The sequence below is a fragment of the Drosophila kikkawai genome, chromosome 4 (genome assembly GCF_030179895.1).
Source record: "Drosophila kikkawai strain 14028-0561.14 chromosome 4, DkikHiC1v2, whole genome shotgun sequence".
NCBI classification, from domain to species: Eukaryota; Metazoa; Arthropoda; class Insecta; order Diptera; family Drosophilidae; genus Drosophila; species Drosophila kikkawai.
In genome coordinates this window covers 303,242-406,074 of record NC_091732.1, presented here as the reverse complement: position 1 = coordinate 406,074, position 102,833 = coordinate 303,242, and the positions used below count along the sequence as shown (strand labels likewise).

Sequence of the window (102,833 nt, the reverse complement as noted above, 5' to 3'; positions counted from 1 at the left end):
ACATTTTACCTATACTTATTATGTTGAGAGTTTGACAGTTACAGGTTTACATTCCCAGTTTTACATTTTCCCTACACCTACCGATCGGTTTAAATGGCAGCTATATGATATCGTTGTCCGATTTTCATAAAATTTATACCAAAATTCTGAACTAATAAAATAAGCTTATATCTCAGAGTAGATAAAAATAGTTTGAAAAAGAACGAAATTATCACTTTTTTTTTTATTAATTTCCTGATCGTTCCTATGGCAGCTATATGATATAGTCGTCCGATTTTCATAAAATTTTTACCAAAATTTAGAAATAATATAAAATGGTCATATGTAAAAAATAGTGCACATATGTTGAAAAACAGCTAAGTTATAATTTTTTTCCAAAAATTTGTCGATCATTTGTATATCCGATCCGGCCCGTTCCGACATATATAGCAGTTAGGGTATATAAAAGACTATATGCAAAGTTTTATTCAGATAGCTTTAAAACTAAGGGACTAGTTTGCGTAGAAACGGACAGACAGACGGACATGGCTAGATCGACTCGGCTGTTGATGCTGATCAAGAATATATATACTTTATAGGGTCGGAAAGGTCTCCTTAAATGCGTTGCAAACTTCTGACTGAAATTATAATACCCTGCAAGGGTATAAAAACGGTAATTGATGAAAAAGGTAAAGGTAAAGAAAACTAATATTTTCTAAAAAAAATAATTGGGGTGTGTATGTATATATTGGTTATGATCAAATACCAAAATATTATATCTAACTTGAATAAAAAACTTTTTATTTTAGATTTCAAATATCTAATATAATATAAATTATAAATGTAGTTGTATGTATTTAGTTTCCTTTCTTGCTTGATTGGGTGAAGTTTTATACCAATAATCTTCGCACCAAATTACTTTTATTTAAAAAATGGAAAAAAAGTTGAATAAACCTTTAAACTGAGCGGGCTTTTTAAAAGATATAAAAATTAATCTAATCTTAGCTGGCTACTTAAAAACTTAAATTAATACTAAATTGTCGAATCTCTTGAGGAGGTTGGGTCATTACTTTTTATATAGAAATTATATTCAAGCAAAAAAAAAACAGATTTTTCTTTAAAAATAGTTTTTTTTTTGCTTAAAAACAGCTTTGTTTTTATTTTATTAGCTCGGAAGAAAATCATGAATTGTTTTTTCTTGTTTGAAGTTGTCAGACTCCTTGCGCTATACTTCAAAGAACTCCGCGTTTAATAACACAAAGTTAACTGTCAAAAAACGAATTTATGCAGATTGTGCGGATTTGTCGATATTGAAACAAACTGTCTTTCATTACGAATTAATGGCTCTTCGACACACACAAAAATAAAAGGAAATATATAAAAGTTGTATATTATACATAGCATATAATAATTAGGTTTTGATAAAATTAAACAAAAAGTTTAACCGTATAAAAACACTATATTTTAGATTTAAACATCTAATATAATAAACATTATAAATTTAAATGCTGAAAAGTACACCAAACAAAGTTCCATTACATTTTTTGCCTATATTTATTATTTTTACAGATTAAATGTTATTGTTTTGCACTCGCAGCTTTACATTTTTCTCTACATCTACCGATCGTTCCCCCATGGCAGCAATCGGATATAGTCGTTCGATTTTCTTAAAGTTACACCGGAAATTCTGAAATAATAAAAAATTACCTTATCTCAAAGAAGATGAAAATATGATAAAACAGAGAGAAGTTATAATTTGTTTTCTTAAAGTGTTTCGGTCATTTATATACCTTATAGGGCCAGAACTGCGTTGCAAACTTCTGACTAAAATTATAATACCCACACGGGTATTAACATTAATTTTTTGAAGCACGTACTTTTGGTCTGCAACAGCTGAATGTAACAGTCGATAGACTTAACAGTGGTCTGCTAATAAACATTACTGGTACTGAATCTTACAAAGCTATATTATACATATATATTTTTTAGACGCTCGAGTGATTTTCCATCTTCACTACATTCGTACACACATATATGAATTTAAGTGCGGTTTGCAACGGTAGCTCAAAAAGTATGCATGTACATATGTATGCATCGCTCTTGGCACGCGCCGCATTTTGTTTAAAAAATATATATGTACATATATACATATGTACACAATATAAACATGTAATTACATACAAATACAATCGTGGACAAAAGTATTTTGATCTTGCTTGAACTTTAGCACAGCTCTTTGCCATTTGTAAGTTCAACTCATAATAAACCTACTATGTACAAGCCGTAATATTTTTTTGTATAATTTGCTTTATTTGCTGCCGGTATTTAATTAAAACAATGGTAATAATGTAAATCACAGCTATTTTGGCGCAAAGCCTCACCAAATTTTATAAAGTTTCCCGGCAAACCTTTTACTACCAAATTAGCAGGCATAAACTGACAGATTTTACAGATAACTTAGTCACTGCAGGCCGACCACGCCATACTAGAAACAATCAAACATTTTTATAAAAAAATTATAACTTCGCTGTTTTTCAAATTTTTTTCAAAATTGTAATTGAAAAGTCCGTTTACTAAAGGTTTATTATTATTTATTTCATACTACTCAACCAGCTGACATGTTTTTTTTTTCAAGCAAACAACGTAAAAAATGCCTTATATATTTTCAATTGCTTCTTTCGAAGCCAGGAGGAGCATCTAAGATGGTGCCACATTTTGCCAAATCTGATGGTGACTGAATGATCTTGTGGTGGTGTTGAATTAACATCAATAGACCACTGAGTAAACTATTTTTTTCCTTTAGTAAGTAAGATCTGATTATAACAAATCAACAAAAAAAAATACTATTTATTTTTTATTCCGTCCGGACAAAGGTGTCGGTTTTCCAAATCGCGAATTCTTACGAATGCTAATTTTTACGATTTCCATTACATAATAATTTTTATATTTTTAAAACATCAGTGCTTCATCGATGTTTTGGGTCTAAAACGTCAAAAATATCGATGTTTCTATAACTCGATGTTTTTGCACCACTACTGCAGGGTATAATAAGTAATAGAGAACGTAAAACATACATGCATACAAACATGAAACGTAAGAAAAAATTTCAAAATTTAACGAGAACTTATGAAAACAATTGCTGAAGTCAAAGGACATTGAAAGGAAAATTACATTAATAACGCTTCGGAATTTAGTAAAATCGGTTTCATTATTTTCGTTAATTTATTCTTTACTTTTTTAAGTTTTGGTAATTTATTTTGATTTTCCAGCAAATTATAGCCTCCCACATAAGTGAACTTTTATTAACATTTTATAAGACTTAAAATAGAGAATTGTTTTTTTTTTTTTTGTATTACTTTATAACAGTATTGATATTAATAAACAAAATTTCAAATTTTTTGGATAAATAAATTATAGTTTGCTTTAGAAAACTTCAATTTTTTATTTATGTTAAAATACTTATGTTCACAATTAAATATGTACATCCAACGATGCGTAGATACACCCTGCGTTGGATCTATGTACATACTTTGAGTGATGATACGAGCGGTTTCTTATTTTTTCTTTTCTTAACTTTTGTTTGTATTTGTTGATAGTTGCATCTCCGAAGATATTATCCAAAATTATATATTTATGGTATTTCTGTTATTTTTATAAACTGTATTTTTATTTCATATCGTTTCGGGTTTGTTAGGGACAATGCGCCCAATTTTTTCTTTTCTTTAATATATAAATTTTTTAGGAACACCATACCGTAGACCGGAAGTACAATTTTCAAATCTCTTCTTCCGCTTATATAGAGCTTTTCCTCTCTAAAACGTCATTTATTATTTCCCAATGTGTACAGTAAGATATTTCGTATATTTTTACTGGCTATTAATTTATGTATTCACTATTATCTATTTGTACTATAAAACTTATAATAAATGCTTTGAGATAACTACTAGTTGAGCTAAATATATGTTTGTATGCATAAACATACGAACATTATATATACGTATGTATAAAGAATTCTGACTCTATATGCTTTTATGCTAGTACTTATGTACAAACACAATCATTCGTATTCATGTGTTTTGTTTTTTATATGAAATTCGGTATTTCAATCCGTGGCTCGTGGCTTTTCACGGTCTGCAAGCCAACCGAGACAGCTTTTCCGCCGTTTCTTTTTTTTTATTAGTGTTATTGTTGTTGCACGACTGCTAACTTTAGGTACCTCTTGTTGTTGTTATACATGACGTACTTATATTACTAACAATATTTTTTGTTTTTGATACCCTTTTCCTTGATAGAGTACTATACATTTGGGCCGCTTTTAGGCTCTGTCGAGAATCCTGTTAAAGCTGTTATATACTTCTTGAGCATAATTGTAATGTAAGACTTGATGAATTTATAAATAAGTAAATGAAAACAAATTCTCAGGCGGAAATTTTGAGATTGTATTTAATAAAGATATCTTTTTGTAGCGAGTTGTACTAAAATTATTTCCATTTACTTCAGAGAAAAAATTTCGAATACTTCATGCGAAATGAATTTTTTAAAGTTAATGAATCGATAAAACATTAATTTGGTAAAAACAAGGAATATATTTTTTTATATATTTATATTTAGGTTTTTTTGTTTATTCATCCATATTGTGAATTAGAAAATTCAAAAGTCGTCAAAATAACCTCAAGTTTCCAAAATTAAAAATCAAAAACAACAGACAATTTTATATATACGCAATCCTTTAAAATTGTTGAATATATTTTTCATTCAGTCGTCAAGGGAATGCCCAGAATATTTTAATGCTGCGATTATGTGGCTGCCAAAAGCTGGTTAAAGCAATTTAAAGAACATTTTTAGAATAACCCGTGCTAACTAACTAGTCAACTTCAGTTGTCATATAAAAATATCAGTTGATTGTTGGCGGAAAGTTCGAATAGAACGATAGGTTCCAAGCCGATTATTTATACGATAGCATATTGTCAGCATAAATTCATTTTTGCTATTGTAAAAGGTCGCTTGGAGACGGGTGAAAAAAAAATACTAGAAAGTTGATTGGCGTTGCCAGATGGCGCAAGGGCGAGAGGGTTGTGAAAAAGAATAATGATTTAAATAATGCAAACACCCTATTCTGTATCGCGCTCCTTAGTGTAACCATTTTGGCACAATAATATCGATAATACAGGCATGACACTAGCGCATTAATTAGAGACTTCATTAAAGATTTGACAGCGCTATAGCGTTTTACACAAGTGCGAGCAAGACGACTATATGGCGCTCTAATGCATTAGCTACTTCATTGCCGCGATAATCGATAGATCTACATAAAATATACCAGATACTCGATAACAAAATACGGGTTTAATGAAGAAAATTGTAATTAAAAAATGTATTAGCCAGCTCATTGACAGTATGGTCTCACAATGAGAAGTTTATTTTTATATCATTTCGCTGGTTTTTGAACTCAAAATATATTAGAAAATTAGCAAAAATAATATGTTTTGCGGTGGCAAGGTTCTTGCGCTGTAAAATTAATTAAATTTTTTTTTTGGTAATAATTAAAAAAAATTTTAAGCATTATAGGTTAAAAACATAAATTTAAAGGATTCTGCATTTATTTATGCAAGAATACTTCGAAGAGGAATTCTGAAATTCATAGTAATAAAAAAATGGCGGCCGTTTTTTTTGTTTACCTTTTACGATCGGTGTGACCCTATCCAGCAAGCATTTTATGAAAATTCTGATCGAATTCGAGTCATTTTCGACTCCTCTTGCTGATTAAAATGAGCATATATGCGCTCTTTTTCTGATCATAAATGACGCTGCCTTCGGGAGAAAATGGACCCCTAGCCGCGACTCTTCTGGAAGAGTCGTTTCGGACTCCTCTTTCTGCTAAGAGGGGACTCTTTTTCGAGTCAGATTTGAATCGAAATTTGAACGTTTGCAATTCATATTTGTAGCAATAAGCGAATCATTTTTGAGTCCCATTTATAGTAATTAGGGACTCATTTTCGAGTCATATAAGAATCGAAAATAAATTAAATATTCCATAATATTTTGTTGCTTTATTTTTAATTGGTATATATATTTAAATATGAAATAACAATAACTCAAATTTAACAAATACTATTATTAATAATTAAAGTATTCCACGCGCTTTCATCTTGTTGCACGATCTTTGGCACACATTAACTATTCTCACTAAGCTTCACCAACTTACTAAAACTGAGTTTAAAACTGCAGAACAGAAGAGCAAACGATACAAATTTCGTGAAAAGTACCGTTAGGCTCTCCAAGTCCTCTGACCGAATGTTAATGCAAAGCAATAAATAATCTCATTGCAATCATCTGGATGATCAATTTTCGATTGTTTTACAATTTTGCTTTGCTATTTTATAAATCGTATTTAAAGGTCACTTACGACTCTTTTTGGAGTCATTTTCGAGTCATTTATTAGTCGCGCGTAAGACAAATCTTTTTTTAATCATTTCAATGACTCGAAAATGACTCCCCAAGATGATTGCGATCTTCCGAGTGCTTGCTGGGTAGTCGTATTACCAAAATAATCCAAGCAAAATGACACATATAGTGGACTCTTTCAAGGTTCTAATGAAGTAGCTAATTAATGAAAACTGCATTAGAGTATCATATGGCCATAAGCAACTATTGTATATGAATAGCAATGGATATAATCTAGGTAATAAGACCAAGAAGAGACGGTCTCTTAATTTTGGCGAAATGGAGAACGTTTTGCGACCGCCTGAATAAAGACAAATTAAATTATAAGCCATCTGACGTGATAACTGACTGGTTTTACATAAAAAATAGTGACTACATTTTTCTGCTCCCACAGTCAATGTACAAGTTTTTAACGATTATTTTTTTATTGAATTTTTGAAATCAATGGCGCTGCCAGATGTGTTTATTCAGTTATTGGGCAACTCTACGACGCTTTCATTACCCAAAAAAGCTTTTTTTTAAGCTTTCGGTGTTATTTTACTATTTCTGCTTAAAAGTATGCAATGTCATCTTTAGCAGAAATCATACAAAAAAACATTACATCCTTCATCCTACCAAGTAAAAAATAAACAAAAATTTAAAACATGTGAAATATGATATTTTTGAAAGTGTTGATATAATCAAATATATTCAAGGACGACGACTGCAGTTAATTTATCTCATTTTCCTTCCGGTAAACAAACGGCAAGCATAATTTTTTACTTATAAACGAATAATGTTAAAAGATGCACGTAATTGTTTATATCTGCTATGCAATTTTACATTTATTTAATAATTATATTTATTGCCTTTGCTTTATCCGCCGAAGTTAATGGTCAATTATCTTGGCGTCGTCTTGTCTGGTTTCGAAAGTCGTTTACGTAGATTTGTACATACATACATGTGTGTATGCAGAAGGGGCGCCTCTTGTCTGCCGGTCGTCGACGTAGTGACGATGAGCTCCGAGAGTGTGCGCATGGCAACTACTATACCTACATCGGTAAACCGTTTTTGTTTATCTATTTGTTTTGTATTCTTTGAAACTAAAATGAGCTCCTCATCTATAGTAAATAAAAGTCGTAGTAAAAGCGAAGCAAAGCGAATGCTTGAAACTCGTGAAACTTCCAAAATAGAACAACAAGAAACATGTAAAATAAGTAAAAGAAGTGAAACAAATAATGAAAATGTTGTTATTAGTTGACTTGGCGCGGAGCAAATACAAAACGAAGCATTCAACTATTCATTGTATTTTTTAAACATAAAAGGATTATTTAAAATAGTAAAATGAATTGAATTTTAATTTTCTTTTGTGTAGATGTTGGTTTACGAAAATTCCCGAAACTACAAAAATTCTCGCTTCTGTTAAATTTAAGATTAGTTAAGTCGAAAAATGTAAGGAAGAAAAATTATGAAATTATATAAAAGAATGGCAAATTAAAAAAAAAAAAAAAAATACAAAATACTATTATACTCTTTTAAGGCGACACTTCAGCGATCCTTTTCAAGGAGTCTCCAGCGACTCTTCCGAAAGTCTCTTGCGCGACTCTTCCACAAGACTCCTCTGGGACTCATTTATATGAGCCGCCCGTGACTCTAATAGAAGGGTCGCATTCGCTGATCAGAAAGCGATGTCGCGGGCGATCAAATTAATCTTCTGGAAGTGTCGCAGGCGACTCTTCCGCGATTGAAATGGTCACTGGGTGCGATCGTAAAAAGCGATATACATACCCTGCAGTACCACATTTCATCAACATCAAAGAAATGAAATGTTGATGAATGGTACTGCTGGGTATGAACATATATACATACATACATATGTACCAATCAAGGGGGTATACAACCCGCTATAGAGGGGTTAAAAATTCAGTAAAAAATGGACCACTTTGCAAAAAAATGTTGCGGTAAAACTGTGAATAGTATATGTGTGTATCAGTGATACCAAAATGTTTTCGAAAAAAAAGGACAGATTGAGAAAAAAAACAGGAAAAAAAGGATGAAAATATTTAAAAAAGGATAAAAAGTTTGTTTTTACTATTATTATTTTTTATTATTAAGATAATAGTTTTAAGGCATCTTCTATTATTTTCCCGTCATCATCATTGCTGTCCTCATATGTAGCCATGGAGCCAATTAATTGGAGGTACTTCTCAGGCAAGTTATAATTATGACAGCATAACTTATGGCGACGCAATCCGAATCTGAAGAAAGAATACATGTACATGAATTTATAAGTGGTAAATTTTTGAAAATATATATATATTTACCTGATTGCCAAAATGGCATTTAATGTATCCACCTCTAATCGGTTCCTAATTTTGGTTTTCACCAAATTTACTTGGCTATAAACTCTCTCTACTTCAGCATTTGACCATGGCAATGAAAGCAGGCTAAGAGCAAAATTCACCAGGTCCTCATCGGTGTTGTTGCCTGCTGCCTGCAGAATCCCGATACCTCTTCACTTCTGACCAAAATGTTGAAGTATTTTCAATATTTTCCCAATTTATTAGGTGAATATTGGAATATTGAGAAATTATTTTGCTTTTAATCTCAGAATTTATAGAAAATATGTTTAAAATAGGCAGAATTGAGTCCTTTTTGGATTTCAAAACACGATCTACCGAAAATGCGTCTATTTTTTTCTGTATTATGTCTGTATTATGTCGGCTAATCAAATCTTTAAAATCTGGATGCAGTAGACAGCGAAGCTTTTGATTGTACACTTCTTTTGGCATTTTTAATTAGTAATACAACTTTTAAACTTGCGTTTTCAGTACCGAAACAGAGAATGCAAGTAAACCGTAAATAGAGTTGTTTTTCGATGATTTTTTTTACCAAACTATCGATATAAGTATGGCAGCTGCCACCTGTTTCATATTTTGCAGCTAATAATACATTAAAATTGGAGAGCGAAAGCAACTATTTTAGAAAAAAAGAAAAAAAAGAGTTAATATTAGATTTACAAAAAAGGACAGATTTCCGGATGAAAAATCTAAAAAAAGGACAGATTTCAGGTATGGATGATTTTCAATTTTTTCCGGATGAAGCGTTAAAAACAGGACAGATCTGTCCGGAAAAAGGACAAATTGGCATCACTGGTGTGTATGTATGTATGTATGTTTAGGAAAATGTTATAAAAGTTGTGATTACTTGATTACTTCGTTTTTTATTTGTATGCTCCTGTTTCCACTATCATTTAATTCTACCATTTTCGTTTTTGAAATCGAAAATAGCTGCTACCGTTTTCACATTCATATGATTTTATCAGTTTCTTGTTTGTTATTTATTTATTATTTTTATACCCCTGCAGGGTATTATAATTTCAGTCAGAAGTTTGAAACGCAGTGAAGGAGACATTTCCGACCCTATAAAGTTTATATATTCTTGATCAGCATCAACAGCCGAGTCGATCTAGCCATGTCCGTCTGTCCATCCGTCCGTTTCTACGCAAACTAGTCCCTCAGTTTTTAAGCTATCTGAATGACACTTTGCATATACTCTCAATGTTATATATGTCGGAACGGGCCGGATCAGACGACTCTATCATATAGCTGTCATACAAATGTTCGATAAATATTCAGAAAAAAAAAATTATAACTTGGCTGTTTTTCAACATTTTTGAGGTTTGGCCATTTTATATTATTTCTGAATTTTGGTATACATTTTATGAAAATCAGACTGCTATACCATATAGCTGCCATAGAAGCGATCGGTAAATGTAGAGAAAATGTAAAGCTGGGAATGTAAAACTGTAACTCTCAAGTATAGGTAAAATGTAATAAAATTCAGTCTTGTGTGTGTTTTAATTTAAATTTATAATATTTAAGTTTATTATATAAATATCAAAGCCAAATTATTATATGCTATGTATAAATATAATAAAAAACTTTTATATGTATATTTTCTTTTATTTATTTCTATAAATTTAACCAGAATGGCTCGATTCTTAATGATCCAATTGCAAGCTGCAAGGGTATACACACTTCGGCGTGCCGAAGTTAGCTTCCTTTCTTTATTCCACAACCCAGATTTTGACTAAAAAAATAAAAAGATAATTCAATAAAAAATTAATAAAGGACGACGTCAGTACCTGTAAAATTAGTTGAAGAAGTTACTGAAGTGCCAAATTCACGATTGGTTCAGTTGTTTTTAAGTTATCGTGCTCACTGACTTTCAAAATTGCATTTCTCAGGAGAGCGCTTTAAAGTGTTTGATCAATTGATACAACAACATTTCATTATTGATAAAGTTGCTGATAAATTTAAATAAACTTCGGCTTGCCAAGGGTAATTGTCTTTCAAAAGGTATCGCAAAAATTTTATCTGTTCAATTATATACGTATTTGCGATTCATTAAAACTAAAATTAAATTTGAAAGAAAACTTAAGTCTTGATTTCCGTTTTTAACACAGGAAAGCAATGTTCGTCCCAAACTAAACGAATGGATTAAAATGTTACAAGACTTTCGATAATTCATCTCTGGTTTTTGTAGACGATAACTAACCAATTCAATAACAACAAAGATGCGGCTGGGTTTTGAGACACAATCGCAGCCGCCTGGAAAGGTATCAATAAGGAACAGCAACAACAAATGCTATTACAATTGTCAATGTCTGTGCTGTCGCCAAGGATGTTGCGTTGTTGTTCCCAATTGTTGTTGTTGCTACATAACCTGCTGCAGTGCCTCCAACTCTTGGAACACATCACAAGTCGCAACTAGAAAAAAAGATTCCGTTCCCTTAAACGATAGATTGGGCGTATCAAAGCTGATTCTACTCCTGGCGCGTTGGACAACGGCATTCGTGACTCTGCTAACAAGTTGTATATTGCTCGATATCAGTGCTTCTAATGGAAGCAATCGTGAAAGTAGTCAAGGAGTATCAGTAACTGCTACTTCTGTTCCTACAACGGTTATTGAAGCTTCTTCCGCAATTAGTGGCAATTCGAATACCGTCGCTCTAAAGAACTTTTATGATATTACCAATGATCAGCAATTAAGATCCAATTATTTATGCAAAATGTTCTCTCACGGTCGAAAAAGTAAGCGACAGCGTAGAAGGCGTCGCCGACGCCGTCGCAGGCGTCGTCGCCATAGACATATGGCTAAAAACAGGCACCGAAAACAAATACATTATAATAAAAATAATAATAAGCAGCACCTAATAAAAAGTAAGAGTGATGAGAGCAACTTTCAAAAAAGGCCAAGCCTTTGCCAATCCTTCGAGGCATTAAAAGTAAGTTATGGTGGAACTACGCCAAGGAATGTGCGGGTCTCGACATTAAAGGACTTGCTATCAATGCGTAACTGCTCAAAGATAAATAAACGCAACCGTGCTAATCTCATCTGGCTTTTGATCGGTCTTGTCTGGTTTGAAGTCAAGCTTATTAATTGCAATGGCATTAGCAGCACCAATTTCTACGCTTCCAATTTAGAGTCTCACAAAGGATGCACCTTATGTCATGAGACAGGAGGTGGCACCAAAAGCAGCATTTATAATGATAAAGGTAACTGCATATAATTACTATACCAAATTTATGTTAACATTTTCTCATAAAAACAGAAGGAATAAATAAGTATTTCGGTTTTTTAAATTTATTTAAATTAATTTTCATTTATTATTATATATTCTGTTATTCTTATTTCTTATAATAGTTGGCAAAACGGTGGGGCACAAGGGCATTACAAATTAGTGCCAATGGAAAATAAATGTCAGGCAGAAGAAGGCATCTCCGAGTACCCCATAAAGTGTATCTATTCACGATGAGCGTCAACAGTCAAGTCGAAATTCTCTCTAGTCCCTCCAGGTTCTCCTCGTTCCTCCTAGATCATGCACGGTCGATAATAATATCGATTGCACAGTTTCTAATCGATATTTACATTCGATAGTTTCTTAGTGTTATGTTTAGCCCCTTGCATATTATTTACACTATTTACAAATTTAACGTTTTCTTAGGTTTCTTTCTATTACTGGAATGGATAAGGGTAGACTCAGGTTTCGATGTTGATATAGAATATACATATGTATATTTCCTATATAACAACCCTTCTAACTAAAAATATAACAGCGAACATCAGCATGCTCTGCATCACTTTAGAGACTGTATTTTAATTTCAACATTATTGTTTAACAACTTTTTACTTAAACCACTGTTATAGCTCTGTTACGGGAGTCGGAGATGTCTCCTTCCGAGTTCGGTTGGTACTGAGCTTGTAACCTTGTACCCTATGTGAACCGGAAAAACACCCATAACACTTAATACACTTTTATCACAATTTACACCACAGATAATAATCCACATACAGACTACAATAACATCTACAACAACAAATACCAACATAATACCAACCATAATTACTTCAACAAAAAAACAAATAATCAACAACAAAACAAATATTACAACAAAATTCCAACGAGCGATCATATTCGTTTGGAATCAATCAAAAGGCAAATTTTGACAAAACTTGGTCTAACTCATAAGCCAAATGTCTCTCATCCCTTACCAAAGCAATTTATATGGGAAACCATTTATCGGGCAGATGGTGGAAGGATGATGATCAACAGTGATCATCAGCGAGAAAAACAGCATTCTCTTACCAGACGCAATACTCTAACAGAATTTCATAACTTCATTGATGCTTCAAGTGATCATGATCAATACCGATCACCTTTCGATTTTACTTGGAATATAACTAAAAGCAATGTCTATGAGAGGTTCCTAAAAAACCAATTTGGAAGAAACTACCATATGGAAAAAGACGATACAACAAAAAATAGATTATTTAAGAATTGGAAAGACTTACGTCAGTTGGCAGCAAGTTATCCTCAGTTTGGGTCTAAAGTCAGAAGTCGTTTAAATCCTGTTACTGTTACTGAAAATCAACGAAGATCACTTAGTAGTATTGGAAAATCTACATATCTGTTAGATTTAAATCGCAGTAGTGATAGTACCATTAAAATTGGTGTCAGAAGTAATCATGATCATGATTATTTTAGAGATTACCATGTTCAGGCCAAACTCCAAAATAGCATTGAAGATGAGAGAGAAAAAAATCAGAAACATCATTTTGAACCAAACCACGAAGAACACAATAAGATCGATAATCACGAAGATTACTTTGGTAATACTCAGGAAATAATAACATTTGCAGAGGAGGGTAAGTTAAGGTTTTAACTACGGAAATATTGTAACCTTATTTACTTTAATATCCCAAACAATTATTATTATGTTTCAGGGACTCAATATCGACAGTATCGAATACTTGAGTTTACACCTCAAAATCGCCGTGTTGTTCCTCCTAACCAAAAACTATCGATACGCAGTGCTCAGATACACATTCTGATCGATAAACCTAACAATTATTGGATCGACAAGGCGAAAACGACAAATTTTCAGAACGAAGAATATGTTTTAAATGCCAAGCGAAAATGGCGCAAACACAAAATCAAAATATGGATATTTGAGTTAACAGCTGGCATAAACATTACGGAGAAGGCAAGTACAGTACGGAAATAAACAAATAAATAGATAGAATAAATCTCTACAGCTGTCGAAACATTGATGCAATATATTTACATATTTAATTATAACACAGGTACACAGCCAAAAATTTCCACGAACCATTTCAAGTTTTCCATGATATTTGGGTGCTCCTGAGTAAAAGTCCCATACAAAATTATTTTCCATCACCTACAGGTTCCGCGGTATACCTAAGAATACAAAAAACCGATGTTTGCCGACATTTTGAATTACGTGGCCTATATAATTGGACTTACCTTTATTATTTTCGGTAGGACCTACTCTCAATACATCACGGCACTACTAAAAAATAGTCCCAATCGTGGACCATTGCCCATGTCTTTGGAATTCGACGCCAAAGTTGAAACTCCCAAAATTTTTAACTTTTCTGTAATGAAAAAACAATTCTGAGAATTAAATCTTATATGGAACTAATTTTAAATATTCATTGAATCTATTGTTCATTGTATTCTTTAATTTCGGTTTAAAGCGTTTTCATGAGGACATTTTATTGGATTTATTAAACGAATAAAACCGCTTTTTTGGTTTGATTATCTACTACTATTTTCTGTCAAAATTCAAATAAGTCAAGGCAACCTATAGAATGCGAGTAAAAAATCTAAATTTATATTATATATAAAAAGATACATATTAAATTTGGGAGTTTCAACTTTGGCGTCGAATTCCAAAGACATGGGCAATGGTCCACGATTGGGACTATTTTTTAGTAGTGCCGTGATGTATTGAGAGTAGGTCCTACCGAAAATAATAAAGGTAAGTCCAATTATATAGGCCACGTAATTCAAAATGTCGGCAAACATCGGTTTTTTGTATTCTTAGGTATACCGCGGAACCTGTAGGTGATGGAAAATAATTTTGTATGGGACTTTTACTCAGGAGCACCCAAATATCATGGAAAACTTGAAATGGTTCGTGGAAATTTCACAAAGTTTAATTTTGTGTTCCTGTGTAATTATATCAATTAAATATTATAATAATAATTTTCTATATACTATAACAATAGGACGACAAATTAATATTTAATTCATTGAAACAAAAAAGTGATACTTTTAAAGATATCGATTTTTTGACAGCTTTAATAAACTTTATCCTAAATATAAATAAATCTCATAATACAATTTTTTAGGGCATTGACAAGGCTATACTTTTCCGCGCTTCTTTTGAGGTTAATACAAAACATTTGGGATGGCAAAAATTCGATTTAACTGAAACGATCCGTGAATGGTACGGAGGCCATGGCGGCAACGAAAAGCTGAGACTCCTTATCGATTGCACTGGCTGTGGTGGTCGTTACTCTTTGCACCTATTTCAAACATCGAAAATAAGTGATAATTCGTCAGAAAACACGATAAACATAAATCCGAATCGACCATTTCTGGTTCTGCACACGGAATCGGCGAGAACGCGACGAGTCCGGCGACGTGCTGTAGATTGTGGCGGTGCCTTAAGTGGCCAGTGCTGCAAAGAGTCATTTTACGTATCCTTTAAGGCGCTCGGTTGGGATGATTGGATTATTGCTCCCAGAGGTTACTTTGCCAACTACTGTCGTGGTGAATGCACAGGAACGTTTCGAACCCCGGACACATTTCAAACGTTTCATGCTCACTTTATTGAGGAGTATCGAAAACTTGGTCTCCTTAATGGAATGCGACCCTGCTGCGCACCCATAAAGTTCTCCAGCATGTCCTTGATCTACTACGGTGATGATGGTATCATAAAAAGAGACTTGCCCAAAATGGTTGTTGACGAGTGCGGTTGCCCTTAGCGTAAGTATAATAAATAAGAAACAGAAATCGGTAAGGATTTTATGGTTTATGTTCTTAGTATTCAATTTACACCATAAAATACAAATAATTTTAAAAATGAGTGGTGAAAAAATATCGAATAAAAACCTTGATTGTTTTAGTACATAACGATATATTATGTGTAAATCGATATACCGAAATAGTGACAAATAAATTGTGAACAATATTTCGGGTATTTTTTATACGTAACGTAATAACGTATTTGAAATTATATGATATTTAACGCAATTTTCTAGTTACTAAACTGTATATTGGAGGATTACCAATACGACTGAATGGCTAAATAACTAAAAATATTAGCAGCTGAAAACAGCTTCCCATACAAATGGCTTAATCCATATTTCAAGTTTTCAGCAACCCCAAGATCGCTGAAAATATCGGGTCGTTCCCTATACGGCTTCATATATTGCCAATACAGGGCCGACACTTTCGGTAATTTAGTCATTCAGTCTAAAAAAGGGATCCCCTGAAAATAGGTGTGGCTGTTAAAAAATTGATTTTAATATCTTATTGAAAAAAGAGTTATCTTTAATATCGATTAATGTTAAAATATTGAAGAATGACATAAGTATTGGTTCCGAAGAACATGACTGATCACTGATTACTGATGTATTTCTGCTGAACGCGGATGATCACTGACGAAGATGCCAGATTTCAGTCATCATACTCAGCAAAAATGGGCCGTTAAACGATACAGATTGTTGCTGGCGTATATCGATTGCTAAAATATCGGATATCAAATCAAACGGAATCTTCTGTTATAGGGTCTTCCCACACACCGTCAAAGCACATTCACCGTCCGTTGAACAAACGGTCCATAAGGTTTTGCCGTTCCGAATTTTCCGAAATGGACCGCCATTAGAACACAAATCTTACCACGGTTTGTTTGGCGATAGTTAGGCGATAGTTTTTCGGTGTAACTCTGAAAATTTGACCATCACTACTAAAGTGTATACACACTTGGCAAGGAACAAATGAGATATGGAATTTAAAATGTGGCGCCAAGGCTACAACCATGACCAAAATAGTTGTTGGCGTTTTTTCTGTATATTCTTGCCCCAATATGTCCCCAATTGTTACTATTTAATATAAACCGCCTGCCTCTACCTTATTTTAAAGATTTTGGATGCCTATACCACCTATAGACACTATTCGGGGAATTTGCTCTTTGTTAGAGAAAAATCAAAATCAAAAAAATTCCTTGTCATTTAATTCATTTAAATTTAGTGCGGATAAATTCTGACGCAATCTGTGCCTTTTGCTGTTGTACAATAGCCAAAATAGTTGGTAAATGCTCCATTTCAAATTTGCAACTGCCAATTCGACAGTCTTTGTTTACGTTTTCATGAGCCACAGCTGTTCGGATTGCTGAATGTGCTTTGACGGTGTGTGGGAACACCATTTTCACTTTTTTTAAAAATCCCAAACGTTCCTCACAAATAATTACCATTTATTAATTAATAATTAATTGTGTATTTATTTTTATAATGACACAAGTGCAGTGCTGCAATTGTGTCAGTTCACAAATAAACTTAACACTTAACTTTTTAAGTAAAAAAGGCGCCATATTAAGTAAAAAATTATTTTATGAGGTAACTTGCAAAAACTATTGCTTGGACAATTTTAACAAAAACTTTTTTCGTTTTGAAAAACGGGCACCTTTTTCTGGCCGGAATGAAAAGTAAATGGTTTTTTATATGAAATCAGATCTTATTTACTAAAGGAAAAAAGAGTTTACTTAGTGGTCTATTGATGTTTATTCCACACCACCACAAGATCATTCTGGCAGGTAGTTATTTAAAAAAAAATGTATTTCTGATCCCTCCTCAGATTTGACAACAAAATTTTTGCCGTGTTCAACCAGTTTTCTCGTTTTGGCGATAGGTCGATAAGTTCACCGCAAAAAGTTATCGCCAAGGTTGCCATATGGTTGGTGGAACGAAACAGCCAGTTAAAAATACTTATAAAATATAAATGAATACATTAATAACTTTAAAGGACCGCCAAAATGGTTGTTTATAAATAATGCTATATAATTGTACTACTTAAATAGTCAAAATTAACCAAATAATTATTTAAGACCACCGGAATTAAAACTGTGAAAAGTGTGGCAGCATCTTAGGTGCCTAGATTTGCTTAACTCGACAATTTTTTGCCTTTTTCTGGCTTAGAAAAAGGGCAATTGTAAATATAATAGGCAGTACTTTACGTTGTTTGCTTATTACCAAAAACACAAGTTAGCTGCTTGAGCAGTGAGAAACGATGAGAAAACAAAACATTCCGATAGCAGAAATTTTCCGAAAACCGGAGCAGCTAAAACGAAAACGGTTCGTTTTCGCCCAAAACGAAATCGAAAAAATTTTACGATTACCGGAGCTGTATATGACACTTTTATCTACATAAAATATACTAGATACTATTGGATTTAGATACTATTAGATTTGGACCGATAACACAATACTGTTTTTATCAAGAAAATTATAATTTAAAGGTATATTAGCCAGTTCAATAGAGGTCGAAACTAAAAGTGGTCTCGAAATGAGAATTTTATTTTTTATTTCTTTCTGCGGGTTTGTGAACTGAAAAAATATAAGAAAATTTGGAAAAATAATATGTTTTCGGTGGCAAGGTTATTGCGCTGTAAAATTAATTTAAATACTTTTTTTTGTGTATTAATTAAACAATTTGAAGGCATTATTTTGCTTGGATTGTTTTGGTAACACAACTGCGGTCACATCAATCTTAAAAGGTAAAGCCTAGTACTCTGACTACGAAAATCCGCTGTAACATGTGTTATAGCAGAATCGCTGTATAGTTTGCTGGGTAACCAGTGTGACCAAAAAAATTAAGGAAAAGCCATGAAATTAAATGAATTATTGTTACAGCACGATATCAGCTGATTACTCTCTTGATCTGGCAACGCCATTCAACTTTCACAGGTATCATTTTCGTCGTCAGAGTACCGACAAAATCGACGAGACAAAAAGTTCTTCTTCCTTTTTTCACACCGTTGTTTTATATGGAGTTTTGCAGCTTTAACACGTGTAACAAATTCTGCAATTCGCAGCGTATATCTATGTATTGCGAAAACCCATACGTCATTTTTTTTGCTAGTAATGCATACAAAATTTACATTATATATATATGTCGGAACGGACGACTATATCATATAGCTGCCATACAAATGTTCGATAAATTTTTAGAAAACAAATTATAACTTGGCTGTTTTTCAATATTATTGCATAATTTTTGAGATATAGCCATTTTATATTATTCCAGAATTTTGGTAAAAATTTTATGAAAATCTGACCCCTATATCTTCTAGCTGCCATAGGAACGATCGGAAAATTAATCGAAAAAATTTTAACTTCGTTGTTTTTCAACGTATTTTCATCTACTTTGAGACACGAGCTTTTAGTATTATTTCAGAATTTTGGTAACAATATTATGAAAATCGGACAAATATCATATAGCTGCCATAGAAGCGATCCGTAGATGTAGAGAAAATGTAAAGCTGGGAATATATAACTGTAACTGTCGAACTGTAAACATAATAGGTATAGGTAAAATGTTATGAAACTCTGTTTGGTTTCTGTTTTCGGCATTATTATTTATAATATATATATGAGAACCAATCTGCAAGGATATACAAACTTCGGTGTGCCGAAGTTAGCTTCCTTTCTTGTTTTGTAATAACTTTACCACCAGAAACATATTATTTATCGAAATGTTTCATATTTTCAGTTCAGTTTCAACAATAAATGCAAGAAACCAGAAAATATAAATACTGAAAATATCGGCAACTGAAAAAAGGACTCCATACAAGCTGCTTATACGATAGTCTCAGTCATTTATAGCCTACTGCAGTTATCATTAATTAGCTACTTCATTAAAACCTTGATGAGTCCACTATATGTGTCATTTTGCTTGGATTATTTTGGTAATACGACTAGGGTCACACCGACCGTAAAAGGTAAACAAAAAAAAACGGCCTCCATTCGCGGCGTATTACTATGAATTTCAGAATTCCTCTTCGAAGTATTCTTGCATAAATAAATGCAGAATCTTTTAAATTTATGTTTTTAACCTATAACGCTTAAAATTTTTTTTAATTATTACCAAAAAAAAAATTTAATTAATTTTACAGCGCAAGAACCTTGCCACCGCAAAACATATTATTTTTGCTAATTTTCTAATATATTTTGAGTTCAAAAACCAGCGAAATGATATAAAAATAAACTTCTCATTGTGAGACCATACTGTCAATGAGCTGGCTAATACATTTTTTAATTACAATTTTCTTCATTAAACCCGTATTTTGTTATCGAGTATCTGGTATATTTCATGTAGATCTATCGATTATCGCGGCAATGAAGTAGCTAATGCATTATTATAATGCATTAGAGCGCCAGATAGTCGTCTTGCTCGCACTTGTGTAAAACGCTATAGCGCTGTCAAATCTTTAATGAAGTCTCTAATTAATGCGCCTGTGTCATATGGCTATTAGCAAAAGCTTTTTCCTGCTAAACTAAAGGTCGATTAGTTATATACTTTTCAATTACATTTATTACAATTACAATTTTTGTTCATTAGAGCAATATTTTGTTATCGGTCTAAATTGGTGTATATATTATATAGATTTATCGTTTTTCGCGGCTTATGCATTATAACTTGCGTTAGAAGAGCCATCTTGTCGTCTTTGTCATATATATGTAAACGCTATGAAGCTGTCAAACCATTATTGAATGCGGCAATGTTATAAAAGTATTTGAAATCCGTAAAACAATGTTGTGAATTTTAATTCATAAAGAATCGTAATCTTAATCATTTCATTATATATTCACAGCGCTTGTTTCGTTATCTCTGGCATTTGTATGTTATATCTTCCGTCCAATAATACACATGGAACATCACTTGGATATCTTCAAACGGCAATATTTAATATAAAAAATAAAAAATTGTAAAACCACAATGTTATTGCCACAGATTTGTCTTTTTTTAATATTATTAGTATTATATTGTAAAATAGGCTGATTGACAATATTTGTGTAAATTTACATGACAAATGCAAAATTATGAAGTGCCTATTTCAATCCAAATACATTATAAAATCGTGTATAAATAATCGAATGCATCTGTATTATTTTTAAACATGGTCACATTTACATCAATAACTGGTAAAAATCAACAAGTTTCAGTCTAAAATACGGAAAATAATTCTTTTTAAATTTAGTTTTCATCAAAATTAAAAGAGGTAAGCTGGAAATATAATCGATTCCAAAATCGAGTAGGGCTGGCGAAAATCTGGTCTAGCTAAACTCTTTACAAGGGCGCCGGCTAAGCAATGGGCACATAGCCAGGGCCAAACAGAGGGTCTCCTCGTCTATGCAGCCTCAGCCTGGGCGGAGGCTGCAAAAGTCAAGAGCTACGTGGTGCTAGAAGCTCAGGAAGCCCGCCTCCCATGTGATCCGGAAAACTCTTCGGCGAGGCGCGCGGCAGGAGCAGCGCCAGGAGCATCGTTCGGCGGCAGGACAGGTGGGACAGTTCTTCGTTTTATTGTTGTATATTGGCAAAGTTTAATGTTTTTAGATATAAGGAATATAAAAAAAATGTGATGTTGAGCCGGATTGAGGTCAGGGAGGGGCTGGTGGAGTACCAAAATAAATGAAAAACTTTCATTTTGTTTTGGTCCGATATATTTCTGGACAAATTGTTTTACACGACCGCTCTGTTCGAGTTGGAGTTTTGTACCACAACCAACAAAAAAGAGAAATCAAAGTGGGCAGACTACACTACGCCAAACTTCCTTACACATCTTCAACGGGGGGATTCGCCAACAAGGTGGAGGATATGGTAGCCACCCGAAAGCGACACCAAGCACGCTCCGGCAAGCAAGCGAACGCAACAGCATGGGCGAAGGTCTGTGAGATGTCCAGTCGAGTCACGATCGTGGCGCTTATTGACCGGTGCCATGCAAATGTTTGAAAGGATGGAGGATGGGGTCAAAACCCTGAACTGAAGCGGTCAGCCTGATGGAGGCGTTGTGAGGTGGTGGACATGGAATTAATCCCATCCATACCGAAGGCGAAATTACTTTTACCCCTTGCGATCCAAGGTGACCGGGCGCTGAAGCTGCTACAGCGCCAAAACCCAGTCTGCGTGCGAGCGCGATACCCAAAGAGAGGAGGGCCAGAGTGCAGTCCTCCAAATCAATAAAGAGGCGTAGGATTTCCTGTATCCCAGAGGCGTGGGTCATGGGTAGTGTCTACCTGAGCTTCACCCAGGGGACAAGATTGCGCACACCCTGCAGGCAGGCAGGAGATAAAGATGGACCTAGGTCTGGATACCATCAAAGACGCCGCCCAGGAGATGACGCTAGACGAATCGGAGGAGGAGGAGGACGGTGACAGTCATAGGAAAACACGTCGGGAGTACCTATGACACTAAGGGTGCTGCAGCTCAATCTCCATAAGACCAAACTCACGTCGGCGGAACTTTTAATTGCAATGGTCCGTCACTGTAGCCCCATATCCAGAACCAGGTAGAGGACCAAGCCGCCTTGGTCGAATAGGGACTTTTTGTTCCAATGCCATAACCATAACCTCATTCATAAACTCTTATCCAAATTAGACTGGTAAATCGCTACCTGCCAGGTGCCCATTCATTTCACTATTTTCTGGCTTAAGTCAGTGGCGGATCCACGGGGGGGAAATTAGTAAATATAGAAAGAAAGAAGAAAGAAATAAAGAGGGAAAAGGAAGAGAACACAAAACACAGTGACGCTGGCCACACTAAGGCCTATATAAAGCTGGCCCCGACGCTGAAGAAATCACTCAGACGCCGATTGTGATTGTAATCACCAGCAGCCAAGTCACTTTTTTAGAAACCAGGTAACAACAACAACTTCTCTGAGATGACTTGCGAGTCGAATAACAACAACTTCTCTGAGCTGACTTTCGAGTCCAACGATAGATTCTCTTCACGCTGACTGGCGAATCCGACACCAACAACTCTCCGTGCCGACTACCGGAGCCGACAACCACTCTTTTCTCTCTCATCCCCAGGCACGATCTGCAACCGTCGAGCTACCGCAAGAATCCAAACCTTGACGCGAGAAGACCCGCTGGAGAGAGGCCAAACCCTCCCGCGAGAAGCCAACACCCACCACCGAGCCGGGACACACAGAGCCGATCTCCATCTGCGACGCGAAAAGCCGATTGTCGTCTGACGCAGCCCATTCTTACCCAAATCTCCTAACTATAACATTTCGTTAATAAACCATCGGATCGCGGGAATCTATTACAGCAACCACACCTAAATCAAACAAATATTTCCTGAAACGGACCCTGGGCAGACAGACCGTCACAGGTGGCGCCCGAGCAGGTAGAAGTGGTTGTGAGTAAAATATCATATACCGAGGGATTAATGTCGAACTGGGTATACCTTGCATCAACGAGTGAACTAACGGAGTACGCAGAGGAGTTCGGGCTAGACGCCGCAGGAAGGAGCGAAGATCTGAGGAGGTTGCTAGCGGCTTTCGCCAAAAGAACGGACCACACAGAGCCAACAGGACTAAGACTCACAGAACTTACGGAAAAGTACAAGAAAGAGAAAAGTCCGACGAGAAGCCCAGCGCCAGCGATTTTTACAAGGGAAGAGGAGCAGAACACCGACGAACGCCCGACAACTAGTGCGGCAGCAAGAATTATAGCTGCTAAGGAGGAAGAGCAAAGAAACGAACACCGAGGGCCGGTAACAGCAAAGATGGAGGAGGTCAAAGAAAGGAATGTGGAGCGAAGAATTTATAATATATATATGAGAACCAATCTGCAAGGATATACAAACTTCGGTGTGCCGAAGTTAGCTTCCTTTCTTGTTTTGTAATAACTTTACCACCAGAAACATATTATTTATCGAAATGTTTCATATTTTCAGTTCAGTTTCAACAATAAATGCAAGAAACCAGAAAATATAAATACTGAAAATATCGGCAACTGAAAAAAGGACTCCATACAAGCTGCTTATACGATAGTCTCAGTCATTTATAGCCTACTGCAGTTATCATTAATTAGCTACTTCATTAAAACCTTGATGAGTCCACTATATGTGTCATTTTGCTTGGATTATTTTGGTAATACGACTAGGGTCACACCGACCGTAAAAGGTAAACAAAAAAAAACGGCCTCCATTCGCGGCGTATTACTATGAATTTCAGAATTCCTCTTCGAAGTATTCTTGCATAAATAAATGCAGAATCTTTTAAATTTATGTTTTTAACCTATAACGCTTAAAATTTTTTTTAATTATTACCAAAAAAAAAATTTAATTAATTTTACAGCGCAAGAACCTTGCCACCGCAAAACATATTATTTTTGCTAATTTTCTAATATATTTTGAGTTCAAAAACCAGCGAAATGATATAAAAATAAACTTCTCATTGTGAGACCATACTGTCAATGAGCTGGCTAATACATTTTTTAATTACAATTTTCTTCATTAAACCCGTATTTTGTTATCGAGTATCTGGTATATTTCATGTAGATCTATCGATTATCGCGGCAATGAAGTAGCTAATGCATTATTCTAATGCATTAGAGCGCCAGATAGTCGTCTTGCTCGCACTTGTGTAAAACGCTATAGCGCTGTCAAATCTTTAATGAAGTCTCTAATTAATGCGCCTGTGTCATATGGCTATTAGCAAAAGCTTTTTCCTGCTAAACTAAAGGTCGATTAGTTATATACTTTTCAATTACATTTATTACAATTACAATTTTTGTTCATTAGAGCAATATTTTGTTATCGGTCTAAATTGGTGTATATATTATATAGATTTATCGTTTTTCGCGGCTTATGCATTATAACTTGCGTTAGAAGAGCCATCTTGTCGTCTTTGTCATATATATATAAACGCTATGAAGCTGTCAAACCATTATTGAATGCGGCAATGTTATAAAAGTATTTGAAATCCGTAAAACAATGTTGTGAATTTTAATTCATAAAGAATCGTAATCTTAATCATTTCATTATATATTCACAGCGCTTGTTTCGTTATCTCTGGCATTTGTATGTTATATCTTCCGTCCAATAATACACATGGAACATCACTTGGATATCTTCAAACGGCAATATTTAATATAAAAAATAAAAAATTGTAAAACCACAATGTTATTGCCACAGATTTGTCTTTTTTTAATATTATTAGTATTATATTGTAAAATAGGCTGATTGACAATATTTGTGTAAATTTACATGACAAATGCAAAATTATGAAGTGCCTATTTCAATCCAAATACATTATAAAATCGTGTATAAATAATCGAATGCATCTGTATTATTTTTAAACATGGTCACATTTACATCAATAACTGGTAAAAATCAACAAGTTTCAGTCTAAAATACGGAAAATAATTCTTTTTAAATTTAGTTTTCATCAAAATTAAAAGAGGTAAGCTGGAAATATAATCGATTCCAAAATCGAGTAGGGCTGGCGAAAATCTGGTCTAGCTAAACTCTTTACAAGGGCGCCGGCTAAGCAATGGGCACATAGCCAGGGCCAAACAGAGGGTCTCCTCGTCTATGCAGCCTCAGCCTGGGCGGAGGCTGCAAAAGTCAAGAGCTACGTGGTGCTAGAAGCTCAGGAAGCCCGCCTCCCATGTGATCCGGAAAACTCTTCGGCGAGGCGCGCGGCAGGAGCAGCGCCAGGAGCATCGTTCGGCGGCAGGACAGGTGGGACAGTTCTTCGTTTTATTGTTGTATATTGGCAAAGTTTAATGTTTTTAGATATAAGGAATATAAAAAAAATGTGATGTTGAGCCGGATTGAGGTCAGGGAGGGGCTGGTGGAGTACCAAAATAAATGAAAAACTTTCATTTTGTTTTGGTCCGATATATTTCTGGACAAATTGTTTTACACGTCCGCTCTGTTCGAGTTGGAGTTTTGTACCACAACCAACAAAAAAGAGAAATCAAAGTGGGCAGACTACACTACGCCAAACTTCCTTACACATCTTCAACGGGGGGATTCGCCAACAAGGTGGAGGATATGGTAGCCACCCGAAAGCGACACCAAGCACGCTCCGGCAAGCAAGCGAACGCAACAGCATGGGCGAAGGTCTGTGAGATGTCCAGTCGAGTCACGATCGTGGCGCTTATTGACCGGTGCCATGCAAATGTTTGAAAGGATGGAGGATGGGGTCAAAACCCTGAACTGAAGCGGTCAGCCTGATGGAGGCGTTGTGAGGTGGTGGACATGGAATTAATCCCATCCATACCGAAGGCGAAATTACTTTTACCCCTTGCGATCCAAGGTGACCGGGCGCTGAAGCTGCTACAGCGCCAAAACCCAGTCTGCGTGCGAGCGCGATACCCAAAGAGAGGAGGGCCAGAGTGCAGTCCTCCAAATCAATAAAGAGGCGTAGGATTTCCTGTATCCCAGAGGCGTGGGTCATGGGTAGTGTCTACCTGAGCTTCACCCAGGGGACAAGATTGCGCACACCCAGGGGGCAAGATTGCGCACACCCTGCAGGCAGGCAGGAGATAAAGATGGACCTAGGTCTGGATACCATCAAAGACGCCGCCCAGGAGATGACGCTAGACGAATCGGAGGAGGAGGAGGACGGTGACAGTCATAGGAAAACACGTCGGGAGTACCTATGACACTAAGGGTGCTGCAGCTCAATCTCCATAAGACCAAACTCACGTCGGCGGAACTTTTAATTGCAATGGTCCGTCACTGTAGCCCCATATCCAGAACCAGGTAGAGGACCAAGCCGCCTTGGTCGAATAGGGACTTTTTGTTCCAATGCCATAACCATAACCTCATTCATAAACTCTTATCCAAATTAGACTGGTAAATCGCTACCTGCCAGGTGCCCATTCATTTCACTATTTTCTGGCTTAAGTCAGTGGCGGATCCACGGGGGGGAAATTAGTAAATATAGAAAGAAAGAAGAAAGAAATAAAGAGGGAAAAGGAAGAGAACACAAAACACAGTGACGCTGGCCACACTAAGGCCTATATAAAGCTGGCCCCGACGCTGAAGAAATCACTCAGACGCCGATTGTGATTGTAATCACCAGCAGCCAAGTCACTTTTTTAGAAACCAGGTAACAACAACAACTTCTCTGAGATGACTTGCGAGTCGAATAACAACAACTTCTCTGAGCTGACTTTCGAGTCCAACGATAGATTCTCTTCACGCTGACTGGCGAATCCGACACCAACAACTCTCCGTGCCGACTACTGGAGCCGACAACCACTCTTTTCTCTCTCATCCCCAGGCACGATCTGCAACCGTCGAGCTACCGCAAGAATCCAAACCTTGACGCGAGAAGACTCGCTGGAGAGAGGCCAAACCCTCCCGCGAGAAGCCAACACCCACCACCGAGCCGGGACACACAGAGCCGATCTCCATCTGCGACGCGAGAAGCCGATTGTCGTCTGACGCAGCCCAATCTTACCGAAATCTCCTAACTGTAACATTTCGTTAATAAACCATACTCTTACTCTCTCGAGTTCTCCCTGGGGGACAATAAGATCGGGGAAATCTATTACAGCAACCACACCTGAATCAAACAAATATTTCCTGAAACGGACCCTGAACGGCCCGCTAAGCTACTCGCGGCCAAACAGACCGTCACAACTGTAAACATAATAAGTATAGGTAAAATGGAATGAAATAATATCTGCAAGGGTATACAAACTTCGGCGTGCCGAAGTTAGCTCCCATTCTTGTTTTTTGTTGATTTGTTTAATTAAAATTATTTTAAAGGCTAATATATATAGTAAAATGTTTATTAATTGAGCCGAACTAATGTCCCGTCAGTTGACTAAGGTTTAGGTTTTTATTCAATTGACTAAATTCTTGTGACAAAAATATTTAAAGTATATTCTTATTTATTTGATATTTCACTATATATATATATATTATTATTATATTGTAACGAATCTCGGCCGGGCGTCTAAGGGGGTGCCGGCCGAGATCACTACGGAAAGCCGAGCGGAACTTTTATTTGAAGGTGTGGCTGCCAAGAACTCTCCTCTGCCAACTTCCCCGTCTAAGCCACCCAATGATCACACGAGTATTTCGGGATTTTTTCCTTGACTTTATTTTAGCCCAAAAATGCGTGTTGTTTTTCAGGAAGTCGGGCGAAGAACAAGAGCAGAATCAGAGAGACCAGGCATCCTGGCTGTCAGATTCTCGGGATTGCGCAGCTTAGCTCGTTTTGAGTTCTGTGCCTTGTCGCGCAGCTTCGCGCGTTGCCGTACTGCCTCGAGGATCGAAAGCTCTTTTCGGCGGCTTTCGTTACATTACCCCCTCCTCAGACTCGAGCCTCCTGGCCGAGTATTGGTGGATTTGCGGAGTCCACTGGGCGCACGTCCGGATCTTCTCCTTCTGCAGGCGCCGGCGGCGTGGTCTCGTAAGACTCGGCGGCGGCGGCAGCTCGGGTCGCACTCTCTTCGGGAGGCGCCTTCGGTTCGGGGCGCTGCGAGGTGTTCGTGGCTGCAGCGATCTCCATGTTCCGTGTTCCACGTTCTAACAGGGCCAACGGCAGCTGTTCTTCAGACGTGCATCTAACTGTTAAGTGGGTGTCGCTATATGGCAGGATACTGGTGGGTGCAGTCGAATCAAACGAATTTCGCTGCTGTGTATTTGGGACATATAGCGGCAGATATCCCCACGGAAACCGCAGCTGAAGATTTTTCAGATCGACGGTTACTTCGTTTCGCAGCAGAAAGTCCATGCCCAGATGGCTAGAAGTGCTGCCCTCCACCAGCAAGAACTCGTCGGTAACCGGCCTTCCAGCAATTTCGAGTCTGGCGTTGACTCGAGCGGTGGCCACGAATTGTTCCGCTGATGGTAACTGAAGTGTCACACGGCACGGGGTGGTCGGCAGTCGTTGTTGCAGATCCCTCTCATTTAGTAGGGAGACGGCGGCCCCGGCGTCGATGATCAGGCGTAAAGGCTGCTTCTGTAAAAAGATTAAGCAGTGTAAGTGAGGGCCACCCACGGCACGACAGGTATAGGTAGCTTGGGCGGGCGGAGACTGAATCCCGCAACGTTCAGCTTTAGGTCTCCAGCTTTCCAGTCTCCAGTTGTTTTCCCGTAGTTAGGGGGATTGGCGGTGGGTCTCCGGATGAGTATTCGGCGAATAATCGGCTCAAGGCGGAGTCCACTGCGTTCACGTCCGATTCCTCTCCTTCTCCAGGCGGCGGCGGTGTGGTCCCGTAGAACTCGGCGGCGGCGGCAGTTCGGATCGCACCAGGACGGCTTCGACTCGACTGGGAGGAAGACTCTGTCGGGCACCAGGTTGCTCGGTGGGTGGCGGTTTCGCTTCAGTAATCCGGGATTGACACGCTCGCTGGGGCTGTCGGTGTTGGCTGTCAACCTCCGCCCCGAAAGGTTGGCGGCAGCTAGTTTCCCGAGGACGGCACGGCATTCCGGAAGGGGTTTACTCTCCGGGGTGCGCCAACGGGATCGTCTGGGTCCACGGCAGCGACGGTCATCACGGCAGCAGTTGAGCGTCGTCGCCACTGGGCGCCGATGCGGCAGCCCATGTCGAGGGCGTCTGTCAGCGAGCGCGGATTGCTGCTGAGGATCGGGACTTGATATCCGGTCTCTCGGATCCCGTCGATGAAGCGCTGCACTATGATGCTGTTGTACGTCGCCGCCGGCAACTCGCCGAGCACGCATCTGCCCAGGCGTTCCAGCTCCAGGGCGAAGTCCTCGAGCGACTCTCGCGGTCCCTGCATGCGATTGTGGAAGGCGTGATAGCCGGCATGCTTACATGGACTCATACGAGTGGAGGGTGGCTTCGGGGAGGGTGGCGTGAAAACGCTGGCCACGCCCCCGAAGACACGTGTACAATTTCCGGCACTTCTTCCTTTCTGACCAATGGTACTCCTCGGCCATGTCGTCCAGGAGGCGCTGAAACTCCGGCCAGGGACGGGTGCCGTCGAATGTGGGCGGCAACTCCGCGTCCGACACCTCGAGGATTCCCAAATGTGAGGTTAGGTCGTACGCTGGTGACGGCGCAGTAGTTGGCGCGGCTCGAGGTCAGGTGTCCATCCTCCGGAATACACTTCTCGCGCAGGTGCAGAGTAGGGGTTAGCTGCCTCTGCGAAGCGCGGGGTGCTGGCGGAATACAAGTCGCCCCCAGCTTGTGTCACGCAGTCGCGACTGCGCGCGGGCTGCGTTCCGTTGTTTCTCGAAAGTCGCCCACATCTGCTCGAACTTTAGGTTAAACGACTGATTCATGCCCTCCATTTTTCGTTCGAGCAGCCGGAAGGAAGCCACGGCGTCCAGCGCAGCGGCACCATCACGCGGTTCCTCTTGGTTATGCCCCTCAGGGGAGGCTTGACGGCGGTGGCGAGCGGAGTTCTTCGGCATTTTCGTAGGTCAGGGTTTTCGCAAACCCTATGGACCCCACACCTGGCACCAATGTAACGAATTTCGGCCGGGCGTCTAAGGGGGTGCCGGCCGAGATCACTACGGAAAGCCGAGCGGAACTTTTATTTGAAGGTGTGGCTGCCAAGAACTCTCCTCTGGCAACTTCCCCGTCTAAGCCACCCAATGATCACACGAGTATTTCGGGATTATTTCCTTGACTTTATTTTAGCCCAAAAATGCGTGTTGTTTTTCAGGAAGTCAGATTCTCGGGATTGCGCAGCTTAGCTCGTTTTGAGTTCTGTGCCTTGTCGCGGAGCTTCGCGCGTTGCCGTACTGCCTCGAGGATCGAAAGCTCTTTTCGGCGGCTTTCGTTACAATATTATTATTATATTATATTATTATATACCATATACATATATATATATATTTAAGGCAAATAAAGCTGATGTGATACTTATACTTACATAAGAATATACCCCGACTCTCCATGCCTTATTTTTTGTATTGGTGTTCTTTTTGACTGTGTCGTAACATTTTTACTCCACATTCATTTTTTTCGGTGCAACATATACTTTTTCTTCTGAAGGATGCAACCCCCTCCATAACATTTGGTCCCTCCAGCCGGATTTTTGATCCGCATTTTCATTTCCGTAAAGATCAGTACGATAAGTTTCTTCCTTCTCTTTCTCATTGCCGGTCTTCAGATTGCTCCGAACATTTAATTTCGTCAACACAACACAACGGCAGTTGAGAAATTTATATTCCTCTTCAACTCTATCATCGAAACGTTCAATCCGTTTCCGCTGTGGGTGAGACCCCATTCTCTCTGTACATCCATTTGTACACCTTCGTAAAGAGGGTACGTACATCACCATCCAGAACGGTCTCTACACCAATATACATATGTATAAATTAAATAAAGGTTACTAAAAAATTCTCTATGTACATATGTACATGTATATTTGTTCTCTATTATTTAAACTTAATAAAAACTATTCCAAGCTAATATAAAAAAATCTATAAAAATCTATAAAATAAATAATAATAATAAATAAAAAAAAAAATAAAAAACATTGTTCGTAATTAGATTTTATATATTTTAGCGACCCACACAGCTTCAGCTTCAGCTTCAGCTTCATCATCACAGCTTCTTTCATTTCGTTCACTCGGCCCCCTGCCGGTACATCCATACATACAGACAAATAAGAGCTGTGAATCGCCGACAGTGTAACCCAGCGAACATTTTTTTAAAACAAGCGTGTCAGGTGCTCCAGTCCCAACATTCCGAACGTTAGTATTAATTAATTACTAATTAATCTTTGTTAGAAAAAAATCATTAGAGAACCTCAAATTCCTCGTCATCTAATTTATTTTAAGTTAGTGCGCATAAAATCTGCCGCATCGGTGGTTTTTCTGTTGTTAAACAGCCTAAATAGATGATATACTATTAATTTTACTCCCACATCGGCACCTTCAGCCATCTTTGTTTACGTTTTAGAAGGGGCACAGCTAATCGATCAGCTGTAATCGGATGCGAATGCAGATGCAAGCTATGTGGAAACACGAGTTTCACATTTGTGAATAATCCCAACTGAGAAGACAGTATAACTCGGAACGACTTACCGCCTCATATTTCTACATTTATAAATTGGTTAACGGGGGATCATTAAATGCCCTATCGCGAAGGTCGTACTGCTTCCGGGGGGAACCTCCGAAAGGCCGTACCATCCATATTTCTTATCGACACATAAGTCCCAGTTTCTAACTCATACTGACCTCCCGACCGCGCTGGTGCGAATTGACACCGGGACGCGAGTCTCATCGACCCTGGCACACCTACGAGCTGCATTGACACGTCGCAACGCGTTTTTGCATGCCGACGACCAACGTGGGTGGTGAACAGATCTATTCCACCAACATCTGACCTCGACCTCGTTTTTAAAATTGAGCCTCCGGTGCGCATACGCACTCCAATCGGAGAGCTGAGTGCGGACCTTCTTCTTGGACATCAGTCTGACCTTGCTGTATGTGCATCTGTTTCCATCATTGAGGAGACAAACATTCAAGGTGGCCAGGGCATCCAGGAGGAATGTTCCTCACTGAGTAGTTCTCGAGCTCTCCCAGGCAGTGGACCACGCACTGAAGTCCCCAGCGATTAGTACCGGGGATCGTCCACAGGCGTCTCGGGCAATCTTCTGCACAATGTCCCTGAAAGCTTCTATATGCATACTCTGGGTTGGTAAGAACGGTAGACAGTAGTTGCTTGGACTTTTGCCCTAGCGTAACCAGGTATCAACGCCCTCTGCGATAGGTGTCCGATGAACTGCCTGCAACTCCTGATGGCTGCATCGCCGTCTGCGCTCTGTTGCCTTTTTAAGGTTCACTCAGTACAGCAATGCCAATTTTCTCCTGGAAAACCGGTTGTGACAGCAGAACTTCGGCAACTGGAGTGGTATAAGTTAAGCGAAACAGCCTCAGTATCGGTTTACTTACAGGTACCGACATCTCTTAGAAAATATACCTGTTGCATCGACACTCCAATTCTCGACTGTATGTGAGCCATGTTCTATTTGCTAGGTGAGATCTTCCCTAGCATTGAAATATAATAGTTGGTGTTTTCTTTGCTACATATTGTAACGTTCCGACAAATAATTTTATTAAAAAAAAACTCCCTCTTTCATTCTTTTCCAATCGTGTGCCTCGCGCTCGTCCCAGCGTAGTCTTCGTGTCCTTTGGCCCATTGTAGCAGCTTGACTACCATGTAAGCCGAGGCGATGTTTACGCCGCTGATTTCACTTTATTTGGTTTGTTTACAAAAATCAGATTTTTAGCAGATTGTAAAGGAAGTGCTGACTACCTGTTGCATCGACACTCCAATTCTCGACTGTATGTGAGCCATGTTCTATTTGCTAGGTGAGATCTTCCCTACCATTGAAATATAAAAGTTGGTGTGTTTTCTTTGTTACATATTGTAACGTTCCGACAAATAATTTTATTAAAAAAAAAACTCCCTCTTTCATTCTTTTCCAATCGTGTGCCTCGCGCTCGTCCCAGCGTAGTCTTCGTGTCCTTTGGCCCATTGTAGCAGCTTGACTACCATGTAAGCCGAGGCGATGTTTACGCCGCTGATTTCACTTTATTTGGTTTGTTTACAAAAATCAGATTTTTAGCAGATTGTAAAGGAAGTGCTGACTAACTAAATGAATAATATAATAAAACTTACTGTTCCAGACTCCTTGCGTTTGCATTATACATTTTAAATTATATATCCCGCTATGAAATATAATGTGCGGAAATGTGGGAATCCAAAAAATCCAAAGAGCATATACAATTTTGCTTAAGCCTAGTACTGAGAAAACGAAAATCCGCTGTCACAATTGTGATGGCACAATCGCTGTATATGGTATATTTTGTTTGGTAAATAGTGTGAAAATGAAATTTGGGAAAAGCCGATTAACCGACATGTCCTACAATTGTTTTTTTCCTTCAACTTATCCCCAGACCTGTATGAATAATTGAAATGAATTATCAGCTGTGTCTTGATCTGGCAACGCAGTTCAATTTTCGCAGGTATCATTTTCGTTATGTCAGTACCGGCAAAAACGGCGAGGGAAAAATTTCTTCTTTTTCCTTTCTTCGCAGCGTTTTTTTATATGGTCCCAATGGTTGCCCAACTTCTCTGGACTTTTGCAGGAGTTTCAAGCTTATTTTTAGTAGACCATGTTGGCCACTGAATTCTGCTTGTCAGCTTTATTCGATCCTTACCCGATGGTTCGTCGATGATATTGAGGTATGGCCACTGATGCCACTATGTTCTTTTTGTAGTTTTGAGCGATCTGGGAGTTTTCAAAGGGAGCACTCCTTGAGAGACACATATTATTAAAAAAAAGCATAAAAGGTGTATGTGTCTTGTATTTCAAATAGAGCTAGTTATTAACAAAGTATAAAGTGCATCATTTGCCTTCCAAAAAGGACGAAGATATTTTTTTAAGATCGGTGTCACTTCAATTGAATAAACAACAACGAACAAACTGTTCTCCCCTCACCGTACTGTGCTTAAATAAAAAAGCTTATCGTACATTTTTGTATTCATTTATTATTTCAAACTATTCGATTTATTCCCTTAAAATTCAAGGCATTTAGACATTAGGTATTAGTGAGCTTTGGTCTTCTTATTTGGAAGAAATGACGAAGATTTAATAGCACACTTGTGTTGGCCGTGCAATCCGTGAATTGGCAGACAGCGGCAATCACTAACGATTTCAGTTTTAAATAGAGTATCGGCGATCGATGTTGTGATCTGGCCTAACATTTTCCTTTGATCGGGTTGCTTTAATTTGTCAAAGTTTTGCGTGGCAAATACCCATCCGCCATTATTCAACACAAAATCAATTCCCATATCATTGTCGAACTGCAGTTTCGCTCGCTTTTTATTGTCCTTGCCATCAACAGTGGCCACCAAGCGAGAGTTGAAACCTAATAAAATAGGAAAAAAAATATATTTAGCTTTTGGGTAAAATAAGAAGCTTTTTCCATAAGTTTTAATTGAAATGTCAATGCTTTTTGGTCTACCTTCTAAAATATATAGAATACGAACCAATTAATTTTTCAACCGTCACGCCCTCTAATGTAAGTCCTTTAACAGGTGCAATCAGATGAAGAAGCGCTCCGTCGAATTTTGTAAGACTGCCAGTCAAGTGGGCTCTCACGTATTTCCACTGGAAAAGAGTTTAATACATTAGTTTATTTGCATTATATGAAACTTATAAGTGGATGGATTTAATGATTTTTTATAAAAAGCTTACTACATCTTTGAAATAAGCCTTTATTTCTAATTTAAGCTTTGTTTTTTATATTATCTGTGATCGCAAAACTTGCTTAGGTCTTCTTATAAATGTGTGACTTTTTCAAAACTCCGCGGAAAGCAGTCCACCCTCAGCTTTAAAACCCGATTTACATTTATCAGTAACAAAAATTGAATTTCGTCCGATTATGCCCGTTTCGACTTATATTCCACCGACCAGAAAAAAAGTCTATCTGTGAAACTCTGATAGCAAAAAAATGTGTAAACGGGCAGACAGATAAAAAAAATATATATAAATATTCCGAAAAATATTATAACTTGGCTGTTTTTCAACATTTTTGCATCATTTTTGAGGTTTGGCCATTTTATATTATTTCAGATTTTTGGTTTTAATTTTATGAAAATCAGACGACTATATCTTATAGCTGCCATACTAACGATCGGGAAATTAATAGAAAAAAATTATAACTTCGTTGTTTTTCAACGTATTCTCATCTACTCTGAGATATAGGCTTATTTTTATTTTTAGAATTTTGGTATAAGTTTTATCAAAATCGATGTTGAGATTATGTAAAGCTGGGAATGCAAAACTGTAACTGTCAAGCTGTAAACATGATAAGTATAGGTAAAATTTAATGAAATAATATCTGCAAGGGTACACAAACTTCAGCGTGCCAAAGTTAGCTTCCTTTCTTGTTTTGATTTGCAACCTTCTAGTCAAATTTTAAATACCCTGAAGGGGTGTAAAAACTGAGCTCGAAACATTATGAGTGTAAATGAATTCAATTAAAAAATAAATCTACATACACAATTTAATTTATTTTTAACAATAGCTCACCCAATTTTTATACTCCAAAGAATCGTGACGCACACCAATTATACTTTTAGCAGCGCTGGCACGGAATGGATAATCCAAAGCCAATTGGAATGCTTTTTCATCGGCTTGCGGTACAACACTATTCAACAGCTGCTTCACCAAATTATAAATATCTAAAATTCGCTTTTCTGTAATTATTTGCTCCACACAGTTCTCACAGAAGTTCTTAATGCCATTCAATTTAACGTTAGCTACGTTGCCCTTGTAATTAATTTTTCCATTATCGCTTGTCAGCAAGGCTGGGTACCGTTTGGTTTCATCAAAAACAATTACTCCAATTTGCACATCGGTAAAGCCGCGACTTTTCAGCGATTCTCGCAGATCTGTGATGGCAGGTGCTATCAAATTGTTCAACACCGGTGGAGTTACATTTATGTCAACAACAAACACAATATCTGCCTTATTATTGGGCAATTTAACGGTAAATTCATCGTCTATTTCACGCTGACCCACAGGACCTGTACACTTAATGCAGCGCTTTGGTAATAACACAAATTTGTTAACTTGCTTAACGGCAGATCCATAGGCCAAGGCAAAGACACATGCAGTGGCTTCCTTATCTTTTTCTGCTACTTTTGTCACAGAAATATCACAAGCCAGACGATAAGGCCTAGAATCCACGGTTAGGAAATGCAAAGCCAGTGGCGACTCAATACCAAAAATTTCGCTACAGATTTCTGATCTCGGGACCGTCGGATTAGGCGAGCTTGAAACAATTGAACATTTTCCAACACCGTAATCGTTACCTAAGACAATTGAGTCTGCCGAGATGGTACCATCAACTAACAAAAAATCATCATAGGGCTCTGCATTTCCATTGCCAAGCAGGCCGCGCGTTTTACTTGTGTAAAACCCGTTTACACTGACGTGGCATACCCTCAAATCCGTGGTGCAAACAACATTCACACCATAATCCGAGTGTAGGTGCACAGTGTAGAATCGACGCCAAGCATGTACACCTGATACATGTTGTGGATATTCAACAGCATTTCCATTTAGTTTTAAAGCCAGAGTTTCGGAAACTTCGGCATAGCTACCATCGCGATCAATTAGTGTAATACCTATAAAGTGTAAGAAAGAGTTAATGTTATTGTTTGTTAGGTTTTAATCGTTTTATATATTGTTTTTAACATACATTTATAAATAGCGACAGTTTCAAGAGTACCAAGTCTATATAGCTATGACCAAATAGATGTCGGCTCTGTTAATGTTTTATCAAGTATGTCAATACTTTACAAAAATCACATATTTTGTTTAGTTTACCTTTTCTCAAATTTTCATTAAAAAAAAAATAAAACTAAAATGAATTAAGAATTTGTCATAAAAAAACAAAATAAATCAAAAAGTATAAATTTCAGTAAGTTCCTTAATTTTACGAAAACAAATAAAAAATATATATAGTCTTATATTGGGTCGGAAATGACTTCTCTACTGCGTCGGAAACTTCTGACTAAAATTATAAATTATATACAATTATTAAGTGAACTCTCCACGGCAAATTTAACCAAACGTGCTAAATCAAGAAATGCTGTACCTTGCCTTATATTTCAGAAAAATAAATACATCCTGAAAACTTTAAATTACTTAAGATATGTATAAGCTTTAGATAAAATATATGTATCAAATCAAAGACTTACCCTTAAGTTTTCCATTTGCTAGCTGAGCAATAACTGTGAAATTATTGTCAACACTGTCCTGAGCCAAAATATAACGGCAATTGCCCGGATAAGTGAAATGCTGATTATCGAAACTGAATATATGCGAACCATCAACGATGTGACCTCGTAGTTCAAAGTCATTAAAGAATATCCATGAGTTTAGCCACTCCTTTGTAAATACCGCTTCCCAATTCTCATTTGCTAAATAGTTCCAGGCGCTTAAACGGAATGACAGTAATGATGGTATGACGGCAAAATTATCAACAGAATAGAACAAGGAACTAAACCATGTTTGGAAATCGGAAGCATATGTTGATGACGTAGATGCTGGAACAGTACTCTTGAGCGATATCCATATGGAGCGAATGGCTTTCAGTAAAAGTTCGCTAAGTTCTTCCAATATTTTTTCGTCATTAATTTGCTGCTTTTTAAGCTTTGAACTCAAATAATCATGTAGTTTTTGCAAAAACTCCGTAGTCTCCTGCGTTTGCGGCAAAATACTTAGTTGTTCAAACAAACTGTTCACAAACTCAATGGTTTTTTCGATTAATTTTAGACTGGCAATTTGTTCATTAATTTCTTTTTGAATCGCCTCAAATGTCGGAATATTTGCAGCGTACTTTTTAAGTTCGTCACTCAGCTCTTCGACAGCATGAGACCCAACCTTAATCAATTCTTGAAGAGCATCATTCAATGGCTTTAAGAATTCTGCAATAGCCTTGCTGTAATTTTTCAAAACTGGTCCATATTTTTTTAATGTTTCCAAAATATTTTCTAATGCTTTTTTGTATACTGTGAATATTTCATTACGCAACTGAGTAATTACTTTTGTTGCTGTTAAATAGAATTCTTCCCAGGTTTTTAGAATAGAGTCATTCCACAGAGCTTGTAACTTGTCAAAGATTTCTACCAAAGATTTATGTATTTTTTCATATTCTTCGGTAACAGCTTTTGTCAGTTGGTCAATTCCTCCAGAGAGTTTTTCGAATAGCGTGCGACTGAAAATTAACAATGATTTAGTTTAATATATCATTAATGTAAATATTTAACTTATTTTAATACATGTATAACTCTATGCTTACATTCCATTAATAATCGGTGCAATTGATTCATCCGTTTCGAGCTCTTGAATGAATGCCTTGATAGTTTCATCATATTTAACCTTAAACTTCGTAAAATCGGGATATGAATCTTGTGCCAACTTCACAATTGTTTGGCTTTCTTGTTTAAATAGTTCAAATTTATTCTTGATGTTATGGGAAATATCCTCGGTGTCCTTGTTAACTTCTGATTCGACATTTTCCTAAATAAGAGCAAATAAATATAATAATAAATATAAATAAGTTAGCAAATTTGTATAATAAGTAAAAAACAAGAAAGGAAGCTAACTTCGGTACGCCGAAGTTTGAATACCCTTGCAATTTGCAATTGGATCATTAAGAATCCAGCCATGCTAGTTAAATTAATAGAAAAAAATAGTAGGAAATATATAAGTTGTACATTTATACAAAGCATATAATAATTTGGTTTTAATATTATATTATTAATTTAAATTCTGAAAACACACACAAAACAGAGTTTCATTACATTTTACCTATACTTATTATGTTTAGTTTCACAGTTACAGTTTTACAATCCCAGCTTTACATTTTCTCTTCATCTATCGATCGTTTGTATAGCAGCTATAACATATGGTTGTCCGATTTTCATAAATTTAATATTTGTATAAATTTTATGAAAATCGGACAACTATATGTTATAGCTGCTATACAAACGATCGATAGATCGTAAAAGATCATAAAATTTATACAAATATTAAATTTATGAAAATCGGACGACTATATCTTATAACTGCCATACGAACGATCGGAAAATTAATAGAAAAATGTATAACTTCGTTGGTTTTCAACGTATTTTCATATACTCTGAGATATTTATTTTCAGCTTTTAAATTTATAATATAAATATCAAAACCAATCTGCAAGTTAGCTTCCTTTCATTTTATTTTTCTTAAAATTCTGTTCGTTTCTACATATGTATATAGCAGTAAGTGTATTCAGAGACTGTATACAATGTTTTACACAGATAGCTTTAAAACTGAGGGACTAGCTTGCGTGGAAACGGATAGACGGACAGATGGACAGACGGACATGGCTAGATCGACTTGGCTGTTGATGCTGATCAAGATAAGGTATAAAAAGAAGGAATGGAATCATGTTGATGTTTGGGAAAAGTCTTTTTAGCAAAGCATTGGTGTTTATTCTATAACTCTACTTCCAGTTCTACTTAAGAAAAATATACACTTACCCAAAATTCTTTAACATTTTCCTCGCTTGCCACATAATTAGTTTGCAAAAAGTTTGTAGGATCCAATGCTACACGTCCATTAACCAGTGGCTTTTCTTTGCCGGAAATATCGAATTTTAATTCTTTGCCCAATTTTATTTCCGCATAGCTATTGATCAGATCCGGTCGTTTGAAGGATAGCTTGGCAAATGTGGGTTGGACTTCGGCAGTAATTTCTACAGGCTTCTTATTAAGAATTTGCAATTTTGAATTCAGTTTTGCAGAACGTTTTTGTTTGTTAAAGTCTCCAACGAATTGAATAATTTGGTTGTTCGATTCACTGAACGAAATCTCCATTTTTTCTTTATTTAAAAATGAGGTTGCCTTCAAGCTGTTTTTGCCAGTATTTAGATCGAGGTTAAGCTTTAACTCTTGAGCTTCAGTGTCGACGACAGCGTTACTTATAACTTGATATTGGAATTTAAGTCCCGATGACCTAATGTTCGATGTTGTTGAAAAATTGATACCATTTTTCGAACGTACATTGTGTAATTCGTTGGTTGCAATCACCTTTTGTTCCGGCAAACGGAATACATCGAATACAATTTCTGAATTTGATATTTGCTGTTCAAGATTACCATCAAAGCGTCCTGAAATGCTCAAAGAACGAATAGTTGAATGTTCCATTTTGATAACGCCTTGAACATTGAGTGCAACGCGCTCTTTTCCCGATATATCGATAATGGCCGATAAACGAGCTACATCATCGGGCCGCTTTAGTTTATCGGTAAAGAAAGCAACTGATTGCTCGTAATGACCGAAGACATTGCCGTTTTTGGGTATTTTTTGAACGGATTCCAATACTAACTGTCGTTTTGGTAAAGTTAACATCAAAATAGATGACGAAGGTTGTACATTGGCAGTAAATTGGTACTTTACGTTGTTTCCCGACACTATGAAGCTATCCAGGTGATATTGATATTTTAGACCTTGACGCGTATTTTGGGACTTGAATTCAAATTCATAGGGGTAGCCCAGTTCACGAAGATCAATTAAGATCAATGTAGAATGCTGAATACCATCTAATTTGATGTCATTGATGCTTACGAGAGACTGAATTTGGATATTTGTGCACTGTTTCTTTTCTTCACAAATAGAGAATTTTGTGTTAAACTCCTTATTTGTAATTTTTATAATGGAAACACCATTTTTTGTGCCAAAATTTCCATTTAAGGTATACGAAAAACCAACTTCTTTATCGGTGTTTATGTCATAATGTTGTCGCGTCAATTTGAAATTGCCAGATTGTGTTTTACCCTGATATTGGACTTGACCTTGACCATCTATTATTGATTTATTAAGCTCTTTCTTCAACGAATAGGTGGTTGTACCCAAAAATATGACATTGCTTGCATTCTTAATTTGTACTTTAAGGTTTTTACCTTGAGCCCGTGCTTCAAGTTCATAATTATCGAGTTTTAATTTCTTGGAGTTCCAGCTTCCAATGATATAAAAATCATCAATGTTGGTGTAAGAAGCTTCGCCATTAAGCTTAAGGTCCAATTCGACGAGGTTATCGATTTCCAAGATTATTTTGGCCTTACGTTCGCCTAAAATCTCCACAATGCTAGTAAAAACCATGGGTTTTTCTTTTTGTAAGTTAAGTAGTGCCTCAAGACCCTTTTTATGAGCTGAGCGATATAATTTTGTATCCAAACTATACGAATTTTCTGCTTGTTTCACTACAGATTTTACCAACAGTGTAGAATCGTCAAGGGATTTTTCGCTCTTGATATTCACTTCTAAATCCTTGGCATTTTCGTAACTAGTATCGAGTTTAAAAGCTAAATCCGTTTTATTAAAACCATAGGTAATGGAACCTTCCGTTTTTAGGTATTTCTCTCCACATTGTCCATTAAATAAATAGTTTTGATGACCAGTAACTACTTCACCAATGTTATCTTTTTTTTCAGTATCCTTTTGGTATTTACCATTGAACTTCAATGGCGATTTCATTTTATTTGTTTGAGCGTCAAATTCGTATATTCCAGATTTTGAAGTACCCTTCCATAATGTGTTTATTCGTGCGTATTGTCCTTGGCCATTTTTGGCGTCGACAAACAATACAACATCATAAGACCCAACGTTCACACTGTCTTGTGTTGAAGCCAACAACAGCTTGCCATTACTCCTAATGTTGAAGAACTTAAAATTTGATTTTGGAATGTTTAAGTTTGCTTCAAGCTCATAGGATTTCTGATTATTATTATTAAAATTACCATTTAAAGTGAATGCTGCGGAGTCACCATATTTAGTGGACAAAACTACGGAGGCGCTTTGAGGACTGAAATCGTTCAGGACAAGTGTCACATCAATGGGCTCATTTATGGGTTTACCCTGAGCATTCAGTTTGAATTCCAAATTCTTTGCACTTTCACCTTTGGGTTGCAGTTTAATTTGATAGCTTAACTCAGATTTTTGATCATCTACATCAGTAAATATTAAATTAGTGTTTACTAAGAACTCTTTGGTCTTTGGACTCCAGCGATCAAGTTTTCCCTTTATGGTCAAAGAACGTTTACCCCCCGATGACGTATCACTAATTTTGCCGTCGATATTGCCTTGGGTAATACCAGTTTTAGCGATTGTAGACACTTTCCTGTTGACACTACCATCGATAATGCGTCCCGAAGGTGTAGTTAACGTAAAACTACCTTGAATTTCTCCATTTTCACGGTTTTCACCTTTAACGCTGCCATTTGCTTCAAAACTTAGCTTCTTTTCATTGGCTTCAGCTATATTTTTGGTCGTAAACTTGCTCTTATCAATTGTATTCTCAGATTTAACGTGTAGTTTCTTTTCGCCATCCAATGTAATAGTGGTATCGATATCATATTTAGGATTTAAAATGTGGAATTTCGAATCAACTTCAAGTTTATGTTTGGGTTCCGTTTTCTGAGTCTCAAAACTGGCTAAGAGCTCTCCCTTTCCATTCTTCGCTACTCGAAAATCTCCCTTTGCAATTAATAGATTCTTAACTATTAAATTAAGCTTAACACTTGCGACTTTATCTTGAGGATGCTGGGATTCTCCGTTTAGCTTAACAATTTCTATAGAATCTCTGTTAGCTCTAAATTCCGCGCTGGTCTTATCTGGTGTTCCATTAGCCTTTAGAATCCATTGCGAAGGCTTATCATTGTTACTTAATTGAAAGTTGCCCTGAATATCAATGTGGATGTCCTGGGGGGTAAAACGTTGACCCAGGTCACCTTTGAGGGAAAGGGAAGTGCCCCAACTTGTGGTTACCACGTTCTCTATAATATAGACATTGTTGTTCAAATCCCTCTTCGATAATACATCGATCGAATGTTTGTTTAGTGTGGCTTTAGCTTCCAATGCATAATCCTGGGGGGTTCTTTGATTGCTCTTGTATTTTAAATTGAGGGATCCAATTTTCTGCTCACGTAATATTTCTGCATTAATATCAAAGTTATGAGAGTCAAATGTTGACTTTATCTTTATACCACCAACTTGTTTGTTTTTATTTTTAGCTTCTAAACTTGACGTCACTTTTCCGGATCTTAAAGGATTGGTAGTGCTGTCATCCTTTTCCACACTAACATCAGTATCACTAGTAATGGACCAAGTAGCAGCTCTACCCAACATTTTTAGACCATAAGACTGATCAGCTGTTGTTAATTGTACGGAGCTACCATAAACATTTTCCGGTGATCTTTCATCGTTGATAAAGAACCCTGCGCCATAAAGTCCATTTTCAAATTTCACATTACCTTTAACCAAGTAGGACTCCTTTTCGGAAGAAATGTGTAGCTCAGAAGCTAATGTGTTTGGACCAATATCTGACCAACCATTCACTATGACACGATCATCCAATCCATTGGATATGCGGAAGTTTTCAAAGGTATATCTCTGTTGTTTCTCATTAGCCTTCTGAACAGTAATTTTACCATCAGCTCGATAACCATTTATAGAATTTTTAATTCCTCCACTATTATCTTGAATCTCTATTATGGGTTTATACTCATTGCCATTCTTACTAAGGCCAATTTTACTTTTTTTAATTGCCTTATCTTGTTCATATTGACCGTATACTACTAATTCTTTGTTATCATTGTTTATTCCACCTTCAATCGCAAAATGAAACTGAGTATTATCTAAAGATAGTCTAGTATACGTTCGGGGTTTCATTCCAAGTTCGAAAATGACACTTGTATCATGTGAAACTTTAGATCCGGGAGTTGAATAATCCAATTTCCATTTTTGGGTTCCATCAGAAGTTGTATGTAGGCCATAAAAGGATAACTTACGTTCTGCAATCAAAGTAATTCCAAAAGTGAAAGGTTTTGAAAGATGAAATTGATCTAAGATGGCGAGATCTTTTCCTTGACTTCCTCCTTGAATATCATTTAAACTTGTGGAGCTCTCAATGCAGAAGTTTAAACCTATAATTTCCAATTGATTTAAGCATAGTTCATTCGATTGGGCTGGTAAGTTCTTTGTTTTCTTGGAACTTTTAAGAGCTATGCCCTTAGTGGGCTTATCTTGTTCGGAAACAAAGAGCTCAGTATCAATTTTTATATTAATCAAGTCCAATTTTTCGCGTGGTAACTCAAAGTCTATCTTAAAACCTTCGCCATCGTTGATAAGAGCTACGGTAACATCATTACCAGTGGCTGTATGTCCAGTTGATACCACCCGAAGTCCTGTAGAGAGCACTTGAGCATTAAAGCCAACCTGAAGATTAACATTAACATCTACGCTCGGAACAAGCTTTAAACGGTATTTGGCTCTCTGCCAATTTTGTTCTATAATTGCACCGATATCCAAATTAATTTCTAGATCAATCTTGGTTGCCGCAAAACCTTGAGCTTGTAACTCCAAAGGTACACCAATACTTGTTGGATATATTAGTTCCGAGTCCAGGAAAAGATTGTTGAAAACTAGTTCTTTTTCAAAGGAGGTCAATTCCTTTTTGGCTTTTTCAAAAGAGTCCGAAAAGTGCTTAATAATATCATCCAAAGTCGTAGGCACATTGTCTCCAAGGCTTAAAAATGCTAACTCAGAGCCAAAGAGCTTCAGGGATAGATCCAAGTTTAAGTCTTGAATGTTCTTATTTCCATAGGTTTTATATTTTTTTGAAGTCTTTGAAGCTTCATCCACAATAGAACGTCTAGCTCGACCTCCAGCTCCTGGTGCTCCATTGCTTCCCACTTCTATTAACTTTACCAGTTCATCAAAATCCTTATTAAGCAGTCCCTTGGGTCCCAAATAGTATTCCAATACTTTCTCCAAGTTCTCTTGCCTCACACTCGCTTCGAAGACATTAAAATTGGTGCCAAATATCTCAGTTGTAATATTAATTCTTGAGGATCTTGGCAAGAAACCATGTTGCGAATAAATCAGAGAGTAATCAGAGCTTGCTCCTAATCCTAAAGTCTCCAGACTATATGATATTTCATTATTAAAACTATAACGACGGTAATTTTTTGGGAATTGTTTTGTATTACGGATATTACCTAAGTAATATCGTTGTTGTTCGCGCTTAGAGTCTGTTGAGTCACGTATGGCTTTCAAATTTGAGGCTATAAATCCACCAACTTGATTAACTTTCTCTGTATTTAAAATCTCCGATATTTGATTGGCAATGTCCCCATTGGGGCACGATATCAAAGCCAAATAGGCTTCTATACGTAACTCTGAGTCCTCATTGGTATCTTTAAGTAAGTTTAAGGACTTGGCTTGAAGGCCTTCATCACAATGTATGGAGGAGAATGCCTGCAAAGCAGCAATACGAATGCGATTGGAACGTCCTACAGAGGCGCATTCTTTTAAAGCATTGGCACCTGAGCTCTTCGCATTGCCACCTAAGCTTTTAGCATTGCCAAACCCTTTCAAGATATAAACAATACGCTCTTCATCCTTTTTCGTATTGGGCTTGCAATGTTTTAGGCCATCAGAAAACTTTTTCACTATTGCCTCGATTTCGGGAGCATTTTCGCAATCATTTCTCGTACAAAATTTAGAAATCAAACTACCAACGGAAAGGTACAGCTCTTTTGGGGCTAATGGTGACAGTTGAGCAGCAGCATGAGTAAGAGTTTCTTTATCCACCAAATCAACGATATTTAGGGATAAGATAGCCAGGATCTTCTCTTTATCATCAAACTTTGGGAGTTGCTTGAGAATAACTCTTGCCGATTCCGTCGTGCTGGTACGGAACAAACCATCTAAATAAACTTTTCGTGCCAAAACCTTGTTAGGATGTGGAAAAGTACCAAGCTCCAATAAAGAATCGCTATCCGATTGCCTTAGAAGTCGAATAAACTCGACAAATTTCTTGGCACTGTCTTTCTTAACATATTCACCAGTAGACTCCACTATTTCAGATAAAACAGTCTTTAAGGCATTTATATTCTTTGAAGAATAAGTTTCCGGTTTTTGAAAGATGGCGCTACGAACAGCGGTTCCTGTTTGAGGTGCGTCAGCCTTTGTACCTCCAGGATTTTTCAGTTTAATCACTGTGATCACTTTGGCACTAATATCAGAGTTACCTTTGGTGGCTCCCGAAAATTTATAGGTTTCCGTGAGTTGGACATTATCTATAAGACCATCTATGATGTTAGATTCTTTAATATAGTTTGATTGTAAGATTAAACTGGAAGTTAAGCCTGCTTTCTCATTGATTTTACCAGAAATTAAGGCACTATTTAACTGTTCCCGATGCGAACAACTATTCAAGTTACGAACTTTAGTTATGGTATCAATATTACCATTTTTGGCTACTGAGGTATGTGTGGGACAATGCCCGAAAACATCAGTTTCCTGCTGGCTCTCGATTCCTGTTTGCAGTAAAGATATAATACCTCTCTTGATATTCAAAGAGTAATCCAAATCATTGTGTTCAGAGCATATTTGCGGTTCAAGAAGACCACTATTCAGGGTAAAGAACACAGGCTTAGCTATATTATTCAGTATCTTCTTTTCTACCGATTCCTTAGTGTTTGTTACTTTTACTGATCCTAGTTGTAAGGTATACCCACAATTTCCTTTAGAAAAGATTTTTGCAGATCCAGATACTTTAAGACTTGTATCATCAGCTTCGCTAACTATACCCGAACTCAATCCAATAGTTAAAATACTGTCAAAGGCATAATCATACACGTTGCCAGGTTGATATTTCAAAAGTCCGTTGTCAGCTAAAAGGGAGGAACGCAAACAGTGGTAAAAGGAAATTTTGCTGTATTTATTAAAACTTACTTTTTAAACATCCAATATTGCAAGCTCCATCTGAAATTTAAAAACGAAAAACAAATACATAACAAACAATTTAAAAGATGTAAAATATAAATTTATCTTGTTATCTGTCCCAATTTTGTCAAATTTGATCATTTATAATATCATATTCTTATTCTTTAAAAATTTATTTATTCCTAATAAGCAATATGTCTGTTGGTCTGTTTTATACTTTTATCTCTTTTTTTTAAACAATTTTTCGCATTCCTACAGAGGAGGAGGTGATACAAATCTGGCATACTTGCAACTAAACGCATACAGTAAACTCAACGCAGTCGAATTGAATTGAGTTGATGTTGTTTTCGTTAAAGGGAATGGACGGATTATAAGCTTAATAGGGTCTTCCCACACACCCTCAAAGCGCATCCACCGCCCATACGGTTTTGCCGTTCCGAATTTTCTCAAATGGACCGCGGTTAGAACGCATTAAAATATAACCACGGCTTGTTTGGCGATAGTTAGGCGATAGTTTTTCGGTGCAACTCTGATTTCTTCTTCTTAACAGTGAAAACTTGACCAACACTACGAAAATGTAAACAAACTTGGCGAGGAAGATATGAAATATGGAATTTAAAATGTGGCGCCAAAGCTACAAGCATGCCCAAAATAGTTGTTCGCGTTGTTATACCCTTGCAGGGTATTATAATTTCAGTCAGAAGTTTGCAACGCAGTGAAGGAGACCTTTCTGACCCTATAAAGTATATATATTCTTGATCAGCATCAACAGCCAAGTCGATCTAGCCATGTCCGTCTGTCCATCTGTCCGTCTATCCGTTTCTACGCAAACTAGTCCCTCAGTTTTAAAGCTATCTGAATAAAACTTTGCATATAGTCTTCTATATGCTCTCACTGCTATATATGTCGGAACGGGCCGGATCGGACGACTATATCATATAGCTGCCATAGGAACAGTCGGGAAATTAATAGGAAAAAAAATATAGCTTCGTTGTTATATTATATATATAAATTTCATAAAAATCGGGCAACTATATCATATAGCTGCCATAGAAGCGATCGGTAAATGTATAAAATATGTAAAGCTGGAAATGTAAAACTGTAACTGTCAAACTGTAAACATAATAAGTATAGGTAAAATGTAATGAAACTCTGTTTTGTGAGTGTTTTCAGCATTTAAATCTATAATATAAAAATCAAAACCAATCTGCAAGGGTATACAAACTTCGGCGTGCCGAAGTTAGCTTCCTTTCTTGTTTATATTACTTTTTCTAATAACTTGTTAAGCTCTATCGAACATCCGATGGACAATGGAGAAACATTTCAGTAATATATAATAATTGTAGGAATATATAATAATTTTCATAGAAAGTGCTGTAGGGTCCTCTTGCCCACACCCTTTAGATACGGTCAACACTCTTATAAAAACTCGAATTAATTAACCAGAATCATGACCCGATAAATAAAACATTTAATGAAAAAAATCGTTTGAAATCGACTAATTATCTTTTTATAATTTAAAGGATTCATTTGTAAAAATATATAATATATTGTATATGAAACACTTACCGGCGTAGGCAGCTGCTGTAATTAATAAATCCAGTAAAATCGCAGTTACAATATTATTGTACCGCATCCTGGCCATCATGCTAGACCCCTTGGGGATTGCGTACGGCTAACGGAGAAGCACAATTCTAGTAATTTTTGTAAGATTTAATAAATCAAATGTGGTAAATATTTTACCTTAAATCACTACTAATCTCTGTTTCACTTTATTTATTTAGTTGTTAAACTGAAAGCCGGTGCCGAACGCGTCAAATACGAACTCGATTCCGGATCCAATGCCCGCTGACTTCGAATTAAGTCAGATTACGTGAAAAACACACTTTAAATACCTCGAATTTATTAATTTACTCGCAGAGAGAGCTTCGTACATAGAGTATTTATATATAAGCGCTGCAATAAGGGTCAAAAACTTAGCGTCACATATTTTTTAGATGAGGGAAGCCTATATTTTATATATATAATATATAATATATAATATATAATATATAATATATAATATATAATATATAATATATAATATATAATATATAATATATAATATATAATATATAATATATAATATATAATATATAATATATAATATATAATATATAATATATAATATATAATATATAATATATAATATATAATATATAATATATAATATATAATATATAATATATAATATATAATATATAATATATAATATATAATATATAATATATAATATATAATATATAATATATAATATATAATATATAATATATAATATATAATATATAATATATAATATATAATATATAATATATAATAAATAAAATAAAATTTTATAATAAATTTCGTGTTCAAACACAAAAGGAACAGTAAAAGGCATTAATACATTTTTTTTGGTATTTGATATTACCGATATTTTAAGAATAAATGCAATATTTCAATATTCGTTTTTATTTAAAATTTTTTATATCACATTTGAATATATGTGAGATTTTACATTGTAATTATAATTAATTGTATTATAATTACACAATAATGGTATTGTACAAAATTATACAAAATGTAAAAATATTTGAATATGTTGTAATAAAAATAAGTTATAATTTTTTCATTTAATTAATTAAGAAGAACCAAAATAATATCTTACAATTTCGGGTGCTATTATTTTCACCGCAACTGTGTATAACATATATCTTCTCATGTACATTTATATACATATATATAACAAGCGCCTCTTTTAACATGCCTCATAAATTGATTTCTTTATCTCTAAATGGCTATAGCTCTGAAGTCGAGTATTATCTGTAAATATATACTTAGGACTCTCGACTCTATCGACCTCAGCTTTGTTGCCTTTTAGTTACATTCACTCCAGATCTGAAGTACATTTGTACATTTCTTATTAATATTCATAGCATTACATTAATATATTTATTATACCCTTGCAAAACGTTATATGGTTCTAGTCAAAAATTTGCAGCATCTACAACCGAGTCGATATACCATGTCCGTCTCTCCGTTTTTATTCAAATAGGTGTCCCAGTTGTACAGCCATATAAATGAAACTCGGTTTCAGCTATTATATTGAAATATTAACATTTTTAGCTTAATTTAATTTAAATTTAATTTTTTGGTCCTTTAAAAAGTCCAGAGAAAAAGTACTTTAAAATGCTCGTCAAGATTTATCCTTTCAATGTTGCATTGATTTCGGTTATAACTCTAATACATATGTTATTCTTTTAACTGCACATTCACATTATTCTTATTTACTTTTACTGAGACAAAAATGGAAAGTAAAATTTATATAATATAAAAAAGACAATTCAACAAAAAGTTCCAGACCTTTTCAATATACCAATTGCCACTTTAAGCTTCATTAGTTAGTCTTAAATCCTATAATATATTTATAATACTTTATAAATATTAATATATTAAATATGCAAATTATTAAAAACTAAGAGTTGGCCATAAATAATAATCAAATATGAATTAAGTCACCACTCTTCTCTCTTAGTTAGTAACATTCTTTTGAACTGTAATTTTTTCTGTCAGTCGCATCGTTTTGGTGCTGCTTATCGAGCGGATTTTGCTTTGAAGCCACTTTTAATTAGAGATTAAAGTTTCTTATCAGGGGTTTAACTGCAATTCATGTACGTACTAAAGCATATTCGTAAACGTTTACCAAATATTAAGTATGTTCAGAGGAATGCTATTTATTGTATGAGTTACTATTATTCGTAAAAAAATAAAACATTCATAGGCTTATATTCATTTCATTTCAGAATTTAATGCTCATTAACCATCAAATAAATATTAAAAAAAATACAAATTAGTATTAATTCGGTACGCTGCTTTAAAAATTGTCTTGAAATACAAGTTTGCATCGCAGTGGAGGAGGAGTCGTTTCTGGATCAGCATCTACAGCCATGTCCGTCTGTCCGTCCGGCAGTTTATTTCTAACCAAACTTGCATTTCTGTTTTGAAGCTATCAGAATAAAACTTTGCAGATTGTCTTGTTTCTATTCTCACCAGTATAAATACATGTGTATGTATGTACATACAAACATACATAAACATAAGTTGAGTTTCGGGTTAAATTTTGTAAAAATCGAACGACTATATCATATAGCTGCCATAGAAATGATCGGTATATGTAGATAAAAATTTAAAGCTGTGAATGTAAAACTGTAACTGTAACACAGTAAATATAATATGTAATGTACATTTATGTATGTAGGGTAGTTAATGAAAGTGACATTACTTTGTTTTGGATGGTATTATAAGTTTTATAGCTACATATGTATGTATCTGAATGAAATTTTTCATATATTCTTCTGACTATCTAAATCAAAATATTATGTATATGCTATATATAAATATACAACATTTATATCAGAGCTCGCAGGGTTGAGTCCCGATTCCCAAAAAAGTGTCAACATTCAGGTTACGTAACCGGTTAGTTGCAAAAACTCTCAACGAGACCGCTGCCATGGGCCCTTTTTCTATTCTCTCTCGGTTGAAGCGGAGAGAGCGGGTTCGTCGTCTGAAGTGTGACCGGTCTCTTCGCGGAAAGTTCTCGCTGTTAATTTGCACATTTCGCGTAGAGTCAGTTGATTGTTTGCACAATTTCTTCAATTTTGACAACAAACATTTAAAAATGTAAATGATTTAATGATTAAATTAAATTAAATTAAATGATTAAAATAAATAACAAATGAAACAAAAAGAAAAAAACATTTAACACAAACTTGAGCTTATTTCTTTATTAATTTGTGTTTAAATTGTTTGTAGAATATATTTTTAATTTCTCGTACGCATGAACTCAAACGAGTGCATAATCCCTCTCCCTCTCTCTCAGGCACTCTATTCGACTCAGAAGCAAGCGAGTAGTTTCTATGCCGCTTCGTTTCCCGAAAGCTTTGTCTTTGCGATCTCCCGTTGCAGTTAACCGGAATCGCAATCAAAGCAAAGAAGCGAGAACATCTGCGAGAGAGACCCTTTTCAGACTAGTTGGTTGTTCTCTCTCCGAAAGAATTTGATTGATCTGATTTATATACACATTTCCTGTTATTTGTCCTATTAATTTTACCAGAATGGATCGATTCCAATTGCGAACTACAAGAGTATCAAAATTTCGTCATGCCGAAGCTAGCTTCCTTCCTTGTTATATTTATATTATATTAGTGTTTTTTATTATTAAGTGTTTTTTTCTAATATTTATCTTTTATAGATCACCTGTTAGTTCTGGATCGATTCTTAATTATCCAAATTGAAAAATGAACTCTCTTTTCACACAGCACCATCCGATGGCAGATGATCGAACAGCTATGGCTCATCCAAAACAAAGATGGTTGAAGTGATTTCAGCGGGGTTAAAAGGAATTGGTATGCAGTTGTCTCTAAATTAATAATAAGAAATAATATTTTGGAAACAATAAGCAATTGCCCCAAGTGTAGTATAGTGGTAAAGGCTCTTAAATAGGGTTAAAGTTAACGTATTTTTTAAATGGTGCAATTCGGGATATACTTGTAGCTTTGGCGCCATCGATATTTCAATTGTTCCCGGCCTTCTTTGTTTCCGTTTTCGTACACTGAAAAAAAATCTTTTTTAATTACAGAAAAGAGTGAATACTACTTTTGTCTCATTTTCTCTTACACGAAAATTAAAATCATAGTGTCATCTCGCTAAAAAAAAATTTTTTTTTTTACCAAACTCGAGATTAAATCAAGAATGCTAGGGATTAAATTATGACTCTTTTGAATCTTGAATTAGGATACAAAAATACTTCAATAAAGAACAAAAATTTTAAAAGACCAAAAAATGCTTGCTCTACTTTCGTAACGGAATGATCATGTATTTATGTAGCATAAAATGCATTGTGCAGTACTGCAAATGCGGTGGTGGACGAAATACATTTAATAACCAAACTGGCTATTCCTCCGCCAAAGCAGTCACGTCGAACTTCCTTTTTAAAGAGGACGACGTTGTGCAATGTTATCAGTGCCAATCGTTCAATCACACATTAAGGCGATATTTACAGCGACCTTGGAGTCTCTAAATGGCTGAAAATATCGAATAGTCGCTGAAATCCTTATAGTACTAAAAATTTCTTCGTTTTCGTTTTGGGCGAAAACGAACCGTATTCGTTTTTAGCTGCTCCGGTTTTCGAAAAATTTTTGCTAAAGGAATGTTTCGTTTTCTCATCGTTTCTTATTGCTCAAGCAGCTAACTTGTGTTTTTGGTAATAAGCAAACAACGTAAAGTACTGCCTATTATGTTTACAATTGCCCTTTTTCTAAGCCAGAAAAAGTCAAAAAATGCTAGAGTTAAGCAAATTTAGGCATCTAAGATGCAGCCACACTTTTCAAAGCTTTAATTCCGGTTGTCTCAAATAATTATTTGGTTAATTTTGACCATTTAAGTAATCAAATTAAATAGCATTATTTATAAACAACCATTTTGGCGCTCCTATAAAGTTATTAATGTATTCGTTTATATTTTATAAGTATTTTTAACTGGCTGTTTCGTTCCACCGACAATATAACAACCTTGGCGATAACTTTTTGCGGTGAACTTATCGACCTATCGCCAAAATGAGAAAACTGGTTGAACACGGAAAAAATTTTGTTGTCAAATCTGAGGTGGGGTCAGGAATACATTTTTTATAAAATAAATACCTGCCAGAATGATCTTGTGGTGGTGTGGAATAAACATCAATAGACCACTGAGTAAACTATTTTTTTCCCCTTAGTAAATAAGATCTGATTTCATATAAAAAAAGGTATTTACTTTTCATTCCACCAGAAAAAAGGTGCCCGTTTTTCAAATCCAAAAAATCTTTCGTTTTCGATTACCGGAGCAACAATTCTCGTTTTCAAAAACGAAAAAATCTTGCCGTTTTCGGTTACATTTGTGTGGAACAGTTGAGATTTTTCACAAATGTGAAAGTCGTGTTTCCACAGAGCTTTGCATCTGCATTCGCATCCGATTACAGCTGATTGATCAGCAGTGCCTCTTCTTAAACAAAAACAAAGATGGCTAAAGGTACCGATGTGTGAGTAAAATGAATAGTATATCAACTAGAGATGTCAAACTACCAGTGGTACTATCGATAGTACCGATGGTTTGGATTCAGCTTCCACTATCGGTAGTTTGAAAACAATCGCGGTAGTATCGCCTCTATATATATTTTTTTTTTTTTTTTTGTTCCAGCGACGTCAACCGAGTCGGAAAGAATGTTTTCGAAGGCAGGAGAAATAATTTCCGATCGTAGATCCAATTTGAAACCAAAAATAGTTGATAAACTGTTGTTTATAAACAAAAATTGGTGGATATCTGACTGTTAAACGTTAACTCTGATCTCATACATTATTTTTGAATAGTGCAAGGACCGCTTTAATATTATTTCTTTTTTAAGATATAAAATATGAATCTTTTGTTATTTTTTTAGTTTTGATATTATTAAGCTTGAAACCAAACAATGAAATACAGGAAGAAAAATATATATATCACAAGAAATTAAAACTGTCCGACTATTTATATATATTTTAAGACTTTTACTATATTATATCTTTACTCTTAAAAATCTCTTTCAAATTAATAAGGTATACCCTCAACTTTTTTGAGTATTTTATTAGTGGAATATCCCCTTTTTAAAGAAATTTTTTAATGTCGGTACTATCGCGATAGTATCGATAGTTTGCAAAAAAAAACTACCGATGGTGCGATTACCGGTAGTTTGACATCTCTAATATCAACTGTTAATGCTTTTTAACAACAGCAAAACCACCGATGCGGCAGATTTTATGCGCACTAATACTGTCTTCCCACACAGCACATTTGCTCTTTGTTAGAGAAAAATCATTAGAAAAACTAACATTCCTTGTCATTTAATTCATTTAAATTTAGTGCGGATAAATTCTGACGCAATCCGTGCCTTTTGCTGTTGTACATCAGCCAAAATTGTTGGTAAATGCTCCATTTCAAATTTGCAACTGCCAATTCGACAGTCTTTGTTTACGTTTGAGGTTTGACGGTGTGTGGGAACACGAGTTTCACTTTTTTTTTAAATCCCAAACGTTCCTCACAAATGCACTGTGTGGGAAGACAGTATTAAGCAGTGAGAAACGATGAGAAAACGAAACATTCCGATAGCAAGTTTTTCGAAAACTGGAGCAGCTATAAACAAAATTGTACGATTTCGCCCCTTTCTATGAAAAAAAAAACAAGACGGTAACTAACAAACGGCTATCAAATGGATCAATTGTAGTAGAAACAGGGCATTATTTTTTTAATTAGCTCTAAAATATAAATCGATATGGTTTAAAAAAAATCTTTTTATCGATATTATAGTCTACACACATACACTATGTTTGCAAAAAATAAAATCAATAAATAATAAATATAAGCTTAAGCGTGAGCTAGGTCTTATGGTGTTTGTATACAATTTGTATATCTTTGTAATTTTTGTTATAAAAAGTCAATACCAAGACGTGGATATTTAATTAATATTTCAATGGATTCCTTGGATTATCAAAATCGGCTACCAAACCGTTCTTCAGATTCTATGATTGGTATTAAACATGGCAAAGTTGCAGAATTGGTTGACAATATAAGACAACAGCAAAATGAAATAATAAATAGGAAAACGGGACCATCCATTCCACCAAAGCCACACAAAAGACGAACTGAAATGCCGCAAGTATGTACAATTTGCTGTTCTGTTTTGAATTTTACATACATATGTACGTGTGTTTATTTGTACATAAATTAATAGTGTTGAGCAGTGCCCTCATATTACATATGTGCAAACAAAAATTAAATGGAATTAAAAATGTATAAATTAATACATGTAGCGTAATGAATATTAATAAATTAATATACAAATATTTTTATTTTGTTGTAAATATGTTCATTCAACATATTTGTATTCCAGGTTCCCTCCAGCATGCAAGTGACTTGTTCGCGCGAGCCTCTCTATTCCCAGCCACTTATGGGAATGGAAAACCCCTTACTTTTTCGAAAACATCAATTACGTTCTACCGAATTTAATCGTAATGAAAATCCTATAATTAATGCGAAGACGACATTGGATAACCCGGCTATATTGGACCAGCAGTTGGAAGCTTTAGCTTATCACAAACTTCAAATGGAAAGAAAAGGTCTTTTGGGAATACCAGTTCAATCACCATCAATTGTCCCAAAACTATCACCGAATTCATTAAGCAATTGCAAAGTATATACCAATATGGCTTCAGCGCCTTATAGGGGATCACATTTGGAAGTTTCAGATGCAAATGATTCAGGTAATTAAGGGGGTCATCCCATGTAAAGGCCTTTTTTCTAGGGTAAATATAAATATAGATTTTAAGTTACAGTGGATCCCTTTAATATTCGGTTTTTTGTTTTTACAACTTCAAACCCGAATACAACGTATATCATTAGGAAAAAATAACATTTAAAAAATTGTATCTTAAAGCTTGTAATATTACCTTTCCATAGATATATAAATGTTCAAACTTTTATTTTGAATTTAAGAAAAAAAAAATCTAAAACAAAAAAAGGCTCAAAATTTACCTAACTTTAATATTCGGTATTATTTGGATTTCGTATTACAAAACCCCGTAGCCACTCTAAAAAGCCTAAATTCGCGTAGAAAATGGGTTTCGCAGAAAACCCAACATCGACAAGCATTTACTGAGAGCAAAATAAATTAAAAACATTGAGTTTTATCCCCAAATTTTAAAATGGGCCGCAAAGGCAAAAATTCATCCTTGAAGCAGCGAAAACTTGTCCTCCAGTTACATTTAGAGGGCAAGACATATAAGGAAACTGCCCAAATCCTAGAAATGAAGCCGAATACGGTCGGTGACATCGTCCGAAGATTCAAAAATGAGGGAAGAGTGGCTTCAATTAAGCAAACGGGACAACCCAAAAAATTAATCGATCCCGAAGAAACCGAAATAGTCCTCAAAGTTAACGAGAATCCTCGACTAAGTGCTCGAAAATTGAAGGTGGAACTCTTTGCTGACCACGGGAAGACCGTTTCCGCGTAAACCATTCGCCGTACCATAAAAAGACAAGGGTACAACGGCAAAGTGGTTAGGAAAAAGCCGTTACTGTCTGAGCGCAACCGGAAGATAAGGAAGAATTTCGCCCAGGAGTACTCCATGAAGGACCAAAGCTGGTGGGAAGATATCCTTTTCTTGGATGAAAGCAAATTCAACCTTTTTGGCAGTGACGGCAAGACCATGGTTTGGCGGAAGCCAAATACTGAGCTGCATAGAGAGCATCTTAGGCAAACCGTGAAACACGGCGGTGGAAGTGTGATTATCTGGGGCTGTATTTCCACCAAAGGAGTCGGTAATCTCGTTTTTATTGATGGGATAATGAACCGGGATCAATACCTGAAAAATTTGAAGGAAAATTTAAAGCAATCAGCTGAGATAATGGGCATTGGCAACACCTTTAAGCTGTATCAGGAAAATGACCCAAAGCACAAGGCTCATAAAGTCAAGTCCTGGTTGCTCTACAACTGCTCCAATGTTTTGGAAACGCCGCCCCAACCCCTGATATCAATCCCATTGAGAATTTGTGGAGTGAGTTGGACCGCCGTGTCCACAAAACGCCGATTTCGTCCATATCGGACTTAAAAAAACGGCTTCAGGAGGACTGGGCCAAAATAGGAGAAGAATATAGCAAAAAAATAATAGAAAATATGCCAAAAAGGTTAAACGATAATCTTAAAAATAATGGTTAACGTACCAAATATTAAATTGCTTTAATTTTCAAGAAAAACTATGTTCTTTTTAGTTTTATAGGTTAAAACCGAATATTAATGTTACTCAGATTTTGAAGTTGTTTTTGTTTTTTTATGTTTTTAGTTTTAATTTGAATTGAAACCTTAGATATATGCACCTCTACGAATAGGTAATGAAACAAGCTTTTATTTTCCATTTTTTAAATTGGGTTTTTTGTAAATCTTATACATTTTAATCGGGTTTAAAGTTGAAAAAACAAAAAACCGAATATTAAAGGGATCCACTGTAAAAATATTATACAGAACTTGAGTTACAGCGTTCTGAACACCCCCGCCGGCGTGCCGAAGTTAGCTTTTTTCCTTATTTTTATTTTTATTAATATAACATTTATCCTGCATAGTTTTTCGCCAGGTCTCGGTATTTTTACTTTGTATTAGCAACAAAAAGGTAAAAGAAAAAAGACTTTAAACCTTTTTTGACTTGTCTGTCTTATATTATTAGTTTCAGAGTCTACAACCCATAAGTTGCTTTCAGTGTGCACTAACATACAATCGGAAGATGACAGAGAGGATGACGTGCCGCCACCTCCAAGCCCTGTGAGTGCTGTTAGTTCTTCTTACAGCGAGCTAAGACGTGCGTCGTCTAATGTGCTTAGCAACAAATCTTCAATGGATAATTCGTTACAAAATAATTTAAATTCCAAAAGTCAACATTTAAAAACATACGTCAATCAGTACCCGATCCAACAACCAAAGGGTACCGTCAGTAAGGTATGCAAATTTTTCAATCCCTGTGGACGGTCATACACGTGACAATGAGTACCGAAAGTGTGCGCAAGGGAACTACTAAATATACACACAGAATCAAAAATCAGCTTAAGGTTGTTCGATCCTTGAAACAATTTGCCAATCAAAAGCTATATATAGCCTTAGTAAAATATTGTACTTACTTGAATTTTTTAAAAATCAATTAGTTCTGGAAAATGTTGGGTGAAGAAATTGGTATAACTTATATATTATGTGTGGTCCCTCTAGGGCCGTCCGGTCTAACCTAACCTATATATTATAGCCTTGTGCCAACCGAAAATGTAAGTAACAGGCATTTCCGACCCCATAGAGTGTATATATTCCTGCTCAACATCACCATCCACTCAATTTAGCCATGCCCCTTTGTCCGTCCGTATAAGAAAACATCGAATAGACTGTGCGAGCTTAAACTACCGCTTTCTTTACTTTGTTTATAATATTTATATCTGTTGCACTCAGATCGAGTTTGTTATAAAATTTTGACAAGTCTAATTTCGCCCTAAAAAATCATGAAAACCCTAACTAACATATAAAAGAAAATTTTAGTTTATCTAGGCATAAGCGTAATAAATTAAATTATTTTTAATATTTTGTTTTCCCAATTACAAAAAACCCTTTTAAATGATAATTGCAGAATACTGTCAAGCCAAATGCTAACACAAAACTTTATTATGGCTACGGTCGAGTATCCCAGGTATTATACGAGTATTTTTTTAATTATACAACATAATTTTATTTGTTTACCCATACATTTTGTGTATAAGGGTATTAAAGTCACCTAGAATTTATGTAGCCGACAGAAGAAGTATAAAGTATATATAATCTTGATCAGTCGATTTAGTCATGATCGCAAGCACGTCCGTGTGAAACAAGAACATTCAGACTATAAAGACCAATTCAATCGCCAATTTATTCGAATCCAGAAGCAATATTTAAAAGCAACTAATTTGAAACGATAGTGCACTGATGTCTCTTTTATTTAATATGACGTAAATACGAACGGAACATCGCGCACGGGACATGAAAGAAAGCGACAATACAAATCAAAATATTACCCTTATGGTAATTGCATATTTCTTTTGAGGTTATTTTCAAGTCTTTGAATTCGCTGAGTGATGTTAGAAAGCCAAAGTGAAAGCATAATGCCTCTGGTTTATAAGTTATTATCAAGACAAAACTTACCCTACTATTGCATTCTAATTTTCAATATGTGTTTTAGAGTTTTTGATCAACTGGATCACTTTCGTGTAACCGTATTACAAAGAAAGATGTTATAAAACTTTGAATTGTTTGTCTGTGTTGTACATTTCTGTGGAATTATCCATATGCTGTATTATATTTGTCCAATATCCTAGGAATACTCAATATAACTTAACATTTACTAGACCAATCGTTTTGAAATTTGATACATACCTTTTTAAACTAATTCTACAGGTACCCAGGTTGGTTTTTACTTTTAATTTTGTTATATTTAAAAATTTATTTATTTCTGGTACTTAATTTATTAGGCTAACTAACTGTAGCCGTTTCTCCACAACAATTTTTTGAAAAGTGACCCGATTTGCACAGAATTAACGCCCCCTCAAAGGTTTTTCGTTATTTATTTTCCTCTAAGTATGGAGTTACCTTTAATTTCCCCACAATACTATTCAACTGTTACTAGAGCTGGACAAAAATCATTGTAACATTATACTTGTGGAAAAACATTTTTCAATATATTTCTTTATCTGATTCGTTTAAAAAACTAAATTAATTTAAAATTCAACATCGACAAGTAATCCTTTTTTCTAAAACATTTAAGATTATTTTTATGATATGGTGACCCGATTAGGCCCATTTCGATATATATGTCTGTAATAGAAGGAAGTCTGCAAGTTTCATTCAGATAGCTCTAAGACAAGGGACTAGTTTGCTTATGATAATCAAGCGTATATATACTTTATAGGGTCGCAAATATCTCATTTACTGCGTACCAAACTCTTTACTAATATCATAATATAATTAGCAAGGGTATAAATGTAGGACTATATGTATAATCCTTTACAGAGCACTTCCACATATGATTCCATATATGAACCTATAAGCCCTCGTCCATCTGGTGATCATTTTCCAAGGGATTGTAGTAGTAATTTATATGGTTCATTCATTAATGATTGCAATTCTCCAAATATTTCGAGTACTTCTTATAATACCAGTTTGCCAACTGAAGATTACACAATTGGTAATACTACGTATCAGAATAAATTGAGTGGGAGCAACTTGATTTCAGAGGATTCATCGATTGCAACACCACAAGAGTTCGAAAACTATGGTAAGAAATTTATAAAAGCATCTCTTATTATTAATATAAACCATGAATGTTACTACTTACTATCACCATTTTTTTTTAACATTGTATATGTATATTTAGAATTTATATTTGATTCGATTTTTCAAGCGCCAGAAAGTTACTATCAGGCCTGTTCTAGTTTCCACTCGGAAGTGATTTTGATAACATTTGCGGATTTCCCTTTAACATAAGCAAATTTCCCTTGGTGATTTAAGGAAATTTTTTTTAATTTCCCTTAAATTCCCAAACAAATACAATGGCACACGGAAAGTTTCCGAGCGTTTCGCCTGCAAATTAACAGAGGGAAATGCAAATCCGTAAGAATTTTTCGGAAGTGAAAACTAGAACAGGTCAGGGAAATCCGAATCCGAATAACAGTCATAACACTTTAAATAAGTACTAAATATTTATTTAGGTAGGTGCGTCAAATGCAACTCCCGAGTTTTGGGCGAAAGCAGCGGCTGCACAGCAATGGATCAAATCTATCACATTTCCTGCTTTACATGCACCGAATGCCAGATCAATTTACAAGGAAAACCATTCTATGCTTTGGATGGCAAACCCTTTTGTGAATATGATTATCTCCAGACCCTTGAGAAGTGCTCCGTTTGCATGGAGCCTATTTTGGAAAGAATTCTTAGAGCCACCGGGAAGCCATATCATCCGCAGTGCTTCACATGTGTTGTGTGTGGCAAGAGTTTGGATGGTTTACTATTTACTGTCGACGCCACGAATCAAAACTATTGCATTACTGATTTCCACAAGTAAGTCTTCCGCATTATTAATTTATTGCAGAAAATTTAATGATTTTATCACAAATATAATTTAGAAAATTTGCCCCACGCTGCTGTGTCTGCAAGCAACCAATTATGCCAGAGATTGGCCAAGAGGAAACCGTTCGAGTTGTGGCTTTAGATCGAAGTTTTCACCTCGAGTGTTACAAATGCGAGGTAAACGCAAGCTAAATTTATATTTTTGCCTTTTTAATGCATATAATTTTGATCAAAGCTCGTAAATATCAGTAAAGTCAACAAAACATTAAGCGCTTAATTTCGGTCTTTAAAAACTGTAAAATATCCACCAACTTAAAAACTAATAAGTTATCTAGGATAAAAAATCATCGCTTCTATACTAAACATTTTTTGGTACAAACCAACTTTAAAGGTGAAAAACCATTGATGCTTCAATGCCTTTAATATTTTTGGTAACATTGATCTGGTATGGCGTCTACTGATATGGTGTCGCAGCACCCCACAACCGTTATTGAACTCCATAAAAAAAAACTTCGGACTTAAATATAATATCACTGTGAACGGCAGTCATGTTATAACGATAAGCACCCAGAGTGTAGCGCGCAAGGAGATTAGAACGGACGATTAGAACCATTTGAATCTTGATCTGGCAGTATTGTAGAGCTCTTTTAAAAACAGGAAGACTGAATTAATGAAAGTATCTTCAGGATTGAGAACGACCCAAAAAAAAAACTCACTATATTTTCAAAAAAAAAAAAAAAGTTTGTCGCAAGACAAGGACATGCATTTTGTATTCTCCTATACAGAGTGATCTGGGAGTATTGTAGAGCTCTTTTAAAAACAGGAAGACTGAATTAATGAAAGTATCGCCGATATTTTCAGGATAGAGAACGACCCAAAAAAAACTCACTATATTTTCAAAAAAAAAAAAAAAAAAAAGTTAGTCGCAAGACAAGGACATGCATTTTGTATTCTATACAGAGTGCGCCATCTTTTATGTCTGCATGTCAGCATTGAATAACTTTGTCATTAGTGAACCGATTGACTTGAGTAGACTAGTGTTAAAAACCTTAGTTCAACAAAATTTTAATCATGAATCGCTTCACTCCGAAAAAACGCGCTTAAATAGTCGTTCAGTTGTGCTGACTCAAAAAACTCATAGAAGTCGATATCAATGGGCATTAAAGGCGGCCACTTGACTGATGTTGTTTTCAAAAATTAATCTGAATTTGTATGAACTATGGAGCCAAACTGGCTTTTTAGTCATTCAGTCAATATTTTTAGGGACCTCGGAGTCGCTGAATTAATGCTAATATCGTATGAAGAATTTGTATGGGAACAGCTGCTTTCAGCTGTCAATTTTTTTCAGTCCTTTATTATTTTGGGGACAACGCAAAAATGCAAATTGTATATTTAGCGAGCTCAGATATATGATGGTTTACTAAATATTTTGTTGAATTTCTAAATATCGCGTAATAAGGATTTCCTATATTTAATAGGATTGTGGACTTCTACTCTCATCCGAAGCTGAAGGCCGCGGATGTTATCCGCTCGATGATCATGTTCTCTGCAAAAGCTGCAATGCTAAACGCGTTCAAGTTTTGACAAAACGCATGACCTAGAAATATATATTTAATGTAAATTGAATGTATTTATTTAAAAATCATAAAACCATATTTACTTAAAACTTTTTTTACCAGCGTATATCGATGATTTTCTGGAAAAGAAGGTGGAAGATAACATTCAGATAACATTAGATAATATATATAAATACAAGTATAAACTTTTAAATATAAAAAATAAAAAATGATTTTTAGTTTGTGTTCCGTTTTACTAAAAGTTAGCAAGTTGCCGCTTGCTCGTGGGGCCGCATTGGAACGATCAAGGGCTAAACGGCGAGGTAACCTGTGATTTCAGTGTGGCGAGGAAGTCCTTAGTGAGGGATTTTTCCGCGCCCACAAAGGCGCTTCCGCTGTCGAAGTAGAGATGGAGAGGATATCCTCTCCTGGTCACAAACCTTGAGAAGGCTCCGAGAAATTTCTCCTTGGTAAAGTCAGAGGTGTCTTCTAACTGTATATCCTTCGTACAAAAACAAACAAAGACGCACACATAGCCTTTGGTATTTCAACTGGCGCGACCAGAGTAGATCTTTACATCGAAAGGTCCCGCAAATTCAAGCCCAGTATCCATAAAGAGTGGGAAAACGTACTTTTGGACTTACATAGGTAATCACCCATTAATTGAGCCTGCACCTTTTTCCGGAGTGTGAATGCAGGTTGTAGTTACCCTTTTGATGACGGCTTGCAGTTTTAAAATCTCGTCCGAATGAGAAGCACCATAACAAACTGGATTAATGGCGCATGATCTCATGACGCCATCTGAATACAGGAACGGATTACATTGACGATACAACTGGAAGTATGAAGCTGCTTCTTGGATTGGAGGAGGTTGTAGTCCTCAGGATGGTCGCCACGTTGAGTTTCCTATAAATATCAGCTTTTATGTATTGCCTTTGTTTTCTATTAATTTGAACAGAATGGATAGATTCTTAACGACCCAATTGCAAACTGCAAGGGTATGCAAACTTCGGCGTGCTGAAGTTAGCTTCCTTTCTTGTTATAATTATATTCAGAAGTTTGCAACGCAGTAAAAGACATTTCAATCAGTTGACCGTTTTTCGTCTTGCGGTGTACGTACTAACACAACGAAAAAAAGAGCATGTGTGCTTCTTGCTCTGAACAGAACTTTTCTTTTCTCTTCGTTTTTGTTTTCGTTTGACGGTTCTCAGTTGCTTGTTTTTTGTTTTTTTTTCGCTTATTCAACAACAACTTAGGGAGAGCGATCCGACTGAACGTTCTCACATTGTTAGTCAGCAGAGGACCGAAAGAAGGAAAGACTTATCTTAGCCCGTCTTTTGATTTTATTGTTTGTTTTATTATTATATTATTATTACGGATACCACACGTATACAAGTGTCAATGAGAATTCCTGGGAACATTTTTCTGGTAACATTATGCATGAGTCAAAGCAGCAGAAGCTGAACAGCGCAAAGAGAAATACGCAAGTGGTCTTTGAATGAACGCAGAACGAATTGTTCAAGAGACACTGGTGAACGGTTCTTGTCTAACATATTGCGCAAGTGGTACCTAAATAACAGTTATTTTTTTACTACAACAAACGCTTAATGGTATTTGTGAGCTCTGCTATAAAGTGAAGCGTCAACAGCGGAGACGATCTTGCCATGTCCGTCTCTCCGTTCGTCTGTCGTCTCTACGCAAACTTAGTTCTAAATAAAACTTTGAAGATGGTCTTCTACTCTCACTAGTAGTCGGAACCGGATCTCACGACTATATAATATATGAACATAGCTGGCATAGAAATAATCGATAAATTTGTAGAAAAAAATTATAACTTCGCTGTTTTTGAACATATTTTCATCTTTTTTGAGATGGTGTTTTTTTATTATTTCAGAATTTTGCTTCAATTTTATTAAAATCGGACAATTACATATATATATCTTGCCATAGAAACGATCGGTAGATGTAGAGGAAAATTAAAATATTGGAGTGTGAAACTTCCAAACTGTAAATATAATAAGTATGGGTAAATGTAATGATATTTGATATTACTTTTGTTTTTTTTCAGCATATTATATTATATTTTATACGATTAAACATTTTTTTTTTTAATTTTATCAAAACCAAAATATTATATTCTATGTATAAATATAAATTTTGTATATAATTCCTGTTATTTTATCCATTAATTTGACCAGAACATATCCATTCTTAATGATCCAATTGCAAACTGGAAACTATACAAACTTCGGCGTGCCGAATTGAGCATCCTTTCTTGTTTTTCTGAACATTTGCTTATAAATATCTTAGGTTATGTCAAAGTTTTTTTTATTGATGACCGATTAAAACTTTAAAAGTTATTAATAGTGGAACAGATGCTGTTTAATGTATAAACATACATATAAGCATTAAAATCTACATCCGGAAATGTAAATTTAAATGACTTTACGTCGGGATTTTTTGCGTGTTTGTCTCATTGTTATGTTTTTAAATATATTCCACCGCCTTCCACATGATACATAAGTATCTACTTACATATGTCAAATTATTCTACAATTCCAGGATACTTTTACAAATTAGTGCGCAGAATCCCGGAACAACGGCGTTTATCGGTCTCGTTGTATATTCGAATGTGTTTGACCATTGTTTCCACGATGAAAATTCGGCAGAGGGAAAAAGCTTTTCCATTCCGTTTTTCGAAGGGGGCCTCAAGAAAATTGTGTTAGTAGTGAATTCGATTTTCGAGCAAACGGACGTTTCCTTAAAAATAATTCTGTGTACGTTGTGCATCAACATACATACATAGATTTGTACTCGTCAATAGTGTGTGTGTGCCCCTAGCTAACATATACATATTATGTGCATACATACATATGTAGATATTTTTATTTGAATAACGGGAACGGTAACGAGAACATTCATATATCTGGCGACAATTGTGTCATTCCAAAAACGAATATTAGGTACCAACACTTTATGAAATAAATACTTATTATTTTCATTTATTTGTGCATATTTTCAAATTTACATATATACATATGTACTTACATATCCACATACATATATTTATACATGCATATGTTCGTACGTATAGGAAAATACAAATTTTCTGAGTTGACACACATTTCGAAAAAATTTCCATGTACATACATACATACAAATGTACATATTGATGTATAAATATTTTTCTCTATATGTATGATGTATGTACATAAAAAGTCATGTACATATTTAAAAATTGTGTTAAAATCCTTCTATCGCAACTAATTGCATCGCCTATGTATATGTGTCAATCCATATACATATGTATGTATGTATTAATACCAACTTATTTTAAACTTCTTAAGGAGAGATTTTTTGTCAAACATGCCTTAATAATGTACTTATAAATATGTAAATACAATTTACCATAAATCTGGATTTGTACATATGTATGTTCTAATATGTATACATACATATGCACAAACATATATATTTTTATAAAACCCAATAAAATGGAAACCTTAAGCCAATTTATAAATCTGAAAAAATATTTTAAAAAAACCCATTTTTTTTATTTGCAACAAGTTCTGCTCAATGGCTAACATATCCTTGTTATAAGAAAGAGAGCTTTGTACAAAAAGCTCCCCACATACATATGTACATAATTGGGTACATTTGGAAATGAAACTTGCAAAAGGATCTGTACCCACAGTTGTATGTACATACATTTAATACGCCCAATCTATACATATGTACATATTTACACACTCTAAGACACTATCTAAGACTTCATTTCAAATAAAAATAAACTTTATTCTAAAAAAGCACCTGTCGCTCTCTTCGAATTTGAATTATGTACATATGTACATGAAAAAAGTGCAGTGTTCCTATGTATGTGGATTATCTGAATGTACCTATATAATTATGTACATATATATGTATGTATGTTTGTATACAAATGAAAGAGTAAATAATTAAAATCGGCAACCTAGCGGAGCTTATGACTGTTAAGTTTTTGTGACAAACTGAATTATTGTCGTAGTGCTGCTAAGCTTTCGTACAGTTTTTGTTGTTTTATCTTATCTCTATTTACTTATCAAAAAGTTAAAAAAATACAAAATTCTGAAAATTTACGGACGTTTCACCAAATGTAATTAGCCGCATATATGTATGTATGGATGTCCATACCTCTTGTATAAAAATATTTACATACTTACAAAATTTGTATATTAAAGTTAACGCAGAGTGGTTTTTATATACCGATCCATTCATCTAAATTACCATATAAATAAATACATAAATTACATTCATAATACCTTTTATATTTCATTTTAATAGTTTAGTTTAATTAACAATTACGGAAACAAATAAAATTCTAAATAATAACGGTATATTCTGAATGTCTGAATAACTGAAAATATCGGCAACTATCGTGGTGATTGGTTGATATTTTCAGCAGTTTGTATGGGAACAGCTGTTATCAGTTGAAAATATCGTCTAATTATCGCGATACATCATCCATATTTTCTGTAATTCGTCTTTAAAGCAGTGTTGCTTGATGGAAATTAGTCTTTTTCCCTAAAACATCCAAGTGATCCCCCCTAAATTCAAAAAATCAATTTATTTTTAATTTATGCTTCAAGACGCAATGTATTAAATAATTTGGCATGAAGAAAAGTTGATTAAATACATAATTAAGATGGTTTGGTTTATTTAGCCATCAGTGAGGTATTTAATTTTGGCGTTAGCTAATTTTTATCATTTGCTCAAATTGATAATTCCAGACGGTGTTATGAGAACCACATGCTAAAACAAATATGAACATTTTTTCAGAGCTTTGCCGACTAAACTGATGATATAAAATGCATAAACAAAATACAACAAATGTAATATGCAAAAACCAGTTTAACTATTTTTTTTTTACCTTTATTTAAAAACGTTATATATGTAAAATCAAAAAAGAATAAACTACGTTTTATTATTTAAAGTAAACTTGCATAGGTATTTACGAATTAGTATGTTTGTAAATAAGTTTATTTCCATCTATAAAAAAAAACTAAAAAAATGTAAACTTATTTGATTTATTTGCAGTTAAACAAACTGAATGAATAAACTGAACTCAATTGAAGCCTTAAACTTAAAAGCAACAGAATCTTGTGAAAAAAAAGTTTAAATAGAACAAAACAAACTTTTGTTGACAATTCTTTGTAAAATTTTTACATAGTCGCAATAGATTTTCTTAAGTGTGCCATCGCGATGGCTGCACCAGCAGCCTGTACGCGTTTTTCCGACAACTATGACATCAAGGAAGAGCTGGGAAAGTAAGTTATGTACATATATATACATATGTATAAGTACGTAGATACAAAAAATGGTGTAATACAACTATTATATTTTTCAGAGGCGCATTTTCAATAGTTAAAAGATGTGTGCAGAAATCAACTGGATTTGAGTTTGCTGCAAAAATTATAAATACCAAAAAGTTGACAGCAAGAGGTAAGAATAAATGTGTATATACATACATGTATGTACATAAGTACATACAAATATTTACTTCTTACCAAATTCAATGTAAAGCAATGGTTCTAGTTACATATTTGTCTGAAAAAGTTAAATTATTTAATGGAAATAATGGAAGAGTATATCGACAAATCAATTACAATTTCGTTAATATTTTTTTTTAGACTTTCAAAAATTGGAACGTGAAGCAAGAATCTGCAGAAAACTTCATCACCCCAACATAGGTATGGGTTATTTGTTATTTATTATTGCATATAGGCATATACATAAAAGTAACAAAATCTTATGCTTTCAGTGCGTTTGCATGACAGTATACAAGAGGAAAACTATCACTACCTGGTCTTTGATCTGTAAGCAAAACGTATAAACTTTTAAACGACTCTTTCTATAAAAATGATGTCGCAATGACTCGACTATTGTTTACTGAGGTTCATACTCCATCCTTTGATTACACAATTATAAAAAAAAAAAAAAAAAAAACAGAGTACCCTATTTCCTGTTTTCTTTCTTTTATAGAAAATGCAAAATATTCCCAATCAAATAACTACTCTTAATTAAAACATAAAATAAAAGTAACATTAAAAACGAACAGCTTTATTAGCCTTAGGTACTTTTTTAAATTAATTTTTTTTTCTTTATCTAATTAAAAACAAACAAAATTTTACAGTGTAACTGGTGGCGAACTTTTCGAAGATATTGTTGCCCGCGAGTTTTATTCAGAGGCTGATGCATCACATTGTATTCAACAAATATTGGAATCGGTCAATCACTGCCACCAAAATGGTGTGGTGCATCGTGATCTTAAGCCTGAGAATTTACTATTAGCTAGTAAGGCAAAGGGTGCAGCTGTGAAACTCGCTGACTTTGGTCTAGCCATTGAAGTGCAAGGCGATCATCAGGCATGGTTTGGATTTGCTGGCACCCCGGGTTACCTATCGCCGGAAGTATTGAAAAAAGAACCGTATGGAAAATCGGTAGATATATGGGCTTGTGGTAAGAACGCTTTTATAAATACACCTGTACTTATAATATTTTCTTTACATAAAATCAAAGGTCCCAAAATAATCTGTAAAAAATAATTAATTATTAGCAATTTTCGTTTCGGTAAAAACTCATGTAAACCAAAATTTGTTGGACAAATTTTTTTTTTGTTTAAAAAATACTTTGTTACTTAAAGAATATACTGTCTAAGTTTCAATATCGAATTCCAACTTGAAGTGCCTCAAATCAAGTATTCACGCAAGGTATACAAGTGTTAACGTGGGCGCATCAAAAACTTTATACGTCTTTTTCTCAGCTTTTAATTTTTGCATTCTTACCTATGCTTTGGACACGATTCACAAAAAACTACGTAACATATCGCAGTGAATCAAAAAATATTATGATCAGCATGAAATTATCTTCTATTTGAACCTAAATGGTGGTAATAAAAATAAGTATTGCTATTTATTAAGAGAGTGGGAAGTGAAATCTGATTACACAGGAACACAAAATTAAACTTTGTGAAATTTCCACGAACTATTTCAAGTTTTCTATGATATTTGGGTGCTCCTGAGTAAAAGTCCCATACAAAATTATTTTCCATCACCTACAGGTTCCGCGGTATACCTAAGAATACAAAAAACCTATGTTTGCCGACATTTTGAATTACGTGGCCTATATAATTGGACTTACCTTTATTATTTTTGGTAGGACCTACTCTCAATACATCACGGCACTACTAAAAAATAGTCCCAATCGTGAACCATTGCCCATGTCTTTGGAATTCGACGCCAAAGTTGAAACTCCCAAAATTTTCAGCATTTCTGTGATGAAAAATCAATTCTGAGAATTAAATCTTATATGGAACTAATTTTAAATATTCATTGAATCTATTGTTCATTGTATTCTTTAATTTCGGTTTAAAGCGTTTTCATGAGGACATTTTATTGGATTTATTAAACGAATAAAACAGCTTTTTTGGTTTTATTATCTACTCCTATTTGCTGTCAAATTTTAAATAAGTCAAGGCAACCTATAAAATAGTAGTAGATATGTTTCTTTTTATATGTAATATAAATTTAGTTTTATATTAAATAAAAATGTATTCCGAACATAACATTTTTAAGACAGCTTAGTAGCCAGCGATAATCCTTACATATTTAAGTTTAGTCAAAAAGAAAAAATGTATATTATATATAAAAAGAAACATATCTACTACTATTTTATAGGTTGCCTTGACTTATTTAAAATTTGACAGCAAATAGGAGTAGATAATAAAACCAAAAAAAGCTGTTTTATTCGTTTAATAAATCCAATAAAATGTCCTCATGAAAACGCTTTAAACCGAAATTAAAGAATACAATGAACAATAGATTCAATGAATATTTAAAATTAGTTCCATATAAGATTTAATTCTCAGAATTGATTTTTCATCACAGAAATGCTGAAAATTTTGGGAGTTTCAACTTTGGCGTCGAATTCCAAAGACATGGGCAATGGTTCACGATTGGGACTATTTTTTAGTAGTGCCGTGATGTATTGAGAGTAGGTCCTACCAAAAATAATAAAGGTAAGTCCAATTATATAGGCCACGTAATTCAAAATGTCGGCAAACATAGGTTTTTTGTATTTTTAGGTATACCGCGGAACCTGTAGGTGATGGAAAATAATTTTGTATGGGACTTTTACTCAGGAGCACCCAAATATCATGGAAAACTTGAAATGGTTCGTGGAAATTTTTGGCTGTGTACCTGTGTTACCTAAAAATGGCATTTTTTCATTAAAAAAAAAAATTAATTTTTGTTGTCACAATTTCTTTTTGGTTTTTTAGGTTCAAATAGAAGGTAAAGGTGTAATGAATACAAAAAAAAAATTTGTTTGCGGATTTCCAACAGGAATTACGAGCTCTACCGTGTCCATAGCAGGGCAACTCAAAGCTCGAGGCGCTGCGGCACATGTTCCATAGGTCCGCCATTTTTTAAAGAATTGTTTATAACTCATTTTTTGTATCATCTCCGATTCTACTTTTAACTATCCCCAAAGTCTTACGACGAGTGCTTGACTATTTCCTATAAAAAAAATTCACGAAAAATGTCAAAATTTTGACCGCTTACATGTATATCCCCCCTTAATGCGTCCAGGCAATGTTTATTCGATTTATAGTGGATTTTCGGTATTTTTCCTACCAAATCCAAGAACCTCACCATGGTCTCCCAAGGTTGATATTATCAACTAGTCGTCGTTTAATTTTTTTATTCAGTTCAGTACATTTTAATCCAATCATAAAGGCATCAAGGATCTAGTATTTCTACTCGGAACGTAAAAATTAAGCAGACTCAACCAGTTAGCACTTGTTACGACAATAACCTGTGGTTTGAATCCCAGTTAAACCGCCATAATGTCCAAACACAAGACAAAACTAAGGTAGGAGGCTTCTGATTTTCTCTATGCCGTTCTGGGTTAAACACTTTAGTGTAAATGAGTTATACCCTGTTCATAGTACGGAACATATTTATAATCCTTTACAAATATTGTGACTCTGTAAATAAGCGGTTAAAGTAAATTGTCTAAATCGCTTTCCAAAAGATATTAGAAAAAAGATTTTATATTTTAAAAGTAGGGAATGTTCAATCATTTTTATTTTTATTTCACAGGCGTTATTCTTTACATCCTTTTGGTTGGTTATCCGCCATTCTGGGATGAAGATCAGCATCGTTTGTATTCCCAGATCAAAGCAGGCGCCTATGATGTAAGTCCTATTAAATTATATTCATAATTCTGTTCGTTTATATGTACATTTATTATTTTGTTATCTAATTTCTTATTTCATATTTAAGTATCCCTCGCCCGAATGGGATACAGTAACACCAGAAGCTAAGAATCTTATTAATCAAATGCTTACGGTAAATCCAAATAAACGAATAACCGCCGCAGAGGCTTTGAAACATCCATGGATATGTGTAAGTTGTAAATGAGAGACTTTATCAAGGCATATGTCTTACATACTATATTTTTTAAAATTTAAATTTTTTTTTACAGCAACGAGAGCGTGTGGCATCCGTGGTACATCGTCAAGAAACGGTTGACTGTCTCAAGAAGTTTAATGCACGACGCAAGCTTAAGGGTGCTATACTTACAACTATGCTGGCTACTCGAAATTTTTCAAGTAACTAAATTTTATGTATTATCTTTATATTTGTCTTTTATATTATTTTCTTACACAAATGAAAACAATTTTTTGTATTGTAATGTAATATTTATATACTTGTATGCCTGTGTATGAACATTACAAGTCTCTCACCTATTGAACTATGACACTAAATCATTGCATCATTAATCATTAATAGCTTAAGCTTATATGAGTTATATATCGATACCAAAAGTGAATTGGCATTAGCTTTTTTTTTTATTTTTAACTTTCAATAATTTATAATAATTTTAAAATAATTTGTTACAGGTAGAAGTATGATTACCAAAAAAGGCGACGGATCTCAAGTCAAGGAGTCTACGGACTCTTCCAGCACTACCATCGAGGATGATGATATAAAGGGTAAATATTCATGTAATTCGGTGTTTTCAACTTATTTATAGTTAGTTGGAGAATTTTCGCCTTTTTAAATGATGTACCTTAGTTTAGTATGTCAGGGATTTATAAAAAACGCTAGATTTTTCATAAAAAGACATGGTATTTTAGGTAAAAAATATCATCATATCATTCGTTGACCCAGTAAGGAAAATTAAATTATTTTATTTTTGTTTAAAGCGCATTCTTGAATTATATACCAGCACGTTCTACAATCTACTCGTGTTAGCCATATGCATGCTTTATTATTATACTCACGCTTATTATCGTTGTCTTAGAATTTGTTTGGCATTCAACTCTGGTAAAACTGAACAAACCTCCAGGAAATAAATCGTTCATTCTAATATATATAAAATAGTTCATTATATCAATAAAAGCTAATAAAACGGCTACAGTCAATCGAACTAAAACCTTATGTATAAAATGAATGAACAAATGAGCATTAAGATTTTTCAGTATCTCGTGATTTACTACGCACTTTAACTTACATATCTCTAAAACCCTCTTCCCTGTTCTTAGCAACATCTAGCCTTCAAAACTGGTCAATGACCAAGTGGTTGCCCAAGTTCTTGCATTTGTCTTTTTTCTCGATTTCTTAACACACACAATCAAAAACGAATGACCCGGAGTTTTAGGCAGCAGGGCAAAACACCTTTTAGATGTGACATAAGAGCTATCAAACTATTGATGTTTTTAATGATGTTTTTCAGACATCGAAAAAAAAATTTATTTTTATTTTTATTTATCCTCAATCTTGTCAATATCTTTGGAACATATTGACAACAATTTTAGGTCAATAATAAATTTAGATTGTATATAGAACACTCTGCAATAGTGAAGCACATCAGCGGGCAATACAACAACTAGAAAAATAACTTTTGGAGCCTATTATTAAAGTTTGAGAATTGTCAACATAAATGTGTTTTTTTTTTATTAATGAACTTACATATCTAATACTAATGAGCTATGTATTAATTTGTATATACATATATATTTTCGTTAGTCTTTGACTTAAGCGTATAACATGTGTAAATATATTTTTAAATATCAACACATCAATGTAGGATTTTTTGTTTTTATATTTTATGTATGTACATCAATGTAGGCTTTCTTTTGTCGCTTTGATAATAATTTATAAACACGGATCGCACAACAATATTGGAAAAAGTTTAATACATTTTCAAAAAACAATATTTGTACCGTTTTTTTTTTTTTTTTTGTTTTTTCCTTAGAAGATAAAAAAGGAATCGTTGATCGCAGTACAACAGTTATATCAAAAGAGCCAGAAGGTAAATGTTTGCAAATTACATCTCACATCTACATGTATTAACAAAATATATATACAGATCACTCTCACCATCATTGAATTTTTCATATAATATTCTGATGAGGGTTACAGCTTGTCCGCATTTAGCGCTAATGTAATAGAAAGATCAAGAGATTTCTTAAACACTTGCTCCAAATTGTAGCTTCTGTTTGATATCTTTATTTCAGCATTGAATCTTCTGCGTTTGGATAAAAACTAAATTAATAAAGTAAAATATAATAACAATGTATTAATATCACAATTTTAAATTATATAATATAATTAAATTAAAAGGAATGTTACAATTAATATTTACACATGATTTTTTAACTTTTGGTACGGCTTTGTAAATTCCGAATACTTGCTGCTCATTATCAGTTTCGACCGACCTTTCTGTTTTTATGCCCATTTCGATTTATCGGGTAACTTCTTTAACATTAGAGATAGAAAAGAAACGAGATCTTGGATCTTGGCTTTTCCCTATATCAGTTTCTTTGATTTTGAGAGATTTCACCTTGCCTTAAGGGGGGTGCAATTCGGTGCAAAAATGCCCACTTTTCAATAAAATGTTGTGGCGAAACGGCTAAAGCTAGCTAACGAATTAAATACCATATAATAACACAACATTTAAACAGTTTATGATAAATTTTGTATTGAAAAATATTTAGAGGTAGAGGAGTTACAGGGAATCTCCCGAGTCGCCTGCAAAAAAAGTTGGTTTGCGGTGTACATACTAACAGTCCACAGAATCATACGATCTAAAAAAATTATACCTCATTCGTTAAAGGATAAGTGTCCCGAGGTATTCACAAAGCGTTTTTATTTTTAAAATTTTTTCCCGATTTTTTATCAAAATTTGAAGTCAAAACCCCGATTTTTGACTCCAAAAATTAGTTAATTTGTTAAATAAAAACAAGAAAGGAAGCTAACTTCGGCACGCCGAAGTTTGTATACCCTTGCAGATATTATTTCATTAAATTTTAACTATACTTATTATGTTGAGAGTTTGATAGTTACAGTTTTACATTCCCACTTTTACATTTTCTCTACATCTACCGATCGGTTTTTATGGCAGCTATATGATATAGTTGTCCGATTTTCATAAAATTTATACCAAAATTCGGAACTAATAAAATAAGCTTATATCTCAGAGTAGATAAAAATATGTTGAAAAACAACGAAGTTAAAATGTTTTTTCTATTAATTTCCCGATCGTTCCTATGGCAGCTATAAGATACCGAAATTCTAACATAATATAAAATGGCCATATCTAAAAAATGGTGCAAAAATGTTGATAAACAGCCAAGTTATAATTTTTTTTCTAAAAATTTATCGATCATTTGTATGGGAGCTATATGATATAGTCGTCCGATCCGGCCCGTTCCGACATATATAGCAGTAAGAGTATATAGAAGACTATATGCAAAGTTTCATTCAGATAGCTTTAAAACTGAGAGACGGACAGACGGACGGACAGACGGACAGACGGACATGGCTAGATCGACTCGGCTGTTGATGCTGATCAAGAATATACACACCTGATCATATTAATAGGTACATACATCAACTCAGACTTTAAGGTTACAGAAAATAGTTTTATTCATTATTTTAAACTTAAAATTTGGTCTCATTGGTTCTTAAACTATTTGTTTTTAATCAAATAAACTTCATTGTAACATAGGATAATAATATAACAAAAAGGAGATCATTTTGTGTCTTAGATACGTTTTCAGTCTGATTAAAATAATAGGTACACTTCAAGTGTTGATGAGAAAAATAAATTTAAATATATATTTTGCGTTTTTTTTTTTCTAAATTTGTATTTACTAACTTAGTATCCAGTGTATCCACCTCTATTTTTGGTCACTACTGCTATTCTTTTTGGCATACTTTTAATAAGAGCCTGGCAGGTTTCTACTGGTGTTTCATACCACAATTTTTGGACACCATCCCATAATTGTGCTTTATTTGAAAATGAATACTTTGCCAATTTCTTTTTTAAATCTCCCCACAAGTTTTATATGGGGTTTAGGTCGGGGGATTGGCTTGGCCACTTCAGAACGTCAACTTTTTGGTCCTCAAAGAATTTAGATAAAAGCCTTGATGTATGCTTAGGATCATTGTCTTGCTGAAATACCCAACGTAATGGCATATTTTCTTCAGCATATGGTACCATAACTGTTTCCAATATGGATTTGTATTCTTCAGCAGTCATTCTGTTCGTAGTCTGATAAATTGGACCTACGCCATACCAGGAGAAGCAACCCCATACCATTATATTACCACCTCCATGTTTGACTGTTTTCTTTGTAAACCGTGGATGAAATTCCTTTCCATTAGGGCGTCGAACATTCCTTTCACAATCATTCCCAAATAAATTTATCTTGGTTTCATCGCTCCATAAAATGTTTCTCCACTTTTTCTCCCCGATGCATCCTACCCAGTCTTTGTGGTCCCTTGCAAAAGTTTGCCTCATGGTGATATTTTTTTTTGCGCATAAGTGGAACCTTTCTGGCAATTCTTCCTGGTAGGTTGGCATCTTGTAGTCGTCTTCGGATAGTTGGAGCACTAACTGAATTCCCAATATCTGCTGCAATAGCCTTCGATGACTTAAATGGGTCCTTTTTGCTTAAAGATACTATGTAGTGGTCAAGCGTTTCCGTTGTTTTTTTTTGGCCTTCCACGGGATTCCTGTCTTGGTTTCCTTTCTTATTCATTTTTAACAAAATTATGGGACCTTTTCATTAATTTGGCAATAGCTCGTAAAGATTTGCCATCTTTTCTCAGACTAAAAACCAATCGAGCTTCTTCTTTAGTACAATGAGAATTTCGACCCATTTTTTCTAAAAAAAATAAATATTTAATTCTCTTAATTGATAGTAGCTATACGAAATTTACCTTAAGTTGCCAAAAAATCACTGATTACAAAATTATTCACTTGTTATTTATGAGAAACGGAGACTGTACCTATTATTATGATCAGGCGAAATGTGTGGTTGACTCACAATTTATAGAAAAGCTTTGATATTCGGGGATTCCCCTCGTTCAACTCTTTGTCACAGTTTGGCCAGATATAGACCATAACAAATAACCAAAAATTTTAAAGATGTCAACACTTAAAGTACGAAAAAACCATCTATAATTAAATAATTTGTGTATGTACCTATTAATATGATCAGGTGTGTATATACTTTATAGGGTCGGAAAGGTCTCCTTCACTGCGTTGCAAACTTCTGACTGAAATTATAATACCCTGCAAGGGTATAAATATAATAAAACTAAAAATTAAAAAAGCCCGACGTGAGTACCTGTAGAATTATCTGAAGATGTTATGTTCAAAACCGATTGGTTCAGTAGATTTTGAGTTATCGTGTACACCGATTTTCAAAATGGCATTTTTCAGGAGAGCGCTTTAAACTTTGTGATTCTCATGCATTGAACACCAACCGACCTTCGTTCAACTCTGCATAACTTCGTCAATTTTAATTTAATTTTAAGATGTTGAACTTTCAAATTAAAAAATAAAAAAAATTTAAAAAAAAAAAAAAATTAAATACCTTACCCGCCCCTTAAAATATTGGTATCTAAAGAAAAACTTCAGATTTTATAGCCAATCAATTATACTTTTTTTTATTTAAGACAAAAAATTTATCTTCGGCAACGAAGTAATGTTAAATTTAATTACATTTACCTATAGATATTACGCTAAAAGTTTAATAGTAACAGTTTTGCAGTCGAACGCGACATTTGAACGCATTCAAACTGAAAAAAACATATGTCAAGACTTTATTTTAATTTTACAAAATTTGAAACTTATAGCACTATAATTGGTGCTTAGATCGATTTTGAAGAAGTGTAAGTTTTCAAGATAATTACAATAATGTAAGGCCCTCACACGCGACCGTACAAAATACACTTTAAAAAAAAAATAAATAAATAAAAAATTAAATATTAAAGATTTAAATGCAATCAATTTGAATGTATTATGCATATATTAATCTTCATAATGTATTTGGTTAGACTCAAAAATATTAAGTATTTACTTTCTTTCTCTTTCTTTTACAGTTTAGGTAAATTAGAAAAACATGTAAGCATTTTATTTATACTCTTGCATTCTTCGAGTGATGTTAGAAAGCAAAAGTCCAAGTATAATGCCTCTTTTTTAGAAGTTGTTATCAAAACAAAACATGACCTTTTGTATAATATTTTTAATTTTTATACCCTTGCAGGGTATTATAATTTCAGTCAGAAGTTTGCAACGCAGTGAAGGAGACGTTTCCGACCCTATAAAGTATATATATTCTTGATCAGCATCAACAGCCGAGTCGATCTAGCCATGTCCGTCTGTCCGTCTGTCCATCTGTCCGTCTGTCCGTCTGTCTGTTTCTACGCAAACTAGTCCCTCAGTTTTAAAGCTATCTGAATGAAACTTTGCATATAGTCTTCTATATACTTTCACTGCTATATATGTCGGAACGGGCCGGATCGGACGACTATATCATATAGCTGCCATACAAATGTTCGATAAATTTTTAGAAAAATAATTATAACTTTGCTGTTTTTCAACATTTTTCCTCCATTTTTTAGATATTGCCATTTTATATTATTTCTGAATTTTGATAAAAATTTTATAAAAATCGGACGACTATAAGATATAGCTGCCATAGAAACGATCGGGAAATGAATAGGAAAAAAATTATTGCTTCGTTGTTTTTTAACGTATTTTTATCTACTCTAAGATATAAGCTTTTTTTATTATTATAGAATTTTGGTATAAATTTTACGAAAATCGGACATCTATATCATATAGCTGCCATAGAAGCGATCGGTAAATGTAGAGAAAATATAAAGCTAGGAATGTGAAACTGTAACTGTCAAACTGTAAACATAATAAGTATAGGTAAAATATAATGAAACTCTGTTTTGTGTGTGTCTTCAGCATTAGAATTTATAATATAAATATCAAAACCAATCTGCAAGGGTATACAAACTTCGGCGTGCCGAAGTTAGCTTCCTTTCTTGTTTTTTTTTTTAATATTTCGACGTCATAGTTGATCCATTCTTAAAATGACTATATTGAAGACAAAGATTTTAAAGAAGTTGTACTGTTTTAGTTGCGGTGGCTGTATCTGGAGAGTTACCCATTTGTTAAATAACAGCAAAGTTAATTTTTTATTTTTATTAATTTGTACTTGTCTTAAATGATTGTTTTGACATATGTATATACCAAAGGCGTTATGATACTCTAATTTAGTTTTAAAAAATCAGAGGATTCAGAAAAACAATGGACCCAATTCGCAGCATATGTATATATAATATACATTTCTGGAGTCCTCACGAAGTATTCCTGCATTTATGTTTGCCGGACCCTTTAAATTGATGTAGTAAACTAAAGCATTCCAATTTTAAAATTAACACAAACAACAAAAAATTAACTGTAGGAAACATAATTCCATAATTTTTTAAAATTTGTTGTTTTAGGAAATAACTGATAGAAACCAGCAATAAGAAATTCTTACTGTGAGACAGAGTTTTTACTCGATCTTTAAGGAGACCTCTTATACATTTGAAAATGTATTTTTTGTTAGTTAGAACAATATATTTGCTATTGTCTTAAATTGTCATCTGGTATTTTTGTTGGTCTATAAATTTTCTTAGCTAATGCATTAAAAAAAATTGAACAAAATTGCCCTATAGTTAACTTGCTGCCACTTATGTAAAACCATATGGAGTGTATATACTTTAATGGGTCGGAAAAAAAAAATAAAAACAAGTACAAAACTGGAGATGAGTGCCTGAATGTGATACCCGATAGTAAAAACAATTCGAGTGAAATTAAAAGAATCGTTTATATTGGTAAAATCTTGAATAGTCGAATTGCTACAATTGATTAGCAACTTAAGGGGTTATATACAGTTGAACCGCGCAAAAAAAATGCAATTTTATCGATTTTTTTTTGACACCATAAAAAATGTTTTGCCGTCGTTGTTTAGTACATGTTTCTGGGTACTTTCTAAAATTTTTTCATAAAAAAATATTAAATAATAAAAATGTTATGGCCGAATTCTGAGATCGTCTTTTTTTCGATGGTGACTTGCGGTGGACATCATATCCCTAGAACGGTTCATCCGAAATAAAAAAAATTAAAAAAAAATTTCGTTAGCCTAATCCTCTAGACCATGGATTTGTAAAAATTTTGATTTAAAAAAAAATGGCGACGGTTTTTACAAAAAATGTACTTTTTCAAGGTATAAGATTTTCAATTTTTATGCTATAAAAAAAAAGTTTTAAAAAAAATTGAAAATAGTTAGAGACTAGCTATTATTATAATAAATAAGTGGTCAAAATTTTGTGTTGATCGGATTAGTAATCGTGTCTACCGCAAAGGTAAGTTTGAAAAAATGAGATTCTGAGGTAATCGAGTTTAAAGTTTCAAGTTTGTTCAAGCCGATGTGCAGGTCGTGCACTATAAATAGTTACAACTTCGGTTCTAATGTTCCGATCGTTATGAATTTTTGTGAGAATATTCTCGACAGTATATACTTGAAGAATATGCAATAAAAAACGTCGATTTTTTCATCATCATAACTGTATATAACACCTTAAGGGGGGATATAGATGTAAACCAAAATTTGTTGGGAAAATTTATTAATTATTGGCTTAAAAAATAGTTTATTACTTAATGAATATACTGTGTAAGTTTCATTATCGAATTCCAACTTTAAGTGCCACAAATCAGGCATGCACGCAAGGTATTCAAGTGTTAACGTGGCCGCATCAAAAACTTTAATCGTCTTTGTCTCAGCTTTAAATTTTTCCATTTTTTCCTATGCTATGGACACGATTCACAAAAAACTATGTAACATATCGGAGTGAACCTAAATGGGTGCAATAAATATTAGTATTACTATTTTTTAAGAGGGTGGGAAGTGAAATATGAATTCCTGAAAAAAACATTTTTTAGGTTCAAATAGAAGGTAAAGGTATAATGAATACAAAAAATTGTTGTTTGAGGATTTCCAACACAAACTAAGAGCTCTATCGTGTCCCCATAGCCGGGAAACTCAAAGCTCGAGGCGTTGCGGCATATTTTCCATAGGTCCGGCATTTTCTAAAATATTGTTTATAACAAAATTTTTGTATCATATCCAAATTGACTATTTCCTATATTAACAAATTTACGAAAAATTCCCACATTTTGACCGTTTACATGTATATCCCCCTTAAATATTGACAAATGAATATGTTGCACATGTGGTTGCTATTTAGTATTATTTTAAAGTTTCTGCTTTAATTTTATAAAAATCTGACGGCTATATCATATGGGAACGATCAGGAAGTTTATAGGAAAAAATTATAACGTCGATGTTTTCAACATATTATCATCTACTATTATTTTGTATTAATTTAGAATTAAGACATTTTAAAAATCGGATGACTATATCATATAGCTGCCATAGAAATAAACAGTTGATGATGGGAAAAATATAAAGCTGTAAATGTAAAACTGTAGCTGTAAAAAATTGTAAATAAATTATGTATAGGTAAACGCAAAAAAAGTTGATATAAACCTTGTTTTTGGTCAGTATACATATTTTTATATTTATACCCTTGCAGGGTATTATAATTTCAGTCAGAAGTTTGCAACGCAGTGAAGGAGACGTTTCCGACCCTATAAAGTATATATATTCTTGATCAGCATCAACAGCCGAGTCGATCTAGCCATGTCCGTCTGTCCGTCTGTCCGTCTGTCCGTCTGTCCGTCTGTCCGTCTGTCTGTCTGTCTGTTTCTACGCAAACTAGTCCCTCAGTTTTAAAGCTATCTGAATGAAACTTTGCATATAGTCTTCTATATACTCTCACTGCTATATATGTCGGAACGGGCCGGATCGGACGACTATATCATATAGCTGCCATACAAATGTACGATACATTTCTAGAAAAAAATTTATAACTTTGCTGTTTTTCAAAAATTTTGCTCCATTTTTTAGATATGGCCATTTTATATTATTTCTGAATTTTGGTAAAAAATTTATGCAAATCGGCCGACTACATCATATAGCTGCCATAGGAACGATCGAGAAATAAATAGGAAAAAAATTATAGCTTCGTTGTTTTTCATCGTATGTTTATCTACTCTGAGATATAAGCTTTTTTTATTATTCTAGAATTTTGGTATAAATTTCATAAAAATCCGACAACTATATCATACAGCTGCCATATAAACGATCTGTAAATGTAGAGAAAATGTAAAGCTGGGAATGTAAAACTGTAACTGTCAAACTGTAAACATAATAAGTATAGGTAAAATGTAATGAAACTCTGTTTTTGTAAGTGTTTTCAGCATTTAAATCTATAATATAAACATAAAAACCAATCTGCAAGGGTATACAAACTTCGGCGTGCCGAAGTTAGCTTCCTTTCTTGTTTTATATTTTTATATTTCAAACCTAAAATATAGTTTTTAAATACGATTTAAAAATAGTGCTTTTTAAGTTTGATTAAAACCAAATAATTATATACCATGTATATTTATGTATACATAAGTGAGATAAGTCAGACACCTTTCTGCAAAGTTTCAATCAGATAGATTCAAAACTAAGGGACTCGTTTGCGTAGAAACCGATAGAAGGACATAGCTAGATCGACTCGCCTTTTGATACTGATCATGAATAATATACTTTATAGGGTCGGAAATGACTTCTTCAATGCGTTCCAAAATTCTACCTAATATTATAATACCCTGCAGAGTATAAATACATAAATCATTGGACTTAATTTATCATTATACTTTCATAATCATTCATAAATACACTTTAAATATTTGTATATAATATTTGGATGCATAAAAATATATACAAAAGTATATGCGTTTTTAGATATAAGGATACTGTGTCCTGCAAAAACTTGCCAGCAAATTACAGGAAACTCGCAGTGCTCGTCAGGTATGTATGTATAAATTATGCGAATTATGAGTGCACAAATGATGTCAATTTTTCGGAAGAACAGAAAAGCATTTCGTTCTTAATAATAAAATCTTAAACAAAAAAAAAGTGCGGTCTAAACAGCAAAAGTCTTTTCGATAATATGGATTGTGGTACAACTGCAAAAACATCAATAGAAAATCTTAAACAAAAAATGTGAGGTCTAAACAGCAAAAGTCTTTTCGATAATATGGATTGTGGTACAACTGTAAAAACATCAATAGTGGCTCCATTTTCTGGGGTACTAACGATATATAAGGGGAAATAATTTAGAAATTCAAAAACAAAAGTCTTTCATTTTTTATTAAATAATTGTGATTTTAAAAAAGTTAAAAGTTTTAACCCATTAAGTATGGGTACTTCTTCCTTTTTGTAACTTGATTTTTTTTTTAATAACAAGGATAGAAAAATATCTAAAACATACAAGAAAGCTATATAACCTAGGCATGTCGTTATACCCCTGCAGTTTGCAATTGGAGCATTAAGGGGTTATCCGGGTTTTGAAACATAAAAACAAAAAACTTTTTTCAAACTTTTTTCTATCATAGTACGAAGTGTCAGGAATGTTGTCCGAAAATTTTAAGTCGATCAAGGCAAAACTGTAGAATTGGGAGAAATTTAAAGCCCAGCGCGTCGTGTGAGTCACAACTGGCAATTCGAAGTTTTGCGTCGTTTTTCTCGAAACCACTTTTTTGAAGTCGGTAGTCACGATTTCTCGAAAACTATTGCACCGATCGACTTCTACTTTTGCACACTTCTTCTAGATATGTTTTTGTTGTCGTTGAACGAAGGATTTTTTATATCTTCATTTACAACTCATTTTATAAGCCAAAATATGCCCAAAAATGACGTAAAACATGACACTTTTTATAAAAAACGCTACCAAAAATTCAATTTTTAATTTTTTAAAAAATGCAGACACATAAGCTAACAGAAAAATTTTGGTTTTTTGAATTCCTATAAACATTGACGGAGATATCCATCCTGCCTACCGCAAGGACATAATTTTTTTTGGGGTTAAGTTCAACCCTCCCTCAACGGCTCATTTGTCAATATTTCTTGTTTTAATTTTTACACAATTTAGTTCAAACCTTATGCATTAATGTAAAATAAATTAAATTTGCAAAATTGTCATAGGGTCTTTTAAACAAAATCTGGAAAATATGCCTTTTTTTGGGGTTCAAAACCCGGATAACCCCTTAAGAATCGATTTTGGTCAAATGAAGAGAATAACTAACAGAGATAAAGAACAAGTTTATACATATCAAATTTCTTCGTTATTGATCAAATTTGAACAACCTTTTATTTAAAATATATAATAACAAGAAAGGAAGCTAACTTCGGCACACCGAAGTTTGTATACCCTTGCAGATTGTTTTTGATGTTTATATTATACATTTAAATGCTGAAAACACACACAAAACAGAGTTTTATTACATTTTACCTATACTTATTATGTTTACAGTTTGGCAGTTACAGTTTTATATTCCCAGCTTGACATTTTCTCTAAATCTACCGATCGTTTTATGGCAGCTATATGATATAGTTGTTTGATTATCATACAATTTATACCAAAATTCTGAAATTATAAAATAAACTTATATCTCAGAGTAGATGATATTACGTTGTAAAACAACGAAGTTATAATTTTTTCTATAAATTTTCCGATCGTTCCTATGGCAGCTATAAGATATAGTCGTTCGATTTTCATAAAATTAAAACCGAGATTCTGGAATAATATAAAATAGCCATATCTCAAAAATGGAGAAAAAATGTTGAAAAACAGCCAAGTTATATATATTTTTTTTTGAAAATTTATCGAACATTTATGGCAGCTCATATAGCTCATATAGTCGTCCGATCCGACCCGTTCCGATATATATAGCAGTACGAGTATATAGAAGACTATGCAAAGTTTCATTCAGATAGCTTTAAAACTGAGGGACTAGTTTGCGTAGAAACGGACAGACGGACGGATAGATAGACGGACATGGCTAGATCGACTTGGCGGTTGATACTGATCAGAAATTTATATACTTTATAGGGTCGGAAACGTCTCCTTCGCTGCTTTGCAAACTTCTGATTGAAATTATAATACCCTGCAAGGGTATAAAAATATTTATATATATACAGGGTGTGCCATCTTTTATGTCGGCATGTAAACATTGAATATCTTCGAAAATAAACAACCGATTTTCAAGTATAAGATGTTTTTATTTAATTTGATCCTTTAGAATTTCTACAGACTAATTTTTGAAAACTGTTGGGGGTTATGTTCGTGGATAAATATAAGGGCCTAATACGTGAGTAAAACCGTACGCGACACACGCGTTAGAAAAGGAGAACACCAGACTTGAACTTAAGCGACATACGTTTATTCAGTTTGATGGCTTGCGAAGGAGTGAACATAGGAGGAGGATAATAAAGAGACCATACTTCATTATACTAGAAATGGAAATGGATCATCGGTTATCGAATATGAAACGTTCAGCTTGCATACTTTAACACTTCTTCTCAAGTTGAATGTTTCTTTACAATATTGTTTACAGTTTTAAACCGAGCATTTCCACAAATTTATCATGTTTAATTTTCTGTACATTTTTGGTAAAAATATCAGCCACGTTTTCTTTACTTGGAACATAACTAATACAAATTTCATTGCTTTCAATTACTTCTCTGACGTGGTGATATCTAATGTCGATGTGCTTGGTTCGCTTGTGGTGCACGGGATTGGTAGCAATTTGCTGTGCACTTAGATTGTCACCGTATATGTGAACAGGATCAGATGCCGGATGGCACCCAACTTCCTTCAGGAGGCGGCTCAGGTACACAGCTTCTTTGGCGGCTGACGACAACGCACCGTACTCGGCTTCGGTGCTGCTTAAAGCGACGACAGTTTGCTTGCGTGATTCCCAGGAAATCACCGATCCTCCGTAGAAGAAACCGTACCCAGTGTACGACTTCCGGTCTAGGATGCTGTTCGCCCAGTCTGCATCGACATACGCATGCAGGCGCTGCCCAGTCTTCTGATAACGCAGCTTCAGGTCGATCGTCTTCGAGAGATAGCGCAAAATGTGCTTGGCTGCTAGCTCGTGCTCTTGGTGTGGATCGCAATTCCTTTGGGCCAGTTTGCACACAGAGTGCATGATGTCAGGGCGAGTACATATCGCTAAATACATTAGCGATCCAATGATCGACTGGTAGTCGGTCGCATTTGTCCTTTTGCAGCTTTCGTCCAAGCAGCTTCCTTGGAATCCAGGATCCAGTGGCGTCGATACAGAGCGACATACGCCCATGTTGTACCTCTCCAGTATGCTCTTAATGTACTGTTTCTGACACACAGAAATAGTACCCTGCGGATCCTCACGACGAATCTCCGTACCCAGAAAGTGGTGGAGTGGCCCGTTATCACGACTCTCGAATTTGTCTTGCAGCTTCTTCTTGATGTTTACCAGGTCATCTTTGTTGGAACAGGCTATAATCAGGTCGTCTACATAAATGGCGATAAGATTATAAGAATTAGCATTGATTTTTATATAAAGGCATTTTTCAAAATCAGACTGCACAAATCCTAAGTCCTTTAATGCTTTATCAATTGTTTCATTCCAAATTCTGCCGGATTGCTTAAGCCCGTAGATGGCCCTGTTGAGTTTCAATACGGCATTTGGCTTTTCTGCATCTATGAAGTGCTCCGGTTGCTTCATGAAAATTACTTCGTTTTCGCCAAGCTTGCCGTTTAAATATGCATTTGTGACGTCCATCTGATGTAAATGCAACCCTTTCTCTGCCGCTATGGCAAAGATTAAACGGATGTTTTCATACCGTATGACTGGCGAAAACGTTTCAGTGTAGTTAACACCGAACTGCTGGCTGCATCCCTTGGCGACCAGCCTTGACTTGAATCTCTCTACATTGCCCTGATCATCGCGTTTGATGCGAAAAACCCACATCGATCCTATGGCTTTGGCATTCGGCGGGAGGTCGACCAACGTCCACGTTTCGTTATCGAGAAGAGCCTTGTACTCACGCTTCATCGAATTCTCCCACTCAAACGAATGTTTGCTCAAAAGCGCCTGTTTTACAGTAATGGGTGTATCTATGTCGGTGCTAGCGGCGATATTGTTCAGCACGTTGAAGTCTTTTCGGGGTCGTCCTCTTTGTCCAGTGCGCACCAGCCTAGGTCTGCCCGGTCCTCGACGAACTCCTGCTTCTTCTTCTTCAGATGAATCCTCTTCAGATTCTTGCTCTTGGGCTTGTTCTTCATCAACAGCTGCTTCTTCTGGATTGAGTTTGTCGCAGGCTGCTACTTCTTCTGAAATCGCCTGTATTTGGTCATCTGCTTGTGGGATGAAGTCTAATACACCTGTCGAAGACTCATTATTAGTGAAATTAGATACAGTATTTTCAAATTCCACGAATTTCATGTCACGCCTCTCGATGACTTGTCTTCGAAGTTTGTCGTATAACCTATACGCTTTAGCCGTTAAAGAGTATCCAACGAAAATATATTCGTCCGCTTTAGCTTGAAATTTATGGCGATTCTTCTTATCCAGTGCGAATACCTTTGAGCCAAACGTGCGTAAGTGGCTCACAGTTGGTTTCCTGCCGCTCCATGCCTCCATTGGTGTAAGATCTTCTTTTAGCGCGTTGGTAGGGCTCCGATTTCGAAGATATGCAGCAGTCGATACTGCTTCAGCCCATAGCGATTCACCAACATCTGCATGCACGAGCATGCTACGCGCCATTTCGACGAGGGTTCTGTTAGCCCTCTCGGAAACACCGTTCTGTTCCGGAGTATACGGCACTGTTAACTGTCTTTTAATGCCACAATCGCTCAAAAAATCGTCAAACTGTTTGTTTTTATACTCTCTTCCGTTATCACTGCGAACACATTTTATTTTCTTTCCGGTTTGACACTCGACCAAGTTCTTAAACGCTTTAAATGATTCGAATGCTTGGTCCTTTGATTTCAGAAAATACACGAAAATTCTGCGCGACTTGTCGTCTATAAAAGTAATAAAATATCTTGCTCCACCGACCGACGGCACGTTCATAGGACCGCATATGTCCGTATGAATTATTTCCAAAACTTCCGACGCACGGCTTACTGAGTTTTTTGGAAATGGAGTCGCACTAATTTTGCATTTATTACACGTTTCGCAGTTTATTTCCGTTATGTTTTTCACATCAAACCCGTTCACAATGTTTTTGTTGACCAATTCTTTTAGGCTTCTGTAATTGAGATGGCCATACCGATTATGCCAAATTACATCTTTTTTATTCATCAGAAACAACGAATGTTTCTTTTTATCGTCAAAAATGAATAGCCCGTCTTTCATTTTTGCCCGCAGCAACACGACATTGTTTTCGTCTTTGACAATTGCTTCCTTCTTTTTGAACTGCACACAGTGTCCATAGCTCATAGCTTTGCCCACAGAAATAAAATTCATCTGCAGCGATGGTACATACAGTACATCTTTTAATTTTATCACACTTTCACCAGTTTTTATTATCACTGTGCCTCTGCCAGTTGATTCGATAAAATTATTAGCTGCCAACATGATTTTGTCTTTGATTTCGACAAACGAAACAAATAAATCTTTTTGTTTACACATGTGAGAAGTTGCCCCACTGTCCAGACACCAAGCGCTTTCCGATACCGTTGCTTTGTGCGTTGCCGAAAAAACGGAATACGAAATTTTGTGTTCACTTTGATCCGTTCTTTCATCTTCGTTGCCTTTTCGCGATCTGCAGTGCACTGCTCTGTGCCCGCGTTTTCCGCATTTGAAACATTTACCGTCGAATTGTTTCTTATTTTGCTTCGCACCTTTTTGTCCGTTCTTTGCAGCTGCACCGTTGCCGCCTGCATAGAAGGCTTGTTGTTGCTCGTTTTCTTCGGTTTTCTGCTCTATTCTTTCGGCTTCTTCCAGAAGCTTGACCTTTATAACTTCAAAGGACGGCAAAGAATCACGCGTTTCCATGGCAACTATGAAATGTTCGAAATCGGCACTTAAACTGGACAACAATATTATCACTTTTAATTCCTCACTCAATTCAATGTTTACTTCTGCTAGTTTATCTACCACTTCGACGAACGAATTTAGAAATTGCGACATACTGCAATTTGCCGGCTTTTTTGTGTTTAGTAGTTTCTTGTAAAGACTAACTTTACGTATTGGCCCGTTGGTGACGTAAACATCCCGAAGAATATTCCATGCCTCTTGTGAGGTCTTCGCGTTTTTTATATAGTTGAGCTGCGATATTTTCACGTTCAATATAATACACGCCAATGCTTTTTCGTCGTCCGCTTCCCACTTGGCCGTTAGTTCTGCATTGCCTTCGACTTTTACATTTTTCCCGTTTACGAAATTCCAAAGGGCTTGGTGCACGAGAACGCTTCTCATTTGCACACACCAGGCATCGTAGTTGCTCTCGCACAACTTTTCAATTTGGTACATACTCATGTTTGTATTAAGTCACTTTATTTAATTTGCGAATTTCACTGGGCCCATAACCTATGTTGGGGGTTATGTTCGTGGATAAATATAAGGGCCTAATACGTGAGTAAAACCGTACGCGACACACGCGTTAGAAAAGGAGAACACCAGACTTGAACTTAAGCGACATACGTTTATTCAGTTTGATGGCTTGCGAAGGAGTGAACATAGGAGGAGGATAATAAAGAGACCATACTTCATTATACTAGAAATGGAAATGGATCATCGGTTATCGAATATGAAACGTTCAGCTTGCATACTTTAACAAAAACAATATCAATCAAGTGGCCGATTTTATTGGACACACAAAATGTGCCCTTTTTGCTGCATTTCCATTACTTTTTCTAGCACGAATATTAGCCATGATCTCGTCAATGTGTTGACGCTTGCTGACGTAAACAAATATCCCCATAAAAAGAAGTCCGGAGGTGTGAAATCTGGAAATCTGGGTCCGATCAGTTTAGCCTTTTTTGAGTCAAAAAAACTGAACGACTATTTTCAATGTAAAGCGTCACTATTTCAGCGCGTTCTTTTGGAGTAATGCGATCCATGATTAAAATTCTGCTGAAGTGAGCTTTTCTACACTGTATCAATCAAGTTAATTGGTTCACTAATGGCAAAGTTATTCGATATTTAAATACCGACATGAAAGATGGCGCACCCTGTATATACAATATATATTTTTTTTTCATTCAGCTAGTTTCTAAACTGAGAGACTAGTTTGCTTTACAACTGATCAAGAATATTTACTTTATAGCATCGGAAATTACTCTTTCAATAAGTGTCAAACTTTTGAAAAAAATTATAATATCCTGCAAGGGTATAAAAAAAGTAAAAAACTTTAATTGCTCATAGCCGAACACGATACTCGGTACCCATAACATTTTGGGTAAAATTAAATGTAATGCGTATAACTGATTTTGTTACTAATTTGGCAGTTCTAGCTTTTAGAGTCGGATCGGCATGATGCAGTAACATCGTGTGCTACGGTACAATATAAAGTATTGTTTGAAGATAAAAACTTCCAAATTATTAATATAAATTTATGTGATTAACAGGTGTGCTACCGTTTTCACTTACACAAGATTGTATTGAATTGAAATACTGCCACTGGCTTTGCGAAACGAAAAGTAAAATCCCCTTGTCACCATTAAATCTGATCTTATTTTCAATTATGACTCTTTAAAAGGAAGAATGGCCGCCAAAAACAACATATAATTTTAAAAATATAATAAAATAAAATAGTAAATAATCTAATCTCTAAGAAAATTTTTAATTATTAAAAAAATATATTTTTCTTAAGCCAAAAATAACTTTAATTTTTGTCACTAAGGCTGTCAGACAACTGAGAGAACAAAATATTCAATTTAAATACTTATAAAATAAAAAAGTAAGCTTTATAATATGAGGGTAAAATATGGCTGTAATATAAAAATAAATCACGTAACTGAAAGCGAAAATGATTTAAGACCACTAGAATTGAAAATGTATCCAAGTTGCAGCCCTTTTTATACCCTTGCAGGGTATTATAATTTCAGTCAGAAGTTTGCAACGCAGTGAAGGAGACGTTTCCGACCCTAGAAAGTATATATATTCTTGATCAGCATCAACAGCCGAGTCGATCTAGCCATGTCCGTCTGTCCGTCTGTCCATCTGTCCGTCTGTCTGTTTCTACGCAAACTAGTCCCTCAGTTTTAAAGCTATCTGAATGAAACTATGCATATAGTCTTCTATATGCTCTCACTGCTATATATGTCGGAACGGGCCGGATCGGACGACTATATCATATAGCTGCCATACAAATGTTCGATATATTTGTAGAAAAAAAATTATAACTTTGCTGTTTTTCAACATTTTTGCACCATTTTTTATATTATTTCTGAATTTTGATAAAAATTTTATAAAAATCGGACGACTATAAGATATAGCTGCCATAGAAACGATCGGGAAATGAATAGGAAAAAAATTATTGCTTCGTTGTTTTTCAACGTATGTTTATCTACTCTAAAATATAAGCTTTTTTTATTATTCTAGAATTATGGTATAAATTTCATAAAAATTGGACAACTATATCATATAGCTGCCATAGAAGCGATCCGTAAATGTAGAGAAAATGTAAAACTGGGAATGTAAAACTGTAACTGTCAAACTGTAAACATAATAAGTATAGGTAAAATGTAATGAAACTCTGTTTTGTGAGTGTTTTCAGCATTTAAATCTATAATATAAACATCAAACCAATCTGCAAGGGTATACAAACTTCGGCGTGCCGAAGTTAGCTTCCTTTCTTGTTTAACTGTAATGAAAATAAAAAAAACATGAAGAATATTTATTTTAACTACTACCCTTTGAAAAAAACAAAGTCATCTTTAAAAAGTAAAAATATTAAACATTCCGGTAACAAAACTATTGGAAACATTTTTTTTACACGCCAGTAATATTTGTTATTAATCATATATAAGATATATTCATGTCTATGTCATAGAGGAAGTAGTAAAAAGAACAGATTTTCAATGTTTGCAAAAAAAAATAAATAAATATTTAATTTATATTTTCAAAAAACTTAAAAAATGTTACATTTTTATAATTATATATATTAGAGGTCTAACGACCATTTTTAATAATTATTCATACACACAGTCGTACGTCATCGTCAAATTTGTTTATTATCTTTTAATTATACATATGTATATGAATAATGCTTGTACAAAATTGCATGTATCAAACTTATCTACAATAACGGCACATCATTTTTAACTCCTGAAATCAGGCTTGCTCTGATAACACTAAACGTTTTGGGTATTAAAAAAATACATTCGATCATATTTTCCTTAAATAAATCAAACTGTTTTCCCTTTCAGTTTTTTAATATATATTTTGGGTTCTCTTAAAATAGGGCAATAAGCAAAAATAGGTTTTCCCAAAAATTGTCAGTACATTACGTAAATTATTTAAAACCGTTTATCTATGTATGTAGTGTTTAAAAATATAGATATACTAAAGGTACTACAGGTCAAAAATCCAATTATTAAAATGACTTTTATACCAACACTTTGTTATTACAAAATCAAAACAAGTTAACGAAACTTTTATTCTACTTACAAAAAGCAGCTAGACGACAAGAAATAATAAAGATCACAGAGCAGCTGATTGAAGCGATTAACAGTGGCGACTTTGATGGATACACGTAAGTTTATTTATTGTAAAATATTGAAGTATATTTTCTTGGTATTTCCCACCGGCAGCAAAATTTTAAGCATTATAGTTTCTTAATACAGAAATCCATATTTTTCCAGTTGTGTGGTCCCATGAATAATGTTATTTTGACATCCGGGCAAGCTCCGAGTATCATTTGTTCAAATATGGGCACTTCTGCAGACCGCGGGCAATTAATGAAAAGTTCTCTAAAATCTTAAAGAATTTAAGACATTCTGATACAGATTTAGAAATATTCGAGTGCGAACGCGATTTTGCATTATTTTGATTAAAACCATAGAAAAGGGCATGTTTAGATAAAAACTTCTAACATCACTTGGAGAATGCAAAGAGTCGAAAATAAACGAAAATATTGTCTTCAAGTTTACTTAATGAGTAAAAATCCAACATAAAAAGTATGGTAAAAAAAAAAACACTATATTTCCGAAACTAAAATCTAAAGGAACGGAACATTTAAATAATCTCTGGCGTTTCACTGAAATCAGTTTTTAAACATCTTACCGCGAATCCCCTGGTGCTTGTTGACATCGAAGATCTCAGTGCATCCTGGGAAGTGAGCTTGCATTAGTTTAGACGTTTAGCTTGGGAGTGTTCGAATTCATATCGGATCTGTATGTACTTGTGGTCTGAGAAGGATGATCTCTCAAGGACCCTCCAGACCTTTACCAAAGTACCCTGTCCCTTTTCAAGGTGTTAGATCTAGAACGTTTTGATGACGTCGGACCTAAGAAGGTGTGCTCCTCCCCTACGTTTTCTTAGTTTCAACTATTAGTTAGCGTTATATAAACAAATAAATAGAGTGGAGCCAATATTATATTAATATTATTATTAATTTGTTTGCTCTATTTTTGTTTATTTGATCAAATCAAAATAAGTTGAACACTACAATTTTTTTTCTTTTCTTATTAAAAAAAATTTGGTAGATTCTGGTATATTTTACCCTGTTGTTTCGGGTTTTTGCTTCGCATTGCCAGAGTTGCAGCTGGACGCAGCCGATGAAAACTGATTCTTATCCAGCTTCAGAAGTTCAAGATTACTTTAGCCAGAAAAACATGAACATATTGGACACCTGGCAGGTAGCGATTTACCTGGACATGCCCAAACAAAACTACCCTTTTTATACCCTTGAAGGGTATAATAACTTCAGTCAGAAGTCCCTAGTCCCTCAGTTTTAAAGCTATCTGAATGAAACTCTATATACTCTCACTGTCGGAACGGGCCGGATATGACTGTTTTTGAGATATGGCCATTTTATAATATTTCAGAATAAAGCTAGGAATGTAAAACTGTAACTGTCAAACTGTTAATATAATAAGAATAGGTAAAATGTTATGAAACTCTGTTTTGTGCGTTTTCAGCATTTTATTTATACAACTTGTATATATTTTCTTTTATTTATTTTTTTAATTATTTAACCAGAATTGCTCGATTCTGAATGATTCAATTGCAGTCGGCAAGAGTATACAAACTCGGCTTGTCGTTATGTAGTTTTTGTGATATATTACCTGAAAGCTGACAAATTTACCTATTTTTTTTGTTGTATGACGCATACACCGAAAACAATTTCAACTTTGAATGCTCATATCTTCCACAAAAAAAATCTGAAAATTTGTTTGAGCATAGATTTATTATCATTGGAAAAATCTTTGTCGGATTTGTATGGGTAAAAACTATTTTGCGATTATGAATTTTCCTATTTTTGCAACGGCTTTTGTTCAAGAGGCGCTACTGTGCGACGCGGGATCTTGTTTTAGCAGGGACTTTTAATTGTCTGATTCACAGGAAATTTCAGGATCGAGTTCAAAAGTACTTCAGCCAGTTTGTTTTATTTGATGTTAGATTTGGGGCGTTTCAGAAGCAGCTGATAAGGTAGACAGAGGAGAACAGGCGAGTGATCAGATATAAGCTCTTCTAAAGTTTGTTAGCCAGTGCGGAACTCTTTTAGTTACGCCTAAATCAATAGTTTCATTGTTTATTGGGATCTGCGGGTCAGTATGTAACCTTCCCGTTGAGACAAAGTCTAGCTTATTTTCAGGTATGATCTTTCTGCCGATTACGACTTTGAATCGTGACTTTACCGGTTGCACTTGTTATTGTTTTATTTGTGTTCGTTTTTTGGTTCATTATAAAAAAAAAACATATATCCCTTGCGATATGACACTTTGTTGGTTTAGAACTGTATCTTTTGCAGAGCGATCAGAAAACTGAATATGCTAGTGTTTCAAATTTATGTACATATGTTACGGCTACTTGTAAATTTATTTGCAATAGTTTTTAGTTCGTCGGAGACATGTATCCTCGCGGAGATATGTCGTTTGTAGTTTGGGGGAGCGTTATAAGTCCGCTCGAAAAATGTACCGGGCTGAGATATGTCGTCGGACTTATGTCGCTATGGCGTATTATGCCACTGATTACTCTATAATCTTGTCCGTCATCTTATATTTTTATTAAAATGTTCTGCTGAGCTTATTTATGGATTGTCTTTATAAAAAACAGTATGGCATGGGCTAATTTTTTAATTGCCTTTATATTTCAGAAAAATTTGTGATCCTCATCTTACTGCGTTTGAGCCAGAAGCCTTGGGCAATCTTGTTGAAGGAATTGATTTTCACAAATTTTACTTTGAGAATGGTGAGTAAACTTAAGAATTTGTATAATGTTTTTATTCATTCGCTTAATTTGCTGTACTTCAAGTCTGTACAATTTAAGACTAACGCAGTTCGTAATTTTTTTTTTTATTTTTATTATAAATGTTAAAGTTCAATATCTTAAGAATATTGTCAAAGCTTTACATCAATTATAAAATTGACGAAGTAAGGCGTTGTAGAACGGAGGTCGTTTGGTGTTTAATGTATGAGCATCAAAAAGTTTAAACTGCTCTTCTAAAAGTGCCACTTGGGAAGTCTGTTCAGAGAGCTGCATTGAGTATGATCGGTCCGGATCGATCAACAACGCTCAAGCCGATCACAACTCAACACAGAAGATCGCCACAACATGCTCGATCGATCTTCGCGAACAAAACGAACGATCTCGTTCAGTTGGCTTGATTGCTCTGCTTCCTGATTCAAACTGATTTTTTGGTACCGGTATGATGATCGGAACTGATTGTGCAGAAAAAGAACGATGAAGTCCAACGATTCAAAAGAGCTCAGGCTTCATTCATGTTGCGCATGATTTTATTGTGAATGATGCAATCAGATCGAGAATTGCCTTGCGAAATGTGTTAACTTTTTTTGTTGAACATATCTACATATGTAAACATTTAAATGTTTTTCAACTAACTGATACAAATGACTTTAGTTATTTCTTCTTAATTTTCTCGTATAACTAAAATTTAAGTAATGCAGAAAAAACTTAATATTTAATGCTTATAATTAATAAACAAACAGTTTGCGTCCGAGATTCTGCTAAAGCCTAGTACTCTGACGAGAAAAAACCGCTGTATAAATTTAGACAGCGGCCAAACTCCATATAAAAAAAACGGTGTCGAAAAAAAAGAAGAAGAATTTTTAGACACCTCGTTTTTTTCGGTACTCTGACGACGAAAATGAAGCCTGCGAAAATTGAATGGCGTTGCCAGATCAAGATAGTAAACAGCTGATATCGCGCTGTCTAAATAATTCATTTGATTTATTTAGACACCCCTAATGGAGGGAAAGTTGAAGGAAAAAGGTGACATTGATAGGGGCTGTCAAGGGGAAGCCCATAATATGGAATTTAACCCACAAAGGACATTTTAATGCCATATTTATTAATATTTTTAATATTTTTTTTGAATATTTGTTTACAAACAGCTGTCCAGTGTGACCAAGGAAAATCCTTAAACGCCATAAAATGTACATTTTCATGGAATTTCCTTAATTTTTTTGGTCACACTAGCTCGGTAGCGAAATAAACAGCGATTCCGCTGTCTAATTTATACAGCGGGTTTTTCTCGTCAGAGTACTAGGCTTAAATTTCGTCACCCTGAACCGAACCACTCGGTATGAGCAAATCAAAACCGGTGTGACCGAACGGTATGATTGCGATCGGCCTGAATGGAAGCAGCAGTCTCGATCATTCTTTGTTGCTCATACAACGCGTACGATCAAAAAAAATCATTCCCAACCAAGTCAAGGGTGATCGGAACTGAATGTTCGCTTCGATCACGCTTGCTAACGATCATTTAATTTTGTTGATGCAAAGTTTTGGCTCACAAAAAATCCGAGTCAATGATCGGGTATGATCGAAAAAATGTTGATCGTTGCAGCTCTCTGGTCTGTATGCACAATAACTAAAAATCTATATAAAAAAAAAATCTATCGATAAATCGGTTTCAATTTTGGAACATAACATCTTTAATTTATTCTACAGGAGTTTTTTAATGTTAAATTTTATTACATTTTTAATTTAACATATTAACTGAATTTTTAGGTAAAAATCGGGGTTTTGACTTCCAATTTTGATACATCTGCAAAAAATTTTAAATGCATTATAGTTTTTTGATATCGGGTGATTTTTTGGAGGGGACTCGGGAGATTCCCTATAACGCCTATACCTCTAAATATTTTTCAATACTACATTAAACACAAAGTTATAACATTTAAACATTGTGTTATTTTATGGCATTTAATTTAATGAACTAGCTTTGCCAACAAATAAATAGTTATATACAGGCCTGTTCTAGTTTCCACTTCCGCAAGATCTTCTCGGGTTCGCATTTTCTTGACCTGTTCTAGTTTTCAATTCCGAAAAATCTTTACGGATTCGTATTTCCCTCTGTTACATCTTTGTTAACTTCCGATCGAAACCGGTCGAAATCTTTCCGACTGCCGCTAAAACAAAAATTAATTATTTTAAGTTTGTAGTAACTTTATTGCATAACTGAATTACCTAAAGCTAATATACATACTTGATTTTTAAATAAATATTTTGTGGTTGCACTTTAAAATCGGTTCAATTCTAACCTTCAACATTATTGCAAATCCGCCGCCCTTGAATCGTATTTAAAAGGGACCATTTAAGGGTTGTCAGCGATCCAAATTATCTAAGATTAATTTCAATCAATTACTTTTATGTTGTTTTACAACTAAAAGATTGGCTTTTAGTTTACAGTATATGAAAAAGTGTTTTTGTTTAAAATACCAGCCTATTCAATCTACAAACAGAACCAAATGTTTTGCGAAGGGAATTTTTCTACAACCTCGGCAACTCTACTTTCGATCATTTTGCCTCCAGAATTGCAATTAAAAATATTTCCAAATGTTTATTTTCAGCCGTAAATGCTTATTCTCTCGATTTTATTAATTAAATTAGTGCTTCATTACTATCTATGAGTTGGAGACTACATCGGGCCTAAATTTAATCAGCCCCTTATTAGCAAAAAAAAAAAAGCAGCAGAGCTTGCGCAGAGCATAAACCGTCCACATGAGGCGGTCAATTTGTTCGTAGACAGTCAAGCGGCGATAAGATCCATGCAATCATCAGCGGTCAGTTCCAAAAATGTACTAGCAAGCACGGAGTCACTTGATAGCCTGAGCACGACTAAGTCAGTGAGGATCTACTGGTTCCCAGCCACCAAGGCAAAGATGGTAACGGGACCGCGGACGAACTTGCAAAGGAAGGCGTCGGACTGGCGAAAGAGCAGAAAACGTCCCTGTCTCCCTAAGAACGCTCCAAAGCGAGCTGGAGAGACGGAAAAAGCAGGTGGAGGAGTAATTCCGCATGGGCCATAATATAATGGGGCATATTAGCCTATGTGTGGCCCCACTAGGGCCGTCCAGATTAACCTAACCTAACCTATTAGTAAATCTTAGACATAGCAAACCCTTTTGTTGAGAGCGGACAGCTGAAATTATTTGGAAATTTTTAAGGGGGGGGGGGGGGGGGGGGGTAAGGTTAATTCGGTGCAAAAAAGGCCACTTTTCAATGAATAAAATACCATATAATAACACAACATTTCAATAATTTTTGATAAGTTTTGTATTGAAAAATATTTAGAGGTAGAGAAGTTATAGGGAATCTCCCGAGTCGCCTCCAAAAAAAGTTGTTTTGCGGTGTACATCCTAACAGTCCACAGGATCATCCGATCTAAAAAAAATTATACCTCATTCCTTTAAGGATAAGTGTCCCGAGGTATTCAGGAAGCGTTTTTTTTTTTTTTTTGTGATTTTTTAAGAAATTCGAAAGTGAAAAACCCGATTTTTGACTAAAAAAAACTTTTTTTCCTAATTTAAAAATATATACAAATTAAAAATAAAAAAAAACCACGTGAATACCTGAGGAATTAGTTAAAGAATGTGTGTGCCAAATTTCAAATCGATCGGTCCAGTAGTTTTTCTGTAATCGTGTACACCGATTTGAAAAATTGAATTTTTCAGGAGAGCGCTTTAAACTTTGTGATTCTCATGCATTTAACACCAACCGACCTTTGTTCAACTCTGCATAACTTCGTCAATTTTCCCATGATCGATGTAAAACTTGGACACAATATTCTTAAGATATTAGGTCTTAAAAATAAAAAATAAAAAAAAAAGTTATGAAAAAAAAATTAAATACCTTACCCCGTTTTTTTTCCTGTGCTCTCGTTGCGAGCACAACCGAAATAGTTCATACTCTCTCGCTCTCGCTCTGACCAAGAGAGTTTTGCTGTCTTCATTCTGTTTTCTGTTAAGCGCTTTTCGTTGAGCTCTTTTTATTTCGGTCGTTCAATGAGCAGTGCGTAAAGAGCGGAACGAGAAACGCTCGCACAAAGGGAGTCAGCAAAAGACCGATTGACCGAAAAACGGTCTTCACATTTACTTTCGTTGTTGTTGCAATGAATATATTTCGTCTGCAAAACGAACAATTACAACACGATCGCAATTAAACGTTTAACGATTTTCTTGCCTATGCGTGTGAATGTATACCAATACATACGCAAAAGACTTTTTTCTTCACTAAACACGACATAACGGTCTTGGAACAACCGAAACAAAAAAAAAAAAAAAAAAAACTTTCGCTCTGAGCGCGAGCGAGCTCATTCAAGAACGCATGAAACTTTTGCTCTCTCAGTCTTTTCGTGAAGAGTCAGAGAGAGACACTTATTTGCAGACAACGAGAAACGGTCGACAGTTATTTGAAAGCTCTGCTATAAATAAATATACGTATTTTTTATATATCTCCTGTTACTTTTCCTTTTTAAACTTCAAGGGTATACAAGCTTGGGCGAACCGACGATATTTATATATTTAATTAAATTATTTGGGGAAAGGGGCCTGTCAGCTTGCATGGAGTTTCCATTCCAATAGCCTCTATTCAAATTGTATTGCTCTCTTATCATTTATACAATTAAATAATTTATTTATAAAACAATATTATACCTTTCTTTAACTATATTAATGCTCACCATTTAAAAAGTATTTTAAGCTGAGTGCTTCTTGGCGACTCGTTCCGGCAGCCTTAACAACAAAAACTGAATTTTATGTGGCCAACAGCCTTTTTTTTTCCAGTTCAGAATAAAATTTTTTTTTTTCAAAATAATTTATTATGCACACCCGAAAAAATTTAGTTAAAGTGAAAAAGGGACTTTATTGAGAAAATTAAAATCTAAGCAGCCTGAAAAGTAATTGAAATTTTAATGCCCTTACTAAGTTTACAAAATGTTGCTATTTGTATATCGATATAAAGGTAGATACTCTAATTTTACAGGGTAGTCAGCCCTGCTCCGGTAATCATAAAAATTTTTCGTTTTCGTTTTTAGCTGCTCCGGTTTTCAACAAATTTTTCCTATCGGAATGTTTCGTTTTTTCATCTTTTCTTACTGCTCAACCAGTTGATTTGATTTTGTTTGTAAAAAGCAAACAACGAGAAGCAAACAAAAAATCTGGAGTTAAGAACATCTAGGCATCTAATATGCTGCCACATTTTTCACAGTTTGGTCTCAATTAATTATTTGGTAAATATTGACCATTTCAGTATTCAAATTAAATAGTATTATTTATAAACAACAACTTTGGCGCTCCTTAAAAGTTATTAATGTACTCATTTATATTTGATAAGTATTTTTAACTGGCTGTTTCGTTCCACCAACAATATGGCAACCTTGGCGATAACATTTTTGGACGGACTTATCGACCTATCGCCGAAACAAAAAACTGGTTGAACACTGCAAAAATGTTGTTGTCAAATCTGAGGTGGGGTCAGGAATACATTTTTTATAAAATAAATACCTGCCATAATGATCTTGTGATGGTGTGGAATAAATCTCAATAGACCACTGAGTAAACTATTTTTTTCTTTTTGAAAATAAGATCTGATTTCATATAAAAAAGCCATTTACTTTTCATTCCGGGCAGAAAAAGGTGCCCGTTTTTCAAATCCAAAAGATCAAAAACAAAAATGAAAAAATCTTACCTTTATCGATTACTGGAGCAGGCTTGATTATCTGGTTACTATAGTACAGTACGACTGCAAAAACGTTTTACTTTATTTTATATTTATATTTTTTATTTTTATATATATATATATATTTTTAAATTTATATTTTCACTTTTCCCTTTATGAGGAGGGCATAAATAGGGAGGGCATGTAAATAAATACAAATACCCCAATCCCAAGTTACTGGCCAAAAAGCTGTCCTTATATTGAAATTTCATATCCAACTAAAAGTTGACGATAAGTCGACGTGAAGTTATTTGTATTAAGTATTTTTTTTGCTTAATAAATTTATTCTCTTCATTATTTTTGTTGATATTTTTAATAGCAATAGCAATATTTTACATTCCAGTTCTTGGCAAAAATTGCAAGGCAATTAACACAACCATATTGAATCCTCATGTGCACTTATTGGGTGAAGAATCAGCTTGCATTGCCTACGTCCGACTCACACAATATATCGATAAGTAAGTAAAGTTTAAAACGTAATCGTAAATGCATTTGTTATTTTATTTATTTTTTTTTTTTAATAGACAGGGGCACGCACACACTCATCAATCGGAGGAGACTCGCGTCTGGCACAAACGCGATAACAAATGGCAAAATGTGCATTTTCATCGAAGTGCATCAGCAAAAATAAGTGGAGCTACGACATTCGATTTTATATCCCAAAAATAGTGTGTACCCCCAGAAATGTAACTTAAACTGTCATAATGCACATTAGGCCACAAATGGATATGCATTAAATATTCATTATTAAGATTAAAATCGTGGAATAAAGTTAGTTATGTGGCGAATTTGATTATTTTGCTTGTCTTTTTTTATTCAAGTGTTCTACAACGTCCCTTATATAAATAATACACAAATATAATTATTCAATATATCCGTATTTTCAGAGATGTCTCATAGATATATAAAAAAGAGAACATTATTAAGCATCGTATTATTATTATTATTATTGGTTACATGTTAAGTGTAAAATGGTGAACGAAGTATAATAACACACGTGCATACTTGTTCATA

At 34.8% G+C, this 102,833-nt stretch overlaps 4 protein-coding genes and 1 long non-coding RNA gene across 24 annotated transcripts; 3 read left to right on the top strand and 2 right to left on the bottom strand.

Annotated features, from left to right (window-relative positions):
- The first annotated feature begins 6,994 nt into the window (after positions 1-6,994).
- Positions 6,995-20,774, top strand: Actbeta (inhibin subunit beta). Of its 3 annotated transcripts, XM_070287713.1 has the most exons (6): positions 6,995-7,156; positions 10,871-11,963; positions 12,745-13,614; positions 13,693-13,952; positions 15,124-15,763; positions 20,649-20,774. In XM_070287713.1, exons 2-5 carry the CDS (start codon positions 10,982-10,984, stop codon positions 15,760-15,762), a joined length of 2,751 nt encoding a protein of 916 aa, XP_070143814.1. In that variant the 5' UTR covers positions 6,995-7,156; positions 10,871-10,981; the 3' UTR covers position 15,763; positions 20,649-20,774. The 3 variants fall into 3 exon arrangements, with proteins under 3 accessions (XP_070143814.1, XP_070143815.1, XP_041632626.1); XM_041776692.2 differs by lacking the exon at positions 6,995-7,156 and having other exon boundaries at positions 11,792-11,963; positions 12,966-13,614; XM_070287714.1 differs by lacking the exons at positions 13,693-13,952; positions 15,124-15,763; positions 20,649-20,774 and having other exon boundaries at positions 12,966-13,070.
- A 13,492-nt stretch (positions 20,775-34,266) lies between these two features.
- apolpp (retinoid- and fatty-acid binding glycoprotein apolipophorin) lies at positions 34,267-48,948 on the bottom strand. 2 transcript variants are annotated; one of them, XM_017167764.3, is made up of 9 exons: positions 48,828-48,948; positions 48,654-48,759; positions 47,094-47,123; positions 39,837-47,032; positions 38,612-38,832; positions 37,509-38,527; positions 35,833-36,932; positions 34,788-34,908; positions 34,267-34,666 (listed from the first exon to the last, which is right to left on the bottom strand). In XM_017167764.3, exons 2-9 carry the CDS (start codon positions 48,730-48,732, stop codon positions 34,344-34,346), a joined length of 10,089 nt encoding a protein of 3,362 aa, XP_017023253.2. In that variant the 5' UTR covers positions 48,733-48,759; positions 48,828-48,948; the 3' UTR covers positions 34,267-34,343. The 2 variants fall into 2 exon arrangements, with proteins under 2 accessions (XP_017023253.2, XP_070143845.1); XM_070287744.1 differs by having other exon boundaries at positions 48,654-48,925.
- A 6,532-nt stretch (positions 48,949-55,480) lies between these two features.
- On the top strand, positions 55,481-63,574 carry Zyx (lipoma-preferred partner zyxin). Of its 6 annotated transcripts, none has more exons than XM_070287653.1 (9): positions 55,481-55,824; positions 56,059-56,428; positions 58,385-58,479; positions 59,324-59,383; positions 60,736-61,000; positions 61,434-61,782; positions 61,848-61,968; positions 63,270-63,407; positions 63,471-63,574. In XM_070287653.1, the coding sequence occupies exons 1-8, from the start codon at positions 55,639-55,641 to the stop codon at positions 63,390-63,392; spliced, it is 1,569 nt and encodes a 522-aa protein (XP_070143754.1). In that variant the 5' UTR covers positions 55,481-55,638; the 3' UTR covers positions 63,393-63,407; positions 63,471-63,574. The 6 variants fall into 6 exon arrangements, with proteins under 6 accessions (XP_070143754.1, XP_041632573.1, XP_070143755.1 ...); XM_041776639.2 differs by having other exon boundaries at positions 58,385-58,653; XM_070287654.1 differs by lacking the exon at positions 59,324-59,383.
- LOC138929049 (uncharacterized) lies at positions 63,259-65,104 on the bottom strand. The gene is made up of 3 exons (XR_011445471.1): positions 63,992-65,104; positions 63,452-63,487; positions 63,259-63,388 (listed from the first exon to the last, which is right to left on the bottom strand). It is a non-coding gene; the product is annotated as an uncharacterized lncRNA (long non-coding RNA).
- A 965-nt stretch (positions 65,105-66,069) lies between these two features.
- On the top strand, positions 66,070-102,615 carry CaMKII (Calcium/calmodulin-dependent protein kinase II). Of its 12 annotated transcripts, none has more exons than XM_017163594.3 (16): positions 66,070-66,310; positions 68,421-68,650; positions 68,731-68,825; positions 69,014-69,073; positions 69,145-69,199; positions 69,517-69,842; positions 72,485-72,579; positions 72,668-72,790; positions 72,870-72,996; positions 73,288-73,380; positions 74,646-74,702; positions 83,599-83,664; positions 93,309-93,387; positions 95,953-96,047; positions 102,163-102,277; positions 102,344-102,615. In XM_017163594.3, the coding sequence occupies exons 2-16, from the start codon at positions 68,586-68,588 to the stop codon at positions 102,486-102,488; spliced, it is 1,596 nt and encodes a 531-aa protein (XP_017019083.1). In that variant the 5' UTR covers positions 66,070-66,310; positions 68,421-68,585; the 3' UTR covers positions 102,489-102,615. The 12 variants fall into 12 exon arrangements, 11 of the variants coding, with proteins under 11 accessions (XP_017019083.1, XP_070143759.1, XP_017019084.1 ...); XM_070287658.1 differs by lacking the exon at positions 66,070-66,310 and adding an exon at positions 68,146-68,215 and having other exon boundaries at positions 93,312-93,387; XM_017163595.3 differs by lacking the exon at positions 66,070-66,310 and adding an exon at positions 68,146-68,215.
- Positions 102,616-102,833: the final 218 nt, after the last annotated feature.

Coding starts and splice junctions, on each gene's coding strand:
- Actbeta (XM_070287713.1), top strand. CDS start 10,982: ATGCGGCTGGGTTTTGAGACACAATCGCAGCCGCCTGGAAAGGTATCA. Junction 11,964..12,744: donor CAGCATTTATAATGATAAAG/GTAACTGCATAT, acceptor TTTACACCACAG/ATAATAATCCACATACAGAC. Junction 13,953..15,123: donor GCATAAACATTACGGAGAAG/GCAAGTACAGTA, acceptor ACAATTTTTTAG/GGCATTGACAAGGCTATACT.
- Zyx (XM_041776639.2), top strand. CDS start 55,639: ATGGATTCCTTGGATTATCAAAATCGGCTACCAAACCGTTCTTCAGAT. Junction 58,654..59,323: donor CAAAGGGTACCGTCAGTAAG/GTATGCAAATTT, acceptor TGATAATTGCAG/AATACTGTCAAGCCAAATGC. Junction 61,783..61,847: donor TGCATTACTGATTTCCACAA/GTAAGTCTTCCG, acceptor AATATAATTTAG/AAAATTTGCCCCACGCTGCT.
- apolpp (XM_017167764.3), bottom strand. CDS start 48,732: ATGATGGCCAGGATGCGGTACAATAATATTGTAACTGCGATTTTACTG. Junction 47,124..48,653: donor TACAGCAGCTGCCTACGCCG/GTAAGTGTTTCA, acceptor TTTAAATTTCAG/ATGGAGCTTGCAATATTGGA. Junction 47,033..47,093: donor CAATATTGGATGTTTAAAAA/GTAAGTTTTAAT, acceptor CCTCCCTTTTAG/CTGACAACGGACTTTTGAAA.
- CaMKII (XM_017163594.3), top strand. CDS start 68,586: ATGGCTGCACCAGCAGCCTGTACGCGTTTTTCCGACAACTATGACATC. Junction 69,200..69,516: donor CACTACCTGGTCTTTGATCT/GTAAGCAAAACG, acceptor AAAATTTTACAG/TGTAACTGGTGGCGAACTTT. Junction 96,048..102,162: donor CAAATTTTACTTTGAGAATG/GTGAGTAAACTT, acceptor TTTACATTCCAG/TTCTTGGCAAAAATTGCAAG.